This window comes from Crocodylus siamensis, chromosome 2 (genome assembly GCF_052110815.1).
Source record: "Crocodylus siamensis isolate JL-2025a chromosome 2, ASM5211081v1, whole genome shotgun sequence".
NCBI classification, from domain to species: Eukaryota; Metazoa; Chordata; order Crocodylia; family Crocodylidae; genus Crocodylus; species Crocodylus siamensis.
In genome coordinates, this window is record NC_143396.1 from 8296732 (window position 1) to 8419968 (window position 123237).

The 123237-nt window shown below is 54.3% G+C and overlaps 3 protein-coding genes and 1 long non-coding RNA gene across 5 annotated transcripts; 2 read left to right on the forward strand and 2 right to left on the reverse strand.

Annotated features, from left to right (window-relative positions):
- Nucleotides 1-12766: 12766 nt before the first annotated feature.
- Nucleotides 12767-19860, reverse strand: LOC149869846 (uncharacterized). The gene is made up of 3 exons (XR_016440410.1): nucleotides 18515-19860; nucleotides 15690-15891; nucleotides 12767-13983 (listed from the first exon to the last, which is right to left on the reverse strand). It is a non-coding gene; the product is annotated as an uncharacterized LOC149869846 (long non-coding RNA).
- Nucleotides 19861-20863: 1003 nt separating this feature from the next.
- Nucleotides 20864-80208, forward strand: FBXO41 (F-box protein 41). Of its 2 annotated transcripts, XR_016440640.1 has the most exons (14): nucleotides 20864-21014; nucleotides 30598-31583; nucleotides 42641-42851; nucleotides 43507-43586; nucleotides 45349-45704; nucleotides 48498-48739; nucleotides 50126-50241; nucleotides 51472-51624; nucleotides 58651-58746; nucleotides 60815-60933; nucleotides 61339-61497; nucleotides 62350-62465; nucleotides 65203-68058; nucleotides 76611-80208. XR_016440640.1 is itself a non-coding variant. In XM_090035116.1 (13 exons), exons 2-13 carry the CDS (start codon nucleotides 30856-30858, stop codon nucleotides 65263-65265), a joined length of 2439 nt encoding a protein of 812 aa, XP_089891242.1. In that variant the 5' UTR covers nucleotides 20864-21014; nucleotides 30598-30855; the 3' UTR covers nucleotides 65266-80208. The 2 variants fall into 2 exon arrangements, 1 of the variants encoding a protein (XP_089891242.1); XM_090035116.1 differs by having other exon boundaries at nucleotides 65203-80208.
- A 17163-nt stretch (nucleotides 80209-97371) lies between these two features.
- CCT7 (chaperonin containing TCP1 subunit 7) lies at nucleotides 97372-116445 on the reverse strand. Its single transcript, XM_090035117.1, has 12 exons — nucleotides 115969-116445; nucleotides 112479-112632; nucleotides 110630-110736; nucleotides 110230-110355; nucleotides 109342-109394; nucleotides 107997-108168; nucleotides 104466-104630; nucleotides 102982-103170; nucleotides 101834-101931; nucleotides 101023-101155; nucleotides 99319-99525; nucleotides 97372-97940 (listed from the first exon to the last, which is right to left on the reverse strand). The coding sequence occupies exons 1-12, from the start codon at nucleotides 115972-115974 to the stop codon at nucleotides 97716-97718; spliced, it is 1635 nt and encodes a 544-aa protein (XP_089891243.1). The 5' UTR covers nucleotides 115975-116445; the 3' UTR covers nucleotides 97372-97715.
- Nucleotides 116446-116649: 204 nt separating this feature from the next.
- Nucleotides 116650-123231, forward strand: PRADC1 (protease associated domain containing 1). The gene is made up of 5 exons (XM_090035119.1): nucleotides 116650-116728; nucleotides 118731-118831; nucleotides 120674-120783; nucleotides 121769-121936; nucleotides 122458-123231. The coding sequence occupies exons 1-5, from the start codon at nucleotides 116680-116682 to the stop codon at nucleotides 122576-122578; spliced, it is 549 nt and encodes a 182-aa protein (XP_089891245.1). The 5' UTR covers nucleotides 116650-116679; the 3' UTR covers nucleotides 122579-123231.
- Nucleotides 123232-123237: the final 6 nt, after the last annotated feature.

Consider the following 123237-nt stretch of genomic DNA (forward strand, 5'->3'; position numbering starts at 1 on the left):
AATTAACGAAATAGTTTAAACCCATCGTGGGATCACAAAAAAACCCCAGAAAATCCAGTTTAGGTAGAGCCCATCAACTTGGCCAACTCAATTAGTGAAGTATAGGTGGGATCTTAAAAAAAAAAACCCTATTGAGCAGATCGCTGTCAGGAACAAACCACTGAGGCATTTTCTGAGGTCAAGGAACTTTTCTCCAGGTAAAAGAAACACCGGAGTTTGCAAAGAGAGAGGGGCCGATGCAACCAGATGCGGAGGAGTCCCAGGGATGGGTGCATTTCCCTCGCCGCCAGGACCTGGCTTCTCAGCTTCTCTTTCAGCATCGCTCCCGGGGGCAGAGCCTGGCGCCACTTCTCAGACTCGACAGGCAAGAAACAACTTCCATCGTCCGGGAGGGAGCATACGAACGCCGGGAAAGAGGCATTTTTGTGGAAACGCAGCTTGAAATTGCAGAGAACAGGGGACCCCAAAAGGACATTGCAACACCTTCCCCTGCGCGCGGGCTTTCTGCCAGCCCCCCTCACCGAAAATCCTCATCCCCAGCAGAGCAGCCTGCGACCCCAGCGTGGGAAGAAGTCAGAGACCCCCCCAAATGGCTCCACTATTGCCCATGTATTGCAGCAGGCTCCCGTCTGTGCCAGTCAGGCCACGTGCTCCATCGGTGCAGAACGGGACACGTGCACGTGAGCGTGCATGCATGTATGTGTGTGTGTGCACACAGAAGGAAGCAGGTCGTCCATCGGGGTGCATGCAGAGCAATGGCATTGTGGGCAGTGAGTTGTTTCTGAAAGGGTCTCATGGGAGTCTGCACCCATGGGACCTGTCCTGGGTAATTCATTGCGAAGGGGAGGATGCCCTCGCCTGGTCCTCCGGCCTCTCCCCTCCACTGAGCCCCTTGGATGACCTCCTTGCTAAACCCAGGCTCCCAAAAGCGCATCATCCCCAAACCTGCCACGGGGAAAGCAGGGGGACCATGACAGCCACCAGTCCTGCTGCTGTACAGGGTGCTAATATACACCCAAGAGACCCCAGGCAGAGGCCATGCCCCCCTTACAAAGGAAGATAAAAGCCCCTTCCAGTCCACACCAATTTGACTGTGGGGGTAAAAGTCCTTCCTGACCCCAAATCTGGCAATTACTTTGACCCAGCGTGGAGGGCAAAAACCTCCGGGTTTAACTCCCAGCAGGACCATTGGCCCAGCCCAGTCAAAGTCCCCAGCCTGGGCTGCAGCCAACACCCAATGCCTCTGAGAAAGGCTTAAAAAACCCCAAACCTTGATACATGTAGCAGTAAAGCGGGTGGGGATTTCCACCCATCCTTCACGCATCGGGCTGGTGCTCCAGCCGTGCTCCCCGGGCCAAGTCAAAGCAGCCCAGCATCCAGCTGGAGCGGACCGGGCATTTCTCCTGCTGTCCCGCGGCTGTGCAGACGTACAAGCCCATTGCCCCACCGTAAGTCCCTATGAAGCCCCTGGAATAAACGTGCTAACACTTTTCCCCAGGACAACGCCATGTGTGTCTGCACGTGGCTCATTCAGGTTCATTGTTGCGACAAGCCAGTCGGCTGTGGGCTCCCACTGGCTGCTTACTGGAGGAGGAGCAACGCACCTTGGGCCACTCATGGTTTTCATCTGGGTTATGACCCAGGACAAACAGGCCTGCCTCAAATGAGACATCTGTTTGCAACCCTGGAGAATGTCTTCAGTGCTGGACTCATTCTGATGGATAAAGAAGAGTTCATCCCTGGTCTCAAACAGCACTGCTGGCCTGGTTTGCTTCCTCCTGCTTTGTGGGGAGAGTATGACACCAGCCAGTCATCTGGATATTTGGACTTATCAAGGGGCATGTTTTGCAAAGCCTGAAACGACTGCTGGCACAACTGATTGGAAACACAGGCTGAGCATAGGAAGCATCTACAAAACCTGTGAGTTGTTCAAGAACGTCCTGCCGGTAGCCCCAAAGCCCCAGTTTCACAGACCTGAGAAAAGTTTTGCTGGGTCAGACACTGGACTCCTTTGGTTTCTTCAGCTCCCTCCACCCATCCTGGGTAAAAGGAGGGGCTGAACTGGTGAGAAAATATAATATTATATATATATATATATATATATATATATACACACACACACACACACATACACACACATACACACACACACACACAGAATGAAAAAGTTGCAGAGGCAGATGGTGATGCGTACAAGTTATAACGAATATATGTAGGCAATTGATAAGGGAAGCCAAAGGACGTGATGAAATACCAACGGCTGATAGAGCTAAAAAAATATTAGGAACATGAAGATCCCTCGGGGGAGCTCGTGAACAGTTCATTCCCACTAGTGAGCAGTAGTGTAATGAAGGCGGTGTGACTGGTGCCCCAATGGGTGGAGGGTAAAAAGCAGAAGTTGCATTACCCGCTGCACCAACGTCAGACTGGTGATTACATGTGGGACGGTGGGTGGAAGTAGAGGTCATGGCTCAAGAAGCATATAAAGCACAAGGTTAAAAAACATCTCTTTAGCAGCGCTAGCTCAGAAAGTCTGTACAAAAACCAAAACCCACTGATTTTAAAGTACTTTTTCCCATCTAGCGGTGGCTAATTACACAATTTCACCTAGTCTAAAATACAAAGTTGAGTTATAACAATAGTCTAAGTTATAACATCTAGGCTAAGTGCAGACAGTCAAAAAGCCCGAGGCTGAATCAATTCAGTCTTTGCAGGTTAGTTTAAGATGCACAGGTTAAAGTGAAACAGAAGTGAACAGACATTTACCTTTGATTCAGGAAATGCAGCCACAGGCCTGCAGGGGCTCAGGCCAGAAGCCGGGGGGCGCTAGAGCATGGCTCTCTGGCTGTGTGGTCACTTCCTCTTCCTGCTGCCCCTGAGGTCCCTGGGATTTGTACTCCACAATCACAGCAGCAGGACTCTGCAGGCTTGCTCATCACTTCCCCTTCCTGCTTCCAGGTGCCTCTGGGATTTGTAGTCCACAGTCACAGCCAGCAACAAGTTCAAACAAGGGAAAGGGGTGTTTAACCCCCCTCCCTGGCCCCAGTCCCCATCCAGGGTTTCCCTGGGCGGGGGGCAATCACAGATTGACACAGATTCACCAAAGTTTAGGGCTGGACGGGACCTCGTGAGATCATCGGGTCCAGCCCTGCTGCTCTGGGCAGGAAAGACTGCGGGGGTCCAAACCCCCCGGCAAGGTGTGCGTCCAGTCTCCTTTTGAAGATCCCCAGGGTCGGTGCCTGCACCACCCCCTTCACTCGGGGTCTGTTCCAGAGTCTGAGCACACAAACCGCGAAGTAGTTTTTCCTTACATCCAGCTGCAAACCTCCTTCTAGGTGTTTATGACCGTTGCTCCTAGTTTTCCCCTGGGGTGCTTGGGTGAATAGTTGTTCACCTTGCCCCAAACGCTCACCCCGATATACTTGCACGCTGCCACCAAATCCCCCCAAAGTCTTCTCTTTCCTAGGCCAAACAGTGTCACATCTGTCAGCCTTTCCTCGCATGGCTTGCTCTTCCGGCCTCTAATCATATGAGTGGCTCTTCTCTGGACTCTCTCCAGCTTCCCCGCATCCTTCGTGAAGCGTGGCGCCCAGAGCTGGATGCAGCGCTCCAGCCGCGGCCTCGCCGACGCCGAGCAGAGCGGGAGAACGACTTCCTTAGTTTTGCTTGAGAGGCATCGGTCGGTGCACACCAGCGTATCGTTTGCTCTGCTAACACTGGCATCACGCTGGTGGCTCATATTCATTTTATGGTCAATGATGACCCCCAGGTCCTTTTCGGACGTGGTGCTAGCTCACACAGCACCACCACGCCTAGAAGTTTGTTGGGGTCTTTTCCTCCCCAGATGGAGCACTTGACACTTCTCAGTATTGAACAGCATCCGGTTCTGGTCCCCCTGTCTAACGAATCTGTCCAGGTCCGCCTGGATCGGTAGCAACCCCCGACGCGTGGCCGCACTTCCCCATAGTGTCATCGGCGACGTTTGCCAGCGTGACGCTCGCCTTTCTCCAACTCGGTCAGCTCGGTACCACGTAACATTTTAATTACAAAATTTGCATTAACCCGAATCAACCAAGCCTGTCTTAGATGAACGAAAAATCAGTTCACAATTTTGGTTCAGAGTTTTTAAGGGGGAGACTTTAAGGGGGGGAAGTTGTTTCTAGCAGGACTCACCGGGGACTTGCTTTTGATCCAACACTATTTAATCTCCTTATAAATAAGCTACAAAAACCCTTGTTGCTAAGGCTTGCAGATGACACAGAGATGGGCAAGTTTTGGATGTGGAGTGGTGTGAATCAGTCAGCTAAACGGCACAGCAAAAGGGGAGGTCACACTTAGGAAACGATGAATACAGGTTACGCGGATACAAAAGGAGTTTGGAAAGCAGCAACTCAGAGAAGAGCCTTAGGATTGGACCCGGACATGTGCTCTCCATGTGGTGCAGAGGCCACAGGGGCTGGTGTGATCCTTGGAGGTTTAGGAAAGAAGGGGGAGATCACTGCAGAAGTTGAGAAATGATCTTGCTTCTCTTTACAGCGCTGGCGAACCTGCTGCTAGGAGACCGGGTCCATTTCTGGTGACTGTACATCAAGACAGATGTAGAGACGGGAAGGAGAGATTTAAGGAGGATCACAGAAATGTGCTGGAGCAGAGATGAAGCCTGATGCTTGGCAGCTCAAGCAACTTGCTCACTTCACTGTAAGGTCCCTTCCAGCCCCAAACAACTATAAAGCTATGAAATGATGAGACGCATGCGCCCTGCCTAGGAGCATGGACATGGAGACTGAGCGAGGCTGTTGGGACTCTGCGGACAAGGACGTAGCGAGAGCCAGGCACTGGAAGATGAAGGCAGAAGCTAAAACAATACCGAGAAGATGAAAGAGGAGAAATGCAACCCTCCTCCCCCATTAAGTTGTGCTCTCCTGGGCATGAGGATGAGGAAACACCGGACCAGCTGGCCAAGGACACGGGGGCTACACTTGGCATCCTCAAAGGGGCGTCAGCTCTTCTCCTAAAGCAGATGCCCTGATCCAGCGTCCGGGAGACCCTTGCTAGCTTGGGTGTGGGAGCAGGGATGGTTGTGGGGCCCCTTTTCTAGCCTTGCTTAGTGGATCCAGGCCATCCCTTTCCTGTATGGGCCTCTGGCAAGAGCACATCCCATCACGGTGACAACCGAACGCCGTGCTTCAGGTCCCCGGGCGGCAGGGTCAGGAAGAAATGCTCCTTGCTGTGTCATCTGCAATGCTGGACCGGAAGGGACCTCCTGGGCCAGCAAATCCAGGCCCTGGCATCCAGACCAGTGCCCTGACTAGACCCCAGGGGACAAGAGTGCCCCGCGCTGAGCCCCCCAGGACCACGGGGACCTGGGGAAACTCAGCAGGCCTCATCCAGCCAGGGGATGTCATTGCATTCGGGATCAGGCTGCAGCCCAGGAGGTACCTAGGAGTGTGAGGCAGCAGCAGCTAGTGGTTAGTGCTAGCAGCCAGCATTCAGGGGAGGCAGCTGCTATCCCAGATCTCTCACCCCATTGTTTGCCCCGGTGCCTATGCACTCTTAGTGCCCCTCTCACTGGCCACATGCCCCGCTCACTTGCCTCCCACGGCTGTAGTGCCGTGGTTCCCGTAACAATCGAACGCAGCCGGTTGTGCAGCGAATGCAGCTCCCCGAGGCCTCTGGCACTGAAATAGCTTTCCAGAGAAGACTTGTGCTCAAGCAAAGCAATGCAGGGGGGGCTTTCAGCCATGTCTGCGACCCAGTCAAAACACCCCCAGGGTGCACTTCATAGGGGGGCGGTCGGCAGCCCAGGTGGGCCCCTGCGGTGCCATGACGTGAAGGGATGTGCCCAAGGCCATGCAGTCGGTGGCGGAGGAGGAGCCTCTGATGACTCTGGTCTTGCCCGTTTCCTCTCAGCGACAGCACGGCCTATCACCGTCCCCTCCAAAGGCATCACGCCGCACCTTCGTCTCAAGGAAGAGGGTCATGCGCCCTGCTACAGAGGAAAGCATACTGATCTGACCATGGGATCAAATTCCTCCCTGACCCCAAATCTGGCATCGGTCTGACCCTGAGCAAAGGGGCAAGACCCTGTTGCCAGGACCCTCCAGGTGTTAGTCCCAGCAGGAGCATCAGCACAGCCCGGTCAATCCCCAGCCTTGGCTGTGGCTAACACCCAGTGCCTCTGGGAAGGTGAAGAAAGCCCCCCTGATGCATGATGGAGGAAAAACTTCTTTCCTGGCCCCATGGGGAAGACAGGAAAGCCCAGAAGCGCAGGAAGTCCCCATAACACAGCATAGGCATCACTACTCGAGAGCATCCCTGACCCAGGCTTATCTGAGCTCTTCTCAAATGCCTCCAGTGACGGAGCTCCCCCTCCTTCCCTGGGCCTCGATCTACTCCACTGCCTCACTTTTCTGGCAGTGAAGACAGTTTTCCTCCTAGCCAATTTATATCTACTGTGCTGCAACCTCAAGCCCCCTGTTGTGCCTGCCAACACCCCCAAAAGCTGAAGGCTCCTGCCCAAGCTGCTTTACAGACCAATTTGATGCCTCCTTTATGAGGCCCCCAAGGTGCAGAGGTCCTGACTGCTCTTCACTGCCCCATGGGAGAGGCGCATCTACACGTGCATTGACGTGCTTTAGTTAACGCACATTAAATCTGGGACCTCCGTTGTGAGGTACTAGGGAAATGCGCATTAGCTTGTCTTAATGCACACGAACTGTGATACTTTAATGAGCATTAAAATAGGCTAATGCGCATTAAAGCACATGTGTAAACGGGCCCATTAACTAAGGGTTGAACTTGGACTGAGCTGAACTAACATGAGCCATTTTAATTGAAGAGGCCCAGCACTGGATTCCCCCCCACCCAGGCCAGGGCCCGAGGGAAATAAGCCACTCTGCCTCCCCCAGCACAACATGACCTTGAGAGGGTGGGGGGTCAGCAGCGATCTCCCCCCATGGAGCGCTGGGAGGAAGTTACTGCTCGATGACCTCAGCCTCTCAGCATGATGATGCCGTGATGATGTCACACCCGCACAAACACAGGTCACGGGGCATCAGGGGTGAGATGTCGCCCTGCTGCAGCTCTGCAGGCGGGGGGCTGGTGAGGGAATGAGCACTTCCCCATCTCCTGCTGTGTTATGAGCCCATCAAGCCCCTGCTCCTGGAGTCATGTGATTAGGGAGGCTCCATGTTCATTTGAATGCCATTGGAAGCTCTTAGCCCTCCTGGAAAGCAGGACCTTGAATGAGTCAGGACCCTGAAGCAGTATAAACTCCCTCTCCTCATCTGATCTGATTTCTTGGTGACTCGGTTTCCCTACACAGAACCACCTCACTTCCCTGCCTTATGCCGGAGGGGGGAGTGGGGGGCCGCACAAAACTTTTAATAACAAAAGGGCTTGACACCAACTTTTCCCCCACTTAAATGAAATCCAGCCCTGAGTCCCAGTGCTGGAGACTGCAGACAAACCCCAAATACCAGGAGGCTTGTGGCATAAAATATACTGTATTTCCTGGCATATAACATGCCCCTGGAATAAGAAACACCTTGTTTTTGAAAAGCAGAACGAAAGGGGAAAAGTTCTTTCCTGGAAAATACTAGTAGGTAGCAGCCAGGGGCTGAGTAGCAGCAGCTACAGAGCCCGACACGCTCACTGAGCAGTGTGCACAGCCTTATCTTCACTCCCCTCCCAGTCCCCCACCAAGGAATAAGTGGCAGGAATGGCTATTACCATATTTCCTCATTTATAATGCACCCCTCCAGTATTCAGTAGCTGATTTGCGGGGCGGGGGTGGGGGCGGGGGGTGTGCATGTGGTATGTACAAAAATACGGTAATTACAAGTGCTGTGATAGGCAGCTGGGTGTTGCTTTGGCAACCAGTGGGATGGCCCGTGGGCACCCCTGAAGTGAGGGCACAAGTCAGGGCACTCTCTAGCACTGCCCAAGCAAATGCAAGTCTCTCCCTGCACCAGCCTTACGGTAAGGCAAGGTGGTTCAGGGGCCCTCCATGGCTGTGCAAAGCTTTGTGCAACACATGCCAATCCCAGGAAGAATCCCTCCACACCCTTCAGTCTCACTACAGGTAGGATCAGCAGACTCCCAAAGGTCTCCAAGGGCTGGAGACAGGCTAAACCCACCAAGGCTTAATCAGAGCAAGAGCTTCCTCCTCCTCCTGTGGCTTGGAAAGCAGAAAGTCCCCCCACTCAGCTCACCCCCAGCGCCCCAAGAGGAGAGGGGTCTGCTTAGCCAGCTGGCAAAGGGAAACTGGGGTGTGTATTGTATGCAAAGAGGTATGGTGTCTTTTTTGCCCGGAGGGCTTCACCTGCAGGTATAAGGTGCAGCACGTACGCTCGCTCCAAACTCAGTCAGGTTATGAACAATGGCTTGGTGAGCAAAGGATGGGCACGAATAAACCATGCCGCCCCACCTGCACCATTATCTCGGAACAGCATTTAACTGAAAAGACAGGGAAATCAAACTATGCAAAAATAATAAAGCGTTGCATGATACCTTTTCTAAAAGAAGAGGGGCAGAGGGCTTCGCTGCTGCTGTATTGTACCTGCATCTCCCCTTGCTTCACTCTGCTGTGTGTGCACAAAACACAGGTTAGTTTGGGGGAATGAGGGTGGAAGGAGGATTCGATACCAGTCATAGGATCATAGAAAATGAGGGGTGCAAGGGACCTCGGAAGGTCAATCCCTGAATCCCCTTAGTCTGCAGTCCCTGGGTACGTGGAGGACAGAGATAGACTGTTGTCTGTCGCCGCAGGGGACGGGACAAGCAGCAATGGTTTTAAATTGCAGTAGGGGAATTTAGGTTGAAGTTCAGGAAGAATTTATCACTCGGAGGGTGGTTCAGCACCAGAACAGGCTGCCTAGAGAGGCCATGGTATCTCTATGCCGGGAAGTTTTCAGAGCTCAGAGAACTTGGGGACTCTCCATCCCTGAAACCGCGCAAGAGCAGGTTGGACGGACATTTGGCTGGGATGGTTTAGTCAGGGCTGGTCCTGCTTGGAGCAGGGGGTTGGACTAGATGCAACCTCCTGAGGTCCCCTCCAGTCCAGCTTTCCCATGTTTCTGTGATAAATAAAGAGCTAACTGAATCAGGGCCGCTAATTTGATTTTAAATGATGATATCCCTCCCCGGCACCCCATGGTTTGGAAAGCCACTTAATCTTAAACAAACTCCAGTGATTTCTTTCCTAGACTCACACCTATGTCTTTAAATAGTGGCTCACTGGATTGTATTATATCTTCACATTTCAGCTGACCCAGATACCCACATCTTTGCTTGCCAGTTCCCCATGGCAGGCATCCATTTACTGGTGAAGAGGTTTTTCTCTCTCTTTCTGCTGTATTCAAGGGCTTCACCAACTCTCCTGAAACCGAGGGGGAAGGAAAAAGTTTCCCACTGATTGGCTGGGGGAGAGGGACTGAAAGGGAGCCCCGGGCTGCAAACTCAGGTGCTTGAATTACTCACCTACATCCTCGTCTTTAATACGGCCACTGCCCTGCTGCTCTGTGGACACGGGTCCCATCATGCTAGGTGCTTACCTGGTGTACTGACAGCCTCAGCCCCTGCCCCAGACCACTCGGTGCACCCAGGGACGCTCTTCTACGACGAGACCATTATAGTGAAGTCAAGTGAGACAACATCAGGCTTAGATGCATAAACCATCTACTGCCGGGCAAACGGGGGGGCTTACCACACAGCTGCTGCTCCGGGGCAACTCCCTGCGTGCCCACGCTGATCCCGTCCCTCTTGCATTGGGAAGTAACCTACTGCCCTCTCACTTCCATTCCCTACCAAACCTTTCCGCTGGTTTGGGAGATCCTGCATGAGACACCTAGGACCTGAAACTCCAGGGCTCCTGGCATCCGGCTGCGCTGTGCATATCCAAGGCCCAGCTCCCAGAGACTCTGAAGCTGACGGTGCTCAGCCCATCTGCAAATCACAGACTCATAGAAAATGAGGCTGGGAGGGACCTCAGGAGGTCACATCCTGTCCAACCCCCTGCACAAAGCAGGACCAGCCTCAACTCCATCCCAGCCAAGGCTTTGTCTACCAGGGCCTTCAACACCTCCAAGGATGGAGAGTGCACCGCCTCCCTGGGGAGCCTGTTCCAGTGCTTCATCGCCCTCCGCATGAGAATGTTTATCCTAATATCCAACCTCAACTTCCCTTGCTGCAGCTTGAGCCCATTGCTCCTTGTCTTGTCATCTGCCCCCACTGAGACCAGCCCAGCTCCATCCGCTTTGCAGCCCCCCTGTAGGGAGGTGACGGCTGCTGTTCAAACCCCTCCGGTCTTCTCTTCTGCAGACTAAATCAGCCCATTTCCCTCAGCTTCTCCTCACCAGTCCTGTCCCCCAGCCCCCAACCATTTTCACTGCCCTCCACTGGAGTCTCTCCAATGTGTCCACATCCTTTCTGCAGTGGGGGCCCACAGCTGGACTCAGGACTCCAGATGTGGCCTCCCCAGTGCTGAACAGAGGGGACGAGGCACTGCCCTCCATCTGCTGGCAATGCTCCTACAAATGCAGCCCAGGGTGCCTTAATATACCTCACATCGAGTACCAAGGCCTATTAATTGTATAGATGCAGTGGGCTTAAGCCTGCCAGAAAACCACAAGCTTCTCTGAGTGGTGAGAGGGAGGCCACTATATATGTCTAACAACTAAAAGCTTGAGACAAAGGATGAGAGGACAGGACCAGGAGTGCAGGTCACAGGGTAACAGCAAAGGTTGCAAGGGGACACGATGAGCAGAGACCACCAGCCAGCACCCACCACCCCTCAAATGTGTCTAAGGAGCCTGCATGCACCACCCAGTGAAACTCTTCCTGGAGACACGAATGGGCAAAGGAGCAGAGACTGGTCCAGAGATGCCCCAGCCAGTGCCTCCTTCCTGGTCTGGTCAATGGACACTCAAGTCGGGCACCTCGGAAATGAAGAACAGGTGTTGGGCACCACCACCCAGCTGCACACTGAAGCCCTGCAGTGGTGGGGGAACTGATTCCCCAGGGAGATGGTTGACTGCCTTCTCCAGGACACCTCCTTCCTCCCCTTGCCTCATCCGCACACCGCCCAACATCTTGCAGCAATACACCCGGATCCTATGAATGCAGCCTCCTCTGCTCCATCTCCAGGGCAGACCTGTCCTGGACACCACGGGCGGCAGGGCTCCTGCAGGGACATAGCGTGGCACAACAGACACGACGGTCATGCCCGGGTATGAGATGGGCAAGTTACAGATGCACGGGCAGACTCGAGGATGGTACTGGTACAGCTACCAGGTACCCCAGGGAGCTGCGGGGTGAGACAGGGAAGGATCTTCTCTGTGATGAGTTGTGTGTACCCAGAGGGACTAGCTGCATAGTTCAGTGTCTGTGTTGTCTGTTTTACACCCACGCGGCTTGGGAGGGCTAAGAGGTGGGAGGCCCCTGCATTTTGAACTGTGGGCTTGGTGCCCTGGTGCAGTGCAGAGCTAAGGGGTCCGGTCCTGCGAGGTAGGACTAAGGGCTCTGGAGCACTGAGTCAGGGCCTGGGGCCCGGGGCTGAGAGAGGGTTGGCTGGGATCAACTGGAGGGAGAGACCCCCTGCTCAGGGGATGCAGTCAGAAGATCAGCCCACCCCATGATCAGCACGCTGGAGGCCTCTTTAACCTATTTTAATCTCAGCAAGGCATGGCAGGCACGGGGGAGTTCAGCTGCCATAGGGCACCGGGGCTGCCCCCTGAGATGGGTCCTGTTACACCCATCCTGTACATGCACCCCGGGCCCGGGACGTGCATCCTTAGCTCTGGCACGGCCTCACTTGGGAGAACTTGCCTCTGCCGCCTTAACGAGCTGGGTGCATGGGCTTCACATGCCATCCGATTGACACCCGCCCGGGCCATCCGTGTGCCACGAAACTTTGTCCCTTGCAAAGAAACCTGCCCCTTGAGCTGACTGGTCGCATGAGTAGGTTGTTATCCTTCCCATGCCCCCAAAGGGGAAGGAGACTGGTGCACTTCACACAGGAGCAGCGGCGCTCAGGGCTCCTTTCCAGGATCTGGGGGGCCGTGGGCACAGATGTTCAGCCCCGTCACTCCTCAAGCCCAATCTCCCCTGCTCCAAACCCTCCTCACTGCCCCTACCCCAGTTCTGCCTGCCGCGGGCTCACTGTTCTTGGCCTACCTAGTCCCACTTCCCGCCCGCCCGTTCTTGCACCATTGCACAGAGAAGCCTCTGCAGAAAACTTGTGCTGCTTGGTTCATCATCTTTAGCTTTGCACAGAGCTTTGGATCTGCAAACACCAGCTAACTGGAAGCCCCAGCACCCTGCAGTGTCTCCCATTACACAGAACGGTAAACTGAGGCACGGGATAAGTTAACTTATCCACAGCCACACAGGTACAGAGCAGCTGGGCAGGGGCCAGAGCTCAGAAGCTTTTGGACCCTCATGCCAGACCCCTGCTGTTTCTCAGGCCCTTGATCCTTGTGTTTGAAGGAAAGCCCTCTCCGGTAACAGCGGTGGAGCATCGTCTCGTCCTGCTACGGGAGTCACAGAGGGGCAGCATATAGCTCCAGGGCCTGTCCCCACCTGCAGCTTCCTGCGGACAGGGACTGCCCTGGGGAAGGCACCAAAGTGTGTCCCACTCACTTGGTGCCTGGCCGCCCCAATACCAGTGCCGTGCAGCAACTGAGCGTTACCTTTTGATTGGACTTGTGCTGATGAGTGAGATTAATTGATTGAGGAGACCAGTCACAACTGGAAAGGTTTATTAGGATATGCAAAAGCAAACGCTCGTTGGTACTAATCACGACGAGCGTACGCAGCCTCGGATCCAGGAGGAACGGGTCTGCTGGCCAGGCCTCTCTGCCCTCCTGGGGGCTCTTGCTGAGTTGTTTTTTTCTGCTGCGCTTTAGGAAAGGTCTGATTTGTTGCTTGCCCCAGGCCCAGTATTTATAGATAGTTGATCTGACATGTTAATAATTGATTCCTGATTGATATTACTTAAATTTCTGTTTCACTGGAACCCGGATGGAACCAGATTTTCGTGGCCCTGGAAAAGGGGTCAAGGGATCAACTTAGCTAAAGTGGGTTTTTTTACTATTATTTTTAGGTCTGACCACAATCTGTTAATCATCTGGCAATCTTGACTTTAATCAAAATCATGTTAATCAGCTGAAATGTAGATTTTTGAGCAAGCAGAAGAACAGATTTCTATCTTTATGGCTTGCCTTTTGGCTCCTGGTCAGTTATTTACCGGTGGCCTGGCAAGGCTATTTTGCTCTTTCCATCCTTGAGTCTGCCTGTGTGTCTATAATTATTTGAACATGTTAGCAAAAATGTATATATTCTAGCAAAATAACTATTAATCCATTTTACTTTGCAAGATAACTATTAATACACAGTTACCTTAGTTATTATTAATGTTTTAGGATGCAATTGTAAGACAGAGTATCTAGGATACGGGCTTGCTGTTCAGGCATATTTCTGCAGTTTTGACTTCGGTGCCCTGACAATATCCAAACCTGACATCCACACCGTCCCTGCAGTTTGATTAATTATTCTTTGGATGGTATATGATTCAAGTTATAGTGCTGTTTGTAGCCCATAGCTCCTGCTGCACAGGCCTGTGCATGGCTACAGAGAAACACAGGCACAGAGAAGCTGCCGTGCTTTGAATTTACCCCACGATCTCCCTAAGCACGCACATATCTGATGCATGTTTCATACTCAGGTCCTTCGCCGCTCTCCTTGCAGGCTTCCCCCCTGTTTTTAGGCTGGCCCATGCCTAGATGGGAAGGGCAGAGGTCAGCCTCACCTTGCCAGGTCCATGGTGTTGACTAGTCTCCTCCAGAGCTACCTCATGATGCCCAGCGGTGAACAGAGATGCTCAGGAGACACCAGCCCCCTCAACAGAGGCTCTTCTGCCTTTGCTTCAATGCAGAGGCCAGACTCCTCAGCGGTTCCCAGGGTGCACAGGTTTGTTTCTCAGGGCTGGTGAAACACAGGGCATGATTATTGCTGAGCACATCGTTTTCCCAAATGCTCCCTTGCATACACAGAGACATGACCTAGCCTGGATCTAGACAGGACCTAGACCCTGGGTGGGTAGCCCTAGACAGGCTAAGGATCACCTACAGCACCGTGCAGGCACTAGGCCAGCCTCTCCTGTGCCCGTCAGTCCCAACCCACACCGCATGCTGCTCCAATCTCTGCAACGTCCTCGCACCTTCCTTCAACACCTTGCAGTATCTCCTCCACCCACTGCTTGAAGAAGCGTGCTTGTACCCGAAAACTTGCGAAGAGCAAGTTTTCCAGCTGTTCAGTTGGTCTCATAAAAGAGATCAGATTTACCCAAAGAGTCTACCCAAGCCCTGGAGGAAATGATCAAATAAACCATTACAGACAGGCTAGCAGAAGGCAGTGTTTTGAAGGATAGCCAACATGGATTTGTTACGGGCAGGTCATGCCAGGCCAACCTCATTTCCTCTATGATTGGGTAACTCGCCACCTGGATGGGGAAAACAAGGTTGCTGTCATATCCCTGGACTTCAAAAATGCCTCGGACCTGGTCTCCCACAAAGTTCTTATGAAAAAAATAGGAAAATATGGCTTTGGCTACTTTATGGTCCAGTGCTAGGTAACTGGCCCCGTGGTAGGACCCAGAAAGCTAATCAAACACTGGCGTGCATCTACCAAGGCATCTCATGCAAGGCTAAGGGTGCCATCCTCCTGCTCTGCTTGGCCTCGGTGAGCCTGCAGCTGGAGAACTGCTTCCAGTTCTGGGCGCTGCGCAGCAGGAAGGATGCGGAGAAGCTCGAGAGCGTCCAAAGGACGGCCACCCGCATGATTAGAGGTTTGGAGACCGGGTCATACAAGGAGAGGCTGAAAGACTTGGGACAGTTCAGCCTGGAGAAGGGAAGACTCAGGGGGGACTTGGTGGCAGTACATCAGGACTGTGGGAGCCTCTGTTCATCAAGCCACCCCAGGGGAGGACAAGAAATAACGGGCGCAAGCTGATGGGGGATCGCTTGAGGCTAGACATAAGGAAAAACTTATTGACACGTCGCGTGCCGAGGGTCTGGAACAAGCAGGGGGTGCTGGCTGGGTGCAGACTCAGGCGGCAGTGCCTCCTACTAGTTGCAGGTGCACTAGCTGCCTTTTCTTGCCCAGATCTCTCCTCCAAGGGCCGACTGGGCCTGGCGCTGCTCGGCAGAGGCGAGGCGGCAGCATCCAGAACAGACAAGCGGCACCGCTCCCGGCCTCGACAGCCTGGCAGGCTGCAGGCCGCCCGCCTCGCGCCCGCACAAGTAAACAAACTTGGCTCTTTCCCTGGGACGTCTTTCATGCATGATGCATGAGGCCTTATTAATACCTCTCAGAAAGCACATCCATTATTGATGCCCAGCCTGAAAGCGCTGCACGGCCCTGCCTCCTCCCTCTCGCGTCACAGCCTTCCCCATCCCCTCAGAGCTGCCCTCGCACGCGGGACTGGAAGGCCATGTTGACACAGCATGAAGTCGTGACAGTCGTGCGCATGCTTTTCACGCGAGATCCCGCTGACATGTAGCCAAAGGCAGACTTTGCTTCCATGTCCCGAGAGAGGCAGGAAACACTTCACCCACAGCTGAAATGCAGCTGCTTCTGGGGTGCACACGGTCCTGGGGCTATGCTCTAGGAGAGGAAGAAAATGCACATACCTCCAGAGCGGGATTCTTGGCGAGTGGAAGGCACTGACCCAGGCTGGAGAAATCCCCTTTTTTAGCACTAAGACCTGGTCAGGCGTTGATCTCTCTGAAAAGTTAGTAACATCACCAAACTTTTCGGACTCAAGGCACTGCGAGCTAGGCTCCGGGGGGGCCCTCCGAACATGTCAGCTCTTCGCTGTCCCTGCTTTGTTGCCTGTGGAAAAATAATAGGGGGGTTTGGTGCAAAGAGCTTAGCCAGCCCACAACAGATCAGAACGACTTTGCCGCTATTTGAAATCCCTGGGTCTCTCTCGTGAATCATGTGCCAGTGACTGCACGTATTTCCCACATCCCCCTTAAAAGGCTCTCACAGGACTGCAGGGTCTCCCCGGTTGAGAATCGCTTGTCTAGGCCGAAAACCCTGCCACAGCCCCAGTGCCGTTCACCTGCCCTCCTCAAATCTCCAGCTGTTATGCACCGCTTCCGACTCGCACTACCTGCTCCAGAAGTGGCTGCATTTTGGCCAAAGGATGCACGCCCGCAGAGCAGCGTTGGCACCAGGAAGCCAGCATGGATGCATCGCACCCTTGCTGTGACACTTACAGCCGGGCGCAGCGTCCGTAGCAGGGGAACGAGAATAGGCAGCGTCTCACCCCAGCACCTGCCTGCACGGTGCATGGGCAGAAACGGCCAGAAGGGGCTGAAGACCTGCATACACACGCGCACATTGTCCGGGCAGACACCACGCAGTGCGTATGACTTTGGGGAACAGCCTGCATTTCACACGCGCCATTAAACGCAAGTTAAATCTTGGGGTGACAAATGAACGAGGCAATCTAGGCTGGGGGAGAGACGGGCGCCCTTCATCTGTGTGTTGGGAGGCCTCAGGGCCTGCTCCACGCTGCTGTTTCCATGCTGGTTTGAAAGGGAATGGGCTTTTCCCGGCATCCTTTTGCACTCATCCAGGTGGATCTGGAGAGAGAGGGGAAATCAAAAGACCACTGCTTTTGTGCAGACCAGACCCAACGCAGCTCAGAAAGGCCCTGCCACTATGCCTTCACTTGGTTGGAGAGGTTGTCTAGTATTTTGGGCCGGGAGAGGTTCCTAGGCTGAGGAGAGAAAGGAGACAGGGGCTCTCCTGAGGACTCCCATCCTGCCCGGATGCCAGCCGCCCACCCTCCAGCTCCAAGACACTTGTGGGACAGATAATAACGGTCCCGGGAAGAAGCCGGGTGGATTCAGAATCTGCTCCTGCAGCTGCACGGGGACGCTGGCACATGTGCACGAGGGGCCGGGGGCAGATCATGCTTAGGGGCAACCAACACGGGTTCATGAGCGGCAGGTCCTGTCAGACCAACCTGGGGGCCTTTTACGATCAGGTCACCAGATCGTTAGATGGAGGGGTAGCAGTGGATATAATCTTCCTGGACTTTCGGAAGGCCTTTGACACCTTCTCTCACCCCGTTCTCATTAAGAAACTGGGGGCTGTGGTGTCGACACCCACACAGTCAGATGTGTCGCCAACGGGCTGGAGGGCCGCACCCAGAGGGCGGTGGTGGATGGGTCATGTTCGACCTGGAGGGACGTGGGCAGTGGGGTCCCCCAGGGCTCAGTCCTTGGGCCCGCGCTGTTCAACATCTTCATCAGTGGCTTGGACGAGGGGGTAAAAAGCACCTGTTCAAATTTGCTGATGACACTAAGATGTGGGGGGATGTGGGCATGCTAGAAGGGAGGAATAGGCTGCAATTGGACCTGGACAGGTCACGGGGTGGGCGGACAAGAACAGGATGGGATTCAACACCGACAAGTGCAAGGTGCTGCACCTGGGGAGGAACAACCGGCACCATACCTACAGGCTGGGGAGCTCCCTTCCCATCAGGGCAGAGGCAGAAAAGGATCTTGGAGTCATCACTGACTCCAAGATGAGCATGGGCCGGCAGTGTGGGGACGCGGTCAGGAAGGCCAACCGCACCTTGTCGTGCACCCACAGATGCATCTCGAGCAGGGCCAGGGGGGTGATCCTCCCCCTCTGTGCGGCACTGGTCAGGCCGCAACTGGAGTATTGCGTCCAGTTCTGGGCGCCGCACTGCAGGAGGGATGTGGACAGCATGGAGAGGGGCCAGAGGAGGCCACTCGTATGATCAGGGGTCAGCAGGGCAGGCCCTACGAGGAGAGGCGACGGGACCTGAACCTGTCCAGCCTCCACAAGAGAAGGCTGAGGGGGATCTAGTGGCCTGTTACAAACTAGTCAGAGGGGATCAGCAGGCACCGGGGGAGTCCCTGTTCCCCCGAGCACCGCCAGGAGTGACCAGGAATAACGGTCACAAGCTGGCAGAGCGGAGATTCAGGCTAGACATCAGGAGGCGCGGCTTCATGGTCAGGGCGGCTAGGCTCTGGGACCAACTCCCAAGAGAAGTGGTGCAGGCTCCTACCCTGGGGGGCTTTAAGAGGAGGTTAGATGAAAACCTTGCTGGGGGCGTTTGACCCCAGTGCTCTTTCCTGCCATGGCAGGGCGTCGGACTCGATGATCTGCTCAGGGCCCTTCCGATCCTAGAAACTATGAAGCTATCTCCTGGGGGACTTCTCCCTTGCTCGTGCCAGCTGTGCTTTCGCCAAGTGTTATTCCTCCTTGGTGTGTCTGGGGAGCCCCAGTAAAAAATGTGCCAGACAATGTGCATCTGCACTGCAAGGCACTGTCCCTGCCCCAAGATCGTCTAGACAAAGGCTGGGTGGGGAAACTGAGGCATGGAGAGGCATGCTAACTTGCCCAGACTCATCCAGCAACTAGCACCCAGGGTTTCATCCTCCCAAGTCCATGCCTGTCTATGAGCCCCCACCTGACTCATGATCCCAGCCCCGATGCATCGATACAGCACATCCGTGTGTTGAAGGCAAAGAGAAGAGGATGGGGCCCGGCTCAGGAGAGCTCGTTATGCGGATCACGTCTGGCAGGGGGTGTTGGGAGAGCGTCAATTAGCGAGTGTTTGCACAGTCCGTTTGTAGATCAAAAGTGCTGGAAATAAATTAATGCCTACAAAGTGGCTCAGCAATGGGAAGGGGGAGAGAAATGCCAGAGTCCGCTGACTCCCCGCAGCAGCCATACGTGTGGGGGGCGGTCCTCTGCAGAGCCGTGTGTCCTAGCCCCCCACACTGCTCACATCAAGAAGGATTCTCCTTTCAGCCGGTGGAGCCGAGCCCTTGCTGACGCAGTGTTGTGCATCGCAGCAACAAGGGTAGCGCCCTCCCAACAGGAGACTCTCCATTCACCCTTAGCAGTGCGGGTGCTGTGACACTGCAAAGGCCTTCTGCTGTCATAGAAGTGGGGCTGGAGGGGACCTCCAGAGGTCACGTCTAGGCCAACCCCTGCCGGAGCCCCGTCCACACCAGACATTGTGCGTCTTAGCACGACCACGTCCTGCAGAGATGCATGGTTGGTCGCCCCCTTCCCTGCTTGATGCTCACCAGCGGGGTTTTAAGCCTCCCTCAGAGGTGCTGGGTGCTGCTGGGGATGGGTAGCTGTGCCAACGCCGAAACCCGGAGGGTCCTGGCTAGAGGGTCTTGCCCCTCGGCTCAGTCCAGACCGATGTCACATTTGGGGTCAGAGGACTTTTACCCCGTGGTCAGACTGGGGAGACTTTGCCTTCCTCTGTAGCAGGGCTGCAGCCTCTACCCGGGGCTCGGGAGCCCACAGCGACCGTTTGTCGGAGAAGCGGGACCCTGGCTGCCGGGCCCCCCAGCCACGGCTCGGGTCTTGCGCCACGGTTGATGGTCATCCTATGCAGAGCTGGGATGGTGGGTTTGCGTGGGAAGGGATGGGCAGGCAGGGCTTGGACCAGATGTGGCTTCTGGGGGCCCCCGCCAGCCCCGCAACGCCGCGCTGCGGCCCCTGCCTCCCGCCGTCCCCAGGCGGCTGCTGGCGTCCGGAGGCCGCGGCCTCGCATCGTCCATCCCGCGTCTCTGCTGGATGCGGGGCGCGCCCGGGGGCTACCCCAAGGGGCCCGAAGCCTGCAAGGGGAGGGGGCGGGGGCCCCAGGCAGGGGTGAGAAAGCAGCTGGGGCAGTGCCGCCCCCCCGCCCCGCCCCGGGGGGCCACGGCCTGGGGAGGGCCCCGGAAATGATGGCTGGCAGGGGCACAGCTGGCTGTGAGGGGCACTGCTGGGATGTGGGGGTGGGGCAGCCGGGCATGGGGGGCACCGCTGGGATGTGGGGGTGGGGCGCACCCGGCTGTGGGGGGCACCGCTGGGATGTGGGGGTGGGGCGCACCCGGCTGTGAGGGGCACCGCTGGAAGGCGGGGGGGGCAGCCGGGCATGGGGGGCACCGCTGGGATGTGGGGGTGGGGCGCACCCGGCTGTGGGGGGCACCGCTGGGATGTGGGGGTGGGGCGCACCCGGCTGTGAGGGGCACCGCTGGAAGGCGGGGGGGGGCAGCCGGGCATGGGGGGCACCGCTGGGATGTGGGGGTGGGGCGCACCCGGCTGTGAGGGGCACCGCTGGAAGGCGGGGGGGGCAGCCGGGCACCGCTGGGATGTGGGGGTGGGGCAGCCGGGCATGGGGGGCACCGCTGGGATGTGGGGGTGGGGCAGCCGGGCATGGGGGGCACCGCTGGGATGTGGGGCGCACCCGGCTGTGAGGGGCACCGCTGGAAGGCGGGGGGGGCAGCCGGGCATGGGGGCACCGCTGGGATGTGGGGGTGGGGCGCACCCGGCTGTGAGGGGCACCGCTGGAAGGCGGGGGGGGGCAGCCGGGCATGGGGGGCACCGCTGGGATGTGGGGGTGGGGCGCACCCGGCTGTGAGGGGCACCGCTGGAAGGCGGGGGGGGCAGCCGGGCATGGGGGCACCGCTGGGATGTGGGGGTGGGGCGCACCCGGCTGTGAGGGGCACCGCTGGAAGGCGGGGGGGGCAGCCGGGCACCGCTGGGATGTGGGGGTGGGGCGCACCCGGCTGTGAGGGGCACCGCTGGAAGGCGGGGGGGGCAGCCGGGCACCGCTGGGATGTGGGGGTGGGGCGCACCCGGCTGTGAGGGGCACCGCTGGAAGGCGGGGGGGGCAGCCGGGCATGGGGGGCACCGCTGGGATGTGGGGGTGGGGCGCACCCGGCTGTGGGGGGCACAGCGCTAAGCGAGGCCGCGGGGAGACGGGCGCGGCGGGGGTCGCGGAGAGGCCCGGCCGGAGGGCCCGCAGCGGGCGGCGGGGGGGCGGGGCGCGGCGGGGCGGGCGCGGAGGAGGCGCTGCGGCGGCCGGCTCCCTCCCCGCCTCTCCCCGCCCGCCCGCACCGTGTCGCCCCGCGCCGCGCCGCGTCCTGTCTTGCCGCGCGGCCCCGCAGCTCGCGCCGCGCCAGGTAAGCCGGAGCCGCTGACGAGACGCGCCCCCGGGCAGGGCCGCGCCGCGCCGCGCCGCGCCGGCCTGTGGGGGAGCCCGGCCGCATCCGGCCCCCGCGCCCGCGGAGGCCGGCCGGAGCCCGGCGGCGGGCAGGGGGGCGCGGAGCAGGCCCCGGCCCCGCTCCGCGCTGCTGGCGCCCCGACCCCGGCCCGGCGCGGCCGCCCCGGAGCCGGCCCGCAGCATCTTCCCGAGCCAGAAATCCTCCCAGCACAAAGGATGCTTTCCTTTTCCAAGGGTTTTTTGTCTTCTTCCCACCCGTGCTCGCTGCGCCGCGGGGAGCCTGCCCCGTGCGCGCGGGGGGGGCCAGGTCGGACGGCGCGGCGCGGCGCGGGCCTCTCAGGCGGGAGGGCGCCGGGGGCAGGACGCGGCGGCCGCGGGGCATTTCGCTGCGGGGGCTTTACGGCGCTTTAACGGGCTGAAATTCCCACGGCGCTTGGCGTGCGCCTGTGCGGGGCTTGCGGGGTTGGTGGCGAGGGGTCAGATGCAGCGAGCAGCGTGGTCTCGCGCCCCCGGGCTGGGTGGGAAGTCCAGGACCAGCTGGTCCGGCCCCTCGCGGGGATGCGGATGCTGTTGCAACCCATCCCAGACGGGCGCCCGCTCAGCCTCTGCCTCGCGAGGCTCAGAAAGACGCAGCCCTGTCCCCTGGCGCTTGCTGCGGGTCGCCGTCGCTGTCCCGGCTCGGGCACGGACACAGACACAGACACAGACACAGACGCGGGAGGTGGCTGGGGCTGGCTCGTGCAGCGAGTTGATTTGGTCTGGACTTGCGGAGCGGGGAGAGGCACGCAGCCAAAGTCGCTGGGGGCATTTTCTCAGGGTGTATTGGGTCGACCGGGCCTTTCTAAGCTCAGGCCGGAGGCATCGAAGGGGACCAAAGGCTGCGCTCCCAAAGCCCTGGGGTCACCCCCATGGAGCTGTCTTGGGGGCCGTTGTGGCCTCGGTGGTCTCAAAGGCCCCGGTCAGAGTGGACATCCCAGGACACGTGGGGGACAGCACAGGCTCGTGAATCTGTTATCCGCGGGCGGTGAAAGCAAGTGGGTCCCCAGCGAGGAAGGGGACACGGGTGCAGGCAACCCGTCCAGAGACCTCACGGCCTTGGAGGCTCTGGAGGCAGGCTGGTGCATGGACCGGAGCCTGGCGGGTCGCTGCGATGCTGCTCCCAGAGCTCCTGAGGAAACTGTGCAGCCGTAGGTCAGCCCTGAGGGCACCGCTCATGGCCACAGGCCCAGCCGGGCCTGAGCAAGGCTTTGGGAGAGGGGAGACGCAGGTTATGCTCCACCCAGGAGGCATCGTGCGAGCCTCGAGGGGCCCGATCCCAGCTCCTCGCATCCCTGTCCTTGGGGGGTCCCTTCCCCAGCCGCCGGGGCTGAGACTGTGCCTCACAGCCGCACAGAGAGGGTGGCCCGTAGCGTGGCAGTGGCAGGCGCTGGGTTAAGGCAGAGCTCCCGGGGCCGGGGGGAGCGGAGAGGCATCCATGCGGGGACACCTGCATTGGGAGCTGGCTGCGTGACCCTCCCACGGCGTCTTCCTTCCCCCTGGGGTGAGGGCTGGCGAAGGGATGGGCGCCTTGCTGGCTGCTGCTGGGACCTAGTCCTAGCCCGCTCGTGCCCCGGTGTACCAGGAGCCTCTCCTGCTGCCAGGGATCTGCTCCAGCGCCAGCTCCTGCGAACCCCCGAGGAGGGGCTGGATCTGGAGGCTGTGCTCGGGCTGTCTCCCTGCTGGCAGGCGGGTGGGCTGCCCGGGCTGTGTTGCTAATCCTGGAGCTGTCAGCTCGTGCATGCTGCCTGGGCTGGAGTGGGCGTCTCCGGAGAGCGGCGCATCAGGCTTGCGGTGGCAAGTCGGGCGTGGGGTGAAGGCGCTGAGCCGGGGCCACGGGCTCTGTCTGGCTGGATCGGACCCAGGGTCCCGGCTCTCCTCACCCCCCCACGGATATTCCTCATGCCCTCTTTGGTTGTCTGCTTGCGATCCCCGGGGAGTAGATCCCTCCTCATCCTCCTGCAAGCTCTGCCAGAGGTTGGAGCAACCACCTGCTCTCCCTCTGCCTCTTCCCCTGCTCGGCAAACAAGGCAGCATCACTCCCCATGCCTGCCTTGATGATGGAGGGCAGGGACTGGGTCTGTCTGGTTGTCTGCAGCCTGGACAGGCCTCATTCCTCAGGCTGAGCCACGCCACGAAGGGGTGGGAGGTACCACGTCCCCTCCAGCTGCTCTGTGCATGGTAGGTTGGGTGGAAAATAAAGGACTGTGTTGTGCAGTCTGGAGCAGTGCCAGAAAATGCACGGCAGATGATGGAGGCATCCATGGTACCTGTGGCTGGGCTGAGGCAGCATGAGAGACGCTTGCCCTTCTCCTTGTTGCAGGGTTATGAGCAGGTCAGGGCTTGACCCTGCACCTAGGGATCGGGAGCAGAGACAGGTGGGGAAGCTGGAGTCAGGGGGACCGGGATAAGGGCACCCTGGGTAGACTCATGAGCCGTGGGGGTCAGAAACGGGGCAGGGATCTGGACCAGAGTCACAGGCCAGGGGGGCCTGGAGCAGGCAGCAATAGCTGGACGGGTCCGGGAGGTGGGCAGTCGCTAAGCTAAGCCAGGAGCCAGCTGTCGGAGGACAGTGGGGCTGGACCGGAGGGCTGGAGTCTGGAGCAAGGAGGGAACCAGGGAACAGGAAACCAGGGGCAAACCCATGGGAACTGGGAACAAACAGGCCGGACCCAGAGAAAGACCCATGGACTTTCTTCGGGAAAAGCTCATTCCACGCGCTGCATCCAGCATCGTCTCTGTCCCCCGGCCGGCTTTGCAGCTGCCCGGCTCCGGCCTTCACGAGGTTTGCCCTGTGCGAGCGGCTGGGCCTGCTGCTTGCCAGCTCAGCGTTTTGCAGTGGGTCAAATGGCACCTTGTTTTCCCCCGAAAACTCAAAGATGTTTCATGGTGATGGGGCTTTGCTGCGTGCTTATTAACCACCTTCTTCCTTGTCATAGTGGTGGCTGGGTCTCGGTACCACCCTCATCTCTCCTCCTGTTACTGGTGGCTATGGGGCATTTTTGGTGTTTTGGGTGTTGTGCTGTGGGAATGGGTGAGGCGTTGACAATGTTGGCAAATGATTGCCTGAGAACACAGCCCTGTGCTCCTGGTGCCTGCCTTTTACCCCTCCTCGGAGCCATCCCACAACAAAGGAGTCAGAGCTGGCTGCACAATGCAGCAAATATTGCTGTTTTTTTTGCTGGTTAATTATACAGCATGTCATTAAAGCGTGGAACTCATTGCTACAAGATGTGGTGCATGCTGGTGGTTTAGCCAGATGCAAAAAGGGACTGGACAGATTCTTGCAGGAAAGGGGCATCAGTAGCTATTGACCATGGGAGTGAGGAGGACGGCTTCTGAATCAGAGCTTCCTAGACCTTAAAGGCTGCAAAGTGGGAGAGGAACAGGGGGAAAAACCCCGGTCATCCCCAGTTCACTCTCCCTTGCAGCCTCCGCTCTCTGCTGCTGTGTGATACAGGAGACCGGGCACCGTGGGCTGACCCAGTAAACAGCAGTTCTCGTGTTTCCCCACCGAAGGATGGGATTGTACATTTTTTATTCTCTAAGATATCTGGCCCATTGGACTCAAAGTTAAATACAATTCTCTCCTGTGCTGGTTTTCAAGCGGAGAGCCCTTCATCGCTAGAGTTTCTGCCTGAATGTTCAAAGTTTTGGAGCGTTACAGGTCACCAAAACCTGCGTCCAGGATAGCAGTGGGTGTGCCGGCTTCATCCCTGCCATGCCCGGCATGATTTACCTCTGGGACTTGGTGCTGCAGGGTGGCCGCAAGGGATGAATTGAGCTGTGCTGCATTTCCTCGCTGCCTGTATATCCCCTGCTGAAGGGGCTGGGATCATCTGTTCCAGGAAGAGAAAGCACAGGAGATGCACACAGATCTGTGCTGAGCAGCCATCGCTGCGAAATCCCTCAATTTTTTCAACAGGTCTGCGGAGCGGCCTGTGATCCAGCAAAGATATACAGACAGCGAGTGAGGAAGGAGAGGAACTGGAAAGGATCCAGGGGAGAGGGACAAAGATGACAGAGGGGCTGAAATGCAGCTGTGTGTGTGTTTTCGCTTGGAGAAAAGGAGATAAGAGGTGTGGGGGGAGCAGGAGAGCAGCTTTGAAAGGCTGCTGCAAAGAAGAAAGCCAGAAACGGGGTTTTTATGATGCAAGATGAGCTTTCAGGCGCTAAATACCAGCACTAAAGCTGGGGCCTGTTTAATTTGGTTACAGCCCCAGCCACCAAAATCCCTTCCCTGGTGCGATGAGCAGGCCTTCTCCCCAGCAGAGGTGGACCTCTTTCCTTCCTGCCCTCCCAGACTCCTGTGCGAGAGCTGTGGTGTTCCACCCCAGATGCAGCTGCCTCGCGGAGGCAGGTGAAACGATCCTCACTCTGTTTGCAACGCGTTTCCAGCTCTGTCGACACAAAAGGCACTGGGGGGAATGCACGCGGGTGGTTAAGTCCTCTTCTGAATAGGCTGAAGCTTGAAGGTGACTCCTCCCGATGGGCCCCGTGTCAGCAATGAAAACTAAGTGTGATCAGATACTCCGGGTCGAGGTCTGATTGTGGCAGGGTTATCAGGAGGGAATTGCATTGAAACAAAACCGTTTGCAAAACAGGGTTGGTTCTGATTTGTCTCCTGACTCAATCCCTGGAGGGAAAAGGTCGGGGATTTGTCATAACGTCCCGGTTCGGTATTTCCTTATGGGTTTCCTGAGTCCAAATGACTCTTGATTTCAACATTTTGGGGAACAGAAAAGTGAAGGAGACGAGTTCCAGGGAAATGGAAGGGTTTCAAATTGGTCCTAACTGCATGCTTCGATAGACCCAAGCCTTTCATTTCAGGTTTTCTGTTTGTGATTTTTTTTGCTGGGTTTGGAGTTTTTCTCCCATTTAGGCGATGGGAACAACTTGCAGACCCATGAGAATGAAAGACTCTTCTCCTGCGCAGACCTGGGGCCTGATTTTATTTCACTGACTTCTGGGCTGTCAGTTGTAGCCGTGTTGGTCTAAAAGGTCCTTTGGGTAAATCTGGTCTCTTTTATTAGACCAACTCAAATAGTAGAAACAATTCTTTTTTGCAAGCTTTTGGGTATAAATACCCTTTGTCAGGCTGAGGACATACACACCAGCTGCAGATGCTTCCTCAGCCTGATGAAGCGCATTTATACCTGAAAGCTTGCAAAGAAGAATCATTCCTACTATTTGAGTTGGTCTAATAAAAGATATCAGATCATTTACCTAACAATGACTGAACTATCAAGCTTGGACCCCAGCCCTGCTTCCATGGGGTGCCCTTGGGATATTGCTGCAATGGGGAATGGGTGCAGAATGAACCCCACAGCATGAAGGCCTTTGTCCAGGATTGAGACCCCAAGGATATGTCCTGGGCCTAAATGCCACCCGCACGTGTTACCTGTGAGTGGGGAAAGGTTGGCCCAGGGCTAGGGCTCTTGTATGCAATGCTGGAGGCCCTGGGTTCAAGGGGCAGGCCCAGCTGCAGCAATGCATGTTGTTGGAGCTCAAATGGGAGTCACGGGCTAGAGGCAGCAATCACAGGCTGGGATTCAGAGTAGGGTTCATGTCTCTGCCTTTTCCTCGTAGATCCCATGCAACCCCAAGAGGTGAAAGATGGTCAGAATCTGGCCGTGGTTGCACAGAGAGGGAAGCTGATGGCGTGCTTGCACAGCTCCTGCATCCCTGCTTGTGCTCCCCACCTGTCAGTCCAGCTTCTTCTTCCCTGAGTTCCCCAGTCACCTGTGTGCTCATTATTTTCTGCTCGTCAGGGCCATTTAACGCTTCCCCAGGACCTGCTGGGTTAGCACTGCTGGCTCCCGTCAGCCTGCTGCTCCCGGGCCTCTCAGCCATCGCTGCCGATAACAAACCTGCCCACAGCCATCGACGTCCTTGTCTTAGGCTGTTCCCCGCTGTCTGGGCTGGTGCAAGGAGGGTGGTGGATATGGGAGGATGTGTCTGAATGCAGCTAAAGGTCCCTAAGGAGAACCCGGGTTCAAAACCACTACGATGGACGTGGGCAGGAGTCAAAACAGTCCCAAGAGGAGAGGTGGTACTTCTGGAGCTGAGATGAATGCAGGTTATGCATAGGGTACACGTGTCCAGGGTGGTGAAGTGACCCCATCAGACCAGTAGCAGAGCAGGGAGCAGAACCCAGGAGCCCTGGCTCCCCTCCCCTGGACTCTGCCATTGATGCTGAGGAGGATAAAAGAGCTCATGAGGGTCCGCCGTCACTTAGTGCTTTGTGCTCTTTAATGCTTGTAGTGTCACAGCCCCTGTATGGGCCAGGCACGGCTGCAGTCTCTCTGGCTCGGATGGGGCACCGAGACACAAAGAACAGGTCTGCACTGCAAGCTGGCCGCACCAGGCGGTGGTGAGTTCAAAGACACCATGCTTCCCTCTGCATGTGGCCTCCTGCACTGGGAGGGGTGTAGCTGTGTTTACACAGTGCTGCCGGCCGGCTAATTAGTGCATCTGAGTGTCCGTGCTAATTGCCCTGCCCGCTGGCCTCCTGCTGGCTTGGCGCCCACACATGCAGAGCAGCCGCGTGCACTTGAGCCTGCAGCTGCCTGACACAGGAACTTGGTGTCGATCTGCCACAGGGGCCTTAAAAGGTGCCATTTTTGGGGTGCTTCGCACCAGGTATCTGAGAAGGGCACCCCTTAGCACACCCCACTGCCCGCCTCCCTGAGGTCATGCACGATGGGACACAAAGGGGCTTTAGAGTTAGGCTAAAGGTATTCTAAGATGGGCCAGGCCCTGAGGCCCCCCATTGAGCTTTCCTGGGAGAGGATTAGACCCCAAGAAGGGTCTGCTGGTGGTGCTGAGATTGTACATCCTCTGCAAGCACTGTTTGGGTCACTGCCTTTCCTGAAGAGCTTCTCCGTGGCCAACTCCAGCAAGCTTTGCCATTCGGGTCAGGTTCCACCGCTCACACGGCCCCTCTCAGCATGCATTGGTATCCCAGTCAGGTGCTGCTGGAGCCGAGTGAAACCTCAGGGGGAAGCAAGTGCCACGCCGGTCACCTGCCAGGTATTGCACGGTGTAAGGTGTTGGCCCACAGCCCTGTTGGAGTCAGCAAGGGGGCACAGCACTATGGCACAGGGCACCAAGGCCAAGTCCTTCTCGCTCTTCCATGTGGTTGCATCATCTCAGACAGGTTGGTGAGTGTGTGTGTCTGTGCATGCACGTGTGTGTGTGTGTGTGTGTATATACGCCTCACTCGTAGTTGTGCCATACCACCTCAGGTTGCAGCGTCTTGGTGAGCGTGTGCGTGCACTTGTGCATGTGTGTACCTCTTCCTTTCCAGGATGTGTTCACATCACCTCAAGCACGTTGGCAAGTGCACACACACATATGTGTGTGTGTGTGTGTACTTCTTCACTCCTAGGCATGTTCATCTGACCTCAAGCTGAGGTGCGTTGGTGTGTGTCTCTCTGTGTGTGCACCTCCTCTCACCGAGCTGTGTCCACACTACCTCAAGCAGAGGTATGTTGGTGTGCATCTGTGTGTGTGCACCTTCTTGCTCCTAACTGTTCAGATCCACTCCAGCTGAGGCATGTTGGTGAGTGTGTGCTCAGTTGTGCACGTGTGTACCTCTTCCTTCCAAGATATGTTCACACCACCTCAGGCACATTGGCCATTGCATGCACATGTGTACTTTTTCACTCTTACACTTGTTCGCATTACCTCCGGCTGAGGCATGTTGATGTGCGTTTCTCTCTGTGTGTGCACCTCCTCACACCTAGTTGTGTTCGCACCACGTCAAGCGGAGGCATGTTGGGGTGTGTGTGTGTGTGTACACCTCTTGCTCCTAACTGTGTTCACATCACCTCCGGCTGAGGCACATTGCTCAGTGTGTGTGTGCACCTCCTCACACCGACCTGTGTTCACACCACCTGAGGTTGAGATGTGCCGGTGCATATGTGTGCGTGCGTGTGTACACATGTAGGGGGTTTCACTGTCTTTGCCTGTGCTGTACCATGAAGCCTCCGCTTTCCTGCTCCTCAAGGATCTTTCAAGAGGTCGGCAGGTGGCTACAAGATACCCGGCTAGTCCATCCCGGTGCCCTGTTACTGCCCATGCATGTGTGCCAGCGGCCTCTTTGCCTGGCAGGTGGTTCTGGCAGGCAGGAAGAAACCGAGGGGCAGGTGAAGATCACAGGAGGTGACCCCCAAAGCGTATCTCATAGAGGCATGGAGCAAAAGCAGTCCATGCCACAAACCCCCATTTCACTTGTTGGTCGGGGCTTACAATGGACTGCAACGGAAATAACCTCCCGGGAGTTGCGGGGGCTCGTCTGCAGCTGGAGACAGCGCAGCACGATCCTTCCTGACCCCAGAGTCAGGCAGGCGCACGGGCTCGCGTGGCCTGGCCCGGGCGCCGGAGAGGGTGCTCCGGCGTGTAATTGCAGGAGACAGTTGCGCCGCAGGGTCTAGCGGGGCTGATCTAACGCATCCGTCCCGCCGTTCGTTTCCAAGGAGGTCATTAGGAGAGAAATCCCTCCGGTGCCCAGAGCAGGGAAAAACGCAGCTGAAAACAGCCCGCCTGTCCAGGGCGGGCGCGTGATGGGCTCTGACTGGTTTCTACTGGGGGGGATCTCCCTGGCATTGGCTAGCAGGAATGGAGGGGAGTCTGGCCACTTTCACACCTGATTACACTCCCTCCCCCGGACTGGAAGGAAAGAGGCGTTTAGGCTGGTAAGGACCGTGTCTGCTGGCAGCGCTCGCCTCGTTAGCCTTAGGAAATTGCGTGTCCCCCCCACACACAACTGTTCCCAGGGACCTTCTTTCCTGACCCACTTGCAGCCCTGGTGACCCCACTGTGGGCTTCCCAAGCCCCTTCATCCCATCCTTTCCAGCCATGCACTCCTCCCCAGAGCATCTCTGCCAACATACATCTCAGCACCCAGCCCCTGGGATGAGTCGTCGTGCAGAGGGCCCCTGAGCCCAGTGCTTTTTGGGGAAGGGGGGCATCCAGAACCTGTAGAGATTCAAAATAAGGAAATAAAGACCTCTGGATGCCTGGTGGTTGCTTCTGGATGGCATGGGGTCGTCGGCGGGCTTAGGGGGGGATGAGGGACCGTCCCGTCTCTCTCCATTCCTGTATGGTCGTAGCATCGCCGCTGTGTTTCTATGCCGGGAAACAGGCTGTGCCTATCGCAGGGGTCCTGTCTGCTCTGCTACCAGTCAGCTCCACTGGAAACTAGTGCCCTGGGGAAGCCGCCTGGCTGCCGTTTGAGGGCAAGGGTGGTTTTATAACACCTGGCATATGTATCAGCTGGGCTGAATTTTTATGGGAAGAAGCCGGGGCTCGAGGACCTTTTCCCTAGGTGCAACGATGCTGCAGATGGAGGCATCAGGAAGGGAGGCTGGAAGGGAGGGGAAGAGAGAGGGCAGGTTCTCGGGGTGAGGCAGAAGGGCAGAGGTAAGAGATGATGGGGTGGAGGGAGGAGTGGGGTAGGGGTGACGGAGGGGGACCGCTGCCAACCTCACTGTCTCTTCCAGCACGTGGAGCTGCCCGATGCTGCCCAGACCTCCCTCGGGCAGGAAGAAGGGTGCCGCCGGCTCGCCCCATCGTCCTGCCAGCCCCTGACCAGAGATGCGCCTGCAGAGCCAGCGCCCTGCCCCGCGGTGCCCGCTGCCCCCCAACGCCAGCCCCCCACCCCGCACCCCTTCCGCCGCCCCCTGGCCTGCACCATGACAGGGGTCCTGCCAGTTTCCTGCGGAGGGGTGCGCGGCAGGCGGGGGGGCTTCAGCTGAGGAATGGCCTCGCTGGACCTGCCGTACCGCTGTCCGCGCTGCGGGGAACACAAGCGTTTCCGGAGCCTCTCCTCCCTGCGAGCCCACCTGGAGTACAACCACACCTATGAGACCCTCTACGTCCTGTCCAAAACCAACAGCATCTGTGATGCTGCCGTCTTCCCCCTGGCATCCGACACCACCCTGCTGACCCCGGCAGCGCGCCGAGACTACTTCGAGAGCACGTCCTTCCAGGGCAAGGAGCAGCGCTTTACCTGCGACCTCATCCCGGCCGACGAGCTGGAGCCAGCCTCCTCGCCGCGCTACGTGCACGAGATCGAGATCCCGCTGACCGAGATCTTCACCCGCAAGGCCATGAGCTCAGCCGGCACACCCCCCGCCAGCGCCGCAGCCGCGGCCGCCGCGGTGGACGCCGTCTACGAGGAAGGCTTGACCCGCCTGAAGATCCGGGCTTTTGAGAAGCTGGAGGTGGACAAGCGGCTGGAGAAGCTGACGGAGGAGGTGGAGCAGAAGATCGCCTCCCAAGTGGGCCGGCTCCAGGTGGAGCTGGACCGGAAGAGCTCTGAGCTGGAGAAAGCCAAGCAGGAGAGCGTGAGGCTGAGCCGGGAGAAGCAGGAGCTGGAAGACCGGGCCACCGAGCTGTCCCGGCAGGTGGACGTCAGCGTGGAGATGCTGGCGTCTCTCAAGCAGGACTTGGTGCTGAAGGAGCAGGAGCTGACCCAGAAGCAACAGTGAGTCCCACCTCTGCCCCTCCGCCCAGCGGGGAGGGTGGAGGGTGCATGCTCCCTGGCATGCTCCCCTCATTGTGCCATGCGTGCATGTCCTTGCATCCATGTAACTGCATGCGTGTCTGTGAACGTGCAGGTGCACGTGTGTTTCCATCAGTAGGCGCATGCCGCAGGATGCTGCTGGGGAGGAGGGGGCTTGAGAGTGGTAATTTAATCAGGGTCCAAAGGGGATTGGGCAAATTGACATAGGACACGTATTAAACATCCTAGTTTGGGCTTCAGTCTCCAAATGAGCACACTGAATACTGGAAGATATCAGGAGAGAGCCACGAGTCAGTCTGGACAGGCCCTGAGTAAATCCCCTTCCCCTCGGCCTCTGTGCCACCGACATGACAACGGGCTGGCAGGACCTGCGGTGTGACCCGGTGTGGCAGTGCCATGTGTACATGCACATGCATGTTGTGTAAGTGTGCAAGCTCCGGAAACCCTGCCAGGGCCAGCATGCTATCATCATGGGCCAGCACCTCGGCTCAGTAGAAGTCGCCCTGTTGGCTTCATGCACGGTTTGTGGGAGCCCTTCTGCTGGTTTATCTTGGACATTAGCTTCAATGCTGAAGCAGGAGATTGACTATCTCATGCAACCGTGGCTCTTTACTTATCCATGCGGATGTCCAATCTTGTATGAGAACAGGGGCCCTGCTGAGGCCAGTTTAATCTGATCCGTGGGCATTAGAGATGAGACCGGCCACCCCATCCATGTCTGATCGCCCAGTGCTGGGCTGTTCCCCCCAGCAGCTTGTCCAGGGCTCTGCCCTTTCTCGTTTTAAAGCGCGCCAAATGAAGCAGTTTCCTCTCTTTCATTGCCTTCCTCATCTTGTCTGAAATCCCTTCCCCTCCTGGGAGTGAAGACCCTCCCACCGATCAGGGTATCTAAGTTTCCCATTCATCGCCTATCCAAACCAGAATGGTTTCATGATAAATTATCACTTGAGCTGGAACAGGTAGAGATCAGCCCAAGGCCTGCCAGGGGAGATGTTAGGGGCTGGTGTTGTACAGGGGAATATCACATTAGAGGGAGGTTACTTATGGAGTTCATCAAGTATCAGCCCCCAGGACAACTGTGTTTAATATTTCGGTTAATGGTATCTGTGCGGCTCATTCAGTGAGGTGATCTTCTTCTCTGCTGGGGTGTCCTTGCCAGGTACAGGCATGTCTCAGGTTGATAAGGTGGGTATCAGGAAGGTTGTATCGAGGGCCTGACCGTAGAGTACAGTTCTCTCGGTGTGTCTGGGGTGGTTGCTGGCTTTGTGGACGCACGTGTGGTGGTCCATCAGTTTTCTGTATATGGTGGTTTGTCGGGTGCCATCCCAGGTGTGCAATGTGGTATCCAGAAAGTTGATGTTGGCGGAGGGGTATGCAAAGCGAGTTTGGTGGAAGGGTAGGAGTTGCTGAATCTGTGGTGGAGGTCGACAAGCAAGTCCAGGCGTTCGGTCCAAATGATGAGATCCGATATGCAGTGATACATGCTGGGATGATGTGGTTGGGGCTGGTCCTGCTTGGAGCAGGGGGTTGGACTAGATGTGACCCCCTGAGCTCCCTTCCTGCCCTCATTGTCTGTGAGGCCAGTGCAGGTCCAGTGTAGGTTTGAGGCCATCGTTTTCTATAAATTCGTCTTCTAGCTGGCAAACCCCCTAACTTCTTGAGGGGTTGCTTGTCTCTGGGCTCCCCTCTGGGTCACTGCTAATAGAAAGCCATGTCCTGTGCATGGTCATGACACCCCCCGGGAGGAGCAGCAGTGTGTCTTCAGCTCAGCAAGAAGGTGTTGTACTTCTTCCTGCAAAGCTCGGAGAAACTGAGGGGGAAACAGCTGGATTTAGCTGAGCTCCCCCATTCGTCTGAGCTTGTCATATTGCAGCTGCCCTGCTGTCCTTCCCCTGCCCAGGGGTTTTCCAGCACTGCTGTGTCTCAAGTTTCCTCTCCTAGATTATTCCCCATCCCCCAGTGTATTTCCTATCCCTGGCTCTAACCCAAGGGTGGGCAAAATACAGCCCCCAGGTGCAGGGAGCAGCTCAGGTGTGGTGCATGCGGCCAGTCCCACCACTCCCGGGTGCAGAGGGGCTGGCTGCCTGGTGCGGCCTGCCCTATCCCTGCATGTGGCTCTCGGGCACCTGGGAGTGGTGCGGCAGCTGGACTTGGCTCCCCAGCAGCCCCTGCCGCCACTGCCTGGGGACAGGTGTGTGCCCCGCTGCCACCATTGGACCCTGGCTCTGCTGCCCAGGCACCCCATACCCATCCACCCGGCACCCGCTGCCCCATAGAGACTGACCCTGGACCCCCACGGGCCAAGCGCGCTCAGCCGGGTGGGTGGGATGGGGCCATGGGCAGGTGGGGAGCAATGTCTAGGGGTGGGATGGGTGGGCAGAGGCCAGGCCTGGGATCATGGGGCAGTGACTGTACTCAGGGCAGAGCCACAATCCACTCCCCCAGCTCATCCCTGTGCCTGGGCACCAGTTCCCTGCCTTGCACTTTCCTGGGGAACCAGCACCCCTTGCAGGGATGAGCGGGGAGCAGATTGCAGCTCTGGCCCAGGCCCCAGCCTCACACGGTCACCACCCTGCGGCCCCTTCCCATCCACCCAGCTGAGCATGCACTGCCTACCAGGGTCCATGCAGTCCCCGCCTGCAGTGGGTGCCAGGTGGATGAGCCTGGGGATGGGTAGGATAAATTGGCATCCCACCACCGCACCAAGGGGTGTAAACAGGCCAGCACCACTCGTTCCCCATCCTCCGGCCCTCCAAACCACCCGAAGTGGTCCTGCAACCATAGTAATTGCCCACCCCTGTTATAACCTCTCCCAGATCTCAGCCTTCTTTGTCCTTGGCTCCCACTTCTCCCAGATCCCAGCTGGTGTAAATCAGCTTTACTTCCTGGGTGTCAGCGGCACAGCACGGATTTCCGCCTGCAAAGGAGCAACCCCTGACATCTCTCTGCGTTTTCTCTTGGGCCTCGCTGCTGCTCTCGACGCCGCCGGATTCAGGGTGATCTGCAGATTGAACAAATGCGACGTCTGCGCTGACTTCCACCTCGTTAATGAGGATGTTAAATAGGACTAGACATCAGCCCCGACCAAACCCCCCCCATCCCTCCCTCGCTTTGCTCCATTGCCACATAGCATTACCCTTTCTTTCAGGCCTCCTGGGCGGTTTTCCATCCACGTGACAGCGCTCCGATTCCCACCGGCTTTCATGAGCTTCTGAGCCGCGCGGTGCAGCATTTTACCCCAGGTCTGAATCTGTTGCGTTGGCCGCCTTCCTGTCATCCGCTGCATTTGTAGTGCCATCGAGCAGGTGGTCAGGGCTGTCGGGCTGGATTTCCACCTCAAACATGCTCGCGCTGTGTCTGTATTGCCCGGCTACTTGGGATTTTCTTTTCTCCTTGCTGTGGACTTGTCAGGCTCCATCGCTTGCCCCCATCGTCCAGGCTGTTCCCCTTTGCTTGTGACTTCTCACCTGGACTTGCTGGTGGGGCAGTGGGTTGTACTGCTCCCTTGGACGTGGGGTTGGTGGATGTTCATGCTTTCTAGAGATTTCCTCCCCCTAATGTTCATCCTAATTGCTCCAGGTTTTCCATGGCATTGAGGAAAAGGGCCTGGCATCTCTGCCTGTACCAGGTCATCCATCCCAGCACTCTCCCCGCTTACTGACAGCTCAGGTTTCCCCCACGCATCTCTGGATCCTGGCCACAGCTGCAAATGTTCTTCATGCTCCCTTTAATGCCCTGGGCTTGTCTTAACCTCTGCAGCTGTGGGTTTGGTTGGTTGTTTTTTCCTGGTATTATTTTTTTTCCACAAACTGAATGGACTCTTGTGTTTTCTCGCCATGCTTTGCCCCTTTTGCATTTGCACTCTGCCTGCATGTGTACATGCATATGTGTACGTGTGCATGTGTGTGTGATCTGCACATTCAGGTCCTAAGTTGCTCCCATGGAAAGGTTCACGGGCCTTTTACCTAGCTGTTTTGAGCGGGGAACCTCTTCCCATGAGGTTGGTACAGCACCTAGCACAAAGGGACCTTGACCCATGATGTTGGTGGCCTCTCTGCTTGCCAGTAGGCAGATACTACCAGTACAATGAACCGTCGTCCTGCTCCCTCCTCCCAGACCCCTCCACCTCTCCCCCTCATTCTTGGACCCTCAAACACAAACACACGGGGCTTGTCAGAGACGTTTCCTCTCATATTTAGAAGGGAAGCATCTCAGGGCAGGGACCACCCTTTTATTCAGCGGCAGACACAGCAGGTGATTGCACCTCCCCGTTACACAGAGGCACCGACCCCAGCAGCACGTTCATTTGAGGGGCAACAAGAGGTGCTTTGCCCAGCGGGGACACAGGGCTTTCCCCCATTCTGTAGTACCTTCCCTGCCCCAGGCTTCATCCTGTGGGTATCCCAAGCAGTCTGCTTTTCCAAGACTTTGTGGACATGTCTACATGTGCGCATTTGCTGTGCAGTCACCAAAATTACTCCATGGCATGGGTCCGCATCTACACATGCATGCTTGTACTGCGCAGTAACGATGGTGCTGATGTGAGCATAAATTTGATACCTGTATCATGCCGGTATCAAACTTACACCCAATTAGTTGCTGCTCAGTAATGCCTTACTGCACAGTAGCACTGTGTTTGTGGACTGACTTGGGACTAACTTTAGTGTTAAAGTGCTTTAATGCCTGCTTACTGCTCAGTAATTTACTGCGCAGTAAATTTAAGCCAGTGTCAATGCACGTATAGACATGCTGTGTGGTGAGGAACTTGTGAGGCAGATAGATGTTTCACAATGATCTTTGCCCACCAAGAAGGCTTTGCTGGTTATGGAAACAAGCCCCAAGTTGAAGGCTGGATGTCTGCTTTTCTCTAAAATCTCCTTGTCAGCTCCAAGGATGGATGCAGATCGTTCCGAGCAGGTTGGACCCTGGGAAGGGCATTCGTAGGCAGTTTTAGCCACCGTGACGTTGAGTGGCGGTAGGGTCTTATTTGCGTCCACTGAAGCAGTTTTGTGCACTGGGGGCAGGAGTGTGTCCTCTCTAATACTGGTGTAAACTGGGTGTTATCCCCGTCCGCATCCTCCAAAGTGTCGGTGCCAGGCTTGGGCTGTGACCTGGCAATGTTTGCATCACAACTCTGGGCAAATCTGATGTCATCGGGTGCATGTTGTGACATGTGGGGGCGTGACATGACGTGGCCACTTAGGTCCTGGTGTAAGGAGGCTGGCATGGCATGGGGATAGTGATGGCGATTCATGTGTCAGCAGGGCGGTGGGTTTGCCCATGTCTGAGGGCCCAGTGACGTTTGTGTTGCTGTAGGACAGGGATTCTCCACCTCATTGGACTCCAGGCCCCTCTTATAAAACGCCAGCTCTTCACTTCCGCTCATTTCTTGACTACAAAAAAATACCAGAGCCTGTTGCAGAGAGCTCAGCCAGTGCACAACAGGGCAGAGTGGTTTTAACGCTCTGGATTCCTACTTAAAACCCCTGAATTCATCTTGTGAATCACATGTAGGTGTTTGCACACCTATTGCACTGCAGCCAGCAGCACCCTTTAAAGGACGGCACAGTAGCCCATAGGAGCATGGACTCCCCGGTTGAGAATCGCTGCTGTAGGGCATCAAGGTATCATGCCCCTGGCACCTTGAGGGTGATGCTGGCCAAGCTCGGTGGAGTCAGAGACTGGATTTCATGGGACTTGCATGAGCTATGTGTCAGGCCCATGGAAACACAGGGCTCTGCTACATAGGGACAGCATTGGCACTCGAACGCAAGCCAGGCTCCCAGACCCGAGGGCTGTCAGCAGAGAGAAAGCAAGAGCAGCCACCCTGCCGAGTAGGAGGGTCCTTCCTGGCTGATTCCCCAAGTCACCAGACACCCAGGGTGTAATCCAGACATACCCAGCCTGCTCCATCCTGTCTCCCAGGCTGAGTGTGGAGAATTGGGATAGAAAACTGGCTGATCATCAGGCTTAATCAATGACTCGATGTCTAGTTGGCAGCTGGTATCAAGTGGAGTGCCCCAGGGGTCAGTTTGGGGGCCAGATTTGTTCAATATCTTCATCAATGACCTGGAAGATGGCAGAGCGCATCCTCAGCAAGTCTGCAGATGACACCAAGCTGTGGGGTGTAGCAGATATGCTGGAGGGCAGGGCTATGATTCAGAGACCTAGACAAATTGGAGGTTTGGGCCAAAAGAAATCTCATGAGGTTCAGCAAGGAGAAGTGCAAAGTCCTGCACTTAGGAGGCAACAATCCCATGTACCGGGACAGGCTGGGGGTGACAGGCTGGGCAGAAAAGGACCTGGGGGTGACAGAAGAAGCTGGAGATGAGCCAGCAGTCTGCCCGACTTGCCAAGAAGGTGACCAGTACCCTGGGCGTCATCGGCAGGAGCGTTGCCAGCAGACGGAGGGCAGTGATTCTTCCCCTCTATTCGTCACTGGGGAGGCCACATCTGGAGTCCTGAGTCCAGCTGTGGGCCCCCCACTACAGAAAGGATGTGGACACATTGGAGAGAGTCCAGGGGAGGGCAGTGAAAATGGCTGGGGGCTGGGGGACAAGACTGGTGAGGAGAGGCCGAGGGAGCTGGGCTGATTTAGTTTGCAGAAGAGAAGACTGAGGGGGGATTGAATAGCAGCCGCCACCTCCCTGCAGGGGGGCTGCAAAGAGGATGGAGCTGGGCTGATCTCGGTGGGGGCAGATGACAGAAGGAGCAATGGGCTCAAGCTGCAGCAAGGGAAATTGAGGTTGGATATTAGGAAGCATTTTCTCCCAAGGAGGGTGGTGAAGCACTGGAACAGGCTCCCCAGAGAGGTTATGAGATCTCCATCCCTGGAGGTGTTTAAGACCCAGGTAGACCAAGGCTTGGCTGGGCTGATGTAGTTGGGGCTGGTCCTGCTTGGAGCAGGGGGTTGGGCCAAATGTGACCTCCTGAGCTCCCTTCCACCCTCCTGTCTGTGGTTCTGTGATCCTCAGAGTATGCAGCGAGGGCTGCATGTGAACCCAGCCCATTTCAAAACAGCCGCTCGCCGTCTCGAGTCCAAAGGGCTGGCTGCACAGAGCGGGAATCTCTCCCCTGGCTTCATAATCAATACGCTCTGCAGCACCAGAGCCAGACGCTGTCCCAGGAGACCTGCGGGAGATCGCAGCCCGGTGGAGGAGAGGACGTGCCAGCGCTCCCTTCCCCCAGCACAGCTGCTGCCAGGAAGGTGACCAAGAGGTTTAACCCATCATCGCTGGAGCTGCTACCCTGGAAATGCAGCCAGTAGGGACTGGCCTAAGACTAGTGCAGGTCCGAGTCCACCTACAGCGGCGATGTCTTTTAGGCCCTGCTGATCCAGGCTGATCCTGAACTAGATGCCTAAATGGGAGAGGTGTCTGGGCTCGTCCCAGACTGCTGAAACAGGCTGCAACAGCGTTCGGCACTACAGACCCCAAAGCCCTGCTTTGACGTAGGACTGTGGGGCTGGCTGCCCTGAGCTACTGAGTGCAGCCCCTGGCTCTCCATCACCTGGTCCTGTAATCCCTGCTCGATGCTTAGCGGCAGGCCTGGAGGTCATTACAGCCACCTATTGCTGTTGCTCAATGGTGCGTGTATAATTTAAAGGGCGATCCTGCGCTTTCCAAGTGGAAAGTTTTTTAAAGCTGCCATTCTCTGCTGTTTTTCCCTTCCTAGATGTGAAGTCCGGATTTTCTCCCAGGAGTGTCAGGGCTGACTCCCAAAGGGGCAGGATATCATCATCATCATTCATGGGAGCAACAAGCAGCCACGGTCCCTGGGCCTGGAGCATCCAGGGGAGCTGGAGGGGCGGGGGGCATTCGGGGACCGAAGTACATAGGACTAACGAGCCATGAAGCAGCCTGCTTTCTAATAGGACACTGTTAAGTGAACCTCGCTGCCCCCAGAGCACTGTCCTGAGTCAGGGAGAAGCAGCAGGTCCCGTTTTCCACTTGCTCCGTGCTGGCAGGGGTCCTGTCCCGGGCAGGGTGAGGGAAAGCTGCTTTGTGTTGGCTTCTCCTCCCCTCCTGACAGATCTGGCCTGGCCCCAGAAGCCTCCTGGCTGTATTTAAAGTGGGAAATCAGCGTGGTGATGGTGATGGCTGGGCCTGGGCTGCAGCAAAGTGTGGTTGGTGATGTTCTCCCCTGCAAACAGTGCCCCAAGGCAGGCAGTGCTGCCGGAGGGGTCAGACACGATGCCCTCCTTGCAGGAGGAGAAGCGTAGGCTGCTCCATGCCCGGGGCGGGATGTACCCGTTTGGACATCTGGACACAGCACCACTCCCTGGTTTTTTGTGCTGTTGGACCGCTGCTGTGTTCCACCCCAGACCCGGCTGCATTTCAGCAAAGCGATTTCTACTTTCCGTAAAGCCTGGTTTGTCACTGCAGGCTCGAGTGAAGCCCCCTGCTCGTTGGCAATGCCCCCTTCCCTTTGTGTTATGTTAGGCTAAGGCTGTGGGGTGGATTGAGTGTCCAGTCTCAGCCCAAGTCACAACCCCCCCCAGCCCAACTGGATCTAGGGCAGCGGGTCCCCTTTTGGGGTGTTTGCTTAGGGGCACTGAGGATGACATCAGGCCAGGGACTTTCAGATCCCCTTACCCTGAATCAGCACCCCTCGCACACAGCCCGTGGAGAAAGAGCACGATGAGGCGATGAAAGATTTCACTTAGAGGTGCATCGATATATAGGATCAGCACCAATAAAATGGAAATTTTTATTATCGGCTGTTGGCTTTTTTTGGCTGATAATGTTCTCTGATAATTACCAGCATGCCTTCTGGCTGTGGCCCCCGGGTGCCTGGGTTCCCTCTTGCCCATGGGGTTGGGGCCCCAGGTATACCCCTATCCCCTCACCAGCGGAGCAGCTGGCGCAGTGACCCAGGCATTGGCCTAGGAAGCCCTGGCATATCTTTGCGGGGAGCATTGCAACCCTCTCTTTGCCAGCCTGGTCTCTGCCTGACGCCTGTCAGACCGCTGCTATGTTCCACCCCAGACCTGGCTGCATTTCAGCAAAATGGGGTGAGGGTAGAGAGCATCCATCTGCAAGGACTGGATGGGGCAACCCCCTGCTCCAGCTAGGGTGATGGGGCCAGAGGCTCAAGGACTGGATGCGGCATCCTTTTGCCTCACACCTCCCCGCCAGGGACCTCCCAAGCAGTTGGCTGGAGGGGGGAGGCTGAGGCGGTGGAGTGGAACAGGGTGACCTAGTAAAACCTGAATGCAGAAAAGGCCAGAGCTTGGGATTCACAGCCCGCAGGGCAGCACCAGCTCTCTGGGTAGAGGTGGAGGAGGGATCCAGTGAAGCCGGGCGGAAGTGATTGCAGCCAAGTTACCGAGCGAGGATCCCTGCCCTCAGCTTCATTGCAAGCCCCAGGGGGACCTAGCAGCTATAATACAGCCCTGGAAGCCGGCATTCGATTCTTCCACCTACTGGGGATGTCCTGGGCAGGTCATCTCCGCCTCCCCCGCTCTAAAACGGGTGGCAACCACTGCCTGCCTTCCTGGGGTGGGTCACTGGCTGCCAAGCTCACTGGGGTCTGGGGTGGAAGGTGCCAGCTGAGATATTAAGAGGTATTGCAATCACCGAATCACAGAAAATGAGGGTTGAAGGGACCTCAGGAGGTCACATCTAGTCCAACCCGCTGCTCCAAGCAGGACCAGCCCCAACTCCATCGTCCCTGCCAAGGCTTTGTCGAACTGGGTCTTCAACACCTCCGAAGATGGAGAGTCCACCACCTCCCTGGGGAGCCTCTTCCAGTGCTTCACTACCCTCCTAGTGAGGAAGTTATTCCTAATATCTAACTTCAGCTTCCCTTGTTACAACTGGAACCCATTGCTCCTTGTCTTGTCATCTGCTCCCATCCTCCATCCTCTTTGCAGCCCCCCTGCAAGGAGGTGAAGGTGGCTATTCAATCCCCCTCGGTCTTCCCTTCTGCAGACTCAGTCAGTCCAGTTCAAGGTCAGGCTGTAGCAAAGCAGCAGGGCTTTGCATTAGATGCTGCACTGATGCTCTGGTGTATAATGGCATTGTAGCCACTGTAGAGTTAATGGGATGTAGATCTTAGATGTTCGGCATCCAAAACCCCTAGCTGGGACTCCCCTCCCATTAGACCCCTCTCCCTTCTTGCTGAAATTGAAACAGGACCCTCTCCCCTAAGGCAAGGTGCTTCTGACCCCTTAGCCCTAGGTCACGACCCCCGTGACCTCCCAGCGGAGAGCCTGTGACCCAGGTGGCTCTGAAAATCTCAAGTGGAGATCCATGGTACCCCACATTACTGCCATGGCCAGCAAAGAAATCTCTCCCATGCCCATCCCTGCTGTGACCTGCCCAGGCCCTGGTGATGGATGGCCTTGAATGGAATTAGCCCCATTAAGGTGTCAGATTTAACAGGTGAATTAGGCAGCCAAGAGGGATGTATTTCAGGAAAGACAGTGCCAAGTCTGCTCACCCCCGCTTAGCACGGTCTCCTGAGCTCTTTGGCTGTGCGACTGTCTGGGGCCAAGTCCGCAGCCAGCCGGGGTTACTGGAGCGCAGAAGCCACGTTCATTTAGGCTGAGACAGCCAGATCCCATCGATCAAGCGCTGAGCCAGGGAGAGCCCCGAGTTCCCTGCCTGCTTCGCATCCAGCAAACACAGGAGCTTAGAAAATACGGCTGGCAGAGCCCATGGGTCGGCTAGTCCAGCGCCCGCTCAAGGCAGGATCATCCCTATTTGTGCAGCTTAAATCCTATAGAGATCTGCTTCCTTATAGGATCCCCTTGTCTGTATCTGGACTCCTAGGACATCAGATTGGCCTTGTTTAGAGAAGCTCTGGAGGTGGGGAGACTGGGAGGCAGCCAGTTTGGGGCTGGGATGGTGGGAGAGGTTGAGAATTTGGGGTGTGGGCCATGAAGCCAGGCTACCGTGAGAGGGGGGATGATGATGAAGCAACCCCGTGGGCTGCTAGCGTAAGTGGGTGATGATGTCTCAGGGATCACTCAAGGCGGCTACTGCCGTGTTCACCTCTGCTTCTTCCCCTGCCAGGGAGGTCATCCAGATAGACCAGTTCCTGAAGGAGACGGCAGCCCGTGAGGCCAACGCCAAGGTGCGGCTCCAGCAGTTCATCGAGGAGCTCCTGGACCGGGCCGACCGGGCAGAGAAGCAGCTCCAGATCATAAGCAGCAGCTGCAGTACCACCCCCAACGGCAGCCTGGGCAGGTGCAGCGCTCCTGGCTCCAAGGGCCCAAGCCGACAGGTGCGCCCCGAAGTTGTCCGTGGCTTGCCATGCCGGTGGGGAAAGCGGGGTCCAGCTGGGATACAAGGAGCGCCGTTGCTAGAGCAGGACCTCTCCCGCCTTGCTCCCATGGGTTGTAAAGCCTGCGTGCATCAAAGCCAAGCAGCATTGCATGGATGAAAGACCACCTACGAGCATTGCCTGGCTGCGTGGGGTGGGTGGGAACTGTCAGATCAGTGGCGGACAGACATGAAGGCTCCCCTGGTGCTTTGAGCTGCTCCCGCTCAGTCCAAAATTGCCAAATGGAGTAGCTACCATCAGGGTTGTAAAAGAAAAACCTTTTGGCTCTTTGTTCGTGTTATTCCTTCACTCCCCATGTCACGAGTGCTAGAGGTCTTTCACGTTCCACCCCAGAGATGGCTGCATTCCCGGGTGAGCCTGCCACAGCTCAAGACGTGCGAGGTGCTGTATACATGTGTTGTGGCTGGTCTCCTTCTGCAAAGGCAGTGCTGGGGGGGAGTGGGGCCAAGGCTGAGTCCACGAGGCAGAGGGAGCACAGGCAGTAGGGGAGCAGTCTTGCTGGAGTCAGTCTTGCACCTTGGTGACGGTGCCAAGTTTCTTCTTGCATTGGATAGGGTTTCACTCACTGGTCTTCTTTCCCTTCCTTCTTCCACAGCGGGACAGGCACCCCGGCTCGGGGGCGGCTGTGCACAGCTCCTACGTTGTTTCCAATCAGAGATCCTCCTCCAGCACTGGGTAAGGTGTACAGGGTACGCGTTGGCCGCAGCTGTCTCTCTAGTCCCCCTTCTCCCGTGCAGAGGTGGGGGTGCTTCCTGGATGCTCGCAGGCTGGGATCATTCATTTTATGTGGGCATTTGAGTCCGTGCACCTTGTGCATTGGGGTCTCTGGGCAATCCCAGAGCAGGGTGCGAATGACTCTCCGGCACAGGGCAGCATTGGTTCAGTGCTTATTACTGGTGGTTACAGAGCGGGAGAAGCCTGTGCTTTATTTCTACTCCACTTCTCTCCATCATCAGTGGCTGTCTGCCATTCGCCACAGGAGCTGTCTTCCATGACACTCCTGAATTTCCATCTCCTTTGTGTGGGGAAGAGCTGTGCCTTCTGTGGGGCACAAAAAATACCCTGTATGGCTTCCATCTTCCTGTTCTGGCTTCCGAATTTGGGTGTGGGTTCTTACCTGCTCATCCCAAGGCCTCTAGCAGCATCCTGAGAGCCAGAGATCCCTGTAACCACCTCTTCGCTGTCTGTGTGCATTGCTGAGTTGGCATGCTTTGAAGTCAAAGATCTGCAGGGACACATCGAGAGGAGCTGTTTTTTCCCTGCCTTGTCTTGCCGTGATGCAGCGAGAGATGCTGGGGCGCACGTCTAGGGTGTCAGGAAACTTCACTTGCCAGGACGGGGATGTTTTGACACCTTCCTTTTTATAGCTTGTTTCCAAACCATCAAGGTGCCTCTGACCTAGATGGGAAGATGGAGGTGCCTCTGAATGGTGGGGGTATCTCTGTGGGGTTTAATTTGGTGACACTAACACCTGGTCAGACCTGGGATCCCTTTGATACTGGTCCAACCCCCTGCTCAAAGCAGGACGAGCTCCATCTACATCATCCCAGCCAAAGCTTTGTCTAGCTGGGTCCTCAAAACCTCCAAGGATGGAGATCCCACAACCTATCTGGGTCACCCCTTCCAGTGCTTTAAGACCCTCCACGGGGTCATCTAGTCCAACCCCCTGCTCAAGGCAGGATTATCCCTATCCAAAGCATTCTATATAGTCTTGGTCTAACCTATTCCTAAAACTACACAGTCAACCCTGCTGCACAACCTGTTCCTAAAGGCAGGCAGCGAGTTGCACAGCTACATGGCACATTGCCCAAAGACACGAAAAGCCCCTACCCTGTGCCAGGTAAAGTAGGGGGGCAAGAGCTGTCACTGTCCTGGTGCTGCAAGGCTTGTTTAAATGTACTCAAGAGGTCCCAAAAAGAAAGCCACATCCCTTGCTTCAGAGGAAGGCAAAACCTCCACAGTTCATGGGGTAAAATTCCTTCCTGACCCCAAATCTGGTGATCGCTCTGACCCTGAATGGAGGGGCAAGACCCTGTAGCCAGGAGCCTCTGGGTTTTAATTTCAGCAGGAGCATTTGCATAAACCAGTCACCATCCCCAGCCTTGTCTGCAGAAAAACATCCCTGATGTGTAGCAACAGGAGGGGAAAAACATCCTTCCTGGCTCTCTGCGGCAACCAGCCCTGCCTGGCTCAGATGAGCTGTCGCCAAATGACCTTTTTAGGCTATTGGCAAGGAAAGCATAGACATCCCCTCCTCCCTGAAACAAGCCATGGTAGGACCAAGGGACCTTTTGTCATTCTCCCAGCTGGACCATTGGGTCTGGGGCGGACAAGCGAGGGAGCCTGGCTCTAGGTCCAGGATGCTTTTTGTCTCACTGCCACGTGTTGTCTCTGTGTCCCCACCTCACTGCCACGTGTTGTCCCCATATCCCCACAGGGCCTCCAGCCGGGTGAAGGCCGTCTCCCAGAGCTCCGGCTGCTACGACAGTGACAGCGCCGAGCTGTACCCGACGGACGAGACCGCCGACGGGCACCACTACCAGGGCCGCGGTGTAGACGGCGGCTTCGAGCGGCCCGGGGTAGCCCGCAGCTCGGGGCTGCGCAGACAGGCCATCCAGAACTGGCACCGGCGGCCGTACCGCAACAGCACCGAGGGCGAGGAGGGCGACATCTCCGACGTGGGCTCCCGCACAACTGAGTCGGAGGCGGAGGTGTGGGAGCAGGAGCCCCGGCTCCCCACCGAGGCTCAGCAAGCCAATGCCGCGAGGCCCATGAGCAGCTGCAGGCTGACGGGTGAGACTGGATTTTGGGGGGCAAGAAAGGAACCCATTTCACCCCAGACGGCAGCTGCATTTGAGACCAATGAGCTCTCAATCACCAGCAATGAGATGAGGAACTGGGCCTGGGAAACTCAGACCACTCGGTCTGAAGCCAGTGCCTGGCAGGCGCTGTGCATTTGGGTGAGATGTGATAGCAAGGTCCAGCACGATGCGTCTTGGGCTAATCAGTCTCAGCCACTTCTGCACTGGGGTTCCCAATTAACTGCATCCATGCAGGAAGGGAGACCTGGGTTTCACAGTGGGCAGCACCACTGGAGACCGCAGCTCAGCCTGTGGGTGAGACCGAAAATAGGTGAACAAGCTGTTTGTCTGGAGGATTCATGCAGAGCATTGACCCACCTCATTAGGCCCACTGTATGCTGGTCCCTTTGCAGAACTAGACAAAGGAGTAGCGAGGGAAGGGCTGGGAGAGTATCACGACTTGAGAAACCATGGTGTTGTCACCTCAGGGAGGAGATAAATAGCAGGGAAGGTGATGGCGAGTCCTTGGACTTCCCTGCGGGCTGATACAGGGGCATTTCTTCTCCCTGGTGCCCAACGCAAGAACAGCGGGACGGTAGGTGAGGCTGAAAGGTGCCAGGTTAAAATGGCTGGAAAGAACAGTTTTCACAGCAGCGACAGTCCAGTGGAGGGCAATGAAACAGTTGTGGGGCTGGGGGACAGGACTGGTGAGGAGAGGCTGAGGGAACTGGGCTGATTTAGTCTGGAGAAGAGAAGGCCGAGGGGGATTGAATAGCAGCCGTCACCTCCCTGCAGAGGGGCTGCACAGAGGATGGAGCTGGGCTGTTCTCAGTGGGGGCAGATGGCAGGACAAGGAGCAATGGGCTCAAGCTGCAGCAAGGGAAGTTGAGGCTGGATATTAGGAAAAACTCTCTCACTAGGAGGGTAATAAAACACTGGACCAGGCTCCCCAGAGAGGTAGTGGCACCCCCATCCTTGGAGGTTTTGAAGACCCAGGTAGACAAATCCTTGGCTGGGATGATGTACTTAGGGCTGGTCCTGCTTTGAGTCAGGGGCTGGACTAGATGTGACCTCCTGAGGTCCCTTCAACCCTCATTTTCTGTGATTCAATGATTGCAATACCCTAGAGGTCTGGGATGATGGAGCTGGGGCTGGTCCTGCTTTGAGCAAGGGGTTGGACTAGATGCAACCTCCTGAGGTCCCTTCCAGCCCCCCTTGTCTGTGATTTTATGTTGGAAGAAGGAGGGGGTTAGCCTGCATGCTTCAAGGGAGAGACAGATGCTACGCATCAGAGAGCAGGATGAGATCTCATGGGGAAGGACATCTCACCCTGTTGGGACTTCCACACTGTCTTCTATAGCACCATAGACAACGAGGGCTGGAGGGGACCTCAGTGGGTCACATCCAGTCCAAACCCCTGCTCCAAGCAGGACCAGCCCCAACTATATCATCCCAGCCAAGGCTTTGTCTGCCTGGGTCTTCAGCACCTCCAGGGATGTTCTGCCCAGGCCCAGAGACAGGAGCAGGAATGAGGGGACCTCTGGGCTGGTCCACAGTGGCTGCTAACCACGTGTGGTGGTTGCCCTGCAGGGAAAGGACATTAATCCCAGCACACTGGCACCATCTCAGCTGCAACTTATGGGAGATCTAGTTGTTGTCTCCTTCCCTTGTAGATCCGCAGCTCCCGGAGAGCGCAGGCTGCCCTGAGCAATAGTGACGAGTGTTTAAGCTGCTGCCTCCCTCCCCTCCGAAGTGGCTGCACATGAGTGGCCCCTCGACCACGGGGGCTCTCGTTAGGAGTCGGAGCTTTAACTTCGTTTTCCCGTAGAGAGTGGGACTCGGTTGCCATGGCAATGGAGGCATATGAATCCCTGGGAAAATAAAAAAAGAGGGGAGGGAGGGAAGTGTCAGGGATGCTTTCTCTGGAAGAGAAGATCGGGGGAGTCACGGCAACAGCAGCACAAGCATGAGGCCAAACCCGGCACTGGGGGAAACGGGCGCTATTCCTGTGAATTTGCACCGGCTTACCCCAGAGGTCTGCATCGGACCCCTTGTTCTCCTGGCTTGGGGTCTCCAGTCCGTGAGGTGGGGGCTGGCTGCCCTGCTCCCTCCAGGCTGCAAGGTCTGCACTGACCAGCCCCCTTTGGGGGAGCAGGAGACCCCCGGGGCAAGGGGGGCACTTGGCCTCCCAGCCATGCACTGAACCAGCCAGAGCTGAGAGAGAAAGGGAGGGGGGTGATGGGTATCCTTGCTGCCAGGAATGCCATGGAGCCATGTGTTAGCTCCCACCCCGGGGGGACCTGGCAGATGCTTTGCTTTCTTCCCCCCGATGCTCCCGCTGAGCCGGGTGGGGTGAGGACCAGCTTGCCCAGCCCTGCTGGGTGCCTGGACAGGTGGAGGTGGGCTCCCAGGTGCCTTTTGGGGAGAGGTGGGGGGGTCTGGAGGATGGCATTCAGGGCTCCTGGGTTCTGCATCACAGGGGCAGGGGTGGGGGTCAGCATCCAGGACTCCCGGGTCCCCTTTCTGCAGGGGAGGAGACTAAGATTTCATGACTCCTGGGTTCCTTTCCTGGAGGGTTGGGGGCCTGTCCTGTGTTTTTGTGACTTTGGGTGAGTCACTTTGCTGCTCCATGCCTCAGTTTCCCTCACTTTCACAGGAAGATAATGGTACCCCCCCCGCCCCAACACCCCCACAAGAGGAGGGTGACGACAAATCCCCACCTCCGCAACCTTCCTGCCACGTTCCGTGAATCCCCTCGCTCCAGCTCACTGTTTCTGCCTCACAGCCAGGTCCGAGGGGGGTGCCGGGAAGGCCGTCAGGCCTGAGAAGGGCAGCCCGTGCCGCTCCAACGAGGTGATCAGCCCCGAGATCCTCAAGATGCGGGCAGCGCTCTTCTGCATCTTCACATACCTCGACACCAAGACCCTGCTGCGGGCCGCCGAGGTGTGCAAGGACTGGAAGTTCGTGGCGCGGCACCCGGCTGTGTGGACCCGCGTGCTGCTGGAGAACGCCAGGGTGTCCTCGAAGGTACGGGGAGGAGCAGCACTGGCCCAGAAATGGGGACTGCCCCCGCAAAGCCAGGGGAGACCCCAGCAGCACACCTGGGGTCAAAGATGGACCCACCGCAGCCTGGGGTCAAAGCCACAGCTGGGATGATCTGGGACATGGGAACCGGCGGGGGTTGGTCACTGCAGTTTTGTTGCTCCCCCCCTGCAAAAAAATACCCAGTTTGCTCTGTGTGTGTGTGTGTTGCATACTCACATGCATAGATAGCTATGTTGATGAGTGTGTTTTAATGTGTGCCCACATGCATAGTTGTGTTTATAAGTGTGTAAGTGTATGTGTGTGTGCCCACACGCATGGTTGTGTGTGTGAGTGTGTAAGTATGTGTGTGTGTTTATGTGTCTGGGTGTGCATGTGTGCCCACATGTGTGGCTGTATTTATTTAATACATTTCATAGATGTTAGGGTCTGGAAGGGACCTCGAAGATCATCGAGTCCAGCCCCCTGCCCCATGGGCAGGAAGTCGGCTAGGGTCAAAGGAGTCCTGCAAGATGAGCGTGTAAGTGAGTGTGTGTATGTGGGTGTGCCCACATGCATAGATGTGTTTGAATGTGTAAGTGTTTGCGTGCGTGCCCACATGCATAGCTGTGTTTATGATTGTGTAACTGTGTGTTTATGTGTGTGTGTCCACATGCATAGTTGTGTTTATAGTGTGTGTGTGTGTGTGTGCCCACATACATAGTTGTGTTTATAATGTATGTGTGTGTGTGCCCACATGCATAGTAGTGTTTATGCATGTGCAAGTGTGTATGTGTTTACATGTGGGTATGCCCACATGCACAGTTGTGTTTATAAGTGTGTACATGGATGTTTGTGTGTGTGTGTGGTCCTCCAGGCCTGCTCACTCCAAGATCTTTGACAGCAGCAGCGTGCCTGAGCCTCTAGATCTCTGTGTATGCATATCTGTGTACACGTGTGTTTACCTGTATGGATGCCTGTGTGTATCACTGTGCATATGCCTCTGTACGTATGCACACTGTTTGTGTATACCTTAAGCATCCTTATCTGTGCACATATGCATGTGTTTCTCTATGTATGCACGTGTCTGGGCGTGCGTATCTGTGCATGCACACAGATGTGTATCACTACCTTTTTGTTGCTGTGCATATGCATCTACACCGGCATGTGTGTGCACATGTATCTCTGCACCCGTGCCTGTGTGTATTTCTGTGCATGTGTACATGCATGTGTGGGTATCTATCCATGCCTTTGCATCTGTGTGTGTGTGGGTGAGCGGATGGGTGTGTGTCCTGCCCCTCTCCAAGCCGGGGTGACAACAGGCGCCGTGTCCCGTGGTAGTATCCCACCTGCCCGCCTCTCCCCCTGACAATGGTCTCCCCTCCCCTCCAGTTCCTGGGCATGCTGTCTCAGTGGTGCACCCAGACCCACTCCCTCACCCTCCAAAACCTCAAGCCGCGGCAGCGGGGCAAGAAGGAAAGCAAGGAGGAGTACATGAAAAGCACACGGTGAGCCCCATCCCCGCCCTCCCTCCCACCCCCACTGCTGCCACCCTCCCTGTAATGCGGCAGAGCCCCCATCCCATAAAGATCCCATCCCCGCGCCCCGGGGGCCAGCGCCCGGGGGTGCTGCTGGCTTCCTGGCGCCTGCCCGTGGGTGTCTGTTGTCAGGCAGAGACATGTGCCAGCACTTGATTTTCCCATTTAATGCTCCACCGAGAGCGTGCTAATTGGGTAGAGACCCAGCTCTTAACCCTTTGGCTCCTGCCACTGCAAACTCCCACTGCAACAGCTGGTCTCCATGCCAGAGCCCTGCCCCCATTACTGGGATCAGTACAGGTCCCATTTCCCTGGGAATCCCTTTCCAATTACAGAAGGCTTGGGGCTGCCTTGTCCCCCTGCCAGTTAGACCACCTGCCTCTGGCTTTGGACGCATTCAGAAATACAGTCTGGCCTCAGAAAATACTCGAGGACCCCCGCTTCCCTCAGTCCTCCAGCGCTGAGCAGTGCAGGTTATGCAGCTGCTGGCACTTAGGGGGTTTGCCGTGCTAACGAGGCAGAGCCGACTGGGCACAGAGCCCCTTGCAAAGGACCCGAGTGCAAGGGCAGGGCAGTGGCATGGTGGCAGGATTTGGCAGGGCCAGGAGGAAGCCTAGGCTGAGAGCTGCATTCAGCCCAGGGAGGGCACGGACAGGAGTTTCAGCAGTGTGGGGGTGAAAGTATCTGTCTGCTGCTGGGATGAAGGTGCTAAGGCCTTGTTCTGGGAGCCTGAAGGGAGAAGGGGAGCAGGCACCATGGCCTGGGGGGACCTGAAGAGAAATGGCTTCGAGTTAAGGCAGAGAGAAGAAGAAAGCTCGTCCTCCACCTTCACCCAAATTTCATCCACAGGGGGTCAGGGACCCACTTGGAACAAGCCAGGCCCCTTCCACACAACCCCCAGGCTATGGTCAAGAGTGGGATGGGTCCCTGGAGCACTTCCCCCTGTCCAGGTTGTAGCACTGTTGGGGTTCACACTAGAGCATTAACCCCAATGGGCTAGCACCGGAGCCTGAATGTACCCACCGGAACCCCAAAGGTCCTAGGTTGACAACGCTGGTGCCCACAAGACCCTTCCCCACGGCAGACAGGCTGCCAGTGCAAGGCTTCCTGGGCTCTGCTTCCTCCTGGGACTCCTGGTTCATGCTGCCCAGGGAGCAGGCAGTGCAAGGAGTGCTGCTGATGCATTTTGTTTCCCCTCAGGGGCTGCCTTGAAGCTGGGCTGGAGTCCTTGCTGAAGGCCACGGGCAGCAACCTGCTAATCCTCCGCATCTCTCACTGCCCCAACATCCTGACGGACCGCTCCCTCTGGCTGGCCAGCTGCTACTGCCGGGCTCTCCAGGCCGTCACCTATCGGTACGTGCAAGATGGGGTCCTGCAAGACCTGGCGGTGATGTGTGCATAGGTGAGAGGAGGGCTCCCGGCCTCCGAGTCGCCTCTCAGAGCGTCTTGCTCATGCACATGGACAGGCATGGGTGCTTAGTGTGTTTGCCCTTCTGGTGGGGGGCTGAAGTAGCCAGGAGCTGAGGAGAGCTAAACCCCATAAATCTCATGAAACCACACCAGAGGTGCTGATGCATCCAGACTGGGACCCCACAGCCCTTTAAAAACACTGATCCAGAAACCCAGACCCTGACACATGACAGCAAAACATCCTCTCCTATGCCAGGCAGCTCGGTGAGGCTGCTGTGCCCTGGGGCAGCTGGCAGACAGCCCCTTTCCAGCCCTGTTCCTCCAAGCTGGGCTGCCAGTTTGGGACTGATTGGGGACCGTATGCATCTGGTTGCTGTCAGGTGCTAGCTGCTTGCTGTTGCAACAGAGTGAGCCTCCAAAGAGGCTGTGTGGTAAGCTTTGCTGGATGCTTTCAGGAAGACCTGGCTCATCCTGATATTAGAGAGGTGTGGACAATGTACCCTGGGGTCTGTAGGCTGCTAAATACTATCTGGAGGTGAACCAACAGCGCAGGACTCCCTTGGCTTTGCTTTATGTACAGAGCAGCTATGACATGGGCAGCCCCCCACTAGCCTGGAGATGGACCTGGGTGGGGGCAGGCCAGGCTCTGGGGGCTCTCCAATCTCCGGCTGGTGACTGGAAGTCGTGATGTGAACAGTTTTCACTGACACCCAGTGCTCACGCCTTCCTACAGTTGGAAAGGGTCCTTCAGTCGAATCTCCCTGGACAGGCTGGGATGTGGCACGTAACTTCCAGCAGCCTGGGCAGATAGTAGAGTGACAAAGGGCAGGGTCCCTTCTTTTAGGCACTTAGAAACATGCAGACAGGTACAGCCTGTGTCTCTGCTGATGGTATTTCTAATGGAGCTGCTGCCATTCAGCGTAGGGGATGATGCAGGTGGTAGTTGCACACCAGTGCTTGGGACTTTAGGGCACGTGCTTCACACAGAGACCCTGTAGTGCTGGGGATGGGCTCGGCACCACGCGAAGGGAGCTGAATTGCCTTGTCCCCAGGACCTGCTGCACACAGAGCAGGGGCACACAGATGCATTGTGCTGCATGAGTGCACACACAGGTGTTGGGTAGATGCACACTTCCAGACAAGGAGGCTGACACAGCCGGCCTCGGTCTTGCCTGCTCGACTTGACATCAGAACGAAGCCAGGAAAAATAACCCGGTGGGAAGGGATGGGCCAGGGGCACAGCAACAGGGGAGCAAGCAGCACCCGTGGCTCTCATCAGTGTTGCATTAATTGATAACGGTGCTTGCAGACAGGCCATCGCAGCAAGGTTGTAGGGAGGACACCATGGGGTAGCACGTGGGGAGAGGGAGGCCACGGAGCTGGCGGGACACGGGCCTGGGGCAGTGATGAAGACCTGCCCTGTGCCTGAATTAAAGCACCTTGCTGTTGCTACCAGAAAGCCTCACACAGCGGCACGAGACACAGAGGCCTTTCCCTTTCGCTTGCTGCCAGCAGCAGGAGTGACGGGCTAACAAAGGGGGCAGCCGCCGGGGCCTTCATCCTTGGCAGGGTCTCTGGGGCGACGCGGCTCTCCGCGCTGAGCTATTTATGAGGCCGGGCGATTGTCCCCGTGCCAGGGCAGCCGTGGTAAACACTGTAATTACAGCCTGCCCCGCCAGCCGCGGTGACGGCCCCGGGGAGGGGGAGCGCGCGGGGGGGAGCTGCATGTGGCTGGCTGGGTTTGTCATAAAAATCAGCCAGTGGACGTCGGAGGCTGTTGTTCCTCGGTTCGTCCTGAACGGAGAAGTCAGGAGCCCCGGCCCTTTGCAAAATCAGCGGGAGGCTGTCCGTGAATCGGGTGGCTTCGTTTCCTTGCACTGGCCTGAAGTGAGCAGGGATTGAGGTTTGGGCTCCTGTTGCCGAGGAGATCGTTCTGCTGCTTTTTTTCCCTGGGAAATGTTTAAACAGCAGCTCTCAAAAGGCAAACAAATGTAAGAGATTATTAAGGAATCAGAACTTGTGTTAGAGGACATAGCCGTTATTAGACCCACTAGATTTTTGCAAAAAAATGCCTTTAATTGCAAGCTTTTGGGCACAAATACCGTTTTTCGGGCATAGGAGAAAAGACTGTAAAAGTTCTCTTGGGTAGAAATGAAAGTTCATTATTATTAGGGGTTTATGATTATTATTAAGGGATTATTATTACTATTATTATTATGGGATTGTTATTATTATTATTGTTATTGTTATTATTATGGGATTATTAAGAGAATTCTAAAAGCTGAAAGTATCGTGACCCCCCGTTATAAATCTGTGGTGCATCTGCACCTTGAATACTGTCCCCAGCTCAGTGCTCAGGCCAGTACTCTTCAACATCTTCATTAATGATCTGGATTCAGGCATCAGATGCAAACTGGCAATGTTCACAGACGACACTGAACTACGGGGGAAGGCGGCCACGCTGGAAGACAGGTTGGGGATACAGGCCAACCTGGACACGCTCGCAAGGTGGGCGGACCCAAACCCGATGGCATTTAATGCAGAGAAGTGCCGGGTGCTCCACCTTGGGAGGAAGGACCAGCATCATATACTTGCAGGCTCGGCGGTGCTACGCTCGCTCGCACCACGACTGAGGGAGGCTTGGGGGTCTTGACTGACCACAGGATGAATGCGAGCCCACAGTGCGATGCTGTAGCTGGCAAAGTGAACCAAATGCTGGCATGCATCCATTGATGCATCTCAAGCAAAACCAGGGATGTCATCCTCCCACTTTACTTGGCCTTCATGAGGCCGCAGCTGGAGTACTGTGTCCAGTATTGGGCCCCCCACTTCAAGAGGGATGTGGGTAAGCTAGAGAGAGTCCAGAGGAGAGCCATGCACATGATCAAAGGCCAAGAGAGCAAGACATATGAGACGAGGCTGAGGGACATGGGACTCTTCAGCCTGGAGAAGAGAAGGCTCAGGGGGTACATGGTGGCTGCCTGTAAGTACGTAAGGGGGGTGCATCAGGATCTGGGAGAACTGGTGTTCACCAGTGCTCCCCAAGGGATAGCAAGGTCTAACAAACTTCTGCAAGGCCGATGTAGACTCGACATAAGGAAAAACTTCTTTACAGTCTGAGTGTTTAGGATCTGGACCAGACTCGCCCCAGAGGTGGTGCAAGCACCTACTCTGGACTCATTCAGAAGGTGTTTGGATGCTCGTCTTGGATGCTGACTACCTGCCCCTTGGGCAGGGGGCTGGACCCGAGGATCTCGCGAGGTCCCTTCCAGCCCTAATGTCTATGAAATCTATTTGCTGCGCAGCTAATGAGTCTGCTGCACAGCAAGCATCTCGTGTAGCTGTGCCCAGTAAATGGCAAGTCTTAACGTCCTTAAATGTTCATGGCACATCTCGCCATCGCCCTTGCCCTGCTGCCAGCACTGGGCTGACATGTACCACGCGGCTCCAGCTCTGTCCTCAGCTGCGGGCCACCTCCATGCAGTGCTGTGGGCAGGCTAATGGGCACTGCCTGTTCCCTGTGCTAATTCACCCTCCCGTGCGTGCGGCTCTGCTGCTTCCGGTTTGGGAGCTAGTGAGCACAGAGGCAGCGCGGCCTGTGCAGCGAGGGGTGTGAATGGGTCGCTATAAAACCCGCAGCCTCAGGCCAAGTTGGCAGCAGCCTATTTCCATTTCCACAAGCCTGTTTCTCCCCCGCCATGGTCCTTTCCAGGACTCTTCATTATTCCACAGTGCCTCCTCGCCGTATTGTGTGAGCGCTTTCCAGGAGCATATTCAAAGACGTGACTAACAGCTGGCAAGCACTGTTTGCTCTGTCTTCCTCTCCCCAAAGGCAGAAGCGTGATGCGGCGAGCCCTGGTTATTTGGGGGTTTTGTCACTGTATATTTGCATCCAAAAAGCCAAGGTCGCAGACGCCCGCCTTGCCCCTGGAGCAGAGGGCAGCAAGGGTGGCTGCTGGCGGGGGTCAGTCGCAGTCTGGGTGTAGCCTCTGCGGGGTTTTGTCTCCCACACACGAGCTTCATCCTGAGAGATGGGACCAGAGGAGTAGAAGTGTTTGCCGTGGCCTTCACCCTGGAGCTTTAGGCCCTTTTAAATACGCTTATGAAGCCTTGAGCTTGAAAGCCACTGTGGGAGCACAGGGTGGGCATGGTGTGCTCATGCATAGCGCCTTGCCTTGATCCAGCCAAGAGGTGACAAAGGCATGAATAACTGGGGCTAGGGCATCATTTGCCCAGTTTAAGTCGGAGGTTCCTGGGCGATGCTATGAAGCATCATTCACAGAAGTTGCCGTATCAGAGCTTAGCGAGACGTGCAAGAGCATCTGTGACTTGCAGACAGCGCTGTAATACCAAAGGTTTCATAGTTTCATAGATGTTAGGGTCTGGAAGGGACCTTACAAGATCATCGGGTCCAGCCCCCCAAATTAACAACCGATGTCGAGCTTTTAAGATTTCCATGAAAATATCTCACTTCCTTTACAAAAGCACCCCACAGGTTATCATGGTTCTTAAGATATTTAGTTCCCCAACCGCCCAAGGGGGTAGGGGAGAGCTGTGATACAGAACAACATTAAGCAACTTGCCCAAGGTGATGCAGGGAGCCTCTGCGGAGCAGGACTAGCACCCAGACCACTCGACCGCCCATCTTCCTCTCCCTCTGGGTTTGTGCAGATTCCTTTGAAGGGAAAAATCATCCTTGTTGGGTGGTCTCTCAGATGGCAAAAGATCTGCTGGTGGAAGTCTGTGCTCCATTCAAGCTCTCGGGCTCTCTCATCTGTTAAGCAAGATGCTTGCAAGGAGGAGAGAGCAAACGCAGCTTCTTTCTCCACTGTGCAGTTCAGTGGCAGGAAGGCAACGAGCGGCACGCGGCACCCAACCCGAGTCGACTGTGCTGGGCTCCTTGCAGCTTTGGCATGTGCCCGGCAGGTCTCTCTTCCTTCATCTGCCCAGTCTGCATGACGATTTCGTGACCAAGGTCCAGCTGTTCAGGCATGACTTTGAATACTGATGCAGCAGCAAGAAGGAGCCTGGGTTTCCAATGCCAGGGTGATCGGAGCAAAGCCACGGAGGGGAGGCTGTCATCTTTTTCTCTCTCCTTGCCCAGAGCAAGTGAGTGCATCTCTTTGGATCAAGAGGCAAAAGCCAGGGACCCCCTTGCTCCTGGTGGCAATGCCCTCGGTTGTGCTACCGAGCAATGCTCCCGGCCACGTGTGCTTGCACAGCCATGCATCAGCCAGTGAGTCAGACTCAGGACCAGAGCTGAGATCATTTTGGGTTTCAGCTACCAGCCCCTGCTGCTTCTCTGTAGCCTTGAGAGGACAGTTTTTTGGTCGCACCTTACCGATCCCTGAGCTATCAGGTCCTGGTGCCCTTTTGCCCGCCTAGGATGCTAATTATTTCTGTGCACTCCGGCAGCGCTTAGAGGTTGGTGCTCTTCTGCGCTCGACACGGCAATGACACCCAGGTAGTATTAAACCACGGCTGACGCAACATTTTACCGTCATGAGTGGAGGAAACTTTTTCAGCCAAAGCTTTCTTTCTGGTGAGACATGCCGACTCAGCAGCACCAGAACATTTTGCAAATTCATCTCTATTTGGGCCAACTGTGTGAAAAAACATTTCAGAAAAGCCAGCGTAGTTCACACAAGCAGTTTGGGCTGTTTCGAAACCACCGTCCGTTCTATTAAATAAAAAATACCCCAAACATTTTTTTTCCCAGATCCTCCCTCTCCCGCAGAATTGCCAGTGAGCTAAAAACTGAGTTTTTCACCCAGCTGTGGTAATGTCCAACTCTTTTGGATAACGGGGAATACTACCATGGGGAGAAATCTTTCAATATCCCCTTCCAGCCCCACTGCTCCCGTTCTCCAGAAGAGTGAGACCTTGACTCTGAACCCGGGAACCCCAAAAAAGAAGGTGGGATCTGAGAGCACAACTTGCAGCTTAACATATCTGCTGTTTCACCCTTTCTTTCTTTTAATGGTTCAGTAGCCCCGAATATTCATGTTCACCAGAGGCCATTGGCAGCTTGATAACCTGTCAACATGACTCACTTATTTTAATTAAGTGTGAGCCAGACTCGTAAGGGAATCTTGGCAGGCGACTTCATTGGAGATGTATGAGCGCTCAAGATAACACAATTGACTTATTTTTAGGTTCACTTGAAGTTAAAAACTGGGTCGTTCAAAATTAGCAGCACGGGCTTAATCTTCAGAATCGCGCCATGCTCTGTGGGACGGGGTGGTCCTGGGGGACCAGTCGCACCAGTGGGGATGACTGGTTTGAGTTGGAGCGAGCCATTTCTGTGCAGCACTGAGTCATTCGGTTCAGAGACGGGCGCTTTGGGTGCAATGCAGAGCGAGCTGGGCATGCGTTAGCGTCCTGGTTGACAGACTCAGAGGGTTCAGGATTGCACGGATGGAGAGGAATGATTTCAGGGAAGGTTTTCCAAGGGCCGAAGTCCTGATGGTGTCCCCCGAGAGCGGGGTGCCCACTTGCCCTGCGTGCCCTGGAAAATCTCCTCCCGACAAGTTCTCTCATTCTCAGGAGTGGTTGGGACTGAAATACATTTTCAGGGCCTAGAGGAGAAGGTCACGTAGCAGCTGTCTAAGCCGTCACTGTTTCCTGGCTGGATGCGGGATCACTGTCTCCGAAGCACTCAAGCTAGAAGTGAATTAATTTTCCTACCTCTCTGTTGGTGTCACGTATGTGTGGGCTTAAGGTGGATATGACTTTGACCATCCTGGAGTGTGTGCATGTGGGGGTGGAGGTTTCTCCTCTCATTAGTGTAGGCGTTTGCACCTTCAAACAGCATGAAGAAGAGAATAGGGGTTTTTTTGGCAGGAGGACATGGAGTATTAATGCTCTGGTACCCTCCATGCTTAGATGCTTTGGAAATGCCCCTACAAGCTTTTGGGGCATGCATCGCAGCTGGTGAATTATAACACGAGGCTCTGTGTATCTTTCCAGGAGTTCGACAGACCCTGTGGGTCACGAAGTCATCTGGGCGCTGGGAGCCGGCTGCAGGGACATCATCTCTTTACAGGTGGCACCACTACACCCTTGGTAAGAGCAACACTGGGTTGTGTGGGCATGTCTGCACCGCCTCCCTGGGTCTGTCAGGGAGGAAACTCCTGCATGAACCTCAGCCACGGGCTTGTGCTCATGTGAGCCAAGCCCAGAAACGTGGCGGTGAAGCTTTCCGCATAGGACTGGGAGCGGACTCAGACGTGTCCTGCTAGGAGAGCGCCACAGAAGCCGTGTAGACATCGGTGCCCACTGAAGGGCTAGTCTAGAGATGAGTCTGAAACCCCAACTGGACCCAAGCACCCTGGACTCTGTAGAAATTGGGCTCCAGATCTGAACCAAATAGCTGGTTCCTGCCTGTCTAATGGTCTAAAACAGGGGTGCTCTGTTTTAAGGTTCAGGTTAGGGTTAGGGTACTCAAACGCCTCTTCACAGGCCAGATCCATCCAGCCCCCAGTGCAGTGCCAGATTTAGGCTTATGCTACAGCGTACGGCCTCACAATACGAGGGACCTCTAAATAAGAAATAAAACCCTGATATTTTTGTTCTAATATGTCAAAAAGATACATATATATGGCTCCGCAGTTATTATTCATGTGGAGTTCATAAATTTGTGCAGAAATAACAATAATTCTTCTTAAAATTTCATGAAAATCCATTTTGGTGGATTTCGTGGATTCTTTTTATCGTATGGGGCCTCTTAAGCTGGACAGAGTTTAGGGCCTCCGCATGTCATAATCTGGCGCTGCCCCAGTGCCATTTCATCTGCCCGGCGGGGCTTTGTGAGGACACGGGGGTGGGCAGAGGCAGCTCAGGGTCCCAATCCTGGTATGCTGGGATCAGGAGAGGGCTGCAAAACCCCATCTCAGCATACAGGACCAGGCAGGGGCAACGCAGGGGTCCCATCCTGGCACGTAGAGCCAGATGGAGATGGCACAGGTCCCCAATCCCAGCCCACAGGGCTGGGTGGAGTTGGCATGGGACCCCTGGGCATCAATCCTGGCACGCAGGGCTAGGTGGAAGCAGCACAGGGCCCCAGAGTCTGATCCCAGCACATGGGACTGGGCAAGGGCCGATCCTGGCACCCAGGGAAGTGGTGCTGACCCCCGGGTCCCAATTGCTGCATGTGGGAGCCAGCCGTGGCTACGTGGGGCCCAATCTGGGCGCGCAGAGTCCGATCCAGCCCATAGGGCCAAAAGCTTAAGCACCACAGGTCTAAACTAAGCCCAAAGACCTAAATCTAGAAGGAGAAATCCAGTCTCATCTCTAGTAGCAGAGACTCAAAAACCTTTCAGTATGTGTCAGAGAGAATGCTGCAAAGGATGCTGATCCCTCAGGGATGAAAGGGGAGTTTGATTGTGCTGGTAAGCAAACCTGCACATCAACCGGCTGTCAGAGCTCTTCCCTGCTTATATAACAGCAGCCCCGACAGCCCGGTGTGCTTTTGTTTGCGAGGATGCTCAGTTTTGCTGTTTAAGACACGACTGCAATTTCTCTCACTTCCCAGGCATGTGCTCTTTGGGCGTGAAGCCTTGGGAGGTTCCCCAAAGTGTCTGGGGGGAAAAAAATCCCAAGGTGCTAATAGATGCATGACTTAGATAACAGCACACGTGGGATGAGCCCAAAAATCAGGTCAGGGTACTCACCTCCCACGCAGCCGAGGCTCCTCTCTTCCGGTGACCCTGGTTGACTTTCAGCAATACCCTGTCGCATCCAACTGTGCCTTATTAGTGGCTGAAGTACAACATCCCCAGGGCAAGGTTTTGGAGGGCGGATGGACTTGTAGTGTTGAACGCTTAATGCGCTCGTCCTTTCTTCAGGATGCGGGGGGGTGTTGTGGCTTGCATGCATGTGTGTGCATACGACTTCATGCATGTGTGTTGGAAAAATGGATGTGGGGGTGTGCAAAACTTGTTGTGCTCCTTCGTGGTCCTTGGAGATATACAAATGCTACAAGCCTGGATGCTCCCAGCGGTTAACAGCAGCTTTTCTTTAGCACAGGTGGTTGGAACCTCTGTTTTTTAGAGCTCTTGTCCCCAGGCTGCTGTGACTTGACAGTAACTGGAATAATTTCTCCCCTTGCTGTTTCCTTGTTCTTCCTCTCCAGCCAGCAGCCAACCCGTTTCAGCAACCGCTGCCTTCAGATGATCGGGCGATGCTGGCCGCACCTGCGCGCGCTGGGCGTGGGGGGTGCTGGCTGCGGTGTTCAAGGCCTGGCGTCTTTAGGTAAATGCGGGTGGACTTTCTCATCAGAGTGCTCCCATCGGGTGTCGCTGCAGAGGGGACGCAGGCGGGTCAGCTTTGTGGGGTGTTTTGGACTCTCTCTCAAGCAGGTGAAATCTCCAGCTAACTCAGGGGCTCTCCCACACCTCTGTCGTGCAGATCCCAGTGGGGAGCTCATTATGTATTCTTGACCTCCTCTCCCTCCCTGTTGGCCAGGGTGTAGGCCCCTCTCCTTCCATTTCCTATTGCACGGCTTTGTTTTCCATCATTCGTCTCCACTTCCTAAACAAAGCATGTAGCTTAAGGCCCACTGCACCTCCCAAGGCTGGTAAAGACTCACCCAGCACTAGTTGTGGGTCCTGGGGGCCCTGGCTGACTTGACCCTGTGTGTGTTTTCCATCTCGCAAGCCCGGAACTGCATGCGGCTGCAGGTGCTGGAGCTCGACCACGTGACGGAAATTAATCAGGAGGTGGCAGCCGAGGTGTGTCGGGAGGGCCTGAAAGGCCTGGAGATGCTGGTGCTGACCTCCACGCCGGTCACCCCCAAAGCCCTGCTGCACTTCAACAGTGAGTAGCAGTTGCAGAGAGCCACGGAGATGACCAGAGGCTCCTTGCACCTCACCGACACAGCCCCTTCCGCCAGAACTGTGCTCCCGCATACTACACCTAGAGAGGAAGATGCGTTGACATCCCGGTGCATCCCACTGGGATGCCTTGACATCCCGGTGCATCCACTGGGATGCCTTGACATCCCGGTGCATCCCACTGGGATGCCTTGACATCCCGGTGCATCCCAGTGACATCCTGGTTCATCCCAATGACATCCCGGCCTTGGGCTCTTCTAGATAGTAACTGGATCCAGCCTCCAGTTACACCATTAGGAATCTGGAGTTCTTCTTTTGATGTCAATGGAGTTATCCCTGATTTGTGTTAATGTAACTCAAGTCAGGATCTAGTTCCTTCCCTAGGCCATTTGCTAGAGGCATTGAGGCCCAGAAATATTCCCTGCTGGGAGTCCCTGGCTGTGTTAAGCAAATAGGATTTGTAAGTTTGCAGCCTTTGCCAGCTCAGTAGATTGGGGGTACATTGGAGGTGGCATGAAATTGTGCATGGGCTCTCCAGAAACCTTTCCTCACAGTCTGCTAGGGGAAGGAACAGGAGCACTAATGCCACAGGCACTGGAAACAGGATGGGACAGTGGGAGACAATTCTTCAGGCCAGTGCTCCAGGTGAATGCCCAGAGGGAGGACAGGTAGGTCACCCTGAGGCAGGAGGGGTTGAAAGGCACCTGGATTAGCTCAGAGCCCACATGCCACTGATTCTGAATAGGGTTTGTGCCCTTTTGATCACCCAACCCCAAATCCAGCAGCTACCCCCGTGCCCGGTGACTGTTCCCAGTCTGTTTCTCTGTCGCCCAAGGTGTCTGCCGGAACCTGAAGTCCATCGTGGTGCAGGTGGGCATCATGGATTACTTCAAGGAGCCAAACAGCCCTGAAGCCAGGAAGATGTTTGAGGAGATGGTGAACAAGCTCCAGGTAAACGGAGGCAGGTGCAGGTCCCTTGGGTCCTTGTGGAGCTCTAGGGTGAGTCACAGGCCTGGGGACATTGGGTCCCTGGAGGAAATGAATGAGCTTCTCAGAGGCACGGCAGAGAAGGTGGCCTCCAAACCTGAACAGAAATGGGGTGGGTGGGAGTGGGGATCCCATTTTAGACCGACCCCTCAGCAGAACCAGTATCTCCTTCTGGGCCTTAGTTTCCCATTCCTGGAAAGGGATGTAGCTCTCTCCCAGCTGCATCCAGGGGAAGCTTTAGTTCTTGAATGTCCTAAAACACCTGGAGAGCCTCACTTGCAGGGATGCAATATTTGTCCTATTCCTTGGTGCAGAATATTTGTCCTATTTCCTATTGCAGAAAATTTGCAGCCTATTTATCCTATTCCTTATTGCTTAGCTTCAGTTATGCAGGATTGCCAACACTCGCATGCCTCATGAGAGCTGGTGTCTCACTTAAAGCCCCAGCTCCTGGAAGCCAGGGAGCATATGAATCTCAATTAGGGTTTTTCTGTTTGTTTTCCTTAAAGTGCATTTCTAGCCCTCGTGGCTGCGGAAAAGAAAGAATTAGGACCTGAGCATGCCCCAGTGGCTCAGAAATCATAAGTCCAAGAATAACAACCCCTGGTTTTGTTTTTGGAGGGCGGTTTATTTAATCTTACAATTTTTCACTCAATCTCGTTTGTTCTTTTGAGGCCCAGCGCCTGCTTTTTCACACTTTGCAGAATTGGTTGGGTTCTACATAAGCTATTTCCACACAGGAAAGAGGTCTGGGCATCGTTGTGGACTGTTCACTAAAAACATCAGCTGGGTGCCTAGCAGCCATCCAGAGGACAAAACCAAAATGATAGGGATTACTAGGAAGGGACTTGTGAACAAAACTGAAAGTAGTGTGATGCCACTTTATTAACCCATGGTGCAGCCCTGCCTTGAGCGCTGTGCAAGTGAGAGAGGAATGGGGTAAAAACCCAGTCCACTCTCCCCTTCAGCATTCGCCCTCTGCCACTATGTGACATAGGATATTAGGCAAGACGGACCTATGATCTGACCCAAGATGCGGCAGCTCTTACGTTCTGGTTCTGCTTGGGGCAGCCCTCCCAAACACTTCAGCAAATTCAGTCCATTGAACAAAGGCCCAGCATTCGCTTTGATTTGCATTTGTAAAGGCCTGGGACAGGGACTGCTTTATAAAACCCAACCCAAGCAGAAATATTATCTGGGTTTTTCCATTATCTTGAATGCAGGGAAGGAACAGTTTGGTCATGCATCTGAACCAAATAAAATCAAGCTGGAAATAAAACAGGAAATAAAACAGATTTACTTAATGTAATTGGCCAAGCGACAGGAGTTGCAGCAAGGAAGCAAATGGTGCAAATGCTGCTCAGTGCTCAGCTCCTGCACAAGGACAAAAAGAGAGAAGTTAAGGCAGCTTTTGTTGGCACTAGATTTGTGACCCAGATACCTTGTTCTGGGTAGACCCAAACCCTCAGACCCTCTGCGACCTATCCATTCAATAATAGGCACATTTTATTGATGCACAGTGATAACAGGTAAGAATAATAGTCGGTCTGAGGGTTTGGGTCTGCCCAGAACAAGCTCTCTGGGTTACAAATCCAGTGCCAACACTTTCAGCCCACATTGAGCACTTCATATTCTTGGCCAGCACCCCAGAGTACCCTAAATCATGCTCTGCTTTTCGGCCCAGCTCACTAGTCACACCCCCAGCTGAACAGGGGCAGAGCCAGCATGGAGCTCACTGCCACATGGTCACATGGTGACATTTTCAGGGAGCCTTTTCTGCCTCCTTTGTGCCATCTGAGACAGCAAAGTGATCAGCTTTTGCTTTTGCTTTTGCTGCTCCCAAGATGGAAATGCTAGCGAGAAGGGCAGGCCGGAGTTCCTTTCTCTGTAACCCCCACTGCTCCAGCTACTCTTTGGGAAGGCGATTCAGATGCAGCCCATGGCCCGAGAGTCCCTCATCTCCAAAGCCGCCAGCATTCGATTGCATTTTCCCTCGGATGACTTTTATGGAAGTGCAGGTTTTTTTCTAGGACCATCGGGGACTCTCTTAACTCCCCAGTCAAGTTCCGCTGTGTAAATCAATTCATTCCCAGCACTGGAAAATTGTTCTCTACTGGGGTTTCTCTTTGCCTACGCACTCTTCTTAGGGACTCTGTTTTCATCCTGTCCCTAATCAGCCCCAGAGGTTGCTTTCGAGCATACAGAGCAATACTAGCAAGTAAAGGAGCGAGTCGAACATCACACAGGGGAGGTCAGCGGAGATGCAGTCACGTGGTTATCCCTGAAAGGAAATCCTGGCTCCTCTGCTGTCATTGATACCCAAGGCCTTGGGCGCAATTGCAACAGGAAGGGCAGGTGTAAGCTGAGATGCCCTCAAGATGCCGAGGGGAAATAGAGGCTAAATGCACGTTCTTCCTGTTGAGAGTAAATTTCCTTCTGAAAGAGCATGAGGAGGGGACTCGGAAATGGGTGGCAGTTCATGGAGGGTGGAGTGGGGCTCAGCGGGATGGGGCCCATCTAAGGAGTCGGGGGATTGGGCTTCTCTTCCTGGCCGGGAGACTTGACGGATGACCTCCCATTTGACATGGGACTAGCAGCCCTCTGCTTCCTCCTCTGCAGAGCTGTGCAAGCTATGGGGGCAGAGCCACGCTCAGCGGTTTGCTCCCTGTCTGCCGTGCACTGAGCTCCCGTTCTCTTCCAGGCCCTGAGGAAAAGACCTGGCTTCTCCAAGATCTTGCACATCAAGGTGGAAGGAGGCTGCTAGCCTTGCAGGGGGAGACAACGTGCCTCCTCCTCCAACGCTGTGAGACCAAACCGTCCGTCCGCCGTTCGTCCCCAGAGCCGGCGCCGTGGAGAAGCCAACCAGCGCGCAAGACTTTCATGGGCCTTCGTGACTGGCAGCGTCGCGCTCCCTCACCGGGGGTGGACGGAGAGTGTCGCATAGGCGGGAAGGTGTTACAAAACGGGTTTCCTGGACAGGGCTACTCCCGACTTGGCTGAGGGAACAAGGCTCGAAACCCCGCGGCAGCCTGCTGCCAAGGATCTTCGTTCTGGGGATGTTTCTTTCTTTGAACTCCATTTCTTTGTTTTCATGGGAGCCGGGAAGCTCCAGGACCCGGCCTGCGGGCTCTTGGCTGCGACCGTCCATCCAACTGAGCATCTCTCTCCTCTCCCGCGAAATGGAAACGGCTAATTTGAGGCCGGGCCTTGAGCTGGCGATTCTTGCTTGCACATGTGGCTGCGCAAACGGAGGCCGGGTGGATTCCCGGGGACCGTCCCGTCATGGTTTTTAAGGCCGAGAGCGTCTCTGGCGACTCCTGCCCGCTTGCAGGAAGCAAGGCCTGGCATTGCTGTTTGTTTTACCCGTCTTCGTTTTCATTTCAAGGAGGAAAACCAAACGTGGGGCACGTGCCCCCTGGAAGCCAGACCAGCAGGCACCGCTGCAACCGCAGAGCACAGAGACCATCCCTTTTCGTGGGCGGCAGGGAGCTGACGGAGCGGATGCTGGCTCCGCACAGAGACGCCTGCCCGGCCTCGTGCCCTCTTCACCCAGCGAGGAAGCCAAATCCCCTTCCTGCCAAGGCAATAAACCATCTCTTCAAACACCCCACCCCAGGGCCTTTGCCTTGCAGCGACTCCTGCTTGCACAAACATCCTGGGCCTGTCCTCAGGGAAGGGCGCTCGTCTTTCATCTGGTAGCTCCCTCTGGGCCGAACTGCCCGGCAGGGACAGAGAGGTGGACCGTGCGTTAGAGGGGAGCCAACATCACACCTCCCAATCCATCACATGTCCCTTCCTGACTAGCTTTAAGCAAGAACCACGTGGCCAAAACCCTGCTCTGTGACGCCCCCGTCCACCCAGAACAGAGATCGCTGTCCCCTGTCTGTTATTTCTTTCCATCACGGGCCCCCGTTTTTGCCAATCCTGTTTTTTTTTTGCAATAGTTAATCTTGTGGCAGGGATTTCCAAAAGAAAGGGCTCTTTTGAGAGTAGCCTGGCCAGCTTCACCTCTATTTATCCTCTGCCTCTAGAGGAAAGATGCCGACCGGTTCCCATGCCAAGGTTGGTACTGACTGGAGCAGTGCCATCGGTGCGGGGGGGAGCTTTGATCTTAATCCTTTGCAGCCTTGATCCTGTATCGAGGACCCTGCTATGTGGTCCCAAAGAGCGATGAAACCAGTCGTGGAAGCACCTCGCCTGCTCCGGGAGCAGCGAAGGTAGTTGACGGGGAACGGGGACTCATATTTCATTCTGTATCCAGAAGCTGTCAGCCAGCCAGGGGTAGGGCATGAACCACCCTGGGGAAATGAGCTCGCAGACGGTGCCAAGAAACCAGCGGCTGGCCTTGGTTGTAGCTCTTCAGGTCTCCAGGCTGTCGGGCAGGATATCCCCGGTGATGGCGTCTGGCGCTGCTGGAAGCTGGGTCTTTCTCAGGGCAAGGAGGCTGCAGAGGCCTTTCCAGACATCGGAAATCTCTTAACTATCTTCTCCATCTACCTTGCTGCCAGGGACCCATGTGAAACAGGGGTGGGGGACCCCAGAGGTGCCTTTGTCCGGTTCCTGTCTACAAGAGGAGGTCAGATGAGGCCGGCCCCGTGCAATAGGCAATGCATGGCAACTTTGTCCGCACCGATGTCACGAAGAGGTCTCCACCCCAGAGACCCACCAGGCTGGAGGATTTGCAAGAGAAGCGGGGAGCCGCTCATCTAGGATCTAATCAGAAACCAAACCAGATTCCTCCCAGCCCCAGTGCAAGCCGCTAGCACTTTGTCATTCAGATTGCAAAGCCAGTTCCTTCCCTAGCAATTGCAAATGCACCAAACCCAGACCCAGTCACCCCCTAATGTTGGGTGTTTTGAAATCTGGGTCTGCTTTTCAGAGGCTAATTAAATTGTAGCAGTGTGTGGCTGGAAGGGACCTTCTCCAGCCCCTGGATCTGAGGCAGGGTTAGGTGTACATGGACCAATCTCAACAGATGCTTGCCTGCCCTGTCTCCGAAAGCTGGGACGAGGAGCCGTTCTTGCTGGGGGGCTGGTTTTGTAACGCGTTATCCTAGATCAGGGACAGCCAGATTTTCCGGTCTCCTCCATATGGAGGTTGTTCTTCACTGCATAAAATGGAGCGATAGAAACTAGAGACTTGGCAGGTCCCAGCACTACAAGTCCCAGCACGTAGTGCTCTCCCTTGCCCTTTGCAGGGGCATAAAGTTGGAGCTGTGGCATGCTGGGATTTGTAGTCCATGTGGACCACACCTCCCTAGGCAAGACAGCGTGGGCCATGTTGAGCTGCTCCAATTCGACCGCAGCCTGTGGTTGGGAAGGGACATGGGGCAAGAAGCGAGGATTGTCTTGCAGATGCAAGATGCCACAACCAGCAACAATGCAAAAAAAAGAAAGAAAAGCTACAATATAAGGAAGAAGAAAACAGCACAGCCCCCCAAATGTCACTTTTTGCTACCTTTGAAAACCAGACAGTCCCTTGGCGACAAATACGGTACTCTGAGAGGTCACCTTTTGACACTGCACAGAGACTATGAAATGACCTTAAAAGAAACAAAGTAAGTATTTATTTCTATAAAGAAGACAAAAAAAAGATTTTAAAGAAAAATATATATACTCCGCATGTTTATACACTATGCTTAAGGACTGTTGTATTGGAGTTTAATGTCTGAAGACTGAACGTGTCTGTTCCCGGTTTGCTGCTAGCACAGTTATTTCCCCCCCCTTCGGCCATAGTATTTAAAGTCATTTTCAGGGGAAACCCGCTCATCCGACATCAGTCGTGTGTTAGGTATTTTCTTCGGTGAGATTGTTTCCCGGTTCAGGGGGGAGTCGTTGGGGATGGGAGGGACAACGAAGGAGCTGGACAGCCTTTTCAGACGTTATTTATTTGTGAGAAAGGTCGGACTCTTGTTGCTAGAACTGTCTGCTTGTGAATCGCGGTCCTGGAGCTGCGGGTGTGCAGTTTCGTGTGCGTGCGTGCGTGACACACTGCCTCTCCTCCTGCTGGGGTTTGGTCATTCGTGGTAGCCCGGCATTCATTCAGTGCGCCGTGTTCCCCAGCCACGAAACACACCATGCTCGGAGCTCAAGTCTTGCCTCAGATGTTTGCTTTCCTGGGCAAAACGAGCCCATCTTCTGGGCTACGAGCCACGAGCTTCCCAGTAGGTTGAAGGCTGAGCTTGGGTGATGGCAAGCCCTGCTCCCGTGCAGTAAGCGTGGCTCGCCGTCGGATGCTGGGCTGCATGGTTCAGGTCCATTCAGCACCTCTTTTTGGTAGATGACTGGTTTGGTTAATGTGGGGAACTCACTGCTGCAGGATGCGGGCAGTTGAGATGGAGTCCGGAGGGGATGGGAGCGCGGCCACGCAAGGCGCTGCACTTTCACTGTTAGGGAGGGGCCCCGGCTGATGTTGGGATCCCAGTTTGGAAGCGAAATGCTGAGTTTGGGCCTGTGCCTGTGTGTTATCAATCCTCACGCTTCAGATTTGTGTAGGGAAGAAAGCAACGTGGCTTCAGCCTCAGCTAGCTGCACCCTGGAACAGCCAAAAATATTCTCCCGTGGGCGCTAACGCTGGAGTTTGGCCCCATCCTGTAGAGTCTTATACACACCCTCAGGGGGTGAAGTTTGCAGAAGAGAAGGCCGAGGGGGATTGAATAGCAGCCTTCACCTCCCTGCCGGGGGGCTGCACAGAGGCTGGAGCTGGGCTGGTCTCAGTGGGGACAGGTGACAGGACAAGGAGCAATGGGCTCGGGCTACAGCAAGGGAAGTTGAGGTTGGATATTAGGAAAAACTTTCTCCCGAGGAGGATGGTGAAGCACTGGAACAGGCTACCCGGAGAGGTGGTGCAGTCTCCATCCTTGGAGGTGTTTAAGACAAAGCCTTGGCTGGGATGATGTAGTTGGGGCTGGTCCTGCTTGGAGTGGGGGGTTGGACTAGATGTGACCTCCTGAGGTCCCTTCCAGCCCTCCTGGTCTGTGATTCTTTAATACTATGATTTTAAGTCTGTGCAGAATAGCAGCTTCTGACAAGGAAAGTGCCAAACAGCTCTAAGGTTAACTAGAGGATCCTCTTAGCTGAGGAATGTGTTTTTCTTTGCCTTTGATTTTCTCTCGCACTCATGCGATGGACAGGATTATGTGCTAAATATATCCCAGCACTGTCTATACCACAGTCTGCAATGCTGAGCATTGGGTGGCTGCGCTTAGAGGATTTTACTGGCAAAGAGCTGCATCAAGAAGTAAACCAGCCTCTTCCGTGGGACCCGCATGGCATCTGCAATGGTCTAGTATTGGATAAGTCTGGGAAGTCCTTCCCCATGCTGAAACATTCAGCATGGGCTTCAGTGTGGAGGGCTTGGCAGGCTGGACCTGGCACTGCCCAGGTCTGGCAACCTCCACAGGGTGGAGGAAGGTCACAGCATACTCCTCATCTTCCTAGAGGTGCTGCATTGGCCGAGATGCTCATCTATGCCTTTGTTAACTACGTTTTTTATTCCCCGCCACGGATCCGAGGTCCCTGCTCTTCAGGCCAGAGAGGCTCGTGCCTTTTCCCCTGGAAACGGGACCCAAGCAGGGGTAGAGTTGGTCTCCGCAGCCAAGCGAGGGTGTTGTTTCAGCCCAGGCAGGCTTAGCTGGGCTGCAGTGAGGGCCCAGCAGTGCCAGCTCCGAGGGGTGCTGGGCATGCATTCAGGCTGCCAGCCCCTTCTGACATCCTTGGTGTATCAGCACTGATACTGTTAGCCCAGCTAGCAAGATTAAAGCTAAGTAGGTACACCCTGGTGCATAGGTATGCTTGTCCCTATATATAGTTGCATGGACTCCTGTGTATTCCCATGCTATAGTGCACCTGGATTTGACTGTAGGGATATTCTTGGGCATGGCACACTGCTGCCGTGCCAAAGCAATGATCAGATTGCTGTATTTTTTGCATGCAACATGCCGTGGAATCAGAGAGGCACCTTGTTTTGGAAGGGGGAAAAAAGACCGTGTAGTAATAACCGAGTAGCGGCAGCTCAGGAGCAAGGCTCCCCGCACATCGTTCTGCTTTCTGAGTCACATACAGATTTGACTGTCACGTTTGCCCAGCAGAAACTACTCATCCCTTATTTCTCGCATATAATGTGCACTGCAATTTCCAGCAGCTGGTTTTGGGGGAGGGGGAGTGCACGTTATATCCATGAAGTATGGGATTTCTCCCTATTGAGGGGTGGTAGGCAGCTCGTCGCTATGAGGCAGCAATAAGCACCTGCCTGCCGATTCTCACGCAGGCTGTTGTTGGGCTGTTTGCTGGCCCAGCAACTTGCACTTGGGTTTAAGAGAGTGACAAGCTCTGAGCTGTGCTAGCATTAGTTCTCCAAGCATGTGTCAGTGCAGCCTGGGTCCCATGCAATCCCAGGGCTGGAAGGGACCTGGAGAGTCATCCAGTCCAATCCCCTGCCCAGATGCAAGAAGTGGGGAGTGAGGGCGCCTGCCCCTGCCATGAAATCAGGCACCCAGCACCACGGGGTCAGCAGAAACAGCCATGGAAATGGGGCTCCGGTGGGAGCTGCTCTCTGCATGGAGATGGAGGAGCAGCGGTGGCATCTCTTCCATAGACCGTCTTTCTGGGTGAGACGGTGGGGAGGGAGGGTTGCAGACGCTGGAGATGCACGGTGGCTTTAAATCCCTGGAGAGCAAATCATTCCTGAGCCTTCATCCTGCCCACGCTAGGGAAGCAGAGGGCATCTCCTGCCAAGGGAAGCCTGGTCTTCATTGGCCAAGCGCTTCATTGGACAAATAAAAAGGGTTCAGGACTGTGGCTGCTTTTGGGCCTTTTTAACCCAGCTGCTGTGGGGTCTGGTGGGAGAGCAAGGGCAGCTCTCTGCAGTGCCAGGCCCACCAGGTTTGTACGCTGGTGTGAATGCCCCCAGGGGCCAGGGTAGGCAGACGAGGAGGTGCTTGTAAACCACTTCGGCAGACCTGGTTCTTTGCAAAGATCTGATATCTTTTATTAGACCAACTCCAATAGTTGGGAAAATGCTTTGCAAGCTTGCAAAAAAGAATTTGCAAGCTTGCAAAGAAGAATTTTTTCCAACTATTGGAGTTGGTCTAATAAAAGATATTACATTTACCCAAAGAAACTTGTCTGCCCGTGTCCTTAGACCAACACAACCTATACCCCATTAAACCACTTCAACACCAGGAGGCAGGAGAGTCCGTCACAGCCTCCTGGCCGAGAGCAAACAGCTGCCCCGGGAATAAAAGCTGACACACGACACTTACACCGGTGTAATTTTATCCCCAGTGTTTCCTGGGCTTCCCTTGACACTGAATCCCAGTTGGTTACACTGGTGACACGGCTTAGGTTTGTTCCTTGCTTACCCCAGTGTAAAGGCAGGTGACCCCAGGGTCACTGTAGTGTGTCCAAGCAGCTCGCCTGTGTGATTAGGGAAATAACACGATCCCTTGGGAAATACAGGGTTGGGAATGAGACAATACCAAGCAACCTTGCCCTGCCATTGCCTCGCTGTGTCACTTCAGGCAAGTCACTTCACTTATCTGTGCCCCTATGTGTAAATAGGGGTAGTTGTGCTTGGAGCCCAATAGATGATAAGTGCTATGTAGCTATGCAAGCCCTAATCTTCCCACCCCACCCTTCCAGCTAGAAGCCCTCCCTTGCCTGCTCCCACAGCCCCAGCCATCTCCCTTTCCTAAAGGTTCAACAATTCCCAGCCCTGCTGCCAGGCCCTGGCCCTGCCTTCCCCATTGCGTGCAGTGCCGTTCACCAGAGACGCACGCGTGCCCAGCTCTGTACTGAACGATCACCGGGCGCAGCCCCTCATTGCCTTGACGCACTAGGGAAGCAATCCTGTATCCTTCTGGATCCGCAAATAATCTTCCCAGGCATGGAAGGCTTACAGCGTACAGCAGCCTGCAAACCCAGGGGGTGCAGAAAGTCAGGTGCACACGGTGCACTCTTTACTGGAGCAGAGTTGGGTAATAATGAGCTCCAACGGGTGGGAATCAAATCCAGGCGACTCGCAGTTCGAATGAAGGTGAATGCTTTTTTTTCCCTGGGGAGGGTGATTAGCCGGGAGCACAAAGCACCAGTAAAGGTGATGGGTTTCTCCATGTCCCAAAGTCTTAAAAGCAAAACTGGAAAAAAACCACATTACTGAGCTCAGCAAAGGAGACACAGGCTGGCGTTCTGCATCTGCTGCCATGCAGAGGTCAGAGAGGACCATGCCACGGTCTCTTCTGCCCTCTCCATGTGTGGAGCACAGCAACAGGCCTGAGATGAGTGGTGGCATCGTATCAGCCTGGCATCTAATGGGCAGCATGGAGTATACCCTAGTACACCAGCCTGCCTTTAATATGGCATCGTATCAGAATCACAGACTAGCGCCTGGCTTGAAGTGATGCTCACTTCACTCTTGAGCAAGAAATGCATCCCATGTGGAGGCCCCGTTATCAAAAGCTCAGCGCACCGGTGCCATTCTGGGAAGCATTCATTAAAACTGCACAACAGCAAGGAAAATGGTTATCCAGAAGGATGCTGGGTTTAATCGCATATTCATTGGGCTTGTATTTGCTGAATCGTGGCTTGTATTTGGTGGCTTGTATTTGCTATTGGAGACCTAGAATATGTTTCAAAGAGAAGTTAGTGCCTGTCACACAGGAAGGTGAATCCTGTGGCCAGTAAATGAAGTTCATGCCAAAACTAGGAAGAAATTGGGTTGCGTTGAGGTCCCAACCTTGTTAGCACTGTGGGTGCACTGGATGCAGTGCTGCACTGTGTCGGTGTCCAGCGTGGTAGTGCCACATTTGCTGGATGCTGCTGCATTGCAGTGCAGTGAATAAAGTTTTAGTGGTGCAGGGCATGGCCCTGGAGACGCTTTATTTTTTTATTTATCCTTTTCAGGTGAAGGCAGCGTCTCTGCAGAGTGCCAAATGATAAGCTTTAGCAAGCAAGGGCCTGCCCAGAGCTTAAACAGTGCATAGGCCATCACAGGGTGCTTTTCATCCAGGTCACCCCACCCCGGGCCACCTCTTTCCTGGAGAGCCTGTGAGGTGTCTGTAGGGATGGGCTGGGAGAGCGGCGTGCCAAACAGTCCATGCACTGGACTGTAGTGACCTTTCTTACTGACCAACGAGGGCCATGGCCAATGCCCAGTGCGGTCAGTGGGAGGACTGGCCTTGATTTCCATGGGCTGAGAAGCAAGCCCTTAGCCTGGCATTGTCCTGGGAGGAACTATATGGACTGTGGTGAAGCTGCTGGGTTTCTCATGACATCCTACTCGTGACAGAGCTGCCATAGTGCAAGGGAGGATACGGCTGCACCGGGTGCATTGGAAGCCACCATCAAAACACCAGCCCTTAAGAAGAGAGCGAGCCCTTTGTGATATCCCACGGGGGTCGTTGTAGTGGGTGGGTGCCTTTGCCTGACATGCACCTGGGTTTGATTGCAGAGCTCCTTCCAAAGCTGGAAGCAGAGGGATTTGGATAGAGACATCAGCTGATGCACACGCAATAACAGCTGCTCGACCTCTGAGACCGGAGAGGTTTTGTCTGCAGACCATCTCTCTGGTTTCTTCTGTTTGCTTCTGCTTTCCTTGGTCTTTGCTTTCCGAAAATCTACAATAATGCTCTTGCCATGGAGAGAGGAGTTTGCAGCTAACCGTTGCCCAGCTGCTGGGTTGGACCCACCCCTGCCCCATGAATTTCTTTTCCCGGGGTTGGTGTTTTTTGAGGCCGGGCCTGACAGCTGGGGTTTTTCGTCCAAGGCCATGTGCTAAATGTAAGCAGAATCTGCTATTGAAACGTTTTTGATGTGTTCGGTGCCAGTGAGAGCACTCCTTTTAGTGTAGCCTGGACACCAAATTGTTCTGCTGCAGGGGAAAGGCTCTGGGTGAAGTGGGAGAAGGCATCAACCCCGCATTTTCCTGTGACGGTCGGATGACTTCTTTTGCCTGACCAAGGGGCGCTGTCTTTTGGGTCTGAACTGAACCCTGCAGGACAAATTCAGGCAGGATATCGCCAACTCCACTGAAGCTGGTTAGATTGCCCCAGGTCCAGATTTGGCCCGGGGTCTGTAACGTTTCGTCAGACCCTGGAAACACAAGAGGCCTCAAGAAGAGTAGAGTTTGCAGGCTCTGGGTGTGAGCAGGTTATGGCTTGCAAACTTGCCTCCCATCGTGGCGTGATGGGGGCAGCAGAACGGCAGAGCAAGGACCGATCCTTGAGGTTATTGAGGCCGGTCCCTGTCCCGCATCTTTGGGGTGATCGGATTCTGCTTCTTGTCCCCCAGACGGCAATCAAGCAGCACCCAGGTTGCTAACAAAGCCTTTATCACAAGCTTGCATGTGCAACTCCGTCCTCTCCAAGGCTGTTGGCAAAGGAGTTGGGCTAGGCGGGCACGTAGCTGACAGAGGTGAAACACTAGAGACTTCCCCTCTTCCATCTCTGCGCGCGGTGGAACGAGTTGCACGGGACTGCGGAGGTGCTCCCGCTGAGCGGGGAACAACCAGCTGGATGCCTCGTCCTTCGCTGGCCACCTGCCGCGGTCCGAGCAGGTTGCGAACCATCCGGGTTTTGCTTTGGTAGCAGCAAGGCTCCCCCGTTGCTTCGACCTGCCTCGGCTTTGAGCGTCTGGGCGGCCCACCCGCTTGCCGCCTGCCCTTTGGCTTGGATGGTAAAACGGCACGGCTCCTTTCCCGCCCCGTTCGTGGCTGGCGTCGCCCCACGCGGCTGCGTTCAGGTTTCTGCTCCAACAAGGAGCCGCTGTAGGAGTGGTGTGAGATGCTACCCACGCCCTGTGTTTAGTGTCCAAACTCCCTTGCTCATGGACAAGCTCCCCCTCACTTTCTCCCTCTGGTTTCCCTTGAGACCCGGCTGGACAAAGCCTTGTCTGGGATGCTGTAGTTGGGACTGGTCCTGCTTGGACTAGATGTGACCTCCTGAGCTCCCTTCCAACCTGCCTGGTCTATGAGTTTATGATTCAGGGCCTCCTTTGCTTGAGTTTCTCTGCTGTATAGAGTCCTGCCAACCCCAGGGTAGAGGTCGCAGCTGTTGCAAGGAGTTTACAGGGCCTCTGCATTGTGCTAACACGGCAGAGTTAGGACAGGGTTAGAGGAAGCTGAGCAGGACGCCTGTTCGGTTGGTTTGGATGCAGATCTCTCGTAGTGTTTATTTGACCCAAGCAGTTGTCCAAAGCTGGGGACTTTGTTCCAGCTGACGCTGGAGCCAGGCAGCGCGGATGCACTCCTGTTCACTTACAAAGCACAAAGTCCCGTTTCCCGCATCGCACACTCAGCTCTGTGTCCAGGCCCTTTCTAGCCAGCACTCGGCCCAAAGACTTTGTCTTGGGGCTGAAATCCCAGTACTTGTCTTTGCCTTCTCTCTCCACTGCCTGGGTCTTTCTGCCTCTGACACAGGTGCAAACCTTCACGAGAGAATAGCCGGTGAGACCCGCTGCCTGCCTACACCTTGTGTGCCTGCTTGGCTTTGATGGGCAGGGGTGGAAACATGTACCAGTATTTGGTGTGAAGGTTTTTATTTCAGCAGTCCGGTTCCATAAAGCTGCCTGCCTATTTATCCCCAGTGCAGGGTAGGAGCGGTACAAGGTATAACGGGATCTGTCGTATTATTTTTTGCTGTGAATGCCCCTTTGCACCACGTTCGCCATTGAAATTTGGCAGCATGGTGCCGGGGTTTGTGAACCACATGGTGATAGACTAAGCTGGGTCTGGTTGGGTTTTTTTAACCCTAAGGAGACAAACCAAGCAGAAGAGCCTCAAAACTTTCTTGCAGATCATGATCTCAGGCACTTTCTGCCATATAAGCCCGGCCTGTTTGTAAATAGATTATTTGAATCCCATGGAAACGGTGCAAAAAAGGAAATTTATAAAGAGGTTTCTTGATAGGTTTGATCAAAGTTTATAAAAGATTTTATAAGACTTTTTTTTTTTTAATTGCTTTATTTGATTTTTCAAGCCAACATAGACATGACATGGACAAAGCACCCTGGATGGTGCAGCATGGGGTTTGGTTTTTTTAATTTATACAGGGGTATGTTGTATTATTTATGTATGTATGTATTTATTTATTTATCGCTCATAAATCTCTGCAAGGTGGCGTGCGATCTGTTTACACCATGAGCCTGAGAGGAGCTAATCTGTGTGAACAATCATCTGGTCGAGATCTCCACAAAAAACAATCTCTTGGACTCATTTTTGATGTCCGCTTTGTCCCCAGTTTCCCGTTTGAATAAAATGCTGGGTCAGTGTGAGGCAAGGTCCTGATGAACCCACCTGCTTTTGTATGATCCCCCCTTGAAAGGGTCACCCGGGTCTCACCATCGCCACCAGGCGAGGGGATCTTGGGGACCTCCTCCGTGCACCAGCCTGGGTACGGCGGATGGGACCATCCCCGAGACAGGCAGGCGTCTCCTGTGCTGGGGCTTCATGAAGAAAGCTCGGGTTCGTATATACTTTTGCAAAGGCTGCTCGGCTTTCATTCCCTCCTTTGAGGAGACGCCGCCGCGATGGTGTAAGGCGGCAGGTCGCTGAGCCACCTCTAAGCACAGGGCATCTCCTTCTCTAAGGCTGCTCTGCCTAGCCAGGCATCTTGCAAAGGCGCGTACGTCAAGCACAGCGATCCCCAGGGGGGATTTCTGATGGGTTGGTGGAGGACATGGGGCAGCAGCCTGTTTTCAGCTGCCTGCAGGGTCTGGGAGTCATGAGGAGGTATTAAAAAGACACAAGCCCATTTCAGCCTGGCAAGGGGCAGCAGATTTGGCCCAGGTGTGCTGCACAATCAGGTGCAGCCTTGCAGGGGAATGCAGGTGGGTGGGAGATGTAAGGCTGGCTTCGTGACGCCCAGCCGCTTTGCCTTGCCTGGAGGGAACCACGCAAGACATGTCTGCATCAGCAAAGGTGGCACAGGGCAGACAGAGCCCAACGCTGGAGCAGGCCTAATCCACCCCGTCTCTGCTCTGGGTCTAGCCCCACTCTCTCCACATCTCTAATTCAGATGGAGCAGTATAGAGGGCTCAGCTGCAATGTGTTGCAGCTCTGGGTTCCTGCAGAGACATCTATGAACTGGTTTAGCTGCAAAAACCACTGTCCCGATGGGTGAAAGTAGATGGGCGTTGTCCTGACTCTGCCAGGTTGAAGCTGTTGTCGCAGAGGGCAGGAAACCTGGAGCAGCGGGCAGGCTGCTACCACTGGGCAGAGCATTTTGAGAGAAAAAGCAGATTTGGGTTGACCAAACCTCACTACCAATATGTGCCAAATCTTTTGAATCCTAGTAGCCAAAAACCAACATGGGGTGGGGGGGAGAGCGCAGTGTTGGCCTTTTCAAAATGAAATGGGGGGTTTTGGGGAGGAGGGTTGTATTTACATTTTCCTCTGTTTAATTTGAAATGTCATTTCAGATCGAACGCAGTGTCTTAGTCAACTCTGAATAATTTCAGTTTGACTTGGGTGAGGAAACCAGGAAGAGCTGGTTTCAGGTTAACTCCAAATGAATGCTTTTTAGATTTTTTTTTTTTCTAATTGGGATAGTGAACTGAAAATACCAGTGATTCACCCAGCCCCCATTGCTGTCCCGGGTCAGTCAGAGAGCTATAACCGTGCTGAGCTGAATCAAAATGTTCATGAAATGCAGCGGCCAGGAGGCGAAAGGGGTCTGGGACAGACATGGCATAAACCCGTTGGACCCAAATCAATTAAGTCTGATACTCCATTCAACCAGGTTTATCTTAAAGCGGTTTCAGCCATTTTTTAAACTGGTTTAGGTGCACTGAACTTCTGTTCTGTTACAGGTTTAAACCAGTTTCTGATCACTTAAACTGGTTTATGTGTAATGTCTACCCCTAGCCTGAAAGGGAAAGCTTGAACTTGTGCTGCACAGACAGCGCCCTTTGGTTTTCCCTGGGGGGGTTGGGATGTGGGAACGGGCCCTCAGCTGAGGAAGAGGGGAAAAAGCCTTCACAAACCCCAGCCCAGCCACCTGTGTCACCCCCCGGGCTCTGACCCAGACAGCGACGACTACAGACGTGGCCCGTGCCTGGGGCTGGGTGAACCATTTGCAGCAGGGAGGGCTGAAGCTGCCTGAGCTCCTTCCCACCCTTTAATCATCTTGAACAAGCCCCGCAATCCCCAGTTCCCACCATGTTTGTGCCAGTCCTTTTGGAAATGCTGCAAAGGCATTGGCCCAGGAGGAAAACACTGCAAAGGACTGAAAAGACAGGCATTGGGATAAGATAAAGGGGGCACAGGCTGGACGCTGGGAAGCCAAGTCTAGGTTTCCTCGGAGTTTCAAGAGTATTTGGGTCCCGGGGTTTGGCGTGACCTGTTATAAGGCTTCACATCTGGATCCAGCATTTCCTAGAGCTACGATAGACTTTAGACATGAGGGCTGGAAGGGACCTCGTGGGTTCATCAGCTGAGGAGAGGTCATGGCCAAGGCTTTGACCAAGACCCAGACTCAAGCGAAGACTGTTTCGCAGCAGACGCTGAGGGTTTGGGCCTCGTGCCCCTTCCCCGTATCTGACAAGTTGGGAACCACTGTTCAGCCAAGCCAGTTTGATTGGAAAATGGACAGAGCTGTTTGACCCAATCCAGAAACCAAGCACTTAGTAGCATGGGAGTTTTAACATCCACGTCCAGTTGGGCAGAGACACTGGTATGTCCATCAGCAAATGGTTTACCCAGCCCTAACCTAAAAGTGATGCCGTATCTAAGAGTGGGGGGTGCTGCTGTGAGAGAACAGCTTCCCCCATAAATGGATATATATACTATAATCGTTTCTCTAAAGCACTTAATTCCTTCCAGTGTTTCCTCAATCAATCAATCCTTGTAAATGATTTAAACGATGTCCTGTATGTTCCCGTGCCCCCTCCCCAAATGGTAGAAGTTCGACTTTTAAGCTATTTTTTTAACTATATAAATATATGTATATTTTAGTCTGTAGCGGAGACGTGCCAGTGTTTGGAGAACCAAATGTCCCTTCCTCATGTCTTGAAATGGATCCCCCCAAAAAGACACAAATCGGCGAGCACATGGGTGGGGGAGGGAGGAGAGGGACCGGAGCGAATCGGTTTAGGAGCGACTGCTGTGCAGTTCCCCGCTGTCGTCCTTTCATGCTTTGCAGACGTCTTCAGGGGACAGGGAGGGACTTTCTTGCGGGCAGGTCTGCCCATATCTGCCTGTTCCTCTGCAGCAGCTGCTCCTGGACGTGGCTGGGGACTCGCTGAGCCCTGGGTCTGGTCCCTGTCTTCCCGCGAAGCGTTTCGGAGAACGAGCAGGGTTTGGAGTACAGGGTTAGGTCCGTGACAGGACCTCTGTTAGGAAGGTCAAGGCTGGAGAGCCACGGGGTTGGAGAGAAGAGATTCGGGAAGGCAAGGAGGGGTCCGAAGAGAAACCCACCCAGAGCACACGTCCAGGAGGTCTTGGGTTTTCTTCCCCCAGCTCCGAGCCGGGGCATGGGAGATTGCGTTTCGGCCTGCTGAGAGCATACCGTCTTTCTGTTCGCCCGGCCCCGGTCTCGGCACCGCCGGACACCTTCATTTTTAGCACTTTGGTCAGTACTATCACCTGTAGATGCACTTTGATGTTGTTGCTTTGAAAACTTTGCCGAATGTAAACAACGTGTATTTAAGAATAAAAACGTGTGGAAAAGAGCTATTTTATGATTCGGTGTTGAATAAAGATTCTTGACATTGATCCGCGGCTTCCTTCTCTGCTAGGTTTTTTTTTTAGCTGGCGAGGGCCCCGCAAGGTTGGCTAATTTATATGGCAGCTCTCAGCCCACAAGCCACTGCAAAAGATCCGTGCCTTTGCCCGTTGCAGGAGCTCAGACACCTCCAGGGCAGAGCGCAGAAGCGTGTTGGCTGCCGTCTTGCTCTGGGCCCTGGACAATGAACCAGGTACTTCCAGAGCTACAACTTGGTAGCCGAGGTCTCTAATGGGCCCATTTCCCAGGGGACTGGGTGTAGCAGGGGGACTGGTAACACACCCCATAGGCTACCCTGCCAATTAGAAATGGGCAGAGGAAGGGGTTAGGTTTTAAGTCGGCAAGACACCTCAAATAACAACCTCTACCATAGCATCAGGCCCTCGGCTGGTCCCAGCCCTGCGTTACGAAGCATCCTCCGCGAGGCAAAGGTCTGGAGCAAGGCATCTACGTACCTGGGGGATCTAGGCTTCGGCAAGGCCCCTTCAGCCCATACTGAAGCTGCTGTGAGAGAACAGCTTCCCCCATAAATGGATATATATACTATAATCATTTCTCTAAAGCACAAAACCCATTTGTTTTGTGCCCCCTCCGCCTGCACCCAGCCCAGCCCCTGATTCATAGCCCTCCAGCTGGGCTGTGCGGAGCTCACGACCAGTGGAGGCCTCGTCTGTGCGGGCCACGGTGCCCTTAGGGGGATGGAGGCGTGGGAAGCCAAGTGGCAGTAGCCCCTGGGTTTGACAGGCCTCGGTCCCTCAATTTAAGTAGCACTTCAAATGGGGTCACATAGCAGAAACGACGTGTCGGGTGGGATGGACTCTGTAGAAAAAGCAAAGGGCAGGAAAGGCCCTCCTGGGTCTTCGAACCCAGTTGCTTGCTATGATGGCATGCCTTTCATAATCCATGCCTACAACTAGCTCCCCTCGCTCCTAGGCTACAGCCTTGCTGCCCCCGTGGTTAGAAGCTCCCTGCTAGCGTCCAGCTTAGGGTTGCTCATGGCCAATTTAGGCCCGTCGGATCCTGTGCAAACACTTTGTCTGACAGAGCTCTTTGCTTTGCTCAGTTCTCCAAGCCAAGCTCCTTCAAGGCTTGTCTGCACGGCTATGCCAACCTCTTCCAGCCGGGACCTGTTTGAGTGCACCCGACCCTCGGTCCCCAACAGAGCAGCTGCTGGAGAGGAGCATGGAGTGGCCTTGGAGCATGGCTGAAGGAGGTAGGGGTAGGTTGTAGGTGGGTATAACTGGTCTGGCGTTCAGTCCTAGTCTGCTTTCTCATGCGGTCTGTCCCGGGGAGCTCCCTGATCTTTCCTGCCACACCTCTGTTGCTATCCGCTGTGAGTCAGACCTCGCTTCTGCCAGGCTAGGACTCTGGTGCCTCTCCTGCAGTGCTCATTGCTGAGACGTCTCAGGTATGTTACAGCCAAGATCGCAGTGCACTAAACCACGCCGAGCACCGCTAGCCGGTTCCTCCAGTCTACTGCTACCATCAGTCCGTCAGCATCATCCGCTTTCCCCAGCTTGCTCCAAGTCCTCTATCATGACTCGGTCCTGCAAGGCCCTACGAGATCCATGGATCAGGCAGATGCAATATACTGCAAGTGGGGGCACCCACCCCACCACTACCACCCTTCTAGCCTCCCCTCTCGGCCTACTCAGAATAATCCCCCCACCTCCCTCTCCAGGGCTGGGTTGTGTTGTGCAGCGATCGCTGGGTTCAGTAAACACAGGCATCCGTGAATGAGAAGAACTAAAAAACAAGTCTTGTTTATGGAGCAGTGGGCAAGCCTCTTCAGACCCTTTGTCTGTCTCACACTGACTGACCTGGCTCAGGGGCTATCTCCCAATTTCCTATCTGTAGTCATCTTAGGGAGCGTCTCTATATTATAACAGCTATTGCTACAGGTTGTATCAGGGCTTGCACCCTTAGTAAGTCTCACAAGACCCACAAGAGACCTCACCCGAAATAGAAACAGAAATACGAGCAAACCCCAAATGAAAACAGTCCAGTTCACAGAGGTGCCTTTCCCTTGCTGCCTAACCTGGGTCTACTCTAGCCCTTCAGGGTTTACACATGCAGTTTGTCACGGGGCACGTCTCCATGTTCATTCATGCACGGTGCCTACTGCTCATTAAATTTAGTACTTGTATAAGCAAGTACTAAATAACCGTGCAGCAGGCTGCTGTACTGCGCAGTAACATGATCACATGCTTTTTGTGTGATGCTTAATGCGCAGTAAGCTACTACTGCTGAGCATTAGCGTATTAGCATGGTTTTTTCCATGCAAGCTAATGTACAGTAGAGTTAGTCTACTGCACATTAAGTGCCTCGTGTAGATGCACCCATGGTGCGGCAGCTTATGTCCAGAGAGAGCTCCTTCTCCCTTCCCAGTGTGGGACACACTGCTGTGCTCTGGAGTATAGATAGATAGATCCATCCATCCATCCATCCGGATGCTGCACCCATCCAGCCCACAGAAGTCTGGCTCTTTAAGTGTCCCTTTCCCCCACCTTTCAGCACTTCTATAACAACAGAGCCAGGGTTCCCCATCACAGCGGGGCCTGGGTGGGGACAGACCCTTGCACAAACAGGCTCCCTGTTCTGTCGATTGTCCTAGTAGCATTTCTCTGTACTTGCTTCACTTTGAATCAGTCTTTCCAGTCATAGGTGACCCCAAATGTGGAGCGTATTCAGCTGAGGTCTTGCCAAACCCTTGTGCATGGTATCCTTTACCTCTCCTGAGAATACCTCAGCTAATGCAACCAGATCACATTGGCAGTTCGTAGTATTTCAAAGGGCAGATTCATACACCGAGGTCTTTCTCTTCCTTTGCCATTTCTGACTGCTGAATCTCCAGATTGCCGCAAAATGCCTTGTCCTCAGTTCCTAAGTGTCCAACCTTGCACTTTGTTCCAATAAATTTCATCCCATTTCTATCAGAATAGCCCTCAAGGCCAACTAATTATACCCTTATGAAGATTCAATAATCACAGACAAGGAGGGTGTGAAAGGAGCTCAGGAGGTCACATCTAGTCCAACCCCCTGCTCCAAGCAGGACCAGCCCCAACTCCATCATCCCAGCCAAGGCTTGGTCTACCCGGGTCTTCAAAACTTCCAGGGATGGAGACTCCCCAACCTCTCTGGGCAGCCTGCTCCAGTGCTTCACCACCCTCCCAGCGAGAAGTTATTCCTACTATCCAACCTCAACTTCCCTTGCTGCAACTCGAGCCCATTGCTCCTTGTCCTGCCATCTGCCCCCACTGAGACCAGCCCAGCTCCATCCTCTTTGCAGCCCCCCTGCAGGGAGGTGAAGGCAGCTATCAAACCCCACCTCAGTCTTCTCTTCTGCAAACTAAATACACCGTTGCCTCAGCCTTTCCTCTCCTACACCTCCCCTGGTTGTGTCCTCCATTGATTCCATTAACAAAGTCCTGCCTTTCACGCCAAAGTTGTTAATGAAAATGCTTGAGAAGATGGTCCGGCAGCTGGTCCTCGAGGAAGTCCACTGATGACTTCCCTCCACTCAATAGTCCCCACTTTCAGAGGACCCTGTTTCCCCTTCAGTCAGTTCCTTACCGATCTCACAAGTCTTGTACCAAGTCCTATCTTAATTAATAATTTCCCATGTGGCACCATATCAAGTGCTTCAGTGAAGTCTAGATAGAGCAGGACTCTGGTCTCCCCTTAGTCTAGCAAACCAGTGATCTGGGTACGCCATGCTGCATTTTATGCCTTTTTCCATTGACCCCTCCGTATCTTTGGTTACTCTTCCCTTCATGTCTCGTCCTTCTGTCACACTCTTGAGGGCAGACTAGCGAGCTGCTGTTCCCTCCTTCCCCCTTACAAAGTGCAGGCATTATATTTGCTAATCTCCAGGTTGGACCCCACCAGTGATTTGACTAATTGATTGAAAAGCCTTCTTACCATGCCTGTGATTGCTTGAGCTATTTCTTGCAAAATCCTGGGCTGGAGGTTATCCATGCTCCTTCCATGCATTAAGCTCCTGGGATTTTGTTTCCATCTAGGATGGGGTCGTTTCCATTTCCATGCCTCCGTCTTCAGTAGCCAAGCTCGATGTGGTAGAGAGGGAGCATAAATTCACAGTGGAAGAATGGCTTTGTTATAGGACTGGGAGGCTGTTTTCAGTACCCGGACAAACAGGGCAACCTTTGCTCCTCCATGCTGGCATTACTGGGCCTGTCTACATGTACATGCATGCACTTTTGTTAATGCACATTAAATCAAGTACCTCCATTGTGAGGTACTAGGAAAATGCACGTTAGCCTGTCTTAATGTGCATTAACTAAATAGCACGGATTTCTAGTGACGCTTTAACGTGCACTAAGATAGGCTAATGTGCATTAAAGTGCATGTGTAGACATGCCATTGAGTTTGGGAAGGACCTCAAGGGTCATCTTGTACAACCCCCTGCAAGCTGCAGGGTGTTCTCTTCTTAAACCAGGCCAGATAGACACCTCCTCCAGTGCAGGAGAATGAACCTCCAACGTGTTCCCCGTCCTCCTACTGCGATGGTAAGGATGATGGCCCGATATTGAATCTAACAGTCTGCTTTGCTACAGTTCAAACTCATCGCTGCATGCCCTGCCTTCTGTGGGAAGGGGAAATAGGTGTTCTCTGTCTTCTTTATAGCAGCCTTTCCGGTGTTTGAAAACAGCGATTACATTCCTCACCTTTTTAGCCTCCTTTCTGCAGGCTAAGCTCCCCCAGGTCTCTCAGCCTTTGTCTCTTTGCACCATCATGATCACTCACCTCTGAGTCCTATCCACGTTCTCCACACAAAACATGGAGGCCAAAACTGCACGCAATACCCCAAATGAGTCCCTGAGTAGAGCAGTGCTATCCTCTCCTGGGTCTCACTTATCCTCCTGTCAATGCTACCCTGAACTGTCTGGTTTTTTCTGTGACTACATCATGTTATGGACTCACACTGAGTTTGTGATCCACAAATCCCCCACCGATCCTCTCTGCCATGCTGCCACCCAGCCAGGTATCTCCCATGCTGTACGTGTGCATTGGGGTCTTCTTCCCCGGGTGACTCTCCTTGCATTGTCTTTGCTGAGTTGGATTTTATCATCTGCAACCCAGTTCTCCATCATCCATAGCCCAATGCTCCAGCTCATCGAGATCCTTTTGAGTTCATCTCCCATCCTCCAATGTGTTTCCAACCCCTCCCAGTTTTGTGCCATCTGGAAGCCCCCTACTCCAGCATCCAAGTAGTGCCAAACCTAGAACAGACTCTTGGAAACCTTTCTTGAAACCTCCTGCCTTTCCGACATCAAGCCATTTGCAGTTACTCCAGTTTTATTCCTGCTCCACCTGTAAGACAGGGATGTTGATAACCCAGAGCTCAGGAAGATCCTCAGATATTCCCTTAGTGTCTAAAGACTGTCAGATGGAAGGTACTGCAGAAAAGCAAAGACTTATTATGCTGCCATAAGAACAAGAGCGCTGAAAGCTGTCCGCGGGACACAAGGCTGGCCCGACAAGCTGAGCTGTCTTGGATACGCCGCGGCTTGTTGGCTGGAGGCAAGAGGCAGGAGCTGAGCGGAGGTCGACCTCGCCGCTAAGTGCCAACGAGACTTACGATGAAGACCTGAAATCGAGATGTAGGTCAGCAATCGCATCTGCATAACTCACTGTTTCCAAGAGCAACTGGGTCCTCGAGACAAATACAATCAAAGGAAACCCTTCCAAGCCTCGAATCCACTCTGCTTGAAACCCTCAACACCCAAGGAGGACTATGGAGAATAAGGAATCTGGTTAAACAGCAAAAGAAGGGGGATTAGGATTAGCCTGACCCTGTTAACTCTTCTTAGCGAGATGCCTGCAAGCGCCAAGGGGACTAGAGCCGTAATTCTCAACCTTTCTAGACGCAAGGCCCCCCTGGGAAAATACCAGTTCCTGGTTTTCACTCATTTTTTGAGGCAGAAAAAGAATAAAGAGTGTTTTTCCTATTGCAAAGTGCTCAGCGAGACCACAGCACGGCAGAATGGTTCAGATACTCTGGATTCCTATTTGAAAGCTGTGTTTGTGTTGTGAATCCTGTGTGCACACCTAACATTGCACACCACAACACCCCGAAAGGATTTCAAGGCAGTCCAGGGCGCCCCCGGTTGAGGATCGCTGGGGTAGAGACAAGGGAAACACTGCGTTGGAAATGGCTGGTGGGATGGAGCTGTTTAAGTTTGCAAGGGATGGTGCCATACAGCGAGTGTGAGAGGGAGGGAGGAAACGAAGCTGTTGAACAAATATTTGTATGACTAAAATTACCACCTGGGGTTTGCTCCAATTTCTGGAGCAATTTTAATGTTTGAATATTATCGAATATTCATCCGTGTTTGAATATTTGGGCATCTTCATCCCTCAAGGCCCAAACTTCTTGTGGATTTGAGTATATTATTCATCCCAACCCTCCCCCACACCCCCCTTCACCTCAAAAGCTCCTGACCATGGGCAGATGTAGGATTTTGAAAACAAACTGGTTCAACTAAAATAACAAGTTAAAATAAAATAATGCAAAAATCTAGAACTCTTGGTTCAGAAATGATACCTTTTACTAGACCCATTAGGAAATTGCATATATATAAATATAAATATAGATATATATAAATATATATAGATATATATAGATAGATAGATAGATATAGATATAGATAATTTTTTTTTTCTGCAAGCTTTCATGCTCAAATGCCCTTCATCAGGCTCTGGAAAAATTAAAGATGGTAATTTTTAAAAAAAAAGTCCCCATAGGTAGGAAATAAACTTCATTTTCACACAGAGACCGCTGGAGATGGAAATCTGTCCCTCCGTCATCCTGGATCCAAGAGTCCTACATTATTGCATTTCTTTTTATCTCAGACCAACACGGCTCCCGAGTACATCCCTTAAAGTAAACTAGAAACTTTACTACGGTGCCAGTGGCCTAGGGCTGAGCTATTCTGCCTGCAGACTGAAGCAAGAACAAATAGGAGTTCATTGGGCATCCTTTTCAAGGGCATCTTTTCAAGGAGTTTTGCCCCACGGTCTGATCGGTGTGGGCTCTGCAGGCTTTGGCCTCCCTCCGTAGCTGGGGCCGTGGACCTCTTCCTTGGATCTCTTGAGCGTATATGAACAACCTTTGAGAGAAGCAAAATGCCGGCTGCCGTGGCTCCCCTACTCTGTATGGGATGCTTTGGACAGGGCTGGTCCTGCTTTGAGCAGGGGGTTGGACTAGATGTGATCTCTGGAGGTCCCCCCCAGCCCCACTTCTCTGTGCTTTTATGATTCACTGATGGACCGAGGGTTACTGGGACCTCGGGAAGCCAGCAGCTGGTCAAGCAGAATCTCAGCAGTCATGTAACAGGCACCGTGTTGTTTTCTCCACTTGCTTCGGTGGCACGTTGAAGCAGAAAGTCTCTATTTGGAGAAGACTGAAATTCTGCCATTTTCCCCCTAAATTTTTAACTAGAATGGTCTTGCAGCTCAGGCCTGGACCCTGTCTGGGCTTGGGTCTGTGCACCCGCCAGAAGGGCCTGGGAGCCTGCCCGCAGCCACGCGTGCTCCAGGCCAGCTGCTTTCCCACCTCCTCTGCAGGCATCAGGAGCCCGTATCCCCACTTCCCCAGCCGCAGCACCTGGCCAGCACCACGTGTCCTGGCACCCCACCTGTTTTCCTGCCAGCGATGATGTGCCTGAGGTAGCTCCAGCCTCTGACAAGGCTCTCCCTCCCTGCCGTTCCCCCATCCGGTCCCGCAGTGACACTCACCCTCAAGTGGGAGCTGAGCTGCTCTGCCTGACTCTCTCCTGTGCCTCTCGCTGCTGCTGGCTGACCCTGGCTGTGGCCGCGTTGCACCCCAGAAGCAGCTGCATTTCTGCAGCAGGTGAAGCCATTCTTTGCTGGCAACCGCCCCTCAGCACCTTCAGGATGGAAGGACTCCCGCGGGCTGGAAGATGCAAGCGATGAGATGATTATTAGTGTGCCAGGCCCCATCAGAAGGGCATTACTATGAACCAGCTAAGCTGAACCCACCCCCCTGTCTACCTCTGAGGAGGCGCGCCTGGATGCTGTGGCAGCCCGTAATAAGGCTTGATCAGCTCAGGCAGCCAGCGCACGGAGCATGTCACTCATCTCCAGGTCGCTGGCTGGCCCATTGTCCCCGCTAATGACTCCCTGTGGATTACATGCTTCTTCCTTCCATGCTAACAGACCCAGGGCAGCGGATGGGGTTAATGGGAAAAGAATGGGAAAAAGATCCTAATTAGCACAGGCCTGGCACCACGGGCCTTTCATAGATTTCATAGACATTGGGGCTGGAAGGGACCTTGGGAGATCATACAGTCCAGCCCCCTGCCCAAAGGGCAGGAAGGCAGCTGGGGTCATAGGACCCCAGCAAGATAAGCATCCAATTTCCTCTTGAAGGTGTTCAATGTAGGTGCTTGAACCACCTCCGCTGGCAGACTGCTCCAGACCTCGGGGGCTCGGACAGGAAAGAAATTCTTCCTTATGTCCAGCCTGAAACGGTCTTGCAGGAGTTTGTGACCGTTCGACCTCGTCATCCCTTGGGGCGCTCTGGTGAACAGACGTTCCCCCAGATCCTGGTGGTCACCCCTGAGAAACTTATAGGTGGCCATCAGATCACCCCTGAGCCTGCGCTTTTCCAGGCTAAAGAGTCCCATGGCTCTCAGCCTGTCATCGTAAGGTCTGTTTTCCTGACCTCTGATCATGCGCGTGGCTCTCCTCTGGACTCTCTCCAGCTTCTCCACATCCTTCTTGAATTGTGGAGCCCAAAACCGGACGCAGTACTCCAGCTGCGGCCTCACCAAGGCCGAGTACAAGGGGAGAATGACGTCCCGGGATTTGCTCGAGAAGCATCTATGGATGCACGCCAGCATTTTGGTCGCTTTACTGGCCGCAACATTGCATTGCAGGCTCATGTTCATCTTGTGGTCAATGATGACCCCAAGTCTCTTTCTTCTGTAGTGCTAGCCAGCGTAGCACTGCCGAGCCTATAAGGGTGCTGCAGGTTTTTCCTCCCAAGGTGGAGAACCTTGCATTTTTCGGTGTTAAACACCATGAGGTTCTCGTCTGCCCATTTGCTGAGCTTGTCCAGGTCAGCCTGGATCACCCGCCTATCTTCTGGCGTGGATGCTTTGCCCCAAAGTTTGGTGTCATCGGCGAACTTGGCCAGTCCATTCCTGACTCCAGTGTCCACATCGTTAATGAAGATGTTGAACAGGATGGGTCCCAGGACAGAGCCTTGAGGGACCCCACTGGTACAGGGCACCATGATGAGTGACTGCCATCAATCACAACCCTCTGGGTCCGACCACAGAGCCAATTTCCCAGCCAGCGGATCGTGGTGGAGCCAAGGCCACAACTGGGCAGTTTGGCCAAGAGGTGATCATGGGATACCAGATCAAAAGCTTTTTTGAAGTCAAGATATATGACATCAATCTCTTCTCCCTTGTCCAGGTGATAGGTCACCTGGTCGTAGAAGGAAATGAGATTGGTCAAACAAGACCTACCCGCAACAAACCCGTGCTGGCTGTCCCTTAGGATGTTAGCCTGGGCCAGTCCCTCAAGGATGGCCTCCTTAATAAACTTTTCTAGGATCTTCCCCAGGATAGAAGTCAGGCAGATGGGCCTGTAGTTAGCCGGATCCACTCTCCTCCCTTTCTTGAAGATCGGCACCACATTGGCCTTCTTCCAGTCTTCGGGCACTACACCAGAGCGCCAGGAGCTCTCGAAGACCCGTGCCAGGGGCTGGGCTATGACGCTCGCCAGCTCCTTGAGCACCCTGGGGTGCAGACTGTCAGGGCCGGCTGACTTGAAGGTATCCAGCTTCTCAAGGTGTTCCTTCACGAGGTCAGCACTGATGGAGGGTAGGGGATCCCCCTCACCCGGATCTCCCTGTCCCATAGCAGGCATGGGCGTCCCGTGTGACTGATGAAAGACTGACGCAAAGTACCTATTTAATAGGTTGGCTTTTTCCTGGGCGTCAGTTGTCAGTTGCCCCATCTGGTTTAGCAGGGGTCCAACGTTGCCCTTGCTTTTCCTCCCGCTCCCCACATATCTGAAAAAGGACTTTTTGTTGTCCTTGATGCCTGAAGCTAGTTGGAGTTCAGTTGCAGCCTTGGCTTTCCTGGTTTGCTCCCTGCAGGACCGGACCAGTGCGGAGTAATCCTCCTTGGAGGTGAATCCCGTCCTCCATCCTTTGTAGGCTTTCCTTTTTAGCCACAGTAGGTCCACTAGGTCCCTGGAGAGCCAGGGGGGCTGCTGTGCCTTCTTGCTGCCTTTCCTCCATGTTGGAATAGATTTAGCTTGTGCACTGAGGATCGCTTCCTTGAGAAGCAACCACTCTTCTTGAACTCCCATCTCCCTGGGGTCATGGTCCCTGAGGGCCTGACCGACTAGCCTCTTGAGCTTGTCAAAGTCGGCTTTTCTGAAGTCAAGGACTTCTGTGTTGCTGACTGACTTGCCAGCTTTACGGCGGATGGTGAAGGTGATCAGCTTGTGGTCGCTGTCACCCAACTTCCCATCGATCACTAGGTCGCTGATTAGGTCGTCCCCCGTAGCCAGTACCAGGTCGAGCAGCGCTTTGCCTCTCGTTGGTCCATAGACTTCTTGAGTCAGGTAGAGGTCATCCACGCACGAGAGAAAGCTTTGCGCCCGCTCAGATTTTGCTGAGTGATCCTCCCACGAGATGTCCGGGTAATTGAAGTCACCCATGACAACCAAGGTCCTGGAGCAAGCGGCCTCAGTCAGTTCCCGGGCGAACTCCTGGTCAAGCTCAGGACTTTGAGTGGGAGGTCTGTAGTAGACTCCCACCGTTGTGTCCCCTGTGCCAAATTCCCCACGAATTTTTACCCAGAGGGTCTCTAGCTGTCCATGCCGGTCGCCAACATCAGCTTGCAGGGACGTGTAGCTTTCCTTCACATAGAGAGCGACACCCCCGCCCCTTTTGTCAACACGATCCCTCCTGTACAGGGTACAGCCCTCTATACCCGTGGTCCAGTCATGGGTGGAGTCCCACCAGGTCTCCGTTATCCCAATGACATCGTATTTCTTTGCACTGAGCAGGAGGACGAGCTCGTCCTGCTTGTTGCCCAGGCTCCTGGCATTAGTGTACAGGCAGGCGAGTGTGCCCTTGGGGGCTCGTGCCTTGCCCACAGATTGTGCCAGGGCTGGGGCAGGGGTGGGCTCCCTTAAGTGCCCCCTTAAGTGCCTTGGTCCGCTGGCTTTGCAAGGGCCGTTCAGCGGGCCGGCAGGGGCAGTCGTCCCCCCATCCCCCAGCGGGCTTAGTTTAAAGCCCGGTGGAGCAGGTCAGCCAGCCTGGCTGAGAAGAGCCTCCTCTGCAGGAGAGAGAGGTGAGAGATCTCTTCCCAGCAGCTCGCTGCCTCTCTCGCCAAAGAGTGGGCTGTGGTCGTGGAAGCCAAAGCCTTCCCGACGACAGCAGCGCCGCAGTCTTTGGTTTTCATAGATTTCATAGACATCAGGGCTGGAAGGGACCTCGGGAGATCATCGAGTCCAGCCCCCCGCCCAAAGGGCAGGAAGTCAGCTGGGGTCATAGGATGCCAGCAAGATAAGCATCCAATTTGCTCCTGAAGGTGTTCAATGTAGGTGCTTGAACCACCTCCGCTGGCAGACTGCTCCAGACCTTGGGGGCTCGGACAGTAAAGAAATTCTTCCTTATGTCCAGCCTGAAACGGTCTTGCAGGAGTTTGTGACCGCTCGACCTCGTCATCCCTTGGGGCGCTCTGGTGAACAGACGTTCCCCCAGATCCTGGTGGTCGCCCCTGAGAAACTTATAGGTGGCCATCAGATCACCCCTGAGCCTGCGCTTTTCCAGGCTAAGGAGTCCCATGGCTCTCAGCCTGTCCTCGTAAGATCTGTTTTCCTGACCTCTGATCGTGCGCGTGGCTCTCCTCTGGACTCTCTCCAGCTTCTCCACATCCCTTTTGAATTGTGGAGCCCAAAACTGGACGCAGTACTCCAGCTGCGGCCTCACCAAGGCCGAGTACAAGGGGAGAATGACGTCCCGGGATTTGCTCGAGAAGCATCTATGGATGCAAGCCAGTGTTTTGGTCGCTTTACTAGCCACAGCATCGCATTGCAGGCTCACGTTCATCTTGTGGTCAATGATGACCCCCAAGTCTCTTTCTTCTGTAGTGCTAGCCAGCGTAGCACTGCCGAGCCTATAAGGGTGCTGCAGGTTTTTCCTCCCAAGGTGGAGAACCTTGCATTTTTTGGTGTTAAACACCATGAGGTTCTCGTCTGCCCATTTGCTGAGCTTGTCCAGGTCAGCCTGGATCACCCGCCTATCTTCTGGCGTGGATGCTTTGCCCCAAAGTTTGGTGTCATCGGCGAACTTGGCCAGTCCACTCCTGCCTCCAATGTCCACATCGTTAATGAAGATGTTGAACAGGATGGGTCCCAGGACAGAGCCTTGAGGGACCCCACTGGTCACAGGGCACCACGATGAGTGACTGCCATCAATCACAACCCTCTGGGTCCGACCACGAAGCCAATTTCCCAGCCAGCGGATCGTGGTGGAGCCAAGGCCACAACCGGCCAGTTTGGCCAAGAGGTGATCATGGGATACCAGATCAAAAGCTTTTTTGAAGTCAAGATATATGACATCAATCTCTTCTCCCTTGTCCAGGTGATAGGTCACCTGGTCGTAGAAGGAAATGAGATTGGTCAAACAAGACCTACCCGCAACAAACCCGTGCTGGCTGTCCCTTAGGATGTTAGCCTGGGCCAGTCCCTCAAGGATGGCCTCCTTAATAAACTTTTCTAAGATCTTCCCCAGGATAGAAGTCAGGCTAATGGGCCTGTAGTTAGCCGGATCCACTCTCCTCCCTTTCTTGAAGATCGGCACCACATTGGCCTTCTTCCAGTCTTCGGGCACTACACCAGAGCGCCAGGAGCTCTCGAAGACCCGTGCCAGGGGCTGGGCTATGACGCTCGCCAGCTCCTTGAGCACCCTGGGGTGCAGACTGTCAGGGCCGGCTGACTTGAAGGTATCCAGCCTCTCAAGGTGTTCCTTCACGAGGTCAGCACTGATGGAGGGTAGGGGATCCCCATCACCCAGATCTCCCTGTCCCATAGCAGGCATGGGCGTCCCGTGTGACTGATGAAAGACTGACGCAAAGTACCTATTTAATAGGTTGGCTTTTTCCTGGGCGTCAGTTGTCAGTTGCCCCATCTGGTTTAGCAGGGGTCCAACGTTGCCCTTGCTTTTCCTCCGGCTCCCCACATATCTGAAAAAGGTTCACCGCATGGATCCTCCTCTCCCTCCTCAGCCCATAGCCCGAGACTGGGAGGATCAACGAAAACACCACCTGAGCTCCCAGACCCCTAAGCCCCGCTCCCAACTCCCTGTAGCGCCTCATGACCTGGCTGGGGGTGCTCCGAGCCGTGTCATTGGTGCCCAGGTGAATAAGGAGCATGGGGTAGTGGTCTGTGGGCTGGAGGAGCTGCGGGATCCTCTCCGCAATGTCTCGGATGCGGGCCCCCGGGAAGCAGCAGACTTCCCAGGCTGAGGGGTCGGGGCGGCAGATTTCTCTGCATGTGAGACCCCGATGCTGGGACAACGTGTGTCATTGCAGTCAGAGCTGAGGGCCCTGTGGGAGTGACGTGGTGCAAGGTGACAAGCACAGGGAGTATAACCACTAGGCTCCCTGTCAGCCGGCGGGGATGGGTGAAGGTACCCGATGCCACCTGCCATAACTGTACGGCTCGTGTACAGCCACGGGGTACCTAACCCAGCTAGTCACACAGGTGCCTTCCTCTTCCCTAACCCAGCAGAAGCCTAATCACATGCAGGCCTGATCCACTTTCTCACACCTTTTCCCCCCAAATTGGCGTGCATGTATTAAGTGGGTTGCTGAATTTTTGCCTGAGCTAGACGAGCCCTCACCAATGCAACTCTGGGCTGGCTTGTCAGGTAGCTGAGGGAGTCAGTGAGCCATTGCTCTTCCCTTTGCATGTCTTAACCACCTCTCCTTTTTAATGGTCACGCCATTAATCAAGCTAACCTTTCCTAGGGCAGTTTTGCAGTCTACTAGGGTTTCTGTCTCTGCTCCTATTGCACAGCTCTTCAGCTCGTCTCAAAACCACAGGTCTGCCTATGGAGATGAGTCTTCAGCCGCAGCTAGGGTTTAAGTTCATCGGGAATGGGAGGATTGGTCAGCTGCAGATTAGGCTCCCTTCCTGCTCGCTGCAAACACAACTTTGGGGGAAATTGCTTCATCGTGCCTTTCAAAATCAAGGTGTGCTATATGTGGAGGCATGTTATATGTGAGAAAATACGATCTTGTCATTGCTCCGAGTCTTCCTCTCTTCTCGGCTGTGAAGAGAGGACTCCTGCTGATGCCAGCTGCCCTGCAGCTCACAGAGCAGCTCTTTGAGATTTTCCTGATTTAGCCCTTCCAAGGCTGCCCAGCAAGGCCAACAGCCTCCATCTCTCCAGCCTGGACCCCATGTGTCAGTGAAAGTCACCCCCATACTTGTTGGCCGCAGGGTCTGAGAGCCTAGATTCGGTCCCTTCCAGAGGTCCATCAGGAGGAAGGCGCAGGGCTGGTTTGTCCTGCCCCTGCCTGCTTGCAGAGACAGCCTTCAGAGGCATGCATGTGATGTGTGCACAGGGCTGCAAATCGGTCTCATGCAAGTGAGGACCAGCAACAAAGCACCAAAGTCACATAAAGCGGGGGCTGTCCTTCGCACCCCGTCCCTCAGCTCTGTGGGCTGGCCTCAGCCACAGCCTCCCTTCCTGCAACATCTTGGTTTTAGGGCCCTCAGGACTGTATACTAGGGCTGTGCAAAACTTTGCCAGCAGTTTCGTTTCGACTTGTTTTTGAGATTGAAATGGCGACATCAAAATGAAACAGAGAGCTTTGAAACAGCCTCGGAACGAAACGAGGCAAGTCGAAACATTTCGAAATTTTCAAAACATTTCGCGTTTCGAAGCTCGAGCTGGGCTTGCCTGCAGGAGAACAGACCCTAAAGTAAGGGCAGGGACAGGAAAGCGGGGGGGAAACTGCTCTCATTATTGACTGTGTAGCTGGCCAGTGCCTGTCATCTTTCCCCGAGGTCCCTTCCAATCCCCGTGCTCTGGGGGATGGAAAACCTGCATAAAAGGCAGCATTGTTTGAACTGCCCTGCTTTCTGCCTTGGGGTCAGTTATGGACCTGTGTGCTCGTTTTGCCTGTCAGTAACCCAGAACCCCCCGGCACTGATCTCGACAGGCGTCATAGCGGGGGCCACCATCCCTGCAGCTGTCACCCCCCTGCGCCTTAACACACAATGTAACCCATGGCACGGGTTTTCCTTGTCCGCAGCTCAAGGAGGTTTCCCCCAAACCGCTGCACAATCTCCTTGAAACTTGGCAGGCTTCATGGCCTCAGCAGGGGCTACCACCCCTGCACGTTTCATCCAAATCAGGCCGGAAATGATGAAGTTATACGCTGCTTTGAGCTTCCCCATTATAGCCTATGGGCAAAAAGTCGAAACAGCGAAACGGTTTTGACGAAATGGAACAGCGGTTTTGAATCGAAACAAAATTCGAAATGAAATGCTGTTCCATCGAAACGCAAGTCAATACAAAACAGTCCCGTTTTGCACAGCCCTACTGTAAACTCTCCGCCTGGAGTCAGGAGAAACACTGCTGATGGCTGCTCCCCCCTGCCCACCACAGGCCTCAAGTCTGGGACTAAATGATCTGTCCACACTGTGAACTGCTATGGCAGAGCACAAAAGGAAATGCTCTTCTGTCAGGTCCTAGACTTCTGTGCTAGCAGCTTCCTCTCTGCTGCTTTAGCTCATCTTCATGGGGATCCCATTTTTCTGAGCAAGGACCGGGACATCCCCACCCCCGTAGGTCCCAGGGTCAGCGAGGACCTATTCAGGGAACTCCTGGAGGGACTGGACGTGTTCAAATCAGCAGGTCCTGACGCTCTCTACCCCAGGGTGGTGAGGGGATTAGCAGAGGTCATTGCGGGAGCCCTGATACAGCTGTACGAGCACTTGTGGTACTCTGGTGTGGGGCCAGAGGACTGGAAAAGGGCCAATGTGGTTCTCATTTTCAAAAAGGAGGAAGGAGGACCCAGGAAACTATAGGCCAGTCAGTCTCATCTCAGCCCAGGGGAAGCTCTTTCAGAGTTATCCTGGTGCATGTCCACAAGGGGCCAGCAGGGGCCACAAGGCAGGGTATATTTGCACCTTATGGGATTAACCGAAGTAGACAGATAGCATAAGCTGAACCTCACTTGAGCTCAGCTCCCAGATACTCGTGCTACCCATCTACTATCAAACTACCTACTTTGGTTAGTCTGCAAGGTACAAATATATTCTAGGTTACACAAAGAACAGATGACAAGCTACATTCATGATGCCTTCTAGTTCTTCATGCTTTGTGCTTTATGGTGCACTCCAGGCAAAGCAGTGCAGCACGAGGCTCCAGCCCACTGTTCCTTGCTCTTGTAAAGCTGTGATGTGATAGGGTGACCAAGCATAAGCTCGCCCACTGCAATGAGATCTCCAAGGGACTGTGGCTAAACACTCGCAGTGCCTTCAGCTCTCTTCTTGGAACTGTCTCAGCACCCATCGCTGTCTGACTGCAGCTGCAGCACTTGATTGTGCTTCATGGGACAACAAAGCCCTGAAAAATCCCCACCTAATTTGAAGGTGTGTGGGTCAGCTGATTTCCAAATTTTCAAGAAACATGTTTTACCTGCCTAAGTGCCAGGACCAAAATAGGAAGCAATCAGGTGTGTAAGCCTCACTCCCCCAGCATCTCCCTACCCAGGACCCCTTGGAGAACCAGCAGTGGCCATTATCAGGCACCTCGCAGACCAGAGTGTAGACTCCATCCAGCAGTGATGAGAAAGGCTTCCAGGACAGCACCCTGCGCTGGCCCTAACTGGGGGTTTGGTTAACCAGGAGAGCGGACACAACTGACTCACTACACTCAAACAATGAAAAGTCATTAAGCCACTTAACACCACTGTGCTCCAGGACAGGACAAAACCTGGGGAGGGCAGGTGCACAGCTGCTGAGATGCTCATCCCACATCTTAGGATGCTGCCAACAAAAGCAAGTGACACCGCAAACTCTCCAGCCGTTTGGGCTGCGATCACAGACACGATGCAGCCTGCAGCTGGCCACAAAACACCTGGAACCATTTATTGCATGTGTGGGGGGGTCTAGGAGCAAGATTCCAACAGAAAAACCAATAAATACAAATCAGGAACCAACCACTGGCAGGGAGGCAGGCCAATGAAAGAGCCTACAGGGACCAGTGCTGTACAGAAAATACAGGGCCACAGCTAACATTACGTTGCTGCTGAATCGGGGATTTGCTGAGCTGGGCTGCTGCCTGCAACCCACCCTTTATCAGGTGGGAACTGGCTTGTTAATTAGAGCCAGGGAATCATTCTTCTTCAAATCTTGTATGTTTTGGAAGCCCCGTATCATGACCCTGCCAAGGAGGAGAGGTGTTCTCAGTGGTTGTGGGGCCTGCCTCGTCCTCTGCCCCGCATGGCAGGGGAGGCGTCTACTGTGGACCGGGGGTTCTTGATGGTCTCGTCCACAGACACGATGAGGCAGGCAGCTTCAGAGGCAGCGGTCAAGGCATTGATGCGCACGACGGCTGGCTCCCACACAAAGGCTTCGAAGTTGTCGGCGATGTCCTCATTGTTGACATCTACACCATACCACATGCCTCCCTGGGAATAAGAGTGGGAAGTGTCAGTGACAGAGAAGGGGATGACATACGCAAGGCCAGGGAGGACGGCGACGGCCCCGAGGTGCCAGTGCACAGACAGGGAGGTACAGACCCTGCTAGGAACCAGGGAGAGGTCTGAGTAAATCCAACACCACCCCACATTACAGACAGCTTAACAGAATCGCTCAGCTCCAGCTCACAGACAAGGGAGCTAAACATCCCATTCAAATACCCACTCCTGCTGCCCACAGGCCTCCCATTCCTGTGCTCACTGCACCTCTTCCCCAAAGGGGTGAAAGCTTAATCTAACATGGAAGAGAAGCTCTTCCCTCAGCAAGACCTTCTGGCTAATGTTACTCAGATGCAGCCACTTCTGGGGTGGAATAGGGTAAATGTCACCCCAATGCTATACACCAGCTTTGACATGACAACATCTGGGAAACATGACTTACAAGAAAAGGCCCAAAGAACTGGGATAATTTAGTTTGGAGAAGAGAAGACTGACAGGATTTGATGATAGCCTGCAAATACCTGAAGGGTGTTTAGAGTGAGGATGGCGAAAGATGATTCTCTGGCCACAGGAGACAGGGCAAGGAGCAATGATCTTAAATTGCAACAGGGGAATCTTAAATTTGGGATGAGGAAGAACTTTCCCCCTCTGAGGGTGCGCCAGCATTGGAACAGGCCACTTAGAGAGGTTGCTGAACATCTGGCTTTGCAAACTGTCGTGAGCTGGCTGGACAGACCCTTGGCCAGGATGGTTTAGTCAAGGCTGAGCCCGCCTTGAGTAGGAGGCTGAACTAGACGTGACCACCTAAGCGCCCTGCCAGCCTGACTTTCCTGTTTTCATGACAGGAACTGACCAACAAAGCGGCCAAATGAAAAGTCACGGCAACTCTGAGGGGCAACATCTAACTGGCTGAACTCGAATCTAGCCAGGACTTCACTGAAAACAAAAGGTCGCAGGATCTTAAATGATCACGAGCCACCAGGAACTGGGGGTTTCCAGCTGACAAAGATGCGGGGGCTCTATTAGCTTTTATACTCTATTCACGCTAAGCACCAATATCAAGGTTTTTATCTCCAAATCCCGTTAAGTGCCTGACAAATCAAGCACTTCAAAAGGAGCAAATCAAACTCTCAGCAAGTTTGCTCAGCAGCTTTAGAAGAGTGACCCTATGGCAGTAATCAAAGAGAGAAGAGACTCTCACCATGAAGAGACTGCAGCAGATCTCTATCAGGTCTGCAAACAAAACAGTCAGCAGTGACTACCAGGGCTCCAGCTAAATCCCTTCTGCTTTGCAAGCCCAGGCTATTCAGTGCTATCAGCTCTCCTGGCAGTGCTCATGTTCAGAGGAGTAGGGAGGGGAATGACCCACCTGCGCATGCTTGGCTCTCAGCTTGTTGAGGATGTTGGTGGCATCAAAGCCAGCATTGTCGCAGAGCTGCCGGGGAATGATCTCGAGGGCTTTTGCATATGCGCCAATCAGCAGCTGCTGCTTGCCGGGAATGGTCCTGGAGTAGTCCCGCAGGTACTTAGAAAGCTCCATCTCGATGGCCCCTCCACCAGCCACTACAGAGTCGTTCTGCAACAGAGTAGGAGCAAAGGGACTGGGTCACTGCACGGACCTTCTTCTGAGGACAGGCAGCATCTTACATCTGAGTTAACAAAAAGCCAAAAGCTCTCATCTGCCTCAAACGAGCTACACCTTCACCACGCCTCTCTATTCACAGTTTTCATGAGTCAGAAAAATCTAGGTGTGTCTTAAATTCCAGGATGACTTATGTTTGAAGAAATATGATAGCCAGCAAATGGAGAAGACCAGGACACCAAAGCATCGCCTATTAGCTTGATGGTATCTCAGTGGCGGGGTGTCCACCTTACACAGGCACTGATACCAGCTCAGCTTTGCTGGTAATTTCATTAAGCCAGTGCATAATAGGCCTGGAGACTCGAGTACCCTCTGATACGGGCTCCTCCAGCTAAGGATGACGTATGCTGAAAAGGAGCCTATGCCGCCCCGTGACACCTGGAAGGGGAGGTGGGTGACCAGCCAAAATGCAGCCTGCCTGGCAGGGAGTCATTTCCTCACTCAGAGAGCAGCTCCAAAGAGCCACTGCTCGGGTGCCGATTTCCACTGCCATTTGCTTCCGGAACAGACTGCCCATTTCTTCTAGGAGCAAATGGTTCCTGCTGTGCCTGAGGCCATGACCTATTGCAGAGCTCCTTGCAGCACACATGCAGTTAGCACATTTTGCGTGACCCAGAAATGCCCCCGAGGTGCTGGACATGCCCCTCCCGCATGACAAGTAACACAGAAGAAGATAACATGGACGTCTGCACTTCTGGCTCTCCCAGGACCCAGAGCTGTAGATCCTATTAAGCTGGTTAAATGCTACATTTGCCATGAGGAGGAATTTGAAGTGAAAGGGACCTCCGCCTTGCAGGAGTTCACAGAATCCCAGGGCTGGAAGGGACCTTGAGGATTAAGCCCCCTTCACACGTTCAGGGATCGTGTGGCCTGCACCACTCCAAAAGCGTGTCCAGGTGCATCTGCTTGAAAAACTCCAATGAACGAGATTCGAAGGTTTCCCTGGGCAGCTCGCTCTACCAGCTTACAGTCAGGAAGTTCCACTTGATGTACAATCAAGGGGAAATGGGGGAAAAAAGGGCACAAGGATAGGTAATAGCAAAGCTGCCCAGTGCCTCAAAGGGACCCTGTGAAGGCACCAAAGGAATGAACCTAATGGAATGGAAGAGCCACACAGCACCCTGACAGACTGCACCCTCCTCTCCTGCTGTCAGGATGACCAGTGGGTTGAATGGACACATGCTCAGCAAGGTCAGAGAGAGCAAGTCCACCCAACAGCCACACTGGATGGCAGGCTGAAGAGCTGAATAGCAGTTAACTGTAAAGGAGCTGTGTTATTTTAGTTAATTTGAGTGCTGCCCCTTTAGTGGCCTTCCCTTCACTGTGCTCTGAGACCTACAGTGAGGCTGGTCTAGTGACAAGATCATGCCCCGCTCCCTTCAATCAAGAGCTCAGACACTTGACAAATATGAAGGGTTGGGACAGCCTTACCTTGATGGCCCTCCTGACAATCATGATGGCATCATGCAGGGACCGCTCCGTCTCCTCCATGAACTGCTCGGCACCTCCACGCAGGAGTATGGTGCATGTCTTGGCCTTGGGGCAGCCTCTGAAGAAGTTGTACCTGCCAAGGCAGAGCACAGGGTTAGAGCAGCCAGGGGACATCCACCCAGACAGCTTTTGAAGGATGAGAACAAGACGGATCACTCCTGGTACAGCAACCCCCAGCAGATCTGAAGCCCAAGAGGGCAGAACCAGGCAAGGCCACAAATGGGAGGCAAGTTCTCCTAGGAAAACTCAGGGACCTTCTGTAACTTGCACCCTGTCCCACCCAACTATAAGGAGGAGAACTAAGGTACTGAGAGCTGAGCCTAATAGGAGACCTCTCAGGGTGAGCTACAGGAGCCAATGGACCACTGTACCACAGCACCTAACTCCACTTGCACTCACTATGAAACGTTGGAGGAGCTGACACAGTCACGCCCAAAAGGGGCTGCCTTTGTGCGGGGGGAAGAAGAGATGTCTGGATGTCATTTGCGTATCACCATAGGATGTTTTGGGATGAAAGTTGCTACACAAGCACTTAACACTATATGGATCCTATCATTTCAAGGTTCAGCCACCAGGCCACACAAGCAGCGAGATCCCTTTGCCTTGATTCCATCTGAAGCCGGCTGTCAAACACATTCAAGGAAACTCAAACATTTCAGCAGCTCAGTCCTAACACTTCAGCAGGCAACATCCCAAGGATCCCTTTAAGTACAACAGCACAAGGAACAGGTCATGGCTGAGATGTGCTTACCTCTCCCCTCCGATCTGAACCTCCTCAAAGAGTTCGCACTGGCCCAGCACGTCGTCTGTTAAGGCATTAACGCTGGTCTGAATAGAACCGCCGCAGGCCTGCAGTGTGCAGGAGAGAGGGTGTTGCTTTACGGAAACAGCTGACAAACCAGACCCATGCATGCAGTAAGGTAGCACTCTCCATGACCACCTAGCCACAAAGCCTCCGACCTGGCTGGTGGCAGGAAGCAATATGCTAGAGCATCCCACACCAGGGCATGAGGGCGTTCTCCTCCCATCTTGAGGCTAGGGCATACCAAGGGCATCAAAAGACTTTCAAGGCAAAGCAGCCAGAAGAGGTGCTACCTGTGCTGCTGTGGCAGCAATACACAAGTCCTACCACAAGTCAGGGAGTGCCAGGGGCTGTAGCTCTGATGCCCACTTGAGGAGACAGTGAAAGATAGCCATCAAGAAAGAGAACACCACCCCCCCCACACACCCACCAGTGTAGAACAAGCCCTAGGAGCACACTGCTATAGTTAAGAGCAGGACAGGTGTCGGCACCAGTGGGATGCAGTTATACTGGTATAAATTCCTGTGTGAGAAGGGGGTTATGTTCACTGGTATATGGCAGCTTTACCTGTGCCAGTTGGTCAGCTGACAGGACACCCAAGACTGGGAAGTGGACTGGGTCCAACAGGTCACATTACAAAGACCCCATGAGCACAGCATAACAGTACTCGAGAAGTCAGTTAAACATCTTCCTCACTAACCAGTGGATTCATTTCTCTACCTGCATCTCAGCTACCAGTCTGGAGTCAAGCTGCTTGCCTCCCACTGACCTTCACTGGGGCTTGGGCACCTAACTCCAGCTGAACCCCTTGAAAATCATGATCTTGCTGATTTGCTCAAAACACCAACTGTGTAAGAGCACAGCCAACTGCAGGGCACAGGAGCTCTACTCTAAGTACTATGCCTTGCTCAGTCTGGCTTCCCATAATCCCTTCTCCGCTTGAGCAAAGAATCAATTAATTTAAAGGCAACTTTAAATTCATCTTGGTACCCAGTGCTCCCCATGTTTGGTCGCTCTAGGCAGTGGGAGGGACCTGGCCAACCCACAGGCACCAGGAAGACTTAATCACCAGCCTAAATCTTCTACTCAAACGTTACCATCATCGTCCTTTTGAGATCTTCCTCCGGGACCCGGCCCGCACAAAACATGTCCCTATCAGCAAAGTACTGCGTGGCAACATCACCAATGGGCAGCTTGGATAGGACCACCTTGGCTCCTGACTTGTGGATTTTGTCCAGCTTGTCATACAAAATGTTCCACTCGGCATCCACGATCGCCTGGTAATCCTAGAAAGGGAGCAGGGGAGATTAGAGAAGGGTTTTCAGGGTGGTTTCATTACAAAGCAGCGCCAGTGCCATCCCCCGTCACCTGTGCAGGGAGATCTCATTTGAATCAAAGGCAGCAGCAGTACTGCTTTAGAGACTGGGCAAAGCAATTTTAGGTTGCTCATTTTATAATGAGAAATGGAGTCCATTTAAAAAGCCTTAAAGAACCACAGCTCAATAGATCAAGGACCGGGCTGAGTGGGCAGGAAGAGAGTCACAGCTCAGCACAACTTGGAAACAGGTCAGTAACACACTACCAATGGCTATGGGGTGTTTCAACAAAGACGATGAGACTGTTACCCAGGCAGTACTGGCAGTAGACAGTCACTACAAGATTAAAAAAAAAAAAAAAAAAAAAAAAAAAAAAAAATGCACTGCTTCAGGGCTGTCCAACTGACAGTGCGTGGGCCAGTTGGCCCGTGGGCCAAGGGGTACCACCCAGTCACTGTTGCCTGCATCATTCCTACTGCTGTTCCCACTGGCATATCTGGGCTCCCCATCCTTCCTCCAGCTTCCACTTCCTGCGTCTGCTCTTGGGTACAAAGCAGTATGGCCCAAGGAGTCCAGAGCCTGAAGCCCCTGGGCACTTGCAAGCGGAACAGTCCTGTACTACCTGGCCTTATCTGGTGCTTTCCCACAGGGCTCAGGCTTTGTGGACCAGACATACAGGGGGCGAGGGGGAATACTCTAGCCACTGATGCAAGCCACTGCTAGACAAAACTTTAAACAATAAAGGGACCTATTCATTGAAACTAGGTAAAGATTTAAGGGAAACAGGGCAATTTCTCAGGCTAAAACATGCCCAAGAAGCCAGCATTACACTCCTGTTCATGTACAAAGCTCCAAGGGATTTAAGTAACAGCACTGCTGTCAGAGCCAAATGTTAGGAACTCCTTTCTGAGAATTTTTAATTGATCCCTAGCATTCTAGCTGAAGAGTTTTGCCTTGAGCTTGTTCCAGGCAATGGGGATTGCAAGCTTGCCCTGTTTTAAAGGGTGTTTATCAAGTCCTGGACACTCTGTGGCTCAAAGCACTGGCTGTTTTTACATTGCCATGGCACAATCCAGGGATTTCTCGTGCGCATGAGGAAATCGCACTGCTCGGTGCAGCATTTCCCTGCATCACTGTTCTGGTCAAGGGAACCCATGCAGTGGGCTGGAGAAACACACAGCAGTAACTTTATGACACCTAAAAGAGCCTTGCTGTACATCAGAGGCATGGGTTTGGTCTGGCCGTGGCCCCCTTCATGCTCTCACCTCCACAGTGTTGACTCGGACTTCGGCATTGTCTTTCTCAGCTTTGAGTTCAAGTTCTATGTTCAGCAAAGCAATCTTGGGCAACTCATACTTCTTTGGCTGCATCTCAAACCCAGCGTAAGAGAACGTCTTCTTAAAGGCAACTCCAGCCACCAGCTGGGACTCCTGAAAGAAGGAAGGCTCAGGTTAGAGTTGGCCACACACAGCTCCTCTGGCAGGGTTAATGAGCTGCAGTCCAGGAGTCTCCCTTTATGCAACAAAGGGCCATTTACACAATGCCAGCCAGTTCTTTTGATTAGCCTTTCCCTGGAGAACACAAGCAACAAACACTTATTTCCTCTGCTCTGATCCCTCCCAGCACTAAAGACACCACAGCGCAAGGTATTATACAGCATCTGAAGATCAAGAGACAGAGCTCTCCAGTCCCGCCAATGTCTTTCCCATTCATACCCTTTGATCGTCATAGGTGATTTGGATGATGGGGGGGAATGGAACCTGTTTAAATTCACTGATGATACCAAAATCTGGGGTGAGGTGAGCATGCTAGTAGGGAAGGAAAGACTGCAGCAAGACCTGGATAGGTTACAGGAGTGGGCTAACATAAACAGGATGCGTTTCAATAGTGATAAGTGCAGGGTGCTTCACTTGGGCAGTAGAAACCAGCAGCACACTTATAAGATGGGAAACTCCCTTCTTGAACACAGAGGCAGAAAGGGATCTTCGGGTCATTATTGGACTCCTATGGGCCGACAATGCGAGGTCACGGTTGGCAGGGCTAACCACACCTTGTCGTGCATCCACAGGTGCATCTCGAGCAGGGCCAAGGAGGTGATCCTCCCCTTCTATGCGACACTGGTCAGGCCACAGCTGGAGTACTGCGTCCAGTTCTGTGCGCCCCATTTCAGGAGGGATGTGGACAACATTGAAAGGGTCCAGAGGAGGCCACCCGCATGATCCGGGGACAACAAGGCAGACCCTACATTGAAAGACTGCGGGACCTAAACCTGTTCAGCCTTCACAAGAGAAGGCTGAGGGGGGACCTGGTGACTGTCTATAAACTCACTAGGGGGGGACCAGAAGGGTTTGGGGGGGACACTGTTTCCCCTAGCACCCCCTGGCATGACAAGGAATAATGGACACAAATTATTGGAGAGTAGGCTCAGATTAGACATCCAGAAGAACTACTTCACAGTTCAGGCAGCTAGGAGCTGGAACCAACTTCCAAGGGAAGTGGTGCTGGCTCCTACCCTGGGAGGCTTTAAGAAGAGGCTTGATGCCTACCTGGCTGGACTCATTTGAGTCGTTTTTTTTCTCCCGCCCAGGCAGGGGGGTCAGACTTGAAGAACTACAAGGTCCCTTCCAACCCGACTTCTACTTCTATGATTCTATGAAGGGGGCTTTCCTTGACTCAGCCACATCTCTACGCTTGCACTTTCTTTGTCATGTTTCATACTACAGCCCTAATGGATGCAGTTCGGTTTCTGCGAGGCTCTGGCTTGCTCAGCATTGCCCCCTATAGAGGGATCTTTGCTTTGGCCTGCCACTGCAGCACAACAGCTCCTGTCCCCATCTCCTCCTGCACAACAGGTCATTGGTTCTCAACCTTTTTAGACTCAAGGCCCTCATGAGACTCAAACCCTCCCTTGGAAAATGCCAGCTTTTTGACAACAAAACTCTTTCTACTCTTTTTGACTATAAAAACACAACACTAGAGCCATTCTTCTGTTGCAAAGAAGTCAGCAAACAGACAATAGGACAGAATGGTTTTGATGGTCTGGATTCTTATGTGAAATTTCAGGGTTTATCTTGTGAATCATGTTCAAGCATTTAAACTCATACTAGCATGCATACTACATGGTCCCCTTAAAAGCATCTCATGGCACCCTCGTTGAAAAAATCACTTCACTAGACAAGCATCACATGGGTTTCCCCAGAGCAAGATCTTCAGGGCTAGCCGCCACAGACAAGGATACAGTCTTGAGGCCTTAGGAACAGACCTTTCTTCTCAGGGCTCTAAGATGCCAGCTTTCGTCCTTCTGCCCCAGGGCCTGGCTCCAGCCATCACATCATGACAGCCCCACTCTAAGCTCCCCACAGATGCCAGCAGTACCCATACCGCACATTCAGGACCCAGAGGGAGCGGCTGCATCTCCAATGACCATGAGAAAAGTACAACAGCAGAAACATCTTTTATAGGTGGCAGGCACAGAGCCCCAGAGGAATTTAAGACCTTTAATACAGCATGGCCCCAAAAAGGAAGACGTGCACTCTTCTTGCATTCCCACCCCTATCCTGTTAGACCCCTAAGAACAGCCCCAATATACTAACTCTCCATAAAACTGTTCTATGCTTTATATCAAGGCAGACTGGACTGTGCCTCTCAAAGCTGGATTCTGCTGTCTGAAGATCCTGCCAAGGAAGAGCTAAACTGCGTCCCTTTGAGAGAAAAAAAAAATAGGGTAGGAGCACAGGATGATCCACCTCAGACTGGTGTAAGGGACAACTCCCTGCAAATCCCCAAAACATGAACAGCTTTCAGCTACAACCGGGTGCATGCTCAAGCCACACTGAGTTAGTAAATTAGTTGTCTGAGTAAGATAATGGCATAATTATAACCTCTTCTCTCAGTGGAGATGTTGTGTGGAGTGTTTACAGACAAGAACCTTCTCAGAATAATAATTCGCTCACTGGAGAATAGAGCAGGCGCTACTCTTCAGTAAAGAATTGCCAATCAGAATCCATGCAGGAATGGTGGGGGCTGGGAAAACATCAAATCACCGTCACCACTCTCTGCCAAATATATCCACTTACTACAGGTAGTAATGGATACTCTGGTATCACGTGAATGGGCATCGTATAAGAACTACAGCAAGCCAACAGATGGATACGCTCCTCGTACGTCCATCCATCCTGGCCAGTACTAGACCAGTTACAACTTGGCTTCTAGGGGCTACATTGCTCTGGTTTTGGAAGCCACTAGGATCTATCACCCAGGCAGGCATTAAGGATAATCTCTCCTTTGGGCTGCATGTGTGTAAGTCGGAGGTTCCCAACCCCTGGGGTTGCAGCCCAGTACTGGGCTGTGAAGGGTTGCCTGCCGGTCTGCAAGGGGGTTGGCTGCCAGTCCACAGTATGCCAGTCACTTCTGGACTGAAGCATGCTGGTCCACAGTCACTTCCGCTCCAGTCTTAAACAGGTTGGGAACCACTGGTGAGACTTTACCCCACAGGCCATGCCGTGCAGGTAAAAGCCCCCAGACGCCTCCATTTGCTCACTGTTCCTTCACTCAGCACTGCGTACATACTGCAGGACTATGGAGGATCAAGACGGTCATCTATATAGGGAGAACACAACCCTACCCACTACTGCCTAATGCCTCATGGAAACAAGGAATTAAGAGGCAAGGCAAAGCCCCTTAAAGGAACTGTCAGCCGGCTTTGCAGAAGCCAAGGCCATGACTAGGAGATCCAAGTAATCCATTTGGATTCTTGGGGCCCTTCTGTGCTAAAAGGAGGGGCAGCTAGAACTTACTTCCAGGGCCCCACCCTGCACCTTCTTTATCCCAATCATTTTGAGTTGCAACAAGTCATCAAGCAACATCACGGCATCCACCACCATCTTGGAGAAGAACTCTTTCTGCTGAGAGATCAACTTGGAGCTGAGGGCGGTGACTGCACATTTCTCCAGAAGGCTTCTCTGTTCTCTGCAAGAGAGGCGGGGCAGGGAATACAATTAAAATCGTGTTCACATACTAGTGATTTTCACCAGACTGCCAAAGCATAATTTTATGCATGGATTTTAATTCTCAACCCACCAAGGAAGGGAGAGGAGCATTAGCCCTATCTGACAAAGAGGAGAATGGAGAAAGATTAATCCTCTCATTTCCAAAAAAGGGCCTATGTCACTTTTTGACAACGGGAGCCTGAGCATTCCTTCATAGTTCCCACCAGAGCCAAGGGAACTGCATAAGCGCAGCCCCTCTGAAAATTAAGCCTGTTAAAGGCCTTTTCTTTTACATTAGTATTTATGACATGGGCCAAGGGAAGGGAAGCAAGACAGCAGGAACAGACCACCCCTAACCCCCAAAGAGCTGGAGCCCAAACCTAAGCATGAGCCACTGAAACGCATGCTAATCATTAGCAGAACTACAGTACATTGCAGCCAACAGACAAGCCAGGGCTATCGTCACCTTGTGGAGAGAAAAATATCTATCTGTGAAGGATTGCCTGTTCATTACAGCACACTGGTTCATTACCATCAACTGCCCACTTGGGTGTTCCTCCTTACACACTTAAGAAAGCTTGTTTATTCTCAGAGAGATGCTGACCCTCTAGTACCCCCGCTAACATCAGCAGGTGCTGCAGATGCTCAGCAAAAAAGGCCATTTCACACAGCAGCCACAGCTTTGAATACCACAAAGGAGCCATTGTAACAGCTAGAGCAGTGGTTCTCAACCTTGGCAGAATCAAGGCACCCCCCTCCTTAGGTTCAAGACACCCCTTGGGAAGCGCTAGCTCTTAGTTTTCACTCATTTTTTGACTACAGAGAAATAGAGCAATTTTTCTGTTGTAAAGGACTCAGAAAAACCATAACAGGGCAGGATGTTTTTAATGCTACGGATTCCTATTTGAAATCTCTGGGTTTATCTTGTGAATCATGCTGGCACACCTAACTGGTAACCCAGGCTGAGAATCACTGGCCTTGAGAGCCTCCAATACAGAGAAAATCCAACCGTAGCTACAACTGCTCATCCACGCTGATTTTAGTTCCACATTTCTCAACCATGCCACAGGAAGTGCAGCAAAAACCCATCACACTGACCAGAATGCTGATCTACAACTAAGCCACCTTTCCAAGCATCCAAATGACAACTTACTCTTTATCCTCCTTCTTCACAGTAACAGCAATCTCTCTGATCTTGTCCACTGCCTGTCAAAAAAAAAAAACAAAGCCAGAGCTGGGATTAAGGACTCAAGGTAAAGATTCTGATCAGCTTTCAAGGGTTTTTTTAAAATTTATTTCTAATCTTATTCTTAGTTTTGCTGTAATTAAAATATTATGTATTAAAATTATTCTGCTGCTTCTGGACCACAGTCAAGAAGCATCTATCTTCTCTTATACGTGGCTACTGGGCAACACACCCAAGAAAAGAATCTGTAATGTTACTGCAATTGCTCTGTACAAGCAAGCAGGATAAAATGGAAAAGCATGCATAGCCCAGGCATGCTTAAGTGCAATCTTGGACAGAATTACACAAACAAAAATTCTGTGCACCCCAAACTACTTTTATTTCCCTTCCTGCAGTAAATCATTCTTCTGACAATGACTGACAGGCCTCTCAAAGAGTCTAGGGAAGTAAGGAAAGGTCTTCTCAACCAGGCACTTCCATGTTTTCTCCAGCAGTTACTTTCAACCTCAAGGGAAGAACCAAAAGTTGGAAGTTCTACCGGGTGCTAATGGCCAGGTCAGACAGATGACGGAAGCTGACATTACAGGGGAAATATGGATCAGAATGACCTGCAGGCTTTTTCCCCAGGAGAGAACAAAGCTTGACTGAATAAAGTAGATAAAGGCACAAACATTTGCTATTGGGCACTGGATCTTAAGGGAACCAGATGCTGTTCTGCAGTGGGACGTGACAAAGCTGCTACTGATCCTACCTCTTCTCTCCAGGCCCAAGTCCAAACCCAACCCCAGCCCACTGCAGAAGCGATTTCTACCTCGAAGAGGGAAACTACCACTTTCTTTCACAGCACTCCCTTACCAGCTGGGTGGCAGTGCGGAAGGCCCGGATGATGATCTGAGGATGCAGGCCCTCCTCCACATACGGCTTCACTTGCTTCAAGAATTCTGCAGCCAGCAGAGTCACTGAGGTGGTGCCGTCACCAACCTGCAACGCGAGGGAGTCTGCATCACTCTCATAGCCTAGAGCCGCCAGGAGAGCACCGGCATGAAAGGCAGAGATGTCGCAGGAAGACATCCAAGCCCAAGCACAAAACTTTCCAACTAGAAACACAAGCCTGGACTCAGACACAGATACACCATGGCTCTCCATGGACCCGGCAGCAAAACAAGGACCAAACTAACACCCTAGCATCACAGCAGGCTTCCTTTGTCCTTCTGGTATGCATCTCCCAAAACGTGACAGTGGTTCCCACTCATACCTCTGCGTCCTGTGATTTGGCAATATCCACTAACGTCTTAGCAGCAGGGTGGATGACATCAAGGAGCTTCAGGATTGTGGCGCCATCGTTAGAGATAGTTGCTTTGCCTACAGTTTAGAAAGGAAGTTCAGTTCAGAGGGCTTGAGGGGAAGCACCCCTCAATCCCAAGCTAGAACCCAGTTCCTGGGGGAGTTATTCAGGCCTCATGTTAGGTGAATGTTTCTGATTAGTTTAACACCAGTAACATTTACCACATTCACTCTATTTCCCTTTGCCCTATTCCCCCAACTACTGCTGGGAAAGAAATGATTCCATGCACTTCCCCTGTATCCTGGGGAATTCTGCCACTGGCTTCAGCTCCAAATCCTCAACTAAAGGAACTGCTCCTCAGACGGGACCATCTCTACTGCATTTGGGATGTAATCATTGCTACATTTTAGCACACTCCTGTAATCTGGATGTGACCATCTAGTCAGTTCAGAAGGAAAGCACAGGCTTTCTGTCAAGGGAGAAAGCTAAGAATAGCTGTTTCACAACCGCCGCCCTGCAGATGCTCTTGCTCCAGTCCATTCGCAAGTGGGTTATGCTAAATGGCACAAAGGCATTACAGGCAGAATGACCTGCCTCTGTGCCACACAAAGGAGTACTGCTGTGAAACACATGTGCCCACACACTCTAGCTCCAAAAGTACTGCATCTCAGGCAACAGGGGTGCCTAGGAGTGGCTTTGAACATATGCAACGAAGCATGCCCGAGAACTGTGCTGGGCTTGAGGTGGGCTTCATAATGGTGCTCCCAGCCCAGAGCCAGTGTAGGCATGCCCTCGGGAAGCCCTTAGCATCCTCCCGGGCTAGAAGAGCTAGCAAGCAGTTGTATAACTTTAAAGCATATTTTGCAATAACAGCTTCCCCGTATCAATAACTATTCAGGATCACTTCACTGTCCGTGAAGAGAGAAAAACAGTATAAAATGGTTAAAAACTAATTGTTTAATCTTAATTAAAACGGCAGTTCTTTTTTTCAAACTGTGAATTTTACACAGATCCATTTCTTAAAACCATGCTTATAGCAGGATTTCTTGCACATTTTCAGTTTTCCTATGTATTTCTGACTGATCTATTTGCCTTGATTTATAGAGCCTGGAGGATCAGTGTACTCATTTTTCTCAGCTGGAAACCCAAGCATAATTCCTAATTTGCATAACAAATAAAAATCAGTTTGGCAATGTTGGCCAGACCCCTGCTTGGGAAAAGCATGTGGCTAAAGAGCCAAACAGCTGGGTACAGATCTCTGCCTGCAGGCCAGCCCAGCACCGGGGAGAACAAAGATGTTTGTACCTCAAGCCTGATGTGCACTCTCAGAGAGGAAAACCTTGTGCTTCATTGAGTCATAATTATGCCTAGATCTAATCAGTCTCATAAACCTTCCTTTCATGAGAATTAAGGAGCTTTCTTAGCCAGAAAGAAACAAGCTACCTTATCTCAGTCTCATGGATGAACAACACATTCATGCAACAACTAGGGCTGTCACCAAAAGAGCCTGATCTGGCTGAGGCTGGAGAGAAGGCTTTAAATTTGTATGTGATCACAAGGAATTAGACCTACATCAAAAGAGCATTAAGGACTGGAAGCTGCTGCAGAGGATAGGGAAAGTGAGCAAGCATTGGATCAACTGCCAAGGTTTTTAACACCGGTGTTGTATAAGCAATCTCAGCTCTAAGCTGGCTCTCTATACTTGTATTGGAGTAGAAAAGAAAATCTAATGCAACAACACAGCTCATCACCCTAAAGCCATTTTCTAACACTTGTGTGTTAACTGGCAGCCCTGGGAAGTCTGTTACTTCATGCTTACCTCTGTCATCAACAATAAGTTTGTCCATGCCCCGGGGACCCAGGGTAGTGCGAACAGCCTCTGCAATGACCTGGCAGGCATTGATGTTGCTCACAAGCTGAGGAATGCCCTGGGAGGTATCCGTGCCTTCCTTCAACAGGATAACTGGTGTTGGCTGGAATGACAACACATCACACAAGGGTTTACTGCAGTTAAAAAACAATCCTGTAGCTGTCCCAAAAAATAACTGCCCGTGTCAATTATTTAACTCACGGCCCATCAAATTAGGAAGTCAGTTGACTGTTTTATGGAGTCCTCAGCTGCAATTCCATAATTAAGACTGAATCCCAAATTTACGAAGTTCATAAAACCTCATGGCTTAGAAAAGGCCCTTGTTCCAAATAAATCTTACATTTTAGGGATCTGGTCCTGCAAACATTCATGCTTTATTTTAGACTGCGGATCTAATTATGAAGTCTTAGGTAGACAAAGAACTAAGGGAGAGCTGGAGGTTGAAGTCACTACATGGATAAAGGAAAAGCTGGCCCACTGACTTGGAAGGGTACATTCCTGTTTTGAAGTGTTTGGTGGTTTAATCCTGACTGAATTCCCTGAGTTTCTACATTTTGTGGGTCTAATTACAGCATTCTTTTAAGGTATTTTTAAATCACTGACATTTACTGAGAAAGACTCATGACTTTAAAAGAAGCATCTGCTCCTGCTCTTTAGGTGAGAATGCAATTGTAATAAAATAGTTACCAAACTCAAGTTAACAAGCAGCTCCAGCTAACACTGGTGACATTCCCTGGGATTGTACTGTAATGGTCCTGAGAGAGGCTGGATGCCAAAGGAAATAAGCAGTATCCACACTAATGGCACAAACAGCAATAATGTGGCTGCAAAATTGGTGAACCACCAGCACAGAGACCGGGCTCAGGTATTTCTAACACTGTGGCATGCAAGTCACTTCAGAGATTTCCAAGAGACCACAATCAAAAATATTTGAGCACTGTCTACACTACTGCTCCCACCAGCAAAGCTGCACTCAGAGGAAGCTGCTGAAGTGCAAAAATAGGATTTTTTTGTAATATACAGCTAAAAAAGTCTCACTCTGGTACATTGCTGATGGGAAAAGGCACTGGCTGACTTCAGTCTATAGCCAAGGGAACATCTGATGAGTTTCAAAGACCGGGTTGGTGACACCTCTTCAGCATGTTCTCTGTAGAGGATCCACATCCAACCGCCCTTCAAGGCCTGCTAAATTCAACTTCCCCCAGTGTAACCACTCAGAAAAATCGGAGCGTGATGCCATCTCTTAGCCAGCCTAAGATAGCGGTTATTAATATTTTTAGAACTGAGGCACCCCTTGGAAAATGCCAGCTCTTAGTTTCACTTTTTTTTTTTTACTACAGAAAAACAGAGCCATTTTTCTGCATCAAAGAATTCAGATACATCACAACAAGTCAGGATGTTCCTAATACTATGGCTTCCTATTGACACCACTGGATTGATCTTGTGAATCGTGTCTGCACACCCAACACGCCTAACATTACGTGGAGCCCCGCAGCACCCTTGGAAGGACCTCGCAGTGTCCTGCTTGAGCATCACCGGCCCACGACAAATGGAGCGGTCTCTCGTCTTATATTCATGTACAAAACAGAGGTGAGAGTAGGCAAGGTGGCTGTTGTGGCTCTGACTCTGGCCTCCTGCCTACCCCTACTTTCCCTCTATAGCTTCTGCCCTTCCCCCTCACCCCCTTTTACCTGCCTTTACTGTCAAGCACAGCTCAGCTCCAGCTGGGGCCAGATTCCTTCTTGGGCACAGAGTACAGATCCACAGGAGCAGAGACAGGCCTGGCCAGCCAGCAGTGCCAATGCTGCTGCATGGCCCAGCAGCCCCTCCTGTGCTTTCACATGCTGTGCTCCATGATCCAGGAAGGAACAGAGCCCAAGCAGTGTCTGACCGAAAGTAGGTGGGGGGAAGAGACTATGGACAGAAGAGGACAAGGAGCAGAGGCTGTGGGGCGTGGAGGCGGTGTGGGGGAAGAGGAAGGGACTGTGGCAAGCTGGGGTGGGAGGGGTTTCATAGACATTAGGGCTGGAAGGGACCTCACAGGATCATTGGGCCCAGCCCCCATGCCCAAGGGCAGGAAGTCAGCTGGGGTCAGATCACCCCAGCAAGATAAGCATCCAGGCATTCCTTAAAGGTATCCAGAGTAGGTGCTCGCACCACTTCCGGAGGGGAGTCTATTCCGGGCTCAGGAGACTCGGACGGGCAAGAAGTTTTTCCTTATGTCCAGCCTAAAACAGCCTTCCAGCAATTTGTGACCATTAGACCTCATCTTCCTGTGGGACGTCCTCATGAACAACGCTCTCCCAGATCCTGATGCACACCCCGATGTACTTCTAGGCTGCCACCAAGTCACCCCTGAGCCTGCGCTCCTCCAGGCTGAAGAGTCCCACGTCCCCCAGCCTCTCCTCATAAGGCCTGCAAACAGGTGGGAGAGCGCAGGTGGGGAGAGACTATGGGGAGGGAAGAGGAAGACTGTGGCAAGCCAGGGGTAGCAGAGGTTGTGGGGAACTGGAAGGGGGCCAGGTGGGAGGAAGGGGCAGAGATGGTGGGGAGCTGAGGGTGGGGGCAGGTAAGGCAGGGGGTCAGCCACCACTTTCCCTGCTGTAGAAGGGGAGGGGAGATGAATGCAAGACAAGCCTCTGATAATTAGATCTGACACCTGAAAAATGACAGCACCTTTATAGATTTTCCATGCACATAATCTAATTGGGGAAGGGAGAGTTGTCTTAGATTTGTGTAAACGTAGTATATACAGAACATACCAGGAGATGGCCTTGCCTTTGCCTGCCAGGACAGCCCCCAGCAGAAGAACGGCAGCTTCCTAACACAAAGACACAGCGGCTCCTTTCTAGGACTACTATTGTTATTTTGTTTTTTAATACCATTTGTACCCACGGCCAAAGAGCCAAAACTGCACTAAAAACAACCTCGTGGCACACAAGCTCTGTGATCCTTTTGTGAGCCCAACCCCCCACCCCACTTGGGGGCTGCCTCTGGGGGCAGTGGGGGCAAGGGCAGGTCTGGGGCAGCTCAGCTGTGCCCCCCCTGGTTCTGAGCGCTGGGGGTGAGGGGCAGCAGACCCAGCCCCTCCCCCGCTAGAGGGGTGCAGGGACTTCAGCTCCCAGCATGCACTGTTCTGCCTCGACCCCCCACCAGGCCCCACGCCTTTCCCTCCCAAGTGGACTACAAGTCCCAGCATGCAACGCGCCCCCCTCCCGCTCCGCGAAGGGGCCTGGCCGCGCAGTGCCTGCTGGGAGTCGCAGTCCTTTGCTCCCCCCACTCCTCACGCTAACCCCCGTGGCGGGGACCCACTCCGCAACCCCCTCCCCCACAAATACCGGCCGTGTCTGGGGGGGGGGCGGAGTCCGCGGGCGCCGGGGGAGCCGCTCCCGGGCGGAGGGGGAGCGCCGATGGCGCGGATGGCGGCAGATGAACTCACCATCATCTTGGCGGACCGTCTGCGGCGGCTCCAACAGTTGAGGTGGTGGCGGCTCCCACAATGCAGCGCGCGCCTAGAAGCTTCCCGCGCCGGAAGCAGTGGTCCTTCGCCAACTCTATGACCGGAAACCAGACCGGCCGTGCTGCTTCCCTTCCTTTGAACATAGAGAGGCGGCCGTGGGGGTGTCAGCGTGGCTCACTACTTGGCAGGGGAGGCTGCCTACGATGGTACGGTAGCGCACTCTTTGGCAAGCGGGCGGCGTGGCCGGAGCTGAGCGGAGTCCTTCGAGGGAGTGACTGCTGACCTGGGAACCCCACGCGCAACGACCCGTCCCCACCACGGGGGTGTCAGACGCGTGCAAGCAGAAACCACATTGATTGGATCTGTGGAGGGGGCCACCAGATTTCGCTTCCGCTCTCCGTCTATGAAGCGATGCCGTTCGGCCTGCCTCAGGGGCGGAGAAGGGCAGTAGGGCGGTGTCACTGCAACCTCCCGGGAAATAAATCGGCGTCACTCCGAATCGCACCTTTTTGGTTTTTTTATCTGCGCCTATAATAGAGACATTGCGGTAGCTCAGAACCTCCTCTCCCCTCCCTCCCAGCCGGGGTTTGACGGCCCGGCGTGGCAGCCAATGGGCGGCGGGGCGGGGGCGCCGCTGCACCAATGAGCGATGGGGGCGGGCGGCCCGGCCGGGGAGGCTGCAGCCCAGCCATGCTGCTGTGCGCTGTGCTCTACCTCTGCGCCGCGCCGCTGGCGCACGGTGAGTGGGACGTGGGTTCGAGCCCCGCAGCCGGCGCCACGGCGCAGTGCCCTGCCTTTTGCCATCTAAAGCCCGAGTGCCTCCTGGCATGAAGGGGGAGGTGCAAAATACCCCCCTCCCTTCACCAGGCATGCCGGGCACCCCAGATTTTAATTGCCCCGGGGGTCCCTCTAGCCTGGGGTGGGGGGAAGCAGCTGATCTCCGTCCCGGGAGGTGCGGGGTGCTGGCAGCTACGAAGCCACGCGCTGGGATGTGCGGGAGAGGCAGGGGAGGTGCCCCCTTGACCCATTTGAGAGTTGGGGAAACTGAGGCACGGTGCCAGGACAGCTCCTGGGCAGGGAGGGATGCAGGCCTGGGGGCTTGTGCTTTGTGCTGCAGGTGGCAGGGGGTATTGAAGCCCTCTTTGGGGGTATTGGGTGCCGGCTGGGGGTGGGGATTGAGCTGTGCCAAGGGTCTCGCCCCTCCACTCGGGCGCAGACTGTCGTCAGATTTGGGGTCAGGAAGGGATTTCACCCCATGAGCAGGGGGGGGGGGTGTTGCTTTCCTCTATAACAGGGTTGTGGTCCTCTTGAGCATCCACTGACTGTGTGCGAGTAGCAGGACGTTGGCTGCTGTGCCCCCCCCAGCTTTCCCTGCGTCAGGTCTTCCCATATTGCAGAAGGGAAGACTGAGGCAGGAGGAGACTGAGGCTAGCACAGGGGATGGGTACCCCACATCCCCTTGGGGACACGGGAGAGCTGGGTTGACCCCGCTATGGACAGCCCTGTGCGACACACCTGGAGTGTCCGCCACACTCGGGGTTTGACGGCGTGGGTGCAACAGACCCCTGCTGCTGCTCTCAGGGGGCCTCTGGGCTTTCTTGGGGCTCCGGAGCCACTCGCATGAAACCCGCTTTCTGCCCGGAGGTAGAGGCCCCATCCTGACGTCTGAAAGACCCCGCCCGGGCCGGGGCGGTGGGAGAGTCCCACGAGCGGTGGGATCTCTCTGCCAGGCTCTGCACGGCTGCCAGCGCAGCCTGGAGCTTTCCACCCACCTCTCGTCAACAGACCCCTCGTTGCCAGCGCACCAGGCTCCCAAAATAGTCCTGGAGGCAGGGAACGTGGAAATATTAATTAGAGCACGTCAGTGGCGGCATGTCAGGAGCCTCGTGCTTGCAACGCAGCTGGTGCATTCATGCCTGACCTGCTTCTTCCCGTGCAGGGCGCTGGGTTGCTTTGCACGGCCAGACGCCTGCTAGCAGCCTCGGGCGGTGCCCACGCCTGGCTCTTCACCTGCCTCCTCGCAGGGGCTGTTTGTGACCGGGCCTGTTGGTTTGGAAGCGGCGTGACACCTCTTGCATGTTTGCTTGCGTGGACTTGGCACCGTTCTAGACAGGGAACTCGATGGGACTTACCATACCCCCGTGATGCAGCGTAGCACGGAGCTGGGGTGGCATGAGATCCTCAGACAGCCTTGAAAAGGAGCCAGGGATTGAGCTGTTTACCCAGGTGTCCTGGTCAAAATCCACCCGGCGTCATTTCCCTTGTGTCCCCTGGTTGCTTCGGTTGCACGCCGTGCCCTTCTCCGCCTGCTGCACGTTAAACCTCAACCACGTTCCACCCCAGACCTGGCTGCATCTCAGCGGCAGGTGGACTTCACCCTGTAGATATACATGTATGGCTCCTGCAGCATGTCACCTTGTAGATATATGTCATGTACATCTCCTCTGGCATGTCACCCTGTATATGTATGTCATGTATGTCTCCTCCGGCATGTCACTCTGTATTTATACCATGTGTGTCTCCTCTGGCGTTTCAACTTGTATATATACCACGTATGTCTTCTCTGGCATCCCACTGGGTGAGACGCGCTGTAGAAACGGGGGGTTGTGTCTTCCCCACTGTCGCTCCTCCGGCTCTGCTGGGAAGAGTTACTTTACAGACGTATGACAACAATAGGTTTGAAATCTTCCTTCCCAAAGGTGCTTTTCCATTTTCCTCCCTTTTTCTTTATGACCCCGCAGGTTTACGTATCCACGAATACTTATATTTCCAAGTGCTGAGTCCTGGAGACATACGCTACATTTTCACAGCCACTCCGGCCAAGGATTTTGGAGGCGTCTTTGTAAGTCTAACGATCGGGTGGTTATTGCATCTCCTGTTTCTGGGTTTGCTTTGGCTAACAGCATCAGGGGATCTGAACCTCTGTCCTGTCGTAGGTGGAGATCGGGTCTCCTGCCTGCTTCCCTTAGGAGAAGGCTGTATTTTGGCTGAGCGCCGCGGCCTTGGATGTCCACTGCTATCAGAGGGGTCAGAGACCGGCTCGCGGTGTGTGTACAGGATGCAGCGAGGGATTTAGGTGCAGCTACTCCAGGATCTCTGTGACCTGCTTCCCAGGTCTCAGAGAAGCTGCTGTTCACACCCAGTGTGAGATGCACAAAACCCCTGAAATCCGCTGCCTGCTTTTCTTGGCGTGTGGTCCTAAAAGTAGAGCACGGTATAAGAAACAGGATGGGGTAGAGCAGGGCATGGTGGGAGGACTGGGCCATGAACCTATGTCCCGTGCACTATCCCTTGGGAGAGCTTTGGAAGAGGAAGAGTCTGGCTCTGTCCTGCTGGAGCTGGTGGCCTGTCTGTTTAGTGTCGCCTTGGCACAGAAGCGACCGGAAGGTCTTTGTGCAAGCGCCTCGCCTCTCTGGCATTGCTGATGGATTTGGCTGACTTATGGCAAACCTCCAGAGAGCGGCGGTCAGTCCTGTCCACGTGCTGCCTGGGCGGTTTCCCCACCAAATGCCTCGTAAACGTGCAAACGTACAAACATCCCAACAGTCCTTGCAAGTATATTTGTCCCCCTTGATGGAAAGGGGAAACTGAGGCAGACGCGGGGACTTGCCTGAGGCCGTGCAGCAGAGGCAGGGATAAAAAACTCTGGAGTTAATGGCCAAGGTTTGCTTTGCTGGGCCCTGAGTTTCCGGCTGCCCGGCGAGGACTCAGCGGCTGCCCCGGCGTTTCTGGATCTCTGTCAAGAGCAGGACAACGGGATGCAGCCACCTGCTGCCATTTCTCACCACGAGCAGGACGCCCTGGTTGGAGCGGGAGAAAAGTGCTTCTTTCTAGGTTCAAGAACAGGTTAGATAGGGCTCACAATTGCTTTCCACCTTCTGTGCTCCTTAGCAAATGCAAAGCGGATTTGCACACGTATACCCTTGCACTACTGTGGAAAGGAGATACGAACCTGCAGCCCTGCGCTGGTGTGCTGAACTGGCACGCAGTCCAGACTTCCCCCAGGGAAAATTAGGGCTAGAGCTACTCTGATGTAAGTTAACCCGGCTTAGCTGCTGCGTGTCTGCTTCTATCCCAGGATAGCGGCTCGCTCAGTGCAAGCAGGTTATTACCGCTCTGGGCACCGGTGTAACTAACGCATTGGTCTACAGAAGTGATTGAAGTCCCCTGGTGCTAATGCGCAAATGCCTTCCCAGGGAGCAGGCGCGTGTGTGAGCCTGGGCTTGCATGCACAAACACCCCCTGCTTCAAAATCCCTGCAGGAAGAGGCTGCAGCAGGGGTGCCCCCAGGCCCTGAGCCCAAAGCCCCTGAGACAGTCCCTGGGCAGCCAGGAGAGGGTGTGAGAGCCCAGCCCCTTCTCTGCTGTTTGCCATGGGACTGCTCTGTGCCTCAGTTTCCCCATTGGGGGACAATACCAGTTTCCTCCCAGTGTGCAGGTCAGCAGCGAGCGTGTGGCCGACTGCAGGCTGCAGCTGGGGAGGGGGGCAGGAGGGGCCGTGAAACACCTTAACGTGGATGCTGGAGACCTGTTACCGATGCATCTCCCTGAGGCCAGCATGGGCTGCTCCCTGGTCAGACACCAGGCTTTTTCAGGGGAGGAGTGGGGCACCTTCCAGCTGCAGCTGCCCCAGCAGAAACCCTCTGTCTCTGCCCGCTCTCCTGGCATGGGGCATTTCCTCCCAGAACACGAGGTACGAGCAGATCCACCTGGTGCCGGCCGACCCCCCCGAAGCCTGCGGGGAGCTCAGCAATGGCGTCTTCATCCAGGACCAGATCGCCCTGGTGGAACGGGGGTAAGACAGGGCCGGGGGGTATTTGCGGTGTGATCGTGGCAGTAGTCAAGGAGATGCGCTGCGTCTCGGGGCTCTTGCCTGCAGAGACGGCTGGACAGGGGCATCCTTGCCGTGCTGGGCTGCAGGGAGCGTGCAGGCGGGTGTCACGGTGTGCGGAGGCGGCGGTCGAAGCGTGCGGACGCTGCTATTCTGGAAGGAGCGCCCTGGATCTGATAGCTTGGGGGCTGCAGCGGTAGGCGGCAAAGCCCATGGCTCCAGAGAGGCATCGGAGCCTGCCCCTGGACTCGCGCGGAAAGCCGCCCGCGGTGAACTCGGTTGCACGGGGCTGCCTCGCTGTCGTAGCGGCCGGGGGGGGTAGCCTTTTGCCCTGTCAGCTCAGGTGGACATCTGCCCCTTATCGATCCAGCCTAGCTTGTCACCTTGGAAATGGCCAGGGCCAACCTGGGAGATGCCGGGGCAGTCATCACAGCTGGGGACACAGCAGTCCCAGGCTGTCCCTTGCTACGCCAAGCCCTGAAGCGGGCATAGGGAGAGCATCAGGGGCCGGAGGCACATGAAGGCACGGGGCAGCCGCCTCGTCTCCCTCGGCATCTCCACCCCACGGGCTCGGGCCTGCCCCAGCCTGGCACAGATCTGCCCGAGGAAGACATAGCCTCGCTGTTGGCTCCAAGGAGCTGGCTTGCACCTGTCCTGCGAAGCCTTTCCATGTCCCCTGCCTAGGGAGGGGCTGAGGGACCTGGGGCGGGGCAGTTCCCAGGTGCTAGTGGCCAGCGGGGTCCTGGGGTGGCTTGAGAAGCAGTATTATTCCCCAAGAGTCCCGCAAGGAGTCAGCCTTGCCGGTCCCTCCCTGCCCTGCCACCAAACCCCAGCTCCCAGAGCCCTCCAGGGTGGGGGCAGGCTCCTAGCCCAGCTCTTGCCAGGTGAGGATGGGCCCTGGCATCACCAGGGTTGTGTGCGTGTGGGGTGGGGGTATTTCTCGTTGCAGGGGCTGCTCATTCCTGTCGAAGACACGGGTGGTCCAGGAGCACGGCGGGCGGGCGGTGATCATCGCCGACAACGCCTATGACAACGACAGCTTCTATGTCGAGATGATCCAGGACAGCACCCGGCGCACCGCCGACATCCCCGCTCTCTTCCTGCTCGGCAGGGACGGGTGGGTGCCTGTGTCTCCTTCCCCTCCTCGCAGCATGGGGAAGGGGTTGTGCCCCCTGCAGCCAGTCTTGCCACCCCCCACCCAGGCAATGGAGACAGGGGTCCTCTGTTTGTCTGCAGACCTCCCGGTCATAGCAGAGATTACAGCCTGTAGAGCCCGGTCTGGGTCCTTGGAGGACTTAGCTAGGGCTGGGGAGCACACTTCCTTGCTGCCTGGATTCATTCAGTCGCTATGGCAGGGGTCTCCCAGTGGCCTTCGGCATTGCAGTCTGCCCCTCCCAATGATGGGCCTAGCCCTAATTGCCAGGGAAGTCTCTAGGGAAGGGCTGAGTGAGTTCTGCCCTCTCTAGGGTCAAGAAAGCTGCTGGGGCCCCCCCCAGACCAGACCTCAGTGCAGTCCAGGGGTGGTTTGCTCTGGACCTGCCTCTTCTGGCCAGTCCCAGCGCACATCCAGCTCCGAGCCCCCCACTTTGCTGACTCCCACTGTTCGCGGGCATCTCCGTGACAGCTCTGTCTCCCTAGGTACATGATCCGGCGCTCCTTGGAGCAGCACGGCTTGCCCTGGGCCATCATCTCCATCCCCGTTAACGTCTCCAGCATCCCCACGTATGAAATGATGCAGCCGCCCTGGACCTTCTGGTAGCACGCTGTGATGGATCCTGAGGTTGTGGGTGCAGGGACCCCATCCCACCATGAGCTCCCTGCGCATTGGGGGCTTCCTGGGACTTACCAGCCTGGTGCCTTTGGCTGCAGCTTGCATCCAACTAAATTCCAGCCCTTTGGAGGTGCAGTGGGACCTGGATCACTCCCTGTCCCAATGCCGGATGCCTTTTGAGGGGCGTTTTCTCGGTCAGGAGGCAGCTGGCCTAGACCGTGGCGTCAGGGCTGCCAGAGCTCACATCGCTGCTGCCATGAGCCATAGCATTGCAAATGGGTGCTGCGGACACCGAGCCCCGTGACTCACATCAGCATTGCCCCGTGCTGCCAGGAGGCACCAGAAGGGCTGTGGTTTATCCTCCTCCTGGCCCGGAGGATCCAGCCGGCGAGCTGAGTCGATGTGGAGGGGCTGGGGCAGCGAGGACGCAGTCCTGCCTGGGGTTTATCCCCTGAGGCGAGAGCTCTCGCTGCACCGCGTCTTAGTGCAAAGTGCTCCCAGCAAGCTTAGGTGAGCGGCTTGCATCAAAGGACCAGAGCTCCTGCCAGTTAAGACCCAGCACCAAGGGCCTGGGGAGGGTCACAGGGGCTAGGTTTACCCCCTCTGCAAGCCCACCAATGCCGTGGAAATGCCCCTGCTGACACCTA

Excerpts from the sequence above, each read along its gene's own strand:
- FBXO41 (XM_090035116.1), top strand. The coding sequence starts at position 30,856 with ATGGCCTCGCTGGACCTGCCGTACCGCTGTCCGCGCTGCGGGGAACAC. Across the intron at positions 31,584-42,640 it reads GAGCTGACCCAGAAGCAACA|GGAGGTCATCCAGATAGACC; the intron begins GTGAGTCCCACC and ends TTCCCCTGCCAG. Across the intron at positions 51,625-58,650 it reads CTCCAGGCCGTCACCTATCG|GAGTTCGACAGACCCTGTGG; the intron begins GTACGTGCAAGA and ends GTATCTTTCCAG.
- CCT7 (XM_090035117.1), bottom strand. Across the intron at positions 109,395-110,229 it reads TCCGCACTGCCACCCAGCTG|GCAGTGGACAAGATCAGAGA; the intron begins GTAAGGGAGTGC and ends TTTTTTTGACAG. Across the intron at positions 104,631-107,996 it reads TGCAGGGTGGGGCCCTGGAA|GAGTCCCAGCTGGTGGCTGG; the intron begins GTAAGTTCTAGC and ends TCCTTCTTTCAG.
- PRADC1 (XM_090035119.1), top strand. The coding sequence starts at position 116,680 with ATGCTGCTGTGCGCTGTGCTCTACCTCTGCGCCGCGCCGCTGGCGCAC. Across the intron at positions 116,729-118,730 it reads CGCCGCGCCGCTGGCGCACG|GTTTACGTATCCACGAATAC; the intron begins GTGAGTGGGACG and ends ATGACCCCGCAG. Across the intron at positions 120,784-121,768 it reads ATCGCCCTGGTGGAACGGGG|GGGCTGCTCATTCCTGTCGA; the intron begins GTAAGACAGGGC and ends TTCTCGTTGCAG.